This window comes from Acomys russatus, chromosome 26, assembly GCF_903995435.1.
Source record: "Acomys russatus chromosome 26, mAcoRus1.1, whole genome shotgun sequence".
Taxonomy (NCBI): domain Eukaryota; kingdom Metazoa; phylum Chordata; class Mammalia; order Rodentia; family Muridae; genus Acomys; species Acomys russatus.
Genome location: NC_067162.1, coordinates 32,084,749 through 32,228,568, shown reverse-complemented (window position 1 = coordinate 32,228,568; position 143,820 = coordinate 32,084,749). Strand labels below are relative to the sequence as shown.

The 143,820-nt window shown below is 46.9% G+C and overlaps 2 protein-coding genes across 4 annotated transcripts; one reads left to right on the top strand and one right to left on the bottom strand.

Moving 5' to 3' along the window:
* The first annotated feature begins 7,569 nt into the window (after positions 1–7,569).
* On the top strand, positions 7,570–15,568 carry Psmd7 (proteasome 26S subunit, non-ATPase 7). Its single transcript, XM_051169242.1, has 7 exons — positions 7,570–7,757; positions 9,668–9,759; positions 10,469–10,561; positions 11,110–11,207; positions 12,052–12,132; positions 13,539–13,630; positions 14,860–15,568. The coding sequence occupies exons 1-7, from the start codon at positions 7,684–7,686 to the stop codon at positions 15,290–15,292; spliced, it is 963 nt and encodes a 320-aa protein (XP_051025199.1). The 5' UTR covers positions 7,570–7,683; the 3' UTR covers positions 15,293–15,568.
* Positions 15,569–31,905: 16,337 nt separating this feature from the next.
* Wwp2 (WW domain containing E3 ubiquitin protein ligase 2) lies at positions 31,906–142,853 on the bottom strand. 3 transcript variants are annotated; one of them, XM_051169239.1, is made up of 23 exons: positions 142,744–142,853; positions 137,891–138,038; positions 137,481–137,602; positions 109,153–109,290; positions 106,796–106,892; positions 89,272–89,399; positions 75,240–75,450; positions 57,480–57,569; positions 48,487–48,661; positions 43,954–44,008; positions 40,846–40,927; positions 40,219–40,347; positions 39,769–39,844; positions 39,439–39,510; positions 39,163–39,251; positions 36,773–36,932; positions 35,325–35,458; positions 34,877–35,017; positions 34,284–34,404; positions 33,872–33,976; positions 32,966–33,062; positions 32,731–32,803; positions 31,906–32,629 (listed from the first exon to the last, which is right to left on the bottom strand). In XM_051169239.1, exons 1-23 carry the CDS (start codon positions 142,811–142,813, stop codon positions 32,530–32,532), a joined length of 2,613 nt encoding a protein of 870 aa, XP_051025196.1. In that variant the 5' UTR covers positions 142,814–142,853; the 3' UTR covers positions 31,906–32,529. The 3 variants fall into 3 exon arrangements, with proteins under 3 accessions (XP_051025196.1, XP_051025195.1, XP_051025197.1); XM_051169238.1 differs by lacking the exon at positions 142,744–142,853 and adding an exon at positions 139,085–139,217; XM_051169240.1 differs by lacking the exons at positions 48,487–48,661; positions 57,480–57,569; positions 75,240–75,450; ... (4 more) ...; positions 137,891–138,038; positions 142,744–142,853 and adding an exon at positions 44,111–44,266.
* Positions 142,854–143,820: the final 967 nt, after the last annotated feature.

The following is a 143,820-nucleotide window of genomic DNA, read 5'->3' as shown; positions in this document are numbered from 1 at the left end:
TCGCTTTGTCATGGCCTGTACCCCGCCCCCCTCACAGATGGACGCCACCCACAAACCAGAGTAAAGGTTTTGCATGAGAAAAGCAAGAGGCAGGGAGCACATTAACAATATGGTTGGTGGGCCAGGTGTGGTGGTGCACACCTTTAATCCCAGCACTCGAGAGGCAGAGGCAGGAGGATCGCTGTAAGTTCAAGGCCAGCCTGGTCTACAAAACTAGTCCAGGAAAGCCAGGGTTTCACAGAGAAATCCTGTCTCAAAAAACCAAAAGAAAGAAAGAAAGAAAGAAAAGAAAAGAAAAGAAAAGAAAAGAAAAGAAAGTTTGGTTAAGAGCACCGCCTGCTCTTCCAAAGGTCCTGAGTTCAATTCCCAGCAATCACATGTGGCTCACAACCATCTACAATGTAACCTGATGCCCTCTTCTGGCCTGCAGGTGTACAAACAGACAACACTGTACACATAATAATAAATAAATCTTTAAAAACAACAACAATATGCTTGGTAGATCTCCGTGAGTTCGACACCAGCCTAGACTACAGAGCGAGTTCCAGGACAGCCAGAGCTGTTACACAGAGAAACCCTGTCTCAAAAAACAAACAATCAAAAAACCAATCTGGTTGTTTCATGTCCACAGCCAAGAGGATGACCTTCCTGAGGAATGGTGCCACCTCCAGTGGGAGGGTCTTCCCACAGACCAGCCTGCTCTAGAGCATTCCTCATTAGAGGCCCTTCCCGGCTGATTCTAGGTTGTGCCAAGCTGAGAATTAAAATTGTAAACTTATTTATTTGATGTGTATGGGTGTTTTGTCTGCCTGCATGTCCATGTCTAGTGTCCTAGGAGGCTCAAGAGGGCATTGGATTCCCTCAGACTGGAGTTAAGGATGGCTGTGAGCCACCACGTGGTTGCTAGGAATTGAACTCAGGACCTCTGGAAGAGCAGGCAGTGCTCTTACCCACTGAGCCATCTCTCCAGCCCTCACACCTTCCTTCTTTATCCTGCTTTTGTCAAATGTTTTGTCACAATGACTAAATAATACTCTGTTGTTTTGCCATGCAAAATACTTCTAGAACTCCAACCTCATACTTCTAGAACTCCAGAGGAGTTGCACACGTACATAAGCTCAGGCAGTTCTCTGTGGTGTTACTTGCCATTTACCTACTCTGGCCCCAGTCTACTGCCTGTCTTCACATCCCACATCCCGCTGGTATTGCTAGACACCAGCAATTCCTGCAGACAGCGGTCTCCTGATGTCATTGAGGACGCAGTACGGGTGCCTGAAGTGGCCAAACTTCTTAAGATGGAAAGCTGCTTTGTTTTCACTTTCGAGCTGTGTTCTGTTTGCTTCCTAGCAGTGCCCACACTCCTGTCTCTCCCTAAGTTCCTGAAACAGTTCTTCTAGTTTCCTCAGACAGCTTAGTATCCTGAATTCTGGATTCAGACCTAAGGTCATGAAGGGCCAAGCTGAGGAGCCACATCTTGGTGCAAATTTCCACTATCTCAACAATAGCCATTTTCTCCCCAAAGTCTGAGGCTGTACAACTGGGCCAAACTACCTACATCTTTAAGGTTGAGCTATTCTGGGTCTTGTGTAAACATAGTTCTGGAGAGCATAAATTACCAGGTATTCCCAAGGAGGGCCATCTCAGATTCAGCAATGGACAGAGACTTGGGTAGAGGCAAATCTCCTCTCGCCCCTCCTCCTCCTCCCCTTCTCTTCCTCTCCTCCGCCTCCCCTCCTCCTGCCCTTCTTCCTCCTCCTCCCCTCCCTCCTCTTCCGCTCCTCTTCCTCCCCCTCTTCTCCTCTTCCTCCTCCTCCCTCCTTCTTTTTTTTACTTCTTCCTTCTGAATTCAATAAGATGAAAACTAGAGGCCCCAAAACTCAAGATATTGCTAGAAATTTTACAGGGTACTATGCTTCCTAGACTTAACCAAATTGAGGACTCTTTCAAGATCCCGGGTCAGGGAAACTAACTCCCTAAACTAAGGACAGAAATGATCAAAGGAGAGAAAACCAGATTATCCTTAAAATCTCATCAAGTCCCCCCAAAAGTTAAGACCAGAATCTGATGAACAAAAGACAGCGGGTTTTCTATAGCCACCCACCTCTTCTGCATTGCTCTGAAAGAATTCAGGCACCGGGAGTGGCTCCAGTGTTGGGGATTACTCAAAGTTATCTCCATATTTTAAAAATCAGAGGCAGCATGAGAAAATGCCATCCTTATTATTTCAAGCGGTCTTCTTTATATCCGTTATATGTATTCACCAAAAAGATGTTTCCTTTGGACTCCCATCTTAAGCTTTATTTGACACATAAGGAAAATTAAGCCAGCCTTTGATCACTTGATAGTAGTCACTTAAATATCCAAGGACAAAATTAGAGGGGCAATCTGCCCAAGCTCTTTCCACACTAGGCATGTCTCTCTGTGCTGAGTAGTGTAGTGTAAGACGTGAAATGAAGATGTCTATTCGGAATCAGTCACTACACACCAGCAAGCGTGCTTTAACACATTGCATAACGAAGGCTGACAACACAAATTTCCATACTGAGTGTGGTGGCCCAGGGGGCAGCGGCAAGTGGACCTCTGTGAGTTTTGAGCTTATCCTGGTTTACATTGCAAGTTCTAGGACAACCAGGTACACACAGTGAGGCACTGTCTTCAGGCTTTTTTTCTTTTAAAAAATAATTTTGTGTGAATGTATACGTGTAGTGTACATGTGAGTACGTGTGTGTGTGTGTGTGTACACATATGCATGTAGGTGCACATGCATGTGTGTTATATTCAGGGACCAGAGTCCTATGCCTGGTCTCTTTCTCATCACTCTCCACCTTTTTGTTTGTTTGTTTGTTTTTTGTTTTTCAAGACAGGGTTTCCCTGTTTAGCCTTGGCTGTCTTGGACTTATTTTGTAGACCAGGCTAGCCTCGAACTCACAGAGATCCACCTGCCTCCGCCTCCTCCACTTTATTTCTTTGAGATAGGATTTATCAGTGAGACAAAGGTTCACTGATTGACAGGCTCCAGGGAGCTGTCTGTCTCCAACCCTCCATTGTGAGGTTACAGACAACACCAAGACACCCGCTTTTCACATGTGTACTGGGAATCTAGTCTCATGTCCTCCTGTTTACAACAGCAGGAACTGTGCTGGCTGAGCCATCTTCCCAGCCCCTAACTGTCTTAATCTGAAAGTTCTATTAGGAAGTAGTAGAAATTGTCTGATTGAAGCCAGCAAGATAGCTCAGTGGGTAAAGATGCTTGTCACCAAGCGTGATGACCTGGTCCTGGTACCAGGAACCACACGGCAAAAGGAGAGAACCAACTCCTGAAAGTTGTCCTCTGACCAACATGCACACACGCGCACACACACACACACACCCTGTGGCATGAATGCCCACACACATACACACAAAACTATATTAATAAATATAAAAAATTAAAAGGAATAATAATTTTAAAAAACCAAAGCAGGACTCTCCAAAGTAAGAAAAACATGTAATAAAAGGACCCAGGAAGGATATCAAAAGGTTCCCTAGACACACAAGTGCCCCAGTTCTTCAGAGACACAAAAATCAGGCTTGCTCAGCAACTGAGGAACTCAATTGCAAAACACACAAATCATTCTTTTGTCATTCAGGAGCAGAAATGAAAAGTTCAAAGTGAGTGGTGCTATCAAGTCCAATAGCCCCAAAGCAAAGAGACACGATGGACAAATTACTCAAGAGTATTGGACGTATCCCGAGGTAAGATGGGAATTTTTTGTTGGTGGTGGTGGTTTTTCGAGATAGTAGCCTTGACTGTCCTGGACTCACTTTGTAGACCAGGCTGGCCACAAACACTTAGCAATCTGTCGGCCTCTGCCACCCGGGAGTGCTGGGATTATAGGCATGCACTACCATGCCCGGATGACAGGAAATCTTTATTCTGTTCTATCTCTCCGTATTGCTTGCTGTTCTAACAACACATGTGCATGACCAGAAGCAGAGAGTGTATTCCTCAGATTCTTCAACCTTATTCTGAGGGCATGATAGCTCACACCTATAACCCCAGCAGAGGCAGGGCTGGTCTACACAGTAAGTCTCAGACTAGCCAGGGCTACACAAGACTCTGTCTCAAAACAAAGAATAAAGAATAGAAGGTAAATGCAGTTTTGATAAATGTGTTGATGTTTTTGCTTAGGGGTCCTGGGGTTAAAACCAGGGATTTGTGTGTGCTAGGCAAGCATTCTCCTATTTAGCTTCCTTTCTAGCTCTGCATTAACAATTTTGGGGCAGGGTCTCACTAGCCCTGGCTGGCTTGAAACATGCATTTAGACAAGGCTGGCCTGGAACTCACAGAGCTTCACCTGTCTCTTCTCAGATCAGAGGCATGTGCCACCACAGCTGGCTATATTAACATTTTCAAAAACAAAAATTAAATAATAGCTATGAACTAGCAAAGCTTTAGTCCCAAATGTGTTATCAGGATTCCTAGAATAGCTCTGAAAAGACAGTTTCCCCCCATCCCCCACCCCCCTTTTTTCTTAACAACTCCCTCATAAATAAGGGACCTTATACAATAAAAACCTGCAGTCATTCCATTAAAGAAAATTATATCCCTGTCTATTTCCATAAAGACTTTTGTGGGGTTTTAGTTTGGTTTTGTTTGGTCTTGGTTTTTCAAGACAGGGTTTCTCTCTGTAGCTCTGGCTGTCCTGGAACTCGCTCTGTAGACCAGGCTAGTGAACTCAGAGATCTCACTGCCTCTGCCTCTTGAGCACTGGGGTTAAAGGTGTGAACTACCACAAGGAGATAGTTTTGTGTATTTTAAAGGAGATGATGATGCCTCAAATAATAAGCATGAGATGGAAGAAAGAACCAGAGGAAAACAAGACGGCTGCAGAGGGCCATGAAGCAGCTGGAGAGAGGGTGCAGAGGTGAAGATTCAGGGAAGCCGAGTTTGGTTCTTGGAACCTATATGGTGACTCACAGCCATATGTAACCCTACATCCAAGGGATCCAACACACTCTTCTGGCCTCTGTGGGCACCTGTATATATGTGGTACACGGAGGCACACACAAACATGCAAATGAATGAATAATAACCCCAAACAAACAACAAAATTTTTAGAGGAGGAAAATAATATGTATTATCTAATTATGAATGACAGTGAACATATCTGGCCATTACTTTCTCATGAATCTAATAGAAGAATTAAATAGAAAGTCAAGTTACAAATAGAAGACATGCTGGGTGGTAGTGGCACACGCCTTTAATCCCAGCACTTTTGAGGCTTAAGCAGGCAGATCTTGGTGAATTTGGAGCCACCGTGGTCTACAGAGTGAGTTCCAGGACAACCAAGGCTACACAGAGAAACTCTGTCTAAAAAAAAAAAAAAAAAAAAAAAAAAAAAAAAAAAAACAGAAGAAGACATGTTTTCAAAATAAAAATCCTATTAAAAGTTACTATAACCAAATCTCCATTTAATAACCAGTACATGAGACTCTAGGTAAGAGAAATGTAGAAGATGGGGAAATAGAAGGATCCAGAGGGTCCTAGAAACCTACAAGAAGAACATCTTGACAGGTGGATTGGGGCCCATGGGGGTCTGCTCAAACTATTGCACTAACCAAGGACAATACAAGTAGTAAACATTGAACCCCTACTCTGATCTACCCAATGGACAGGACATTCTCCACAGTTATTGGAGAGTGGGGACTGACTCTGACATGAAGTCTGGTGCCCCATATTTGACCACCTCCCCTTGGTGGGGAGGCCTGATGGCACTCAAAGAAAGAATAAGCAGGCTACCAAGATGAGACATGATAGCCTGAACCATATATTGGGGGAGGAGGTCCTCCTCGGTCTTAGACCTAGGGGAGGGGAATAGGGTGAAAACAGGAGGGAGGGAGGAATGGGAGGATATAAGTGATGGGATAACAATTGAGTTGTAATCTGAATAAATTAATAAAATTTAAAAAAATAATAATAACCACTACATACACACACACACACACACACACACACACACACACACACACACACACGATAATGAAAACAGGTTGCCTGTACCCCTAACATTTAGAACTGAAAAGTCTATCTTAGGGACTGGGGGAGATGGTTCTGTGGGCAAAGCCTAAATATCTCAGTTTAATCCCTCAACTCCATGTTGAGGTAGCAGCAAAGATCTGACACCACAAAGTTGTTTCCTGATCTCCTTATGCATGTACACACACACACACACATACAGACACACATACACACACACATACAGACACACACACACATACACATACAGACACACACACACACACAAAAGCATCATAAACATACAATAATAATGACGACAAACAGCATCTTTGCGGGGGGCAAGGTTTTGAGACAGGGTTTCTCAGTACAGCCTGGGATGTCCTCCAACTCCCTCTGTAGACCAGGCTGGCCTCAAACTCAGAGATCCATCTGCCTTGGCCTCCCGAGTGTTGGGATTAAAGGTGTGTGTCACCACCACCTGGCTAAATAGAATCTTTAAAATGTGACAAAATACATACCTGAGTGGATTTTAATGTACTTTGCCTCCTATAAACAAGCTGAGGTCTGTCTCACATTACTTTCTACTGTAGCCTCCTTCTTCCCTTTCCTAGTTAATACCAAAATATGCTTTCTTTTCTTTAACCCCTAATTTTAAATGTATAAAACTGACAGAAATGGCTTTCTTCTACCTCTGGTTACACAGTAACAAAGATTGGGCAGAAACTGATGAGCTGGCCTGCCTTCATTTCAGGCTTAAAAGCAATCTTACAGTAAAGACAAACTAGGATCACTCTTGTTCATGGTTAAACCTCTGTTTTCAAGGACTGGTCTATGCCCCACTTGTTACCTTAACTACAAGTGTTCTATACTGCCTGTTCCAAGAAACCATGCCATTATTTTCAACCATCTTGAGACCCTACCTTTGTTTCTAAATATTAGTAGACTACCTGTTGTTATGACTGCCGGTTAAGACTACCTTATAATTATGTCTTTGTTTCAAGAGGTCCTTATGACTAACTTGTTATGCTTGTGTTCTGTTCCTGTATCCCCGCCTGTTTTGCCCAACAAATCGCCTATTTGGAAACCCCCATACTCCAGAGCTATAAGAGCATTGCCTTGCTGGGCGTGGATGCAAGTCTTTAATTCCAGGACTCAGGAGGCAGAGGCAGACGGATCTCTGTGAGTTTGCGACAAGCCTGGTCTGCAAAGAGAGTCCAAGACAGTCAAAGCTACACAGAGAAACCCTGTCTCGAAGGGGAAAAAAATCCTCTGCGAAATCTTCAAACCGTGCTGACTTGAAGCGAAAGGTATATATGTTAACTACTTGAATTGGTAGAAGGATAAGTTGTTACTACTTATGTTTTTCTGCCTTTTTTTACAATTTTCAGAAAGGGAGAAATGCTGTGCTGGGAAGGAAATAAAGTAAAAAAGCTACGCCAGGTTAAACTTCACCAGTAGAGGGAGTCCCACAGAAGGCAAAGCAACCTTCCCTTTCTCAAGACGGCGGCCGTGGCGACAGCACGATCACGCGCGCGGAGCACTGTGGGAGCGGAAGTTCGACTGTGCGGCGGTGGGCAAACCGGAAGGGGAGGCTCTGGGGCCTGGAGGAGCGGCCTATATCGCTGCGGTTGCCGGTGTTTGCGGGTTGCAGGGAGCCGGGCCGGCGGGCGGGCTGTGTCGCGATGCCGGAGCTGGCGGTACAGAAGGTGGTGGTCCACCCCCTGGTGCTGCTCAGTGTTGTGGATCATTTCAACCGGTGAGCGGGCGGCGCGTGGCGGCCACACGGCGCAGGGCTGCTGAGTCACGGGCGCGCCGGGCTTAACGCGGCGGCCGGGGACGTGCGGGGCGGGGTAGGGGGGACGAGCGACCCTGGAGGCTCCACACCGCGGTACTCGGAGCCCAGTGATAGCCTCGCGGCCCTGCAAAGGCCACCACTCCCGGGCCTGGCCCGCTTGGTGTGTCACCGGAACCGGGACGATGCTACCCGCCTGGGTCGGGCCTTTCACCGCAGAGGCTCGGTGTCGTGTCATAGGACAGCGCTTCAGTTTCGGGTGTCTGTGCCTGTGAAAGCTGTCACCGAAATTGTGGTCTCGGCGTCCCCGATGAACCATTTTCCGAACGAGGCACTGGTTGTAAACACCAGGTTTCTAACTGGGATTCTGGTCGGATGGAACCTTTAAAATGTGGATAAGGTGCCAGCTTTTTCCTTTAAAAAATGAGGCAGGTGCAGACTGGGGCCATCCTACAGTTCACCTGGTTAGCTCCCTTGCCGTTGCCACCCTTGCTTTCTCCAGCCGTTCATCCTGCCAGACCTGTTGCACGTGTTCGCAAGTTTTACAAGATGATTAGTTGAATTAACAAATAGGAAGATCCAGTAGGGAGCCTTGTGCTTGCTGTAAAGTCCTGCTAGCGCCCGATCCGAACCAGACGTTAAACTCAATCAGAGCCCAAAACAATGTCGAGAGGGACGGGTTTGGGACGGGTTTGGCCCCGGGTTCAGTTGTATTGCCCGTGGAGCCTCGACCTTAACAGGATCTCTGGGCTTCTTTTACAGTAGATACAGTTTTGCTCCTCTGAGATGCTAGGGTCCCTAGCTTATTCCAACAGTTGGTAAGACCCAAGTGGGGCAGACACTGCTGGTGCCTGTGTCATGAAACAGATGGAGGGACACAAATGGACTTTTGTAAACCAAAGAAGTATCCGTTGGCAAGTGAAAACTCACTGTTTGAAGTGTTTTCAGTGGATAAGGGGGGAGGGGGAGCCACCAGGAATACAGAACTCTTTCATTCTGCCTATACCCTAAATGTAGTCTTGATTTGCCAGGCCCCGTTTTAAGCAACACACTACAGTTACACTAACAGGAAACTTGAGACTGTTGAAGAGATGTAATTCTATCTTTTTTTTTTTTCTTTCTTTTTTTTTGGGGGGTGGGTGGGTAGGGGGGTTCGAGACAGGGTTTCTCTGTGTTACCCTTGCCTGTCCTTGACTCGCTTTATAGACCAGGCTGACCTTGAACTCACAGTGATCCGCCTGCCTCTGCCTCCTGAGTGCTGGGATTAAAGGCCTGCCCCACCATTTACTGTGGCCTGTATTGTTTCCTTAACAGAGAAAACGTTGTTTCCATATACACAATTTGCGAGTGGCTCAAGGAAAGAATTCTTTGCAGAGTAATATGCTTGTGGCTACTTAACAGAAAATCACAGGGGATTTGAGATAGAAGTTGTGGAGCAAAAGCCTTGTCACTCTTCCAGCATTTTTCCCATGTGGAATCGCCCTGAGCCCCTAGACTTGGCAGAGGATGAACATCTGGAGCTGGTTGGCAAGGTGCAGATGTTCTGGAGAAGAATTGGCTGTGCCGTAAAGCTGATGCTGCCCTAGCCTCTTCGTCCCTGGAGAGACTTCGGGGTAGAGAAGAGGAAGGGAGTTTAAAAGCAAACCGGGAAAGAGAAAAGTGACATGAATTCTTCTGCAGGCAAGGCTCTGCAGTCTTGGAAGTAGTCTGCCTTAGGACTCTTTCCTTACTAACCTGTTACATTTGTTTATGGACCTTCCGTCCCACATAAACAAAATTGTATCGGCGTTGTTGATACTTGCCACTGAGTAGCTAACTTGGGGTTTGAGTGTCTGCAGGCCTATAAAGACTGACCATCTGTTTTTCTCATTCAGAATTGGCAAGGTTGGAAACCAGAAGCGGGTTGTTGGTGTCCTTTTGGGATCGTGGCAAAAGAAAGTACTTGATGTATCCAACAGTTTTGCAGGTAAAGGATAAGCTTTCCATTTTGCTAAGCATGGTTAGACTGTTAGTTTCCTTACAAAAAAAATAAACATTTTTTACTACAGCCTGAAGATGCTATTTCAGAATTGCTGATACACAGGAAAGGGGGCCTGACGGCTGCACACTAGTGCCGAGAGTAAAGAGTTCTAACTTACAGTCTCCATTGCAAGTTCTCGGCTCAGCTGTTGGAGTGCAAGTGTTGCTGTAGACTATGTAACATGGAAGTGTGGCTGTGTCACACAGCTGGGGCGCTTGTCAGTTCCAACATTAAACATTTTAGCCCTGGCTGTGGTAGAGCAAAGAGAGAGATGGTGGGACTGCTAACCTTACACTCTGGGTCGTGCATCTTAACCAGAACATCACATCTATGCTCCGTGCACTGTTGCTGGCAGGGTCTGTGGTCTGTAAAAAGAGTAGGTAATATACTTGGCCATGCAGGAACTGTCAGAAGGAACGGGGCTGTTAGCAAGCCAGAGAGGGGTGTCCTTTCTAAGGCCTTCCTGGGTACCTGCGTCTTTAGCATGTAAGGAGAAGCTACAACACTGGAGGTTGTGAATGAAGGGGAAGCAGTACTAATTGCACAGTTCACATGAGTGAGGCAGAGGCAGCTGAGGAGGCTCCGCTGTGGGTGCACTTCTAGCCCCCACAGCGCCAGGCAAAGTGTTCTTTCTTTTTTCCCTCCCTCTCTTTAGTACCTTTTGATGAAGACGACAAAGATGATTCTGTCTGGTTTTTAGACCATGATTATTTGGAAAACATGTATGGGATGTTTAAGAAGGTCAATGGTAAGTCTGAGTTTCTGAGGGTGAGGGTGGGTGTGTTTAAACCTGGTCTCTTTGTATATTAAGAATCAATTCACTTAGCTGAACTAAGTGAAAATAAACCACAGCCATGTGGACCATCAGGGCTGGGCCCGGGGCCGGCGCTGGCCCTCGGATCTACCTGTCCATAGAGCTGTATTGATGGCAAAGTGTGTCACTTCCTGTTATCGCAGTACAGCAGCCATGCCTCTGTGGTGTCACCCCCACTACACAGCTGCTGTCTCTAGGATGGGAACTTGCGTTTATTCATATATTGTTCTGTAATTGATCTCTGGCCACTTCATGTGTGACTGGTCCCTAAGCAAGTCTGGGATACAGATGTCTCTGGATCTCATGCTGCTTATTTTCTTAGAATTTTGTTTTGGAGGTTTAGATTTCACAAATGTGTCAGGATTTATTTTTGTCTGGAAATCTCAAAAAGGTAGAAAACTTAAGTACTGGTGGTGTTGCTATTTTTGAGTCAGTTGCACAAATTTTGATGAAATAAAACTTACTAATGTTTTGTTTTCCAGCCAGAGAAAGAATAGTTGGGTGGTACCACACAGGCCCCAAACTGCACAAGAATGACATCGCCATCAATGAGCTCATGAAAAGATACTGCCCCAACTCTGTAAGTACCCTGTTGGCAGGGCACTCTGCGGCGCTCTCTGCCAGCTACCGAAACAAGAGTGTCCTCAGAAGACCTGGCTCACAAAACATTTTGTCGCTTCTGCGGAGCGTGGTTTGTTTTGTTTTGTTTTTTTTAGATTTCTTTATTTATTATGTATACAATGTTCTGCCTGCATATGTGCCTGCCTGCCTGCCAGAAGAGGACACCATATCTCATTGTAGATGGTTATGAGCCACCATGTGGTTGCTGGGAATTGAACTCATGACCTTTGGAAAAGCAGACAGTGCTTCTTAACACCTCTGAGCCATCTCTCCAGGCCTTCTCTGGAGCTTTTTGCAGTAATGTGTCGTTCTGTGTAATTATTGTGACCTGGTATATTTAGCAAGTAACAGCACCTACTGAGTGCCACATATATAACTGACTTAGATTCTCTCACAAGTTTTACGTAATCTTTATAAATGAGAACATTAAAGTTAAGAACAGCTAGTGGGGCCAGCAAGGTGGCTCTGTGAGTAAAGGCCCTGTCGCCAGACCTACCAAGTTCTTTCTCCCTGGACCCACATTGGGGAAAGAAAGAACTGACTCCCACAATTGTGTTTTATCTCTTTCTAGCAAAATGTAATTTTTAAATGTAAATTTTTTTAAAAGGTTAGTAAGATCTAGGAGGGAGTAAAGCAGAGACTGAAATTTGGGTAAAGGTGAAATATATATTATTTTTGCTGGATATCTGCCTTGTTTCTGATTGAATGAAAGAAAAAAAATTACCTAGATAATCAGAAGAAATGTTGAAGGCGCACCTTGTGTCCCAAGGGAAGAAGCTTGCTAAGCAGTGTCTGTTTGCCAGGTGCTGGTCATTATTGACGTGAAGCCAAAGGACCTGGGACTTCCCACCGAAGCGTACATTTCAGTGGAAGAAGTTCATGATGTAAGTTGCCTGTTTTGGGCTAGAGATTGGGTTCGCAAGTTCCTGGGTACGTTTAGGGGTTTTTTTGTTTGTTTCATTTTGGTTTTTGTTTTCTTTTCCAACTCAACAACTCTTTGTCTATATATAACAAAAAGAAGGTGTTGAATCTTGCTAACAGATTAGAGTTTTTGAATATCAAATTTTAGAAAAAGCAAAGGAGTCCCATCTGTAATCCCAGTACGCAGGGGGACAGAGAGAGGCAAGCGGATCGATGTGAGTTCAAGGCCAGCCTGGTCTGTAAAAGTGAGTCCAGGACAGCCAGGGCTACAGAGAACCCTGTCTTGAAAAACCAAAAGCAAAGAAAAGAAACCTATAATCCTTTCTCACTAAAGAGCCCGAAGCCCTTAGTGCCGAGATGAAACCTGGCGTGCACAGTGAAGCCTGATGTGCCAAGTGGCACACAGCGAGGGGAAGGGCGGCCTGGGAGCTAGTTCCCAGCCCGCTCAGTGTGCGTGCAGGGCCTCTGGAGGACTGCAGGCCCTTCGGGCAGGCCAGAGATTTCAAATACAGCAAGGCAGAGCTGCCAAGCGCCAGGTGGCAAGACCTGTGATCTTCTGGCCCTTGAGTAGAGCAGTGAGCAGTAGCTGCCTTTCTGTAGCCTCAGGGAAGCTACGTGTGAGCCCTTGGCTAGAACCTGGTGTGACAGGGTTCAGGGCAAGCACACAGTATTTGTTAGGCTGTCCAAGTAGCCCGGGCTTCGCTCTTTCTTACTGTGTGGCTTTGGAATTTGAAGAAGGGTGCTTTCAGGCAGTACCCTCCCCAGCTTTACAGCAAGCCTTGTCCTGGTGCTGCAGCTCCAGGGACCTTAGATCCACAAATGTTGTTGGGGGCAATAAAGCTTTTACCCCTGGCCCTGACCCAGGTGTCAGAAAGTCCTAGAAGCCTGGAGGGCAAGTTCCATCATTGAGTCACTGCATCGTCAAGTGGATCAACCCCTCAGTGGATGCATCATTCAAACTACTAGTTACTGTTTGTCACATTGGGCTCTTAGGTCATTTGATCCATGGGATAGTACTTGGCATGAATGTGCCCCAAGGCGGGTATTCTGTATTTTCCATTCTAGAAATAACTAACCTCTTAACCCAAGTCTTTGGAGCAAACACACACACACTGTGCAGGCTCGAGGGAATACCACAGTTTTCCTTGAAAAGAAAACATTTCTTCAGAGAACAGTTTAGTCCCCAGGCCATACAAACAAGCTAACAGCAGTGACTCAGCAAAACTGACCCCTCCATTGCCGTAGACGTCTGTGTCATATAGCTGTGAAACATGCTGACTGGCGGCAAAAGATTCTGGTGTGGGAAGAGAAACATGCCAGTTGCCTCGTTGAAAATAAATAACAATAGTTAACCTGCTTCTTCTCACAGGATGGAACGCCAACATCAAAAACTTTTGAGCATGTGACCAGTGAAATCGGAGCAGAGGAAGCTGAGGAGGTTGGCGTGGAGCACTTGTTGAGGTGAGGCTGGAGGTGCTGCCCTTCCAGCCCCCGTGTGGCAGTCCACAGCCACCTGTGATACCACTTCCAGGGATCCATGCCGTCTTCTAACCTCGGGGCACTAGGGACATACATGGTGCACATACAGAGGAGCAGACACGCACACACAGGGACAGACGTAGCAAATCAATAATCAGGCCTGTAGTGCACACTTAGTAATTGTAGTGCTTGGGAGGCAGAAGCAAGTGGCTCCCTGAATTGGAGGCCGCAGCGAGGGAGCAATGGCTGTTAGTTCAGCTCAGGCTCAGGTCTCATCCCACCATCCACTATACTTCTCTTGTTGTCAGTGGATCACGGGCCCTTTCTAGGCCTTGGGATTGTTTTTAGTGTTTGGTTTTTTGTTTGGTTGGTTGGTTTTTAGTTTTTAAAACAGGGTCTCTGCCAGGCATGGTGGCACATGCCTTTACAAGGCAAGTCCTGGACAGCCAGAGCTAATACAGAGAAACCCTGTCTCGAAAAAAAAAAAAAAAAAGAAAAAACAAAATAAAAAACAGGGTCTCACTGTAGCCCAGGCTGGTCAAAGTCACTGTCTTGCTTCATCCTACAAGGTGCTGGGACTAAAGGCATGAGCTGCGACTTCCAGCCCTTGAATTTCTTACAGTCAGTGTGCTTGGACAAGCTCACCTCTAAAGCGTCTTGACAGAGGATACGTAACTATGAGCGGCATTCCTCCCAGAGACTGTAGTGCTGACAGACCTGTGTAAACGCAGGTCTGTGCTCTCAGGAAACTGTTTCTGCAGAGAATTTTTGTCCTGACATAGGATTTATGTATAAGCCATACTTGGAAGATTTCATTTTCACCTGCCTCTAAGGTTCTTCCTGGTTTTTAAAATGACCATAAGCTGCTCAACATTGCAGCAAAGAAAGTGGGAAAAAATGTCAACCTTTATAAACCAGAGAGGCTGGGATACTCCCTAAACACGGTTACTATAGGGCTGTGTGGTCAGGAGCACCGGCTTCTGTGACTCAAAGTTGCCTGTAGCTCCAGCTCCAGGGGAGTCTGATGCCATCTTCTGGCTTTTCAGAGCATTGCCCTCACACACATAGACATACAAAATGTAAAATACCAGTTTGAAAAAAATCATGCTACCTGGAAGTTGTTGCAGATCTGAACTGTTGTCCCAGACAGTCCTCACATTTGTGGGCACGTGGCCTGATGTTCTTTCTGCCTTTCTTGTGGGTTGTTCCAGAGACATCAAGGACACTACAGTGGGGACTCTCTCCCAGCGGATCACAAACCAGGTCCATGGTTTGAAGGGACTGAACTCAAAGCTCCTGGATATCAGGAGCTACCTGGAGAAGGTGGCCAGCGGCAAGCTGCCCGTCAGCCACCAGATCATCTACCAGCTGCAGGACGTCTTCAATCTGCTTCCGGATGCCAGCCTGCAGGAGTTCGTCAAGGCCTTCTACCTGAAGACCAATGACCAGATGGTGGTGGTCTACTTGGCCTCCCTGATCCGCTCCGTGGTCGCCTTGCACAACCTCATCAACAACAAGATCGCCAACCGCGACGCAGAGAAGAAGGAGGGGCAGGAAAAGGAGGAGAGCAAGAAGGAGAGGAAAGACGACAGGGAGAAAGAGAAGAGTGATGCGAAAAAAGAGGAGAAAAAGGAGAAAAAGTAAATCGTGTAGCTTTTTAATTTGTAAATTAAAATCTTACAAACTAATTCTGTGTGCCACCAGAGGGTTCTTTGTCACATTCAGTGCTTGTTAAAAAGCTATCCTGACAAGCGCTCTCTGCCTCAGTCACCCTTGCTGTGGCGTTTTGTGGCGATGAGTGGACAGAGGACTGATTTCAGCCCTGCGCCCCAGCTGCCTGAGTTTGGGGTGTGGTAGCTCAGGTGTCCAGGTATGTGAGGAGAACAGTGTAACCTTTGGCGCTCTTCTTTATCCTTAAAACTGGGATTTTTTTTCCCCCCCTTAAAAATCCATGGGATCTGTTGGGGGTAGTTGGCATAACTGCTAAGTGGAATTCTTGGATCCCACAGTGTGTGCCACCCAGCACTTGAGCTCTGACCCTCTGAACTCTGCAGACCACACACATTGGACCTGTAATTCTAGCATTCTTCCGGCTTGGGGTCCAGGCCCATGTACTGTTTACCTTCAAAGATACAATTAAACAGCTTGGTTTGTAAGTCTGTGTTCTAGTGGTTTGTACTGTTTTCAAAAGCAAGCAAATGACCTTCAGTTGCTGCACCAGCAGGTGGGTCCCGAGAACCCTGCGCAACGGTTAAGAGTACTAAGTAGGAATGGAATGCTGGGCCGGGCCATGGTGGCACACACCTTTAGTCTCAGCACTTGGGAGGCAGAGACAGGTGGATCTCTGTGAGGTCAGCCTGTCTACAGGACAGCCAAAGCTGCACAGAGAAACCCTGTCTCACAAAAAAGAAAAGCAAAAGAATGGAATGCGGAGAGATGCACAGCCGTGCCCCAGTGAACAAACACTAAGGAATCTGATACAGGATAGCCAGCTGTCAGTTCTGTTTTGTTTGGTTTTTTGGGACAAGGGCTCACTGTGGCCCTGGCTATCCTCCCAAGAACTGGATTGAAGGTGTGTGCCGCCATACTTCAGCCTCTCAGTTTCTTGAACACCCATAACATCTGTGAGAATTCGCAAGTGTACCACTTGGGTTCAAATGAAGTATGTCGGCTATAGCTCAGTCCAGTGAATGGAATTAAGCCTCAAAGTGATGAAAGCATAAATTACCCACGGACCTGCCAAAGGGCCTGTCAGTGCAAATGTGGAGTCACCAGTAAAACAGAAAGAGCCGTTAGGAACCAAATTAAGATTCTGAGATAAAGAGGGCAAATGACAGTTTTATCCAGTCTAGAATTTGGATGTTTGCCACATCTTAACTGGACAAAAGTAATTTAAATTTGATACAGGGAGAGCTCACAGCCCACCCCACCCCCCAAGGATCTGCAGGCAGTGGTTACGTGGTTGTCTTCAGTAGTGCAGGTGCTGAGGTGACCTTAAGTCAACTCACTGGGTCGCACCGCCCACAAAAGACATGGAAATAAGGGAGTAGTGGGTGAATATGATCAAAATGCCATAATGGAGCCCATTACAGTATAATACATTAATAGTAAAAAAAAAAAAAAAATTGTTTTAAAACCTGAGATAGCCCTCAAGAAGAGATAGTTGAGGACCTGAGATGGGGTCGCCATGCTGGGAACACGCTGATGGAGAAGAAACTGGACAATACACTTTTTCTCCAGAGAATCAACAACAACAACAAAAACAGTTATGGGGAAAAAACCAGGATGCCGTGGCCAGAAGAGGGAGGGTGGTGAGTAAGGAACAGGTCCTGAGCCGGGCGTGGTGGCACACGCCTTTAATGCCAGCACTCGGGAGGCAGAGGCAGGCAGATTGCTGTGAGTTCAAAGCCAGCCTGGACTACAAAAGTGAATCTAGGACAGCCAAGGCTACACAGAGAAACCCTGTCTCAGAAAACCAAAAAAAAAAAAAAAAAAGGGGGGGGGGGGCTGGAGAGATGGCTCAGTGGTTAAGAGCACTGTCTGCTCTTCCAGAGGTCCTGAGTTCAATTCCCAGCAACCACATGGTGGCTCACAACCATCTGTATTATGATCCGATGCCCTCTTCTAGTGTATATGAAGACATAATAAATAAATAAGTAAATAAATAACATTTTAAAAAAACAAACAGGTCCTTTAAGTAGAAGTCAGTTCATGCAAACTGGATTTACAAAGCTTTCCCAGTGTTCAGGGAAATAGCACCAGACCGAAAGCATTAAGCTCGTCCCATTTTGATGAACTGGATATTTATTAGATAAAAACAGGACTGTCTGGACTCCTGTTTGTTTTGCCCACATGTGTGCAAAGGGGACTGACAGTCTTCAACTTGTAAAGAAAATAGACTACTGGTGTATCTCAGTGGTAGTTAGCCTAATGTGTATGAAAGCCTGCACTCAGTCTCCAGCACTGCATAAAGAAAAGAGTATGTACCGGGCGTGGTGGCGCACGCCTTTAATCCCAGCACTCAGAAGGCAGAGGCAGGCAGATCACTGAGTTCGAGGCCAGCCTGGTTCACAAGGCTAATCCAGGACAGCCAGGGCTATACAGAGAAACCCTGTCTCTAAAATTGAAAAAAAAGAAGGAAGGACTGATAGAAGAATATAGCACAGGGGCCAGGGGCAGACAGAGCTCTGAGTTCAAGGCCCGCCTGGTCTACACAGCAAGTTCCACAACAGCCAGGGCTTTGAAAAAGCCAATAGAGAGGATAGGTTGTAAACGGTGAAAAGCCTTGAGCACATCTTCTAAGGCCAGATTGCTGCCATCCTGTAGAAGAAGGTGAGCCTAGAAAGCTTTGCTTAGGTTGCCTATACAAGTGACCATGGATTTGGCTGCCAGCCCATGAGAGCACTGACTGGAGGGATCCCAGAAGCAAGAACCCAGGGTGGTCTCTCTCCCACACAGACACATTAGCTTCCCCTCACTTCGCCAGTGGCATCACAGGCCAGCTTGTGTTTGAGAATATCTGAAATAACCTTGTGGTGGTGTGATGGTGTGAATAAAATGGCCGCTGTGAGTCTGGTGCATCTAGCCTGGGGAGATGTAGGAGGTATGGCCTTGCTGGGGACAGGGTGTCAACGAGGGAGGATTCTGATGTTACAAAAGCCACATTGTGATAGGCCTGGTGGTGCACGCCTTTAATCCCAGCACTCAGAGGCAGAGACAGGCGGATCTCTGCAAGTTCCAGGCCAGCCTGGTCTACAAAGTGAGTCCAGGACAGTCAAGGCTACACAGAGAAACCCTGTCTCGGAAAACAATCAAACAGACAAAAATTCTGTTACATTTTTCCTATGGTGATAAAACACCACAACTGAGGCAATATTAAAAGTTTATTTTGGGCTTGTGGTTCCAGAGGGCTAGGGTCCGTAGTGGCAGGGGCCAGACCTAGAAGCTGGGGTGTGAGGGCTCACATCCTGAACCACAGCAGGGAGCTGAGATAACCAACTGGGAACACAATGTGGACACTGTTTTGTTTGGTTTTTTTGGGTTTTTGTTTGTTTTGTTTAGTTTTTCGAGACAGGGTTTCTCTTGTAGCCCTGACTGTCCTGGACTCACTCTGTAGATCAGGCTGGCCTTCAACTCACAGAGATCCTCCTGCCTCTGCCTCCTGAGTGCTGGAATTAAAAGCGTGCACCACCACTGCCCGGCAGTAACAGAAATGTTTAATGAGAAATGTCCCTCAAAGGCTCAGTTATTTGAACACTCCATCCTCAGTGTTGGTGCTGTTCCAGGAGGTGGTGCAGGCCTTGCTGGAGGAAGTGTATCATTAAGGGTCAGGGGTCAGCTCATAACCTTGCCCTACTTCCGGTTCCCACTCTGCCCTGTGCCTGCTGTTGGAGATGTGCTCTTCTCTCAGCTGCCTGTACCCACCACTATGCCTCACTACCGTGATGGGCAGTGGAACCATAACCCCATGTAAACTCTCCCTTCGGGAAGGCGCTTTTGGTCATGTGGTCTTTTCATAGCAACAGAAAATAACTGATAAATAACAGCCCTGGAATGTATCCTTGTACAAAGGACAAAAGTGGTTCATTTTCATGAAGGTTTCCTTAATATTTCAATGTGCTCAATGCAAAGTAAATCTTTCTAGGAGAAATTGAGGTCTGGATGTTACTCCAGTTCCTAGAAGCCCCTTCAATTGAGAGTCCAATGACACACAATTATTTCTCTTCAAATAAATGTCCCTGGCCCTGATGAAAATAAAATACAGCAAGCCACTGGGGCGGTGCAGGCCCACCTGTGCACCTCTGAAACACAAGAATGGGTCAAAAAGCTGTTTGTTAACCTTCAACATTAAAAAAAAGAAAGAAAAAACAGTACTTAGCCTGACTTTTTCCCAAGATATGGGAAGAATGTGGGGCAGATTTGGGAGGTGTAAAAATATTTACGTGACCCAGAAGAGGAAAAGCTCTCTTGCTGTATGTAACACAGACAGGTACTGCTTGCACGGGCCACTCAACAACCTCGACTTTAACCTGATGCCTTTTGGAAACTTATTTACTATCTTTGTCGGAGGACTAGATAAAAATTCACTCCAGAAGTAGAGAAAACAAGGAAAAGGCAAGGAAGCAGCCACTGTGGAGGTCAGGGTGTCTCTAGAACCCACCCACACAAGGAGGAATCCTTCCTAGTCCTCTTTGGCGGCAATCTCTTTTTGGGCACTAGGTGGCGCCATTGGCTGGTCTCACATTTTAGTAAGCGCCATTCTTGATTCCCTATTCAAGATAGGCCTTAAGTCATTTTTAGTCACTTCTGTTCAGAGCTATAACCGTCCAGAAAAAAAGAAAGAAAAAAAAAAAGGAAACATTGTAGAGAGTGTCTGGATGCCAAGACCAAGTGAAGCTGGCACACAGCCTTTGATTTGATCTCCCAACACTTACTACCGCCACGGAAATCCGCCCTTCGGAGCCCACCTTTCCGTCGCCCCCGCCCCCGCCCCGCCCCCACTGCAATCACTCTTGATAATAAGCACCACGGTTCTCTGAACTGGGTGAGAGGTGGTGATTTGTTGTCAATTTATACCAATGTCTCTGATGTAACTATCCCAGGGTGATAATTACTTGCCCCCCCCCCCCCCCCCCGCACCCAGCTACAGGAGCCAAGAGATGCAAAGAATTGTAAAGTTTTGCCCCGACGACACAATGAAATAACTTCAAGTGCACACATGAATCCGAGCCCATGGCCAACACCTGTCCTCCCAACACTTGAGAGGTAGAAGCAGAGGACCAGGAGCTCAAGGCCCACCTGGGTTACAACACAAGGCTACATGGCACCCTGCCTCAACAAACCAGACAGAGAGAGAACTGGGTAACAAGATATAGTGAGATAATTCAGATGTTTGAGTCATAGCCTTTAAAACTATAATTGTAAGGCTTTCTGCTTTCTCTTTTGTTTTGTTTTCAGGGCTAGGCCTGGAATCCAAGTGTGTGCCAGACAAGCTTCCCACCATTAAAGTTCTTTTTAATGATAGTTATATTTAACTAATAGAACAAAAAATTTTAAAGCTCTCAAAAGGGTGCTAGAGAGATAGCTCAGTGGTTAGGAGTGCCACCTGCTCTTCCAGAGGTCCTGAGTTCAATTCCCAGCAACCACATGATGGTTCACAGCCATCTATAGTGTGATGCGATCTGATGCCCTCTTCTGCAGATAAAGTACTCACATACAATAAATAAATACATTAAAAACAAATAAGAAAAAAAAATTTTTTTTAAAAATAAAAAGCCCTCAAAGTTTAACCACTGACTTTTGAAAATGTTTTGAAACTGGCTCCAAGGATTATACCAAGGGTCCCCATTACCCCCATCACCAAGGTCCCGTTTCTGTGACTTAAGTGGCCCTGTTAGTTAAAACCCTAAGGTCCAAAGCCCCGCCTTTGAGGGTTCCCAGTATCATCATTTCATTGTGTTGATTGGTTGTGTGTGCGCATGTGTGTGAGCATACCACAGCACATAAATGAAAGTCAGAGGACAAATTGCGGGGGTCAGTTCTCACCTTCCACTGTGTGGGTCCCGAAGAGCGAACTCCAGTCACCAGGAACCCAAGCAAACACTGCTCCTTGATGAGTCATCTGGCCAGCTCTGACGTTCGTTTGGGTTTGGTTTGTTACCAATTTGTTTCTATTTTTTTCTAAAAAACTTAGCAAGGCTCACTAAACTCCTTTTATTCCAACTCAAGGTGTAGACGACAAATCTTTGTCTAGTGTTGGGGACTTGACAGGTTTTTGTTTTTTGTTGTTGTGTGGGGTTTTGTTTGTTTGTTTGTTTGTTTTCGTTTTGGGGTTTTGTTTTTTTGTTGTTGTTTTGGTTTGGTTTTTCAAGACAGGGTTTCTCTGTGTAGCCTTGACTGTCCTGGACTCGCTTTGTAGAACAGGCTGGCCTCAAACTCACAGCGATCCACCTGCCTCTGCCTCCCAAGTGCTGGGATTAAAGGCGTGTGCCACCACCGCCTGGCTAGTTTTTTGTTTGATTTGATTTTGGTTTTTTGAGACAGGGTTTCCCTGAGTAGCCTTGGCTGTTCTTGACTTGCTTTGTAGACCAGGCTGGCCTCCAACTCACAAAGATCTGCCTACCTCTGCCTCCCTGAGTGCTGGGATTACAGGCATGCACCACCATGCCCTGCTGGCATTTTCTAAAATTGGTGATTGATATGTAAGGTCTGAACCCATTGTCGGTAGAGCCATCCTGGGCTGGTGGTCCTGGGTTCTATAAGAAGGCAGGCTGAGCAAGCCAGTAAGCAGCACCCCTCCATGGCCTCTGCATCAGCTCCTGCCTCCAGGCTCCTATACTGTTTGAGTTCCTGCCCTGACTCCCTTCAGCGATGGACTACAATGTGGAAGTGTAAGCTGAAATAAACCCTTTCAAGTTGCTTTAGACATGCTGCCTCATCACAGCAATAGTGACCCTAAGACAACTGCCGGGCCCAGTTTCTGTGGTGCTGAGAGTCGACCCCAGGGTCTTGGCCTCCACTGACTGAGCTACGTCTCCACCCCCTCAGCTCCATGCTAGACACGCTACTCAGTGAAAACAAACACATCAAAACTAGCTGTGGTGCCTTTTGGAGACGTTTAGGTTTCGCTTTAATTATGTATGTCTTTGGGTATGTACGCAGGCGTGCAGTGCCTACAGTCCCTCTGGAGCTAGAGCGGTGAAGAGGAAGCTCTGAGCTGTTTGAGGTGCCAGCAAGCCCCAGGGACCAGCCTCTCTCCACCTCCTCAGCTCTGGGAGAACTGGCTTTTTTTTTTTTTTTTTTTTTTATAACGTGGGAGTAAAACGCAGGTCTTCACGGTGCAAGCATTTGAGCAATGCCCCTCCCCAACAGACAGACTTTCAACCACGCTCCCTGGCTTTAGCCTCAGCTTCACTGTGACTTCTTCCTGGCCCTCCTCCTTTCCAAGTCCTGCTACAGGAAGTGGCAATTCCACATCAGCCTTCCCTGTGCAGTGTGATGTCCCACTCTGGTTGACCAATCACAGTTCTCTGTCTACAAGGCCACGGTGGCCACATGCTCCCTTGAACCCTCCTGGGTTCTCTTTGCCCTCAGTGGTTTTAAGATCAGGACTTTTCCTACCCCTTGTTTATGGGAAGAATTCAGCTTTGCTCTCTCCAGCATGCACTCACATCTATGTAAATGCTACTGCTGCCATTTTGTGTTTCCCAATCCCCAACTCTAGGAACCATTGATTTTGCTCTTTCCCTCACACACTATTTCCAGTCCACTGGCAAAAATCGTGCCAATCTCAGACCCACAAGGTAGCTCTCATCTGCCCATTTTTTGTTGTACGTCAAAGTCAGAACCTGACCTGTCTCTGGCAGCCCCAGAGCAACCCAGCAGCTCTCCTATTTCCCTCCAGCTATTTACACTCCAGGCTCTGCACACCACATTTTGGGATACTTTTGTTAAGCTATAACTCAGGTCAAACCACTCCTGGGGCTCGGCCTCCAGTGTCGTTCCTCCCACCCATGCCCACTCCACCCCCCCCCCCCCCGCTTCCCCTCACCCCTGCCACTGTCCTCAGAGTTAAACCCCCCCATCTTCACTAGAATGGAGCCTGCGATGGCTTTTCTTGGTTGTCAACTTGACTACATCTGGAATTAACTAAAACCCAAAAATGGAGGGTACACCTGCAAGGGATTGTGCTTAATTCAAAGTAGAAAGTTGGGATTAAAGTTGTGCGCCACCACTGCCTGGCTTCTAAGCCAGAGTTTTGAGATAGTTAGATACACCTTTAATTCAGATCTTATAGCCAGAAGTCGTCCTCTGGGTCTCAAATGTCCGCTGGAAGCCTATATAAGGAGTCAAAAGAAGGAAGTGTTGCCTTTGCCAGCTTGCCCTCACCTTGCTGGCAAGTCCATTCCTTCCCTGGAATCAGAGCCCACTTCTTCAGGATTCCAGCATCTACTGAAGACCCACTGAGGCATCCTGCCTCATGGACTGAACAACTACTGGATTCTTGGACTTTCTGTTCATAGCCAGCCATTGTTGGGCTGGCTGGACCACAGCCTGTAAACCATTCTAAGAAATCATTTTTCTATTTATTTATTTTTATGTGCATTGGTGTTTTGTCTGCACATATGTCTGTGTGAGGGTGTCAGATCTTGGAGTTACAGACAGTTGTGAGCTACCATGTGGGTGCTGGGAATTGAATCTGGGTCCTTTAGAAGAGCAGCCAGAACCTTTAATTCCAGCCCCCAACAAATCATTTTTCTCTATAGATTCATTTCATAAGTTCAGTTGCTCTAGAAAACTCTTATTAATACGGAGTTTGTGTGAGCTGCATCCCTGACCTGCCAATCACATCTGCCCTTTCGTCATTCTGAAACTCTTGTTTAGAGAGACAACAGCAGACCACAGGGCCTGGGTATCACCCGACTCTCCCCCCACCCCCTGCATTACCCAAAGAAACATGGCTGCAAGTCTCTTCTCCCTCCCAGGCAGCTTCAAGATTTACCCCTTGTGTGTCCTGGAGTTTTCCTTTCAAACCCAAGCTTCTATTTGTGTCCATTCTTAAAGTCTTGCATTTTATGAAACTGAGAAGCCCAAGAGAGGACAGTGATCTCTCAGGTATGATGGTTTTGCTGGGACCTGCCCCCACCCCCCAGACTTCAGTAACACTTCTTTCCTCTCTCTTAGTTCTTTTTTTTTTTTTTTTTTTTTTTTTTTTTTAATTTATTTATTATGTACACAGAGCTCTGCCTGCATGTATACCTGCATGCCAGAAGAGGGCACCAAATCACACTATAGATGGTTGTGAGCCACCATGTGGTTGCTGGGAATTGAACTCAGGACCTCTGGAAGAGCAGTCGGTGCTCTAACCTTTGAGCCATCTCTCCAGCCCCTCCCTCTTAGTTCTTTAAGAAAGCTGAGGAAAAAGAACCTGCCCCTACACCCCTCCCTAGACGGCCTCACTTCAGGTTGAGGTAACAATCTGCACCACTTCACCCACAGGACACTCACTCCACACTTTAATCAACATGAAGAAGCCGTTATGGGCAGTTGGCAAACAACTACCTCTGTGGGAGCTGGAATTTCAGAGGTGAAGTGAACTCCCTCCAGGAAGAGGCGACGCTTCCTCGCCCACCACCTGCCAGGGCCCTGCTGTTCACAGGAAGCTTCTGGAGCAGGAACTGTGCCCCAAATCACCCTCAGAGGGAGACAGAGCTGCAAAGGCCACTCTGTGGGTTAACTCACTGCTGTAATAATACTGTTCTCCTGGTTGCACACCCCGTAATTACACAGGAAATGGGCCCAAAATTATCTTTGAGAGACTGGACTGACCCTTGCCAACTGGGTTTGGGTGGAGGTCCAGACAGATACTAATGGCATTTGAGGCCACCTGCAGCACCAGGCTAGGCCAAGCTCCAGGAAAAGGGTGCCAAGTGAGGGCTGGATGTGGGAAAGAATAAGCCTTGTCACAGGTGGGAGCAGTCTTGGCGGGCTTTACCCTTGGGGCACCCCATGAATACCTTGTGACAGACTGAGTGGAGCCATCCTGGGTCTGGAATTCAGGAAGCAGACCTGGGAACCCCACCTGGACTATTGTCTTTCTAATGTACCCTCACGGGAGAAGGAGACGGTCCTTCCCACGTGACTCAGGGAGTTGGGGAAGAGAGAACAACAAAGTGAGCGGGGCGGGAGAACTCGGAGAGAGCGTGCAGAGCAACGGACCAGCTGGACCAGCACGCAGGCCAGAGAGACACCTAAGGACCCGTCCCGTGGAACGGCTACCGGAAGGTTCACTCTTTTGTCCCTTTAACCTTTTTCCTTCTTGTATAAGCTAGTTGGGTTGTATAATAAAGTTTAATTGCTAAGAAACAGAGTCAACAGCTGGATGCAAAGACAAAAGTGACACTGAGCTCTGGCCCCCTTCTTTCCCCAGAAGAATAAGACCATGGTCTTTCTAGATGTAGAACAGACCAACAAGGTGTTGCCTTGTTTGATTTCTTCTTCATTCTCTCTTATTGAGACAGGGCCTCACTAGGTAGCCCAGGCTGGCCTGAAAAATCACAGAGATCCTCTCGCCTCTGCCTCCCAAGTGCTGGGATTAGAGGTATGCCTCATGCCCAACATGTTTTCTCCTGCACCATGAGTCTTTCGTTTACTGAGAAGCCACATTCAGGTACCAGGCATGGAGGCATAGCTAATCCAAACCCCTTTGATCTGACTTGAGCGTAGAAGTCGTCTACAGCTGAATAACAGGTCACCCTACAATTACAGCTGCTCAAAAACAACTCAGCGTTCCCATCTCCCAGGCAGGGTGGGTCAGCGGCTCCAGCCACGGCTTACCTGGAGCCTCTGCTCAGGCTTGGTCACAGGCTGCCATCCAGCTGCTGTCCACTGGGCTGTTGGCATCTGAAGGCTCAAGGTAGAAAAGCAGCCTTTCCGCAAGTTCGTGTGGCCATTAGCAGGATTCAAGGCCTCACAGGCTCCCGGATATCCTTCCTCTTTTGCTAGTTCCTTGATAAGACCCTGCCCTCTATCCCTTGCCACGAGGGCTCCTGCACCGCACCAGCCTGGTTCTCAGAGTGCACGTGCTGGGAAGGCAATAAGGAGGGGCAGCTGCCAGCCAGGGCACAGGTGTCAGCAATTTAATCACAGACGGACCATCCTATTACTACTGTTGCCATGGGCTGTTGGCTGGAAACAGGTGCTAACCTTGTCCACGCTCAAGGAAAGCAGTCACCTCCCAAAGCTGTAAGCATTAGGATGGGAGCTCTGAGGACCACCTAAGAAGTCCGCCTCCCTCAGGGGCACATCACAGAGGGTAAAGGCACCACCTTAGGGAGTCCTATTGTGATAAAACACAATGACTGAAAGCAACCCGAACAAAGGATTTATTTGGGCTTACAACTCTCAGGTCGCATTCCATCACTGAGGGAAGTCAGAGCAGGAACCTGAAGGCAGGAACCGAAACAGGGCGCGGAGAAACACTATTTACCGGGCTCGCTCAGCCTGCTTTCTTATACTGTCCGGGACCACCTGCCTAAGGGGTTGCCCTGCCCACAGTGGGCTGCACCCTCCCACATTAATCATCAATCAAGAAAACGCCCCCACTGACTTGCGCACAGACAAATCTCCTGGAGGCGTTTTCTCAATCACGACTGCTTCCTACAAGTTGCTCTATCCATTCTCTCCTTGTGTGTGCTGCGGCAGGCATGTACCCCTCCCCAGTCAAACAACCAATGTATCATGAATATAAAGGAAACTTATACAGGACATCCCAGGGTAAAGCAGCAGCAGGTATTGTAAGGCTTTCTAGTGTCTGGCAGCAAGGATAATGCTAGTGGGAGACGCAAGAGCAAAGCATCCCAGGTTTTTGCTGTTGAGGCAGGACTCATGTAGCCCAGGCTGGCCTCCAAGTCAGTATGTAGCTGAAGATGATCTTAACTTCTGAAAGAATTACAGGTGCGCCCAAGCACACCTGCTCTTTTTATTGCTGACGTTTCTGAGACAGACTCCTGCTACACAGACCACACAGCATTGGACTACATAGTCTAGACTGACCACGAGTCCCGTTCCTCCTGCCTGAGACCTGTGTGCACGTACATACATAGGCCATAGGTGTATGTATGTAACAATAAAAAAGAGATCATGGATTCGAGGTGGGATCACGGGAGTCGGGGGGAGGAAGTGGTGAGACTAAGTGTTCACATTCGAAGTCCCAATAACAAAAAGCTCCACCAAAAAAAAAAAAAAAAAAAATCTGAAATTTATATCCAGTAGACACGTTCCCCCTCCCCCAGCTCCTGGCAATGACCGTTTTACTTTTTGTCTACAGTTCTGACTACTTCATGTAACTGGAACCTCCATAGTTTCCTTTTGTGGTTGGCTTGTCTCACTTGGCACAGTGTCCTCATTTCTACAAAGATGATATTCAAATGGATGGCAGAGGACATAGCTCAATCAATACTGTGTTTGCTTTGTATTCACAAAGCCCTGAGTTCAGTCCCCAACCCCGTTAAACCAGGCCTGCTTTATTGGTGGTGTGTGCTTGTAATCCCAACACTTGGAAGTGGAGGGAGGAAAATCGGAAGTTCAAGGCCAGCCTGGGTTACATGAGACCTTGTATCAAAAAGGGAAAGTGGGGCTGGTGAGATAGCTCAGTGGGTAAAGGCACTTGCCACCAAGTCTGATGGTCTGAGTTTGATTCCCTGGGACCCACATGGTCAAATGATAGATTCCTGCAAGTTGTCCTCTGACCTTCATACCGGTGAGTATCCTCCTCAATGAACTAATGAAAACTATATCAAAAATGTTATAAATCTGCCATACCTGGCAGCTTGTGCTTATAATTCCATCACTTTTGAGGAGAAGACAGGAAAAACAGGAGTTCAAAGCCAGCCTCAGCTACATAGTGAGTTTGGTTGGGGTTAACCTGGGTTACATGAACACTGGGGAGGTGGCTCAGTGGGTTAAGAATGCTTGTTCTGCGAGCATGAGGACCTGAGCCTGAATCTCTAGCACCCACACGCAAAGGCAGGCACAGCTGCTCATCACTGTAAGCCCAGCATTGGGAGGCAGAGACGGGCAGATCCCGGGAGCTTGCTGACCAACCAGCTCAGCCAAAACATACTGTCTCGCTGGGCGGTGGTGGTGCACACCTTTAATCCCAGTACTCAGGAGGTAGAGGCAAGTGGATCGATGTGAGTTCGAGGTCAGCCTGGTCTACAAAGCAAGTCCAGGACAGCCAAAGCTACACAGAGACACCTTGGCTCAGGGAAAAACAAGACAAAACAAAACAAAACAAAACCAGACCCTGACTCAAACCAATATCCGTGGGGAGCTATAGAGGAAGACAGTTGCTCTGGACTCAGCGTGTATACATACAGATGCTTGCACCCACTACTCAAGTGCATCTCCCCAACCTCGAGCATGGGAAGGCATGGAAAGTTAAAAAAAAAACAAAAACACAAAACACATACACACACACACACACACACACACACACACACACACACACACACACAAGAAAGAAATCAAATGGCACAGTGAATTCACATTTCACTTCTTTGATATAAAGACAATAAAGTCACACAAAATAGAAGAGGAAGAAAACCCAGTTTAAAGCCTAGAGCAGATTCTTTGGGTCAGACACTGCCACACACAAAGCACTAATCAAACAGTCGGTGAATTGGAAGCATTTTAGGTCTGAGCTGCTACACATTATAAATAAGGGCAATTAAGAGCTGAAAAAAGGAAAGACAGGAAAAAGAAACTAGACACTGTGGCCTGTGCCTGACGTGGTCACGGGTGTATGTGGGGCGCAGTGAAGAAACTGCCTATGTGACAGTTTCACTAAAGAATATCCAAAGGCCTCTGGAAAAGCCCAGAGAGAAACGAAAGCAGACTGGACATGGCAGGGCTAGGGAAGCGGGAAACCAAGAGAGGGCAGAGCTCCAGAGGGGGCTGGGAGAGGGTAGCAAGAGTGCACCAGAAAGCCAAGAGTAGAGGAGCAAGGTGACCCAGATGGCAAATCATGAGGCTTCTGAGGAGGATGGGTAGCTCTGAGGGATGCTTGAGGATCAACACCCACCTCACAAGTTCAGAGGAATGCTGTCTCTTTTTGTTGTTTTGTTTGTTTTGTTTTTTGAGACAGGGTTTCTCTGTTATCTTGGCCGTACTGGACTCGCTTTGTAGACCAGGCTGGCCTCGAACTCACAGCAATCTGCCTGTGTCACCATGCTCAGCTCAGAATGACGTCTCTTATCTAGTCACCAGAAATCCTTTCATAGTCCAGCTTCAGATCTTTTCTAGACGCATGGAGAGGCCTGAGACCTGATGCCGGGGAGTTGCTGGTGTGTTGGCAGGCCTGAGTAGCTCAGTACAGAAGGGGACTGCAGGTGAATGTGCCTGAGGAGTCAAAGAGTGATGGAGGCCTTTTGGCGCAGGCTATTTGTATCTTTGAACATTTTAAAAATAAAAGTGTAGTTGGGAGTGGCAGCGTTTCTGAAATCCCAGAGCTTGAGATGGAGGCAAGAGGACCGCTATTCTAAGCCAGCCTGTGCTTCACAGCAAGCACTGTCCCAAAACAAGATCCCTTTGCTAGACTCCAGGCTGTGTAACCATTTTGATTTCAGGACTGTGTTCTACTGGACCTGCCCAGTGTCATCTGATAAGCTGTTCAGACACAGCAAGCTGCTGGACAGACCCACAGCTCATCTCAGGAAGGCACTGGGCACATTACAGAATAATGGGGGATGGGGGTGGGGGGATGGGGGGTGGGAGGAGGAAGGCTTTGGAACTTCTGGAGGTAAACTGTCAATGAGCTACAAGGAAGTCAGCCTCTACCTCCTGGAGTCAGGGTGTGGTTAGAACGTGAGAGTCATTTTGATATCAGGTTTGTCAACTCCTCAGGTGGTGGTCTATCCCAGACAGTGGTCTAGCCAATGCTTGTCTGGAGACATGTGTATGTTTTCTAAGCATATATGTATGTTCACCATGTGTGTGTCATCAGAAGAGGGTGACAGGTCCCCTGGAACTTGAGTAACAGACGATGTGAGCCACCGTGCGGATGCTGGGAACAGAACCTGGGTCCTCTGCAAGGCAATAAACACTCTTGACTACAGAGCCATCTCTCTACTCCCTTTTGCCTTTTTGAGGCAGGGCATTCTATGTAGCCTAGCATCAAACTTGTAGTCATCCTCCTGCCTCAGCCTTCCGAGTACACTACCATACCCCATCACCTTTGAAGCCTTACCTGTCAAGATCATTGAGTCCCAAACCAAGGGGTGACCCTGAATTCAACATCAGGCAATCTCTTGTCATGGGACTCGGGCAACCTGAGCCATTTCCTGAGTGAATGACAGCCTACCCAAATCTCAGCTCTTCTCCTCTGAATTGAACAGCTGTTGCTGAGAGAGCACGACAGTGACCAGGGCTGAGACAAGTGACCTCTGGATAAGGGCTTGCCACCCATTTGGGAAGTTAGTACCCAAATGTCTCACAGGCAACAAGGCTGAAGCATTACCACTCTGCCCTGGCCTGGAGATTCCAGAAGACTGCTGGGGCTGGAAGCCTCTCAACAGAACAAAATATGTGAATAGCCACACTGACTGGCCTGGAGATTCCAGAAGACTGCTGGGGCTGGAAGCCTCTCAACAGAACAAAATATGTGAATAGCCACACTGACACCACCCACGGCTGCTGAGTGTTTATTGCACAAAAAAACTGGCAATACCGAGTCAGGGCGGGCATTACAAAACAATCTGTCAACCAACTTGTTGTTAGCTTCCACAGGCCTTTCCGTATACACTTCTCTCTCTCTCTCTCTCTCTCTCTCTCTCTCTCTCTCTCTCTCTCTCTCTCTCTCTCTCTCTCTCTCTCTCTCTCTCTCTCTCACACACACACACACACACACACACTCTGTGAACCTGATGCTTCCAAACCTTGGTGGCAGCTGGTCCCCCACCCAGCCACAGAGCAGCTTGTGTTATGTCTGGGGAGTATGGCAAGTGACTGCAGGGGGAAGAAGGGGTGAGCAGCAGTGAGCTCAGCCACTCAGATCAGCATGTGCAGTGTGCAGGGTTCACAAGCTGTACCTGGAAAGGACAAGGGTAGGAAGGGACTGTCCTCAGGAGGCTCCCGTGACTAGTTTGAAAGCAAGCCCAGGGTGCCCCAGAGCTAGTATGTCACAGGGAACCTGGATGAGGGAGTGTGCCACTAAAGACCCCTGCATCGCAGCGTGGCCTGTGTACCTGTGTCAGGAGCTTCATAAATCAAGCCAAAGCTATCGAGGCAGCCCAGGCCCTTCTGGTTTTCAGTAGTGTCTTTTCCAATGGTCAGATAAAGCCTCACACCTGCATAGCCCAAACACTCAGCTGGCCAAGATGTGCTCCATTTTAGAGTGGCCACTGTGAGCTCCAGAGGCCACTGAGGGATAACAGTGTCACCTGGAGCTAACTGGGGCTGCTCGGTGTCTAGCAAAGGGATATTGTCTGTGGACAGTTTGAGGGTGGCGGTGGTGCACTGGGCCACAGAGCCACGCCTCTGAACTGGGGAAACTGCTAAGCGGGTTCCTGAGAGGAGTAGCTGTTTGGGAAGCAATCGAATCAGGAGGGTTGAGCCCCTCAAGGACCCAGAACACCTGGGGCCCCGGCTCCTCGAGGGGAGGTGAGAGCAGTATACCCCAAACAAAACAGAGAGCAACCCTACACACAAATATGCTTCAAGTTTATGTCAAAGGACAAAGTCTTGCAGGGGGGGGGGGCTGTCTGCTGTTTCCTTCCCACTGACACACAGTGATTCTTCAACCCTTTGCTTGCTAGGAAGAGACAAGCTGGTGGCCCTGAGTGCCCGCTGCTCAGTCCCCTTGGCGGCAGCCTGTCAGGGAGTAAAGCAAAGACAGGTTTGATGCAGAGTTGCTCCCTAGGCCTGTTCCACACAGACTGCAGGAAAGCTCTATGAAAGCAGAGCCTATTCTGCAGGCAAAGACCCTGGCTTTCTGGGTCCAGCCAGCCAGCCCATATGGCCTATCTCCTCTAATACGTGAGGCCCAGCTTCTGTGGCATGTTCCCTCACACACGCACACACACCAAGACTTGGTCCTAGAAGAGGGGGAATTTTTGCAGAGAAGCACAGCCCCTCTGACTTTGCAACAGGTGATGGAGTCAAAGGTGACAGGGGACTTTATTCCAGACCGCCATCCTCAGATAGGAGAAGGGGTCCCCAAGGCCTCTTGGGGTCAGACTCTTCAGTCTCTGGCATGATCAAAGCATGGTCCTGTGCAGGGCCACTGTCCAAAGGGGCCTCCTAAGGGCTGTGCAGCTGGTGGCATCTCAGGAGGAAGGACTCGGGACTTCATGTGTTGGAGGGCACGGGAGGGGCAGCCTTGGCTACTCCTGTCCAAAGCCCTCTGTCTCCTCGATGGCGTACAGCAGCTTCTCTTTCAGCTGTTCATAGCTCTTATAGGGTGGCAGATCCAGACGGTTGAAGCTGTGAAAAAGAGACAAGAGTGGTACCGGGAGGCCAGGGCTCCAGGTGTCCTGCCCACACCAGCCTACAGGCTCCCACCTGCCAGCTTCCGGCAAACTCACCACGTATGGCTCCGGGGCAGCCAGGTTTCCTTGCCAACTCTGTCAATGCAGAATTTCTGGGGTCCATTGCTCCCTGTCATCCAAGGCAAGGTATACTTTGTGTCAACACAGATGGCCTTTCCCAAGGCAGCCAACCAACACAGCTCTTTCCCTCCCCAGCTTCCAGGAAGATATGCATGCCTTGCGCTGTCCTCACCCCCAAGCCAAGGCCAGAGGAGGGCAAAGGAAAACGCACCAATGAGTTCTGCAAACCCCCCAACAGGCAGGCGGCAGGTTCCCGTGACAAACTGCAGGAGCCGGATCCTCTTCTCGTTGTCCATCTCTTTCACCACCTGCAATTGCACATGGCAGCCAGGGGACACGAGCACATCAGACACCAGGGACCTTCAAGGACGCTCTCTCTAAGGGTTTGTAGATCATTCCACAAGGGTCCATTGGACACCGCTTGGTCCCAGGGATAGCCTGGGCCTGGCACCCTCACCCCATTCTTCTTTTAAAGAAGCACTACGGATGGGAGTGGCTGTTTGGTGGACACAGGATTTCTTCTTGGGGAGATAAACTGGAGTGGAGTTGGACAATGCTGTTAGTTGCCCAGCGTAACGAAGGAGCTAAAGCCACTGAACTGAGCACCTTAAAATATCCAAGATGATGAACTGCATACTACGAGAACCCCACCTCCACAGAAGCTCACCATACAAACACGCGTACACATACTAAGGATATCTGTATCTGACTCTTCCCATGTATGTGAAGCCCACATACAGAAAGAAACCAAGTCATTCAAAGCAGGACCGTGAGCTCACTCAAGTTTTCTAGACACATGTGCGCTCCTTTCTCACCTCATCTGACTGGAGGAGACCACATAGCCAATAGCAGCTGAACTTCCTGGCCACGGGCCCCCTTGGCTCCCTCCCAGCACCCGGGTCCACACCCACTGCTGACAATACAGCCACAGCAACTTCTATCCTACCCAGTGGGTTATCCAGACTTCTCCAAGTTGGGGAGAGGAGGAATGTGTCAAAGATAAAGAGTCCTTGAGTTTGGAATCTAGGTAGGTCTCATGTCCTCTGGGGTACCAGATAACCATCCCTGAAAAGGTCCTTGCCCCCCAGCCCAAGAAGGGAGATGGACCCCGACGTACCTGCCAGAACCACTGGATCTGCTTGCTACTCTTGGTGTAGTGCCGGTAGATGGCGTTCTTCTGCCAGTCGCTCATGTCTATCTCTTGCATGCCGCACAGCATCAGCTGCAGGGAGGGCACATCAGCAAGCCTTCCCCAAGACTCCTCCTAGTGCCTGCACGGTGCCTCCTCCTCTCACTACCACGGGACTCCCAGATTTTCTCACCCTGCTACTTTTTCCAGAAATTGTAAAGCCCCTGCTGTCTAAGTGTGGGAAAACTGGGGCCGCGGATCCAAGTGACACTGCCCACCCTGCCACCTCTAACTTGCTGAAATGTGGGACTTTGCGGGTGAGTTTCTGTAAGTGCACATCATAGAGCTGGGGCACCCTAAAAGCATTTGAGGTCAAGGGCCCACAATCTTTGGCACCCACCTCCAGCTCTTTCTCATCAAAATAGCGCAACCACTCCAGAGGGGCCACCTCATTGAAGCCGTCCAGGAAGGCTTTGGTCTGTTCTTCCACGCCTCGGGTAAACCGCCAGTCAGTCAGCAGCCTAAAACCAAAGGCAAGGCACTGCTGGAGCCCAGGCCATCATGTTGGTTCCCTCCTTAACTGCTGAACCTCAGATATACACAGTTTGCCTGTTTAAGGGTCTGATGGACTAGACCAAGAAGCCTAAAGACCCTGACAGGAGTTTGTACAACAGCACTGAAGAGCCCGAAGATGGAAACACACTAGACACAGACATCGGCTGGGTCAGAAGAGATGGCAACCTCTAAGCTTTAAAAAAGCTCCTGACTACAAAACAGAGCAACCTGGGCCTGGTGACCAAGGCCAGAGGCTGCAGGTCCGTAGTGCAAGTCATCATGGGACCAATCAAGGTAGAAAGATGCTTCTAGGAACTTCTCATAGTCTGTGTGATTATGAGTCCCATAGGGCTGGGGGCCTGGTCAAAGACTGCAGGAAAGCAAAGGTAGATTCCTTTGCTCTGTAACCGGCTCCCTCCCCCCAGGCCTGAGGCTCACATGATGTACTCTTCCTTGTTTTCCTCTGTAACTCGGATGTTCTCGCCGCCTTCCTTCAGCTCATGGGTTGTCACCTTGCCCAGGATCTCCATGTCCTGGATGAAGAACAGCTCCAGGCCACACTCTTCCAGGTTGTTCTCTCTAGGGCACCGGAGGCCAAGGGGGAGGATTAAGGTCTGTCCTGACCAGCCCAACGTCTCACTGAGGCCCCAAGAGGCACTAGGAACCCTGACTGGTGGTCAGGAACCCTGTGGCTTGGCACATTTTCTGCTGGAGGGAGAGAATTCTAGAACTCTCTTACTGGGGACCTAGAAGCTCTTATCTCTATAGGCCTGGGAGAGGTCAGGTAAGCACCCAACGATCTCTCTAGCAGAGAAAATCAAGGCCAGGGGTGCCAATTGGCCAATCAGAGGCCTGCTCCATCAGCACAGGGCAAGGCAGGACTCACTTGATCCAGACAATGGAGTTGTAAAACTCAGGGTCGATAGACTCCAGGTCCTTCAGGGTCGGTCTCTTGTTGAGCATCCGCTTATAGAAAGGGAGGGTGAAGCCGGTGTCGATGAACTTGCCATGGTATAAAGCCTGGGCAGGGAAGAGGCACAGCAAACGGGTTCGACCTTCTGGGGACAGCACCTGGGGCTGACGTGGGAGTGCTTTGGGTGCCACCTGTCCTCCTCCCTGACAGCCAGCTGCCCTAGCTACAGGGGCGACCTGGGAAACGTTTCTACTCTTTTTCCCCCTGACCTGGGCATAGGGAGAGACTCATCCTACCCCAAAAGCCACAAGGCTAGGCAAAGCAGGCCCACTGTCTGCCCACCACACTGGCCAGGCCACTCCCTCGTCTAGCAAAGGCCTGTCCCCATTTCCGGAGAAAACTTGTTCATAACAGCTCCGGGTGGCAGCCCTGACTCACTGGCACTCTGAGCGGGTGGCACAAGAGGCCAAAAATAATGCAGACACTGAGGCTGGTGAGAGCTGACAGCCAGTGGTGAGTAATAGTCTAAGAGTTTTCACTGGTCTGTCCTTGTTGGCTGCTAGGTCAGGCAGGTCTCTAGATCCAGGGCGAATGTGCCTACTTCTGGAGCCACTGCCAGCACTTATCCAAGAACTTCCAGATAATGGCAGTGGCCATATTTAGTGACAGAGCTGTAGGTCCCTTGCTTGGTACTCCAGAAAAGCGGGTATGAGGACTCAGGACATCAATATACAAAAGCTGGCACTGGAGCACAGTAGGGTCACAGCCTCACAGGCTCTCTGCTCATGTGAGTCATCACAAAGAACGCGCATGACTCTCTCCTCCGTTATGATGAGCCTGTATTTCTAAGTAACCTCAGTTGCTGGGAACCCCTCTGGCCGTGCACCAGCCAGTTCACTGTGGTTCTGATCTAAGCCCAAGCCGATTCCTAACTCTCTTCCGGAAGGCCTAGTGTCTCAGTCAGACAGTCCCAAAGGTTCCTTCCCCACTGCAGCTCATGAAAGACACAGCACCTTCAAGAGAAAGGCACCAGACAGGCAGTTAGGGCTTTGCTTGGCCTGGCCACATCCTCTAAGTCCCCACAGACTTAGGTGAAGCCCCTGGGCTTCTGGTTAGTAAGTTCTACACAGCACGAGAAAGCCTGTGATAGCCCCCAGGGGCCACTGTGAAATCTCTCCACTCCTCCACCACTATCTGGCTTGTTGTTTGTTTTTCTCCCTCAGGTTAGAAATTGTGTGAGGAAGAGGAGAGAGTCACAGCGAGTCCTAGATAGGGGCCAGGACACTGGTCCATGAGAGCTCATGTTCAAGTCACTGCTGCTTCCTGATGACTAGAGCCAGCCTCCTCAGGGTACCCTGAGGGATACCCTTCCCAGTGGTCTCTAAGAGGAAGGGAAGAAGGGAGGCACCCCTGGGGGTTACCATGGCGATGAATCTGCCGATAAAGCGGAAGTAGGTGAGGTGATCAGGGTTGATGGAAGAGGCCGGGTTGATCTGCAGGCAGTAATTGTTCTTCCCAGCATACTCAAATAAACAGTACATAGGGTTGAGCACCTCATGGGACAGGAGGAAAAACCACTCTCTGTGAGGGAAGAGAGGAAAGAACAATGGAACCTTCCGCACAGCAGCTGGAGTCCTGCTGGGCCAGACCACCTGGATGCATGTGCCCTGGGAGATCAGGGAGTCCACCCATCCCAGGTCTCAGATGAAGCAGAGGGTGCCCAGGAAATCCTGTGTGTGCTTGTCAGCTTCCAGGGTACATTTATATTGCAACGTCTAAAGCTGCTGGTGGCAGAGGGCATTCTCACACCAGGGCCAGTATGCATCTCTGTGAAGCTGTGTACTACACTAAAGCACTACAGACGGAGCTGGCAAGAAGGCTCAGCAGGTAAAGGCTCTTGCATCCAAGCCTGACAACCCAAGTTCAATCCCTGGGGCCCACTTGGCAACCGGTGAGAACTGAGTCCCATAAGTTGTCCTCTGACCTCTGTACATGGTATATGGCCCTTAAGAATCCATATACGTACAACTATGCCCCCCAAAATAAATAGATAAATGTAATGAAATCACAAATACACACATTTATTTCGATTACATTTCTACACCATGACAGTAACCGCCCTGCTCCACCCCACTTGGCGCGATGTGAACGATGCACAGCAGCATGTTCCCAACACTGAACCCTGAAAACTCAGGGATTCATTTGGCCTCCAGAAACCTCATTTCTTCTACCTACCCTACAGGCCACCCTGCTTGTATGTTGCCCTCCCTTCACCCCAGAACCCATTAGCATGCCCTAGCCCAAACTCAGAAACATTCATCTCAACCAACACCCACCCACAAGATGCCTAAGCATCTATAAGCACCCTAGGTATATGCCTCAAGCCAGAATTCAGAGTCCTTCAGAGCTTGAGCTAAACCAGTAAGGAACACAGGTCAAAGGGGCCAGCCCCTGGCTGCTGGGCTGTTTGTGGCTGTGTAGACGGAGTCCTTCGATGCAGAGGGTGCCCCGGTATCCTGTCCGTGGTTCTACCCTGTGGTAGAACAGCATGACGTAACCTACCATAGGGTAAAACCACTGGCAGGACACAGAGAGAGACACACAGGGCGGGAGCCACACCAGAAGCCCACCAAGCCTGGAGAGGTCACCACGGCAAAAAGAACAAACCATCTGCAGGATGGGGTCAACACAGAAGACTACACTACCAGCAAACAGGACCAGAGGCGGGGGAGCCCAGCACCAAGCAGAAGAGACCCCCCACCACAAAATCAGCAGGATGAGCAGTCACCACAGCCAAGATGCTCCTTCTCACTGCTAGTGCCCTCTGCCTGTTGTCCAAGGCAATGCTTTCCCAAACTCATTCATTTTTGTAGGGTGAAGGTAATACAGCGCTCTGGGGACTTTTAGGGTTTATACCAACTGTTTTAATTTTGCTGACTGGTACACATGACAGCAGCAGCGGGTGGATATGCTTAGGCACATTAGATAGAAGAAAAGCCGAGAGTTGATTTTAAGGGACACCCACAGGCCCTAAAAGTTAGCTTCTGCCCACTGATATGACGGGTTGTTGTGGGGGTTTTGTTTGTTTGTTTGTTGGTTGGTTGGTTTGGTTTGGTTTTTTGAGACAGGGTTTCTCTGTGTAGCCTTGGCTGTCCTGGACTCACTTTGTAGACCAGGCTAGCCTCAAACTCACAGTGATCCGCCAGCCTCTGCCTCCCAAGTCCTGGGATTACAGGTGTGTGCCACCATGCCCAGCCCTCAACAGGCTGTTTTTTAACTATAGAAAAATGACATGTGGGCTGGCATAGAGCCACACACCATGCCCATGCCCAAGAAGCTTCCAGCATCTCCATAGTCTAATAACCAAAGGGCCCAGGCCTGACCCTGATTTCATGGCTTACTGGTACTAGTCAGAGAGATTTATCAAGGGATTTTTCTTCTTTTTCTTTTTAGGAAGAGGGTCTCATGAGACACATGCTGTCCTCAAATTCACTATGTCGTCAAGAACAATCCTGGACTTCTCATCCTTCTTCGATTTTTCTAATGCTACAAGTACAGGTGTGAGCTATGGTGCCTGGTGTATGTGGAGCTGGGGAGCAAACCCAGGGCCTGCACACTCGGCAAGCATCTTACCGCACCTGAGCTCCACCCCAACCCAAGAGATGGCTTTGACTATCAGGCCAGCACCCTTCCTGCTAACGCAGGACAACTCAGGGGTAGAGAACAGCATGGAGGAGGTAGCTGTCTAGTCATGGGCCCTGAAGTCAGAAGACATGGAGCACAGTGCAGCCCTTCGGGCACCCTAGCTCACCTGGCGATGCCGCCGTAGTCCAGGCCCTCCTCACCACGCATGATGATGTAGAGCCGGCGGCGCAGGTCGTAAGGTTTCATGTTCATAATCTGGGGAGACAGGGCATCCGGCCATCCTGCCCCTGACCCCAGCACAGCAGGCAGGGACATGGGGGCAGGGGACACTATCTAAGGCTCACTGTCTAACAGATATGGTCACCAATGCTTATGCCATGAGTCAGGATAGGGGAAGGAAGCCTGCTCGCCCAGGGTCCCGGCATCAGGGATACTCTCTAACCTGTTGGAAAGAATCCTCAAAGAGTGTCTGCCTCGAAACGCTGATCTTCACGTGGCTGGGGAGGGCATTGGACTGAAAAGGAAGGGAAAACTCTCAACTGGGGCTTCCCAAGGGCTCTCTCATCTGTGACGACACAGCCCCGGCCCCCAGGATTAGAAGCGTACTCCTTCAAGACAAGCAGCTCAGAGTGGGGCAAGCATCTTGCTCCTACGTCAGACACCTCCCCACCCCCACCCCGCACCCAGGGCCTATGTGGGGCTGGGAGACCGAGCTGACAGCATGTACTAGCCCCACCCTCACCCCTACAGACGCCCCCAAACCAGAACTCACATGGCAGAGGAACCGGAACTGGTGATACTTCCAGCGAAAGCTTCGGTCGTAAGCACCAGGGGAGCCTTGCTTTGTCCTGGCGAAAGCAAAGGGTATGCTGGAACCTATCTGATCTCTCAGAAAATGTACAGTCCATTCTGAGAGCCCTAGGAGAGTGGATGATCTGTTCCATGGATTTAAAGATGAGCAAAGGAAGACATGGAGCGGGTGGCTGCCATGAGAGTGAAAGACACGGAGGTGATGCCCCACCTCTCACTTTGAGAGCTAGATCAGTGATGCTCTTGGCAAGAAGGATGGCCCCTGGCCCATCCCTTAGGAGTGACATTCACATGGGCACTAGAGGGCAGTGCGTAGCACAACACACACTCATACAGACCTCTCCCCAGCCAGCTTAACATGACAGACTGGGGCTGTGCTGGAGGACAAGGCCTTGGCAGCGAAGGTCCTTACCCTGACTCAAACCCTGGGCGAGGATCCTTAAAGGTGGTAGTGCGGGTATTGTGGTCCACAAAGTACCGCACACCCTCACTGGTGTATTTCATCTCCCAGCCTGGGGGTAGGGCCGGCTCCTGTATCATCCTGAAAATACAAAAGGAGTTATGGCTGCCCTGTGCTTGGAGGCCAGGTTTCCCAAAGTCCTACTTCATCTTTGCTTTCTCCAGGCTCTGCGGAGCTCTCCAAGTGAAAGGGGTACCCTAAGGATATGCACCAGGTGAGACTCAAGTTGTGAGAAAACAGCTCATGTGCAAAAAGGGGCCATTTACTACGAGGATAGCAATCAGCCTGGGGGTGGGGTCACTAGTAATCCTGAGACTCCTGGTGTCCCTTGCCCTGCTTCTGAGGGGCAAGAGTGCCCTCAACTAGCTCCTGCCTGTGACGGCCTTCCATGACCCTGCACCCACGAGGAAAGTGTGGTCTCTGAGTCTCCTGAGGTGCCAAGTATGTGCAAGGCCCACACTGTTAAGGTCCCAATGTTAGCACTGTGAGGCAAATGCAAAGGCCACTTGGCCATAGTTGCAGCTGCACAGAGCCCTCACGGCAGCTCATCCCTTATGGCCCTTCTGCCTGAATCCTCACCCTTGGGTCCGAGGGTCCTCCCATTGGGTAGTTCGTGTGTTGTGGTTCACGTAATACACCCGTCCATTGTCCTGCCTCTTCTCTGCCACAGAAGATGAAAGGAGAGAGTGCAATCAGATTCAACAGTCTGTCCTTGGGCTCTGCTGCCTGTGTGATGGGTCAGACTCCCTATCCCCATTGCCAACCTGCTACAGAAGCTTAAGAGGCGAGAGCCCGGCCCACTTACACTTGCCATTGGTGGAAAAGCCAAAAAGCCTTTACCTGTTGCTGGGCAAAGAAAGGGGACACCCATTCCCAACTCTGTGGTTGCTTGGCCTGTCAGAAGGAAGGGTGGCAGGGTGCTATAGACAGCTAACCCTGCTGACCCAGCTGTGTGCAGTATGACTGCCCTGCCAGCCTCCTGCCAGCCTCCTGCCAGCCTCAGAGAGTAGAATGGAGGGTGACCCACCAGCTCTGGGTGGGTAGGAGAAAACAGGAGCAAACGCCGAGCTCCAACAAGGCTGCCTTTCCAGGAAGCGCCTGAGCCTCAAAGCTGTTTCTTTCCTGGCAACAAGCAATACTAACTCCTCTCACTCTTTGACAGTAAAATTAAACAATAATTAGTCCCAGGAGCTAGAGGAACCTTAAAACTGAGGAGAAAGAAATGGGGAGACCACCACCAGCCCCTGCTCCCTTCTAGAACCAAGCAGGGCTAGTTTCTATCTCCTCTGAGGTCTAGCTTCTGACTCTGCGCCTCACCTGCTGTCTACATAACTGAGACTTTGTGAATAGGCTTTTGTTAACCAAACCCTCAGAAAGCTCAGAAAATAAGGGAAATAAAGAACAGGCGGTGGCTGGAGCCTTTATAGACCTTCAATCCCAGCTAGTGTGTATGTCTGCCCTTGGAAAGCACCTCCACCAAACCCTCACCTCCGCCCCCACCCTAAGGTTTCTGCAGGACTGGCTGGCCCAGCTCAGGAGCCACTGTTGTAAAATGACTTCCTCCATGGCTGCTCAGCCAAGGGCCAAAGCTAAGGCCAATTACAAAGCGGGTGATCTGTTCCCGCGGGTCTGAGCTGATGGCCACTTTGCCTTGTGTTGCTACAGCTTGGAGACCTACATACCCACAGGCAGCCTGCAGTGAATAGTTCTGTACTGCAGGGATGGGGAGGGTCCTTTGTGAACACAGCAACACCACGTTTTAGGGGCAAATAGACATGGTAACATTTGTCACATGCTAAGGGTGCTCAGGAACAGATGTAGCCCCAAATCGGATGTGTCCCAAACCCCCAAACAGTAGCTAAAGATATTCCGGAGGGCTCCTTGGAGAAGTACAAGGGCACTTGAGACCTAAGGCCAAAGGGAAGGCCAAGAGACTCACCATAAAAGGCATTCTCTTTTGGCCTTGCTTTTCCATTCTTCTTACCGTTTTGGAGGAGGCAGCCCCTGCGACAGCCCTGGGGACCCCAACCCAGAACCCCAAATACTGTATTGTTGTCACAGCATTTTCTTCCAACTCTTACATTCTTCCAGCCTCAGCCTCCACAGGGCTACACCTATAGAGAAACGCCACCATGCCCAACCTCAAAGGTTCTCTTCTCACATACAGAGCATTTCTGCTCTCTGACTACACATGAACACGCTGACCCTCAGTGTGACTCCTTTTTCCCTACCTCGCATGCTCACACACTTCGCACCTGTGAACTGTCTTCAGGTTTCCACAGTACTCTCACTGGTGACTGTCCTTTACAAGACGGCTATAGAAAGAACTCCGTGCAGGTGACAAAGCTGACTGCCCGTGCGCAGCCAAAACCAAACTCCAGTCCAGACTAAGTCGCCAGGTGCCACATGGCACTACAGACTTCTGTTTAGCCTAATGCACTTTCCTCACCCATGTCTGGACCTGCAAGTTCTAACCTAATGTTTGTCCTGCTCACTCTAGAGATGCCAGCCACCTTACACTAGGGGCCAGGGAGCCAGGCAAGTCATCTGTATGCATGGGGTTTCAATAATCCATGGGTTTTGACCAGCCAATATTTCCTGCTAGGATAGGGGAGACTCTTGATGATCCGGAATGTACCAGGAGCTCACTCCACAGGAGTTGAGAGAACGTCTTAAATTACTGTTAGGGAGCAGCTGTGAGACCTAGCCCTAAAGTAGCTCATCCTGGAGATGCCCTTGATATCACTGTCACCGTCCCAGTGGCCCTTCACCACCCGCATCATCCCACCACACGAGCACTTACCAGCTTCTACTACCCCGACCAAGAAATTAAACCCAGCACCTGCTTATTCCTGTGACAACTGCTCCCTTTGGCATCAAGAACTCTTGAAGGGTTGAACAAAATCTTGCCCAGCTCAGAAAGCTGCAGTTTCCTGGGTCTTGCCATTTCTAATGACTTTTTTCTTTGTACTTTTCTTTGTTTCTTTAAATCTTTCTTCCTTCCTTCAAGCCAAGCTTTCATTCTTTTCACAGTACTCCTTCCTAGAATAGCCATGAAACCTACAATTTCTCCCAAGTCGTGGATGCCTGGCTCTTAATGGATGCTCGTGCCTTAACTCTTGGCAAACATACCAAGGACCCAAGATGAGTGGGGAGTGGCTGCTGACGACAAGGGAGGCCCAGCCACTACCGTACCCAGTAGTGCGGCACTCTTAGGACCGACACCCAGCATGCAACTCTGCGTCTTTCGCTTACAACCGAACCACAAACAAAAGTGGTCGGTACTAATCAAAATTAAGCTGCTGCCCACCCTCCAGTGTCTCAACTGCAAAGAAGAAGATTTGTTAGGATGGTGTCTTAAACCAGAGTCAGACAGAAGGAAGTCTGTGTAGACATTAGATGCATCAGGATTTGGTAGATTTCTGAGTCCCCTGAAACTCAGGACTCAAACACAACAATCCCATAGCAGCCTGGGGAACTCTTTCTTGGGGTCACACTCCTTAAGCTGTGGCGGGTGAGTGCTGCAGTGGCACAGGAGAAGCCTGCTGGCTCTCCCACTGCCATCACTCAAACTGCTTGTCTTCAGGCACATGTTTAAGTGCAACGAAAACCCGAGGGACAGCATATGCAGGAGATGGGGACAGAATGGTACGAGACCAAACACAAGGCCACAAACTCAATACTTACCCCAGCCAGGCGGGAGGGGGCCCAGGGGATCATGGTCAGTCGAAGCACTTGAAGACTAAACACAAGAAACAGGAGAACACAGAAGTTAAAAAAAAAAAAAAAAAGACTATGGTTAAAAATAAATGGATCAATAGAAGTAAAAAAGCCAAAGACTCACTTCCACATTTTAGCCCTGAGCAGAGAATGCAGCAGGACCTCAGATAGCATCTGCCCCTTTAAAGTCTTTGTTAAGAAAAACCCGAAAAAAGAGTCTATGCATCACCAACAGAGGTAGGGGCAGGGAGAGCAAGTGGGGCTAGAGGTGTTCCGAGGATGGTGGGCAAGGGCTCCAGGCAGAAGCCAGGCCGGTGCATGGCAGGAGGGCTTAGAGCAAGCTCCCCTCCAGCCCGCTGCAGACCTCTGCTCAGCTCCTGCTCCTGGCGTCCAAGGCAACTGAAACCCTCACCACCTCCAACTTTCTCCAAGAACCACACACAGGAGGGGGAAAAATACCACAGGCCTTTCCAATGAAATCATTCCCACAAGGCCTGCCCACGCCCAGGGCTTCCTGGCTGGGGCCCGGCCCTCCTCCCACCACCTCCCTCCTGGGTGTGCAGCATCCACCCAGACTGAGGGCACTTTCATGCCCCAAGCCCCTCACCTCCCCCAGGAATGTTTTCCTTCCTCTTCACAAAGCACCTTTATTCTCCCTCTAGCTGAACCTGAAGTTGCTCAGTGTTCTGCATTTGCCTGTCTGGGGAGGTGGGGCTGGGGCCTGTGAAAGAGAAGGGGGTAGGGGCTCCAGGACGTCAGGGTCACTATTTACACTAGCGCCCTTCAGCCTATTTCTGCATCAAGGTCCCAGGGGAAGGGCTGCCATAGATGGAGAGTTCTCATAGCCTTCGGGAAGCAGGAGTGCTCTGTCAAGAACTTTTCATAGTTAAATAAAACGAGTAGTGTTTCTCCTGCACTCATTTTTATTTCACTTACTAGGATTTAAGCATCATATTAGGGGGATCAAGTTCTAAATGCAGACTTCGAGCTGCAGACCTGGCTGGCTCCATCTGGGGATGACAGAGCCACACACAAGAGCAAAGAGGATGAATGGAGCTCAGTCTGGGCTTGAGCAAATACTGGTGGCCCGCCACTGCCACCCAACCGGCCCCCCCGCCCTCCGCTGCCGCCACCGCACTGCCCCCACAGCCCTCCCCTCTACCCCCAACTGAAGGGACAGAGAAACTTTCTTCCCAAGGTGGCAACACAGGCTCCTCTTCCAAGTGAGTTCCAACAGAGTCATTCAAGTCTTGAAACCATAGGTTCCTTGATGGGACAGGACCCTTTCAGTAGAGGGCCTCCTGCCACACGGTGCAAAGAAAGCTGTGCACAGTTGGGGGAAGGTGGCCTCGGTTTGGCTCCCATTACCACCACCTCCATCCCAATTCAGATCTGCCCCAATACTAAAAACCTCCCCAGTTCACACTGGGCATCTGGGCGTGTGTCTGAGCACTGGAAGGGCAGGCGGTGCTGAGGCGTAGGATCTCAGAACACCCCTGCTCAGTTTCACAGGTAAAGTGAAAGAGTCTTCATGAAAGTTTTTAGCAGCAGAAGCTGAGGAGCGAATGTGAAACACATGCCCCCATCAGACAACAGGCCGAACCGAGGGTGGCATGTCAGAGCTGAGCAACAGGCATGCCTGCAGCAAGCAAGAACAGGCATGCCTGCAGCCGGCAAGGACTGAACCAGGGATTCACATATGCTAGGCGAATGCTCTCAACACTGAGCATATGCCCAGGCTGCAATTGAAACAAGCCAGGTGTGGTGGCAAAGACTTTTAATCCCAGCACTTGGGAGGCAGAGGCAAATTGGTCTCTGTGAGTTCAATGCTAGCCTGGTTTACATAGCAAGGTCCTCATCTAGGCCTCAAAAAATAAATAACACAACAAAAGAGAGCCAGAAAGAAAGAAAAAGAAGACGCAATAGGCATATAAGCCTGGGCTACTCTGGAATGTGTAGGTTATACTTAAATGTACAACCAGGCCCAAGGTCTTTACTGATGGCACAGAACCTGGAACCAAAATACGCATCGGTCTGCTCTTCTCTTACCTTCTCTAGAGCTTCAAACAGGCTCAAACGACCTCCTTGCCTCAGCCTCCCAAGCAGCTGGGACTACAGGTGTGGACCGTTGTGCCTAGCTAAGAACACTTTTCTTAACCCTTGCTATTTGTGGTTTAGTTTTGTTGTTTCTATCCTTAACGTCACATGATGTGGGCGCTCCTTCATTACAGAACTCTTTACTCAGTTTCCTTGGTACCATACACTCCCCTCCCCCCAACGCAGTTCTTATTATGTCAACTCCACTCACCACATCTCAGTCTGTAAGAAGGACAGAGACGGAAAGACAGACAGGAAAGGGAGGGGTGAGACTGAAGGCCGCAGTGCAAGCATTTATAGCTAAAGGGGATCACTTGGTTTTTTTCAGGATATTTCTTCTGTAAGGTACATTTTACAGTTCAAATCATAAGAAAAGGAAGGGAGCCAGGCGTGGTGGCCCACACCTTTAATCCCAGCACTCAGGAAGGCAGAAGCAGGTGGATCGCTGAGTGTTCAAGGCCAGCCTAGTCTACAAAGCAAGTCCAGAACAGGCAAGGCTACACAGTCTCAAAAAACAAAAACAAAAACAAAAGGAAGGAAGGAAGAAAAGAAAAACAGTAAATGAAAGCTTTGCATCAGGACCAAAAAAATCCCAAGCAAATCCCATGTCTTCACTAGGCAACTAAATACTTGTTCTCTGCATCTTCCCTGAGGGCCCAAGTGTGGTGCACAGAGCAGAGGCTGAAAAGCACACAGACAGGACAAGGAGACTGATGCCCAAAAAGAGAGCACATGGAGGTGCAGGTAACTGAGAGACAAGGCACTGTCCCTCATAAGCAGACATGTAAGTGTGACTGTTGAACCACCTTCCTGGAGGCCCAGGGCGCAGCCGTGAGCCAGAAAGCTCACATGAGTTCAAATCCCTCTGGGATTAAACATGAAGTCCCAGTAGTATTTTAAGATGCAAGCTTAGAAATAAAGAATGTGTACAAAGCACAGCCAGAGGTAGGACAGACACTGAAAGGCCAGAGGGTGCAGAGGAGAAGGCAGGCATCATGTTTGCAGGGCGGACCTGATGGACCCACAGCGAAGTCCAAGGGCCTGAGAACGTGGTCCAAGGGCTCTCTGAGGGAAGATGGAGCCATGTGTTTTGGGGAGGTAGGATCCGAGTGCACACAGTAGGAACCACAGAATGACTGGCCTGCGTTGGCACTGTAGACCGACTTCCTCCTTTAGTCATCAGAGGAGGACAAGGTGGAATGACAATAGAGATACCACATAAACAGGAGCCAGCGGGCCCAGTGCTGGTGCAATGACACAACGTGCAAGATTGCTGGTATCCTCAGTGGACCACAGCAGGGACACGAACACAGGGCAAAAGGAGTTGGCAAGGGTGAAGCAAACAGAAACATAGGCATGCTAATTCAGAGCAGCAAAGGCACCTTAGGCAGTATGAAAAAGAAAGCACCAGTAATACAGAGCACAGTAACCCAGGGAAGATGGAAAGGTGCATGTACATGGAGGCAGGCCAGGAAGGGATGGCAGGAGCCTGCCATCTGGATACACTATGGTTCATGTTCTTTAAAGTACAGCGAAGAACAAGATCTCAGTTTAAGCCCAGCGAGAAGAGGATGGGGGAGGGGGGTGGTGATGGGGTTGCAGCTAGCTCAGTATCAGTTCTTAGTCTCCTAGGCAAACCCTGGGCCAAGGCCAAACCCCAAAATAACCGTATGAAAGCAAGCCTTCTTACTTGTAAGCAGGACATGGCACCACAGCAAACGAGAGGGAAACCAAAAGCAGGAGAAAACCAACTGAGACATTCAGAGCAGACCAAAAAAAAAAAGTTCCCACCACCACATTTTTTCAGTACAAGACATCTTCTATTTCACAGAAACAAGGTAACTCCCAAAATCCATGCAGAGCCTCCATGTGGCAGCTAAACTAAGAAAACCATCCCACGACACTCAGAAAGGAAACTGTTTTTGCAGTAAAGTTTCCTTCTTAAGCTGCACCCCCATCAAACTTTAACCCCAACAGTTTGCTAAAATGACAGAGGCGGAAAAAGAAAAACTGCAAAAAGACCGGGCAGAAGTGAAGCCAGAACTCTCCCAGTTCTACCCAAAAAACCTGTGGAAGAACTTGAAATCTGGGCCAAAGAGGAGACCCCTTTCTCAGACCTTTAAAGATTACAGAGAAGTTGGATAAAAACAGGGCAAAAGAAAGCTGCCACAGGCCTCCTCGGTTTGGGAGCCAAGACCACTCATGAGAACACCAAGAAAGACGGTGAACCAGCTTCAGATGCTCTGCCGCACTGGCCAGAGCAGGACACGTGAGGAGTAAGTCTGCGTGTGCAGTACTGACATCTCTGGCCACCCTTTTCTCCTGCTCACCAGGCGCTCTATACTGTGTGTGTGCGTGGCTGCCGGCTGCCACCCCACTCCTGGCAGGCTCCCGCGCTCTCACCTGGTACAGGAATCTTTGGCTGAAGTGCTGCATGGCCCCCTGCAGCTGATTCCGCTGGGACTGCCACTGCTCATAGTTGCGCACGTACTCAGCAGTTGGGCGCTGCCAGGTGGTCGTCCGGGTGTTGTGATCCACATAGTAGAACCTTCCTCGGGGGTCTGTGCGCTTTTCCCACCTGGAAACAAGGAGCTCATCTTTGCTGTCCGCCCCCCCAGCCCCACGCCACTAACTTCTAAAAATATTCTCAGGATGCCTTGCAAGGAGTTGAATTGCCTGGGCCACAAGTGGGCATGGGATGTATGCTGGAACAATCAAAGTGAATCTCGGGGTGTTTGCTTAGAATTCTAGGGGAGAAAAGCAGTCTTGAGAAAGCAGAGACGCAGCATCCACTCGCTCAGCTCTACAGTAAAGCCGGCCCATTAGCTAGCAGGCCAGGACAGCAGAAGAGGAAGCTGGGTTAGAGCACTGAGACATGAGGTCTATAGCTTCCTGAGAAATCAGAGCACCTAAAATTTGTCATCACGTGAGCAGATAAACTCCCTATAATGATTAATTTGGGTTGGATATTGACTTCTTTTTTGAGACAGGGTCTCACTATGTAGTCTGTAACTCACTCTAGATCATGCTGGCCTTGAACTCAGACATCTACCTGCCTGTGGCTCCTGAGTGCTGGGATTAAAGGTGCACACCAATTTTTGTGATTTATTGTTCTAAAAGGGTAGGTGACCTCTCCCACACCCTTCCTCTAGAGCAGGAGTTGTATGTCCACAATATTCTGCTCTCCTCTGCTGTCTCATCCCTCTTCCCCATAGGACTTGCAATGGACTCTGCTTGGGTCCACAGGTGCTGTGTGCTGCCCCATCCTTTCTTCTGGGTTGGCTTCTCTCATTTGATGTAGTAACTCACATGGTACTTTCTGAGTATGTCTGACTGCCTTTTTTCCATTTTCCACACTGGAATGTCAAAGCTGCAGGAAGCCACTTTCCATCTTTAGTGGAATGGCCCACTCTACAGCTGCTGAGGCATTCTTGACTCCCAAGCATTTCTGTGGACCCTATTGTCTCCATCTGGAAGCTTCCAACCTTTTTGGCACCCTGAAGTTCCATTAGCTGTGGCTTGGGTGGGTCATTCTTTAGTTTCCAGGCTGAGCACTGGGTCTGGATACAACATATTTCCATTTTGGCAATTCTTTTCTTTTTGGACTTTTTGAGGGAGGGTCTCCCTATGTAGCTCTGGCTGTCCTGGGATTCACTATGTAGATCAAGATTCCCCTGCTTCTGCCTTTTGAGTGCTGGGATTAAAGGTGTACACCATGATGGCCAGCTTTTTTTTTTCCTTTAAAAAGAATTTTAAATTACGTGTGTGTGTGTGTGTGTGTGTGTGTGTGTGTGTGTGTGTGTGTGTGCATGCACGCACAAGCGCCAGACTGAACATGTATACATATGGTAGTCAGGGGACAGGTTTCAGGAGTGTGTGGGTTCCAGGGATTGAACTAAGGTGCTAAGTTTAGTAACAAGCGCTTTCACCTATCTTGCCAGCGCCCAGGCTTGGGAGTTTCTATTTTTATTACAATAGTCCCTTCCTATTCTCTGTTTTCTCTTGCTAGGACTCAGACTTGGGTACCAGGTCCCCTAAACTCATCTTATAATGTACATGTCTCTAAACATTCCAATGAGTTTTGGGTTCTTTTTGTCTTTTGGGTGTTTCTGACATAGTCTCGGGTAGCTCAGGCTGGCTTCCAACTCATTATTTAGCTGAGGATGGCCTTGAATGCTGATCCTCCTGCCTCTGCTTCCCAGGACTGAGATTAAGGGGCTGAAATATTGATTCATATCTGGTTAAGATCACTTGTTGCTTTCACACAGGACTTGGGTTCAAGTCCAGCACCCACATGGCAACTCACCATTGTCTATATCTCGGGTCTTGAGGATCTGACACCCTCTTCTGACCTCCCTGGGCACCAGGTATGTAGGTGCACATACATACACACAGGCAAAACAGTGGTACACATAAAATAAAAACATGCTAGCAAAAAGAACCATGCTAGCCCAGGCTATATTTTCATTTTTTCTCCCAAGCCCTTGAGGATATTAGTTAAAGTTCAGAAGCTGGCATGGTGCTTCATGCCTGTAATCCCAGTACTCAGGAAGCAGAGATGGGATACTCACTGTGAACTCAAGGCCAATACTGATAACTATAAAAACAACAATACTTTGGTGTTCCTTTTTGTCCTTGAGGGGTGGGGTGCTCCCTGTGTGGTTAATAGTGAGTCCTCCACACCCCACTGCTGCTCTTGGGTTGTGCAGCCACATCTGGAATGAGCCAGGAGCAGGCTGAGTGCTCAGGGAGTTGCAGGTTGCGCTTGTCCTCACTGAGGAAGTGGCTCAGCTGGGTCAGAGGTCCTCAGGGTCACAGTCCACAGTTCTCATGTGGGCTGGCAAATTTCCTCAGCAAAAAACTCTCCAGCCTTCATCCTAAGGGGTGGTTTCTTCAGTCCGCCTATATATGCAGTTATGGCTTGTGCCCCCAAGACTGGTCCAGGTCTCTGAAAAGCTTTTCAAGGCCAGTACCAGGTCACATGGCTGTGTCGGTATATGTTTGCATGTATGTCTATGTGTCAGGAGGTATGTGTTCAAACACGCGTGTGTGGCAGCAGAATGGGAGTGAGGTACTGCTCTGGGACAAAGCCCTTGAAGTGGTCTCTAGGTCCTCCTCTCATGCCCTGCCCTTTCTTAGGGTCTCTGCAGCTCTGTGCCGCAACCTCAGGCTCTTTCCGCTCTACCACTTACCTGTCAGGAAAGACACTTTGGTCAGTATCTCCTTGTGTGCTCTGTCTAGCTGTCTCCCTCTTTCTCTATCCCCTTCATTCTTCCCTGTAAAAGGAACTGTAACTCTCGTTTCAGTTGCTGTCTCAGTCGGCTAACCTAGGCCTATCCCTGGAAGCTTCTAGCCTCTACAATCTAACCTTGGCCTTTAGAATGTTTGCAGCCTCTGAGACTTACTGCTTAATAAGCTCACCCTTTCTTGTTCTTACTGAGCTCTGCGCTGGCTGGTTCAACTCAGCTGTTCTGCCTTAAACTCCTCTCCCGGCTGATTTACTCAACCTGGCTTCTCTCTCAGCCCCTGCAATGCTCTGCTTGGCCTCTAACTGACTCCAGCAACGTTTTCTAACCCTCTGGCTGCGTCTACACTCAACCTCTCTCTGCACTGCCCTTTAAGCAGCTTCCCTTTCCTCTCTCTTCTTGTAAGAGCGGGACATATACTATTCTGTCTTCTCTGATTTGTCACTTTCTTTTTCTGCCACTCAATTAAACATCACTTTCAAACATGGGTGCCTCCTCCTCTTTTTTTTTTTTTTTTTTTTCTGAGACAGGGTTTCTCTGTGTAGCCCTGGCTGTCTTGGACTCGACTTGTAGACCAGGCTGGCCTTGAACTCACAGAGATCCGCCTGCCTCTGCTTCCCAAGTTCTGGGAATACAGGCGTGTGCCACTGTGCCCAGCATATTTGGGTGCCTCCTTCTACAAATTAGCTTCTATCTTCACTGTTTGGGATTAAAGGCATGTATCACCATGCTTGGACGTAAAAAAAAAAGAATTTTTTTTAAACCTGACTCTTTCTCTAAACCAGGCTGGCCTTGAACTCAGATCTGTTTGCCTCTGTCTCCTGAATTAAAGGCATGTTTGTATTCCAGCCAGATCACACAGACCTAGAAGATCTCTGAATGTGATCTCTTGCCAGAACAACCATGTTCTGAATTAAAATTCCTCCATAATTCCATGAACTTCTCTCTGATCTCCTGACCTCTACCTCCTACGCTAGGATTACAGGCATGTGCTACCATACATGACTATCTCTTATTTTTGACCATTTGTGCTTTTATTAAAATAAATGTATTATTGATTTAGCAGATTTTCAGGAAGAATGGAATAAATACACAATTTACATGTTTACCTAGAAATCCTCCACTATGGTGAATATCAGACTTTTTTTAAAGACGTGTGTGTGTGTGTGTGTGTGTACACAAGTGTGTACACTTGAGTACATGCACAAGGCACATACCTATGAGTGTTTCTGGAGGCCAGAAGAGGGCTCTGGATGCCCTGGAGCTGGAGTTAGAGATAGCTGTGAGCCACCTGAACTAAGAGCAACAAGCACTCTCAGCTGAGCCATGTCTCTAGTTCCAGAATGCCAAATTTCTTTTTTTAGTAATTTATTTATTATTATGTTATGTACATTGGTGTTTTGACTGCATGTATGTCTGTATGAGGGTGTCAGATCCCCTGGAACTGGAGTTACAGACAGTTGTGAGCCACCATATGGCGCTGAGAGTTGAACCCAGGCCCTCTGGAAGAGCACTTAGTGCTCTTAAGTGCTGAGCCATCTCTCCAGCCTAGAATGTTAAACTTCTAAGCTGGATATTTCAACCATTTATTTCCCATAAAATCTTGTACAGAGTTTTAATCTTTAAGAGCAGAGTAGTGTTTGAGGGCCCAGGCAGCCTGTTTACTTTGGCTCCATGGAGCACTATATTAAAAACAAAGGCTTCCCTGGGCCCACCTGGAGCGTCTGGTTTTACTCAAACCCTCCACCTCATGTACCATTCCCTGCACACCCACATGCACATTGGCACCTCCACTGATGCCACCCTCCTGCTGCATGTAACCCTAGGCCTTCTACAGTGTCTGTAAGGCTCATCTAACGCCGACATTCTACAGCAAACCTCTGCCTGGCTCTGCTCTGAGCACCGCTAAAGACTGACCAAAGAGCACACGATGCATCATCGTTGGCTGCCAGGTCTGACACTTGGTGTTCCAGAAGAAAAGGACTGGGCTGTATATATGTTGCCATGGATTTGCTATAATAGGGTGAACATGATAAAGTGAGTCCTTTGACGTTGATATGTTTGTGATCATATCTCACACTACCCTAGGCAGAGAATTCTCTTTGACTGTGTCAATGTTTACACTCTTTCTGGGTTTCCTACTATACAAGGAAATAAGAGCCCCTCACTTAAAATTCTGTGCTGGGTATCAAGACGGGCATCTTCCAGGAGAACGTTGAAAACTGTCCTGAAGAGCTAGGGTGTGGCTAGGTTGGCAAAGGGCTTGCCTAGCGTACAAGAGGGTCCTGGGTCCCATTCCTACACTGCATAAACCAGGTGAGATGGTACACACTGGTAATCTCAGCATTTGGAAATAAAAACAGGAAGATCAGCAGTTGGAGGTCAGCCTTGGCTGTATAGCAACCTTATGTCACCCTGGGCTACATGAGAGTCTGTCTCAAAAAAAAAAAAAAAAATCTAGTAACAACGACGCCATCCTAGAAAGAAAAAAGCTTGACTGGTGTCCCATCTTCATACCTAGTGAGCAGTCAGCCCCTCGCCATCCTTAGAAACCCACTTTACTTCAGCTCCACTCAAATGTGTCAGTGTCTACACATCCACTTGGAGCGGAGACGCAAGCCTGTTATCTCAGCACCTGGGAGGCAGAGGCTGGTGGATCTCTTGAGACTGACAATGTCTATACGTCCTATTGACCAGAGGGTTCGGAGGCAGCAACAGCACACTCTACAGCATTCCTGATCTAAAGTTCAAATGTGTGAGTCAAAGTGTTCACTCAAGGCCTGACGTGTGACACAGTTAAAGAAGTGCAAACCCTGACTGGTGTTGGATGATATGGAGCAATCCTGCCAGGACAAAGCTCCCTCTCCCCAGAACCGACAGTGCTGGTGACAGTGCCCTAAACAGAAGGACTGTTACCAGGTGAGCAAGCCTAAAGTTTTCCATTTGCTAGAAAGGTAGATCTTTTATGGAATTTCTGTTCATCAGGAACCTCCTTAATCCTCCAGGAAACTCCTTAAGCTTCCCCCACCATCAACTACAAGCACACCTAGTTCTGGATGATAGGGACAGTCTGTCACTCAGACCCCCACCCTGCTGGCTGTCATATAACATTGGCTTGTATTTCCACCATTTCCCTCTTCTCTCTGCTTCCTGCCGTCTCTAGATGGCCTTGGCACTGTGATCCCAAATCAATCTCTCTTTTTGTTCACGGTGGTCTAGTTCTGTAGTTCTGACACACCATCGCTTATACTAACAACATGACAGTTTTACTGTAGTGACTCTTTGTTCTCTCAAGACTAGATCTCATTACGTAGCCCTGACTGTCCTGAAACTCACTATGTAGACAGGTTGACTTCACAGGGATCCACTTTCTTCTGCCTCCCATGTGCTGGGAATAGAGGCTGGTTAATGGCATATTCTAGAAGTGTGTACTGAAATATGAATAAATGATAATGTAAAGGATCTGCCTCCAAATAACCTAAACCAAGACAAGCAATGAAGGTGGATGAAGGTGTCAGATCACAGACTGGAAATGTTTATAAAGCAAGTGTTTAAAACCGTCTGGGGGCCATACAGTCTGTGTTGTAGTCACTTGATTGTGTCACTGAAGAATGACTGCAGCCATTAAAAACAAAATGAATGCAGCCCCCAGGAGACTGAGGCAAAGAATCACTGTGGGTTCAAGGACAGCTTGGGCTACTTAGTGAGGCAAAGTGAGTCCCAAAACAGCCTAGGCTTCAGAGTGAGAAGCCTGTCTCAAAAAACAAAAACACCTCCCCCCCCAAAAAAACAAAACAAAAAACCCAAACCAACTGGGCCAAATATGGCAGGACGTGCCTTTAATCCTAGCACTCTGGATTCCAGCCTGCTACATACAAGCTCTAGGCCAGCCAGGGCTACACAGAGAGAGCCTGTCTCAAAAACAAGACAAAATACCAACAGACCAACCACAACAAGCCTTCCCATAATCTTAGAGTGGCTCAGAGGTACAGCACTGCCTACCATGCTGACCACACCCAAGGCTCTGGGTGTGATTCCTGTAACACTGAAAGGAAAGAGAAAAGAAAAGAGAGAAAACAGAGTGGCTAGCAAATGAATGGCCATGTTCCAAGAAAGTTTTATTTATAAAGATGGGTGGAGGGCTGGATTTCGTCCACTTGCTGTTAGACCGTACCAAGCCCTGGTACAGATAAAACAAAACTGGCTGTGAGTATGAAGGCTCGCTCAGTAGACTAGTCTCTCTATGTATACCTGAAAATGTCCACCATAGTATAACATTTTCCATCATTTCCAGAATCAAATGTGGAAATTGGCTGGGCAGTGGTGGCGCACTCCTTTAATCCCAGCACTCGCGAGGCAGAGGCAGGCAGATCACTGTGAGTTTGAGGCCAGCCTGGTCTACAAAGTGAGTCCAGGACAGTCAAAGCTAACACAGAGAAACCCTGTCTTAAAAAACCAAAAAGTGGAAATTGAAGGGGGAAAACACTTTAAGAATCTAATATTTAACATTAGCAGCCTTCACTTCATTTCAAGTCCAAGGAGAAAGAGTGAGCACTAAAGATGACAAATGAGGAGCACCACTCCCAGGCAAGCAAGGAAGGAAGAGGAAAACCGGACACCCTGCTGGAAAGTGGAGCAACGGCAGCAGCACATCTGTGGAGATCTGTGGAGCCAGGCGGTGAGGTGGGATTTGCCTGGCACTTACCTGACAGCTGAAATCAACACAGCACAGGGGCTCTTCCCAGAGCCCCCACAGCCATCACCGTTTCCCTGGGTAAGCTGGGGGAACAACGTCATTCATGGCTGCCTCTGCCTCCCAAGTGCTGGGATTAAAGGCGTGTGCCACCAACACCCAGCCCTTGGGCGAGTCTTTCTTGAGAGCAGAATGTATTCCCTTTTTTAAGTTCTCAAGACCAGAAGACACATGTGGAAGGAACTTTCCATCCCTGGCAGACAGGAAGTCAAACTCCTTTTCTTTTTGGACTTGGACGGTCTTCCCCCACTTGGAAGTCTCTCTCAGCCTTTGGTTTTGGAGAAGTCTACTGTGCTCGAGCACAGTGGATTAGGAGCGCCCGCTTTGTGGGGCAAGCTATACAGGGAAATGTAGCAACTCTCTTTTTCTTTGTACATGCATATATATGTTGCATTTGTGTACAAGTTCTTATGTATGATTGTGTACATGTGCATGAAGGTCAGAGGTTGACACTGGCATCTTCCCCTATTGCTCTCTGTGGCTTTTTAAACTGCTGTTGAGATGTGAACTCAGATCTTTGCATGGCAGTACTTAACCAATGGGTCCATCTCCCCAGCAGTTAGTCCTGTTTCTCTGTCTGTCTTTAAAGATTTGTATTTATGTTATATGTATGTGTGTGGGTATGTGCACATGTATGGCTGCCCCAGAGGCTAAAAGAGGGAATCAGATCCCCTAGAGCTGGAGTTACAGGTGCTTAGGGGCCACCTGACATGGGTGCTGGGATCTGAACCCAGGTCCTCTGGAAGAGCAGTCAGTGCTCTTAATCTCTGAGCACTTTCCCAGCTTCCATCTCTCTTTCTTTTTTTTTTTTTTTGGTTTTTCGAGACAGGGTTTCTCTGTGTAGCCCTGGCTGTCCTGGATTCACTTTGTAGACCAGGCTGGCCTCGAACTCACAGTGATCTGCCTGTCTCTGCCTCCCGAGTGCTGGGATTAAAGGTGTGCGCCACCATGCCCGGCTCCATCTCTCTTTCTTAATCACCCTGTACCCTATTTAACTCCAGAAACCCTCAAAACATTACAGTATCCCCCAAGAATGAGGGCTGAATAAGGTGACTGGGGAGGAAAAGTCATCAAGAGACTCAGAGTAACTGTCAGCTGCCTTTGAAGTCAGAAACTGAGGTGCCAATTCTCACAGGAGTGTCTCCTCATAGAAAGCTAAGGCCGAGGAGGCTTCCTCGGCCCTCTGGTCCCTAGGACTGCAGTGTCCTGTCAACAACCAGTAATAAAGCCTTGCCCATGATTTGGGGCCAATGATGCATGTGGAGGAAAGGACAGGTGGGAGCCGGGGCGACTGGAAGGAAGGGAAAGCCAGCAAAGAGAAGACAGGGTACAGTCAAGACAGCGTGCACGGGTGGCATGGTAGAGATGCCCGATCATTCTAGAGTCTCAGGTCTTACCCTGGAGGAAGAGGCCGCTCCCAGGTGGTGGTCTTGGTATTGTGGTCAACATAATAGATGCGCCCGTTGGGTAGCTCTCTCTGTTCCCATCTGGAAAACAAAGCCAAAGGGAGGTGTGACCCTTCAGCTGAAAGGTACTGTCCTAGTTAGGAGTTAAGTCTTTAACCGTAGCTGGGCTCAGAAGAAAAACACCAAAGATGACATTCAAGGTCAGCCCAGTATCACATCAACTCTGTGCTACTGCTGGAACCCTCTTGACAAACTACAGCAGAGATCACTGGAAATTCCCCTAAGCACCATAAGCCTGGGTTCCGTGAGTTTTTTCCTTCTTTTCTTTATTTAAAAAGGTTTGTTTGTTTATGTATTATGTATACAGTGCTCTGCCTGCATGGACACCTGCAGGCCAGAAGAGGGCACAAGACCACATTACAGATGGTTGTGAGCCACCATGTGGTTGCTGGGAATTGAGCTCAGGACCTCTGGAAGAGCAGCCAGTGCTCTTAACCTCTAAGCCATCTCTCTAGCCTTTCCCTTCTTTTCTTAAAGATGTATCTTTAATTATGTGTGTGTTTGTGTGAGGGTACATGTATGTGAGTGTAAGTGTCCAGGAAAGCTAGGGCTGTAGGCAGTGGTAAGCCACCCAACCTGGGGGCGGTCCTAAGGTTCCCTGGAAGAGCAGCATGTGCTCCTCACCACAGACAGGCCATCTCTCCAGCTGCTGCATGGATTTTTCAAATCAGTGCTTCTTGAGTTTCAAAAATCCCTTAAGAATATGATAAAGGGGCTGGAGAGATGGCTAGGAGGTTAAGAGCGTGACCTACTCTTCCAAAGGTCCTGAGTTCAATTCCCAGCAACCACATGGTGGTTCATAATCATCAATAATGAGATCTGCTGCCCTCTTCTGTAAAGCAATCATATGCAATAAATAAAGTAAATAAATCCTAAAAAAAAAAAAAAAAAAAATACAATAAAGAGGGCTGGAGAGATGGCTCAGCAGTTAAGAACACTGGCTATTCTTCCAAAGGACCCAGGTTCAATTCCCAGTACCCACATGGTAGCTCACAACTGTATGTAATTCTGTACCAGGGACCTGATACCCTCACACAGTCATACATGCAGGCAGAACACCATTATACATAAAATAAAAATAAATTAATTTTTAAAAATACGATGGAATTTGAGAATGTTTTCCTTCTAAAATGAACTTCTTAAAAATATTTGCATCCAATCTTTGGGTTTCATGGTTTCTGCAAAAGTTTAGTCATGGACTCACTTCTGCCTTTTAAGCTGCCATAATCTGCTAACATTAAAAAAAGAAAAGTGGCGGGGGGCGGGGGGAAGCCTGTATCATACAGCTGGAGGGATGGCTCAGTAGTTAAAAGTGCTGGCTGTTCTTCCAGAGGACCCATGTTTGATTACCAGCACCCACTCACATGCTTACAAATGTCTTTAACTCCAGTCCCAGGGTATCTGAAACCTACTTCTGGCCTCTGAGGACTCATATGTGTGGTGCACAGACTTACACTCAGGAAATAAATAAATAAATAAATAAAAACAAAAAACAACAACAACAACAACACAAAAAACAAGCTCAAAGACAAAAACCTCAAAAAATTATGTCACTAGCCCTGTTCTCCTAGCATTGTACATATTTATGATGAAATCTTATTTATTTATCTATCTATTTATTTTGAGACAGGATCTCACTATATAGCCAGCAATGGCATTTATTTCTAAACTGTACGATACATTAGCAAAGACTCTTTGGAATGGATTTACATGAACCCAGGAACAGATCGCTGTAGAAGGAATCGCTTGTGTACTATATGGATACAATACCTGTCAATTAAAAATACCTATGACAGTCGGGCAGTAGTGGCGCACGCCTTTAATCCCAGCATTTGGGTGGCAGAGGCAGGTGGATCATTGTGAGTTCAAGGCCAGCCTGGTCTACAAAGTGAGTCTAGGACAGCCAAGGCTACACAGAGAAACCCTGTCTCGGAAAAAAAACAAAAACAAAAATAAAAATAAAAATAAAAAAATACATATGACTTATTACTGAAGCAGAAAATAGGTGGGACATCTGGCAGGTAGAAGGGATACTGGGATAGAGCCAGGCATGAGAGATTCTAGCTGGCAAGATATGAGAACAGATGCATGGTACTGATGTGACAGGATGTATATTAGAATAAATGGATTATTTTAAGTTATGGGATAGTCAGAGAAGAGCCTATTTATGTGACCTAAGTATTTGTAAAATAATAATTGAATCTTATGAGTCATTATTCCGGGAGCTAAGAGACAGGAGGACAAACCACTTACAACAGAGTGTACTGTTGTCTGACAGCTGAGGTCCAGTCTGTGTAAGCTAGTATAAGACTGGGATGCTGAAAAGCCAAGGGTGGTAGTGCTCTCCATTAATCCTACTTGGGAGGCAGAGGCAGGCGGATCACTGAGTTCAAGGCCAGCCTGGTCTACAAAGCGAGTCCAGAACAGCCAAGGCTACACAAAGAGACCCTGTCTCGAAAAAACAAAACAAAACAAAACAAAAAAAGACTGGATGCTGAGGTGGCTCCTTTGTGCTAATGAAAGAAAGACAGGGCAATGGCTGACTCAGATCCAGCCAACTCAAGCAGCACAAATACCGCCAAGGACTACCATCCCAACCCTCCTGGTACCCACACTGTCTGGCAAAGACCATACTTGTCCAGAATATAGTAACCTATACAAAGGACACAGTTTTGACCCCAGGCTATTTCATGAAGGATATAACAGTCCCACCAGTTACCCTGATTTCATTTCCTTCTACTTTGGGATACTGCCTGGTCTTTTAGGAGGAAGTTGACTATAGTCTGTGCTTGTTTTGTTTTTGTTTTTGTTTGTGTGTGTGTGTGTGTGTGTGTGTGTGTGTGTGTGTGTATAACTGTTGTGTGTAGCTAGTCTTAGCTACTTTGTGGGTTCTTATTTTTCCCAACCTCTATCCTCCCAATTTCACCCCCTATCATTAGATAGGAGAGAAAGAAGGCTATAAGGGAGAGAGATCCCTGAATCTAATTTCTTTTCTTTTCTTTCTTCTTTGACCATGACTACTAACAAACCACAGTCAAAACCCCTGAAAAACCAACAGCCACCACCCCCACCTATGGGGCGTTAGCATTTATACACCCTCTGAAGTCTCCAGAATTCAAAGCATCACATGCTTGCAGAAAAGTATCCGCAGCTGGCAAAACCACACCTCTGCTAGAGTATGAGACAAATCACAGTCAGCTGTTCCAAACCAGTCCCATATCACCACACCTGCGATTAAAACAAACACATGTCCTTATAATATTTCTGGGTTTTGTTTTGTTTTTGTTTTTGGTGTTCTGCCTGCATATGTGCCTACAGGTCAGAAGAAATCACCAGATCTCATTATAGATGGTTGTGAGCCACCAAGTGGTTGCTGGGAATTGAACTTAGGACCTTTGGAAGAGCAGCCAAGGCTCTTAACCTCTGAGCCATCTCTCCAGCCCTATTTCTGTACTTTTAAAAGAAACCAAAATTCCAGAATTCTCAATACAGTTGTGTGCCTGTATGAATATACAATGAGTGTGCAGATGTGTGTGTGTCACAGCATGCATGTGAGGGTCAGAACATAACTCTATGGAGCTGGTTCTCTCCTTCCACCTTTACATGGGATCTGGGGATTGAACTCAAGTCATGAGGTTTGTGAAGCCAGTGCTTCAAGACTGAGCCATCTCACTGACTCTGTCTGCAATGCTTGTTTGAAAATAGGAATTTGTAGGGCTGGAGAGATGGCTCAGCGATTAAGAGCAGCACTGTCTGCTCTTGGTAGTCGGGCAAATGTCTAGCGTGTGTAAGGCCCTAGGACCCATTTTTAGCGCTGTAAAAACATAAAGGGGCAGGAGGCGTGGCAAACGAGAAAAAAATAAAAAAATCATAAGAACAGGTCAAGACCTATTGACAGTGGTCTCCTCATTTTCCAAAACTGTCCACAATAATTTGGTGGGGTGTCCACACTCTGTTTTTTGAAACGGTCTTGCTATGCAGCCTATACTGGCTTTAAACTCCCCATCCTCCGCCCTTAGCCTCCTGAGTACTGGGATTTAGAGTGATGCATTACCAAATCCATCTGGAATACCTTTCTTTAAAAGAGAAAATACCTGCTGTAGCAATTGGAGACTTAACCAACAAACAAAACCCCAAACATATTTTTCTTTTATTCTTAAAAACACTTTCAGTGGCGCACGCCTTTAATCCCAGCACTTGGGAGGCTGAGGCAGGTGGATCGCTGTGAGTTTGAGGCCAGCCTGGTCTACAAAGTGAGTCCAGGACAGGCAAGACTACACAGAGAGACCCTGTCTTGAAAAAAACAAAACAAAAAGCAAAACAACAACAAAAAATCCTTTCAGTATATGACTCATCTCATATACAGTTTCCATTTTAACTTTCATTCGTTTCATTTGAACAAAGGAAACGGCTTTACTATGCCTTGCCTAATATTCTAATTTGATGTAGGAGAATGCTTCAACTTCCGAGCAATGAATGGCTTTAATCCACATGGCGGTATTGAACTGCCAAGATGCAAACTGTGCTAACCCCTTCCCTGCAGCCACAGCTCTGGTGGCTTTTGTAGCACGCAGGCCTAGGTGGGCTCTGCCCTTCCATCTTTGATCACAGCTGATCCTCAGAATGACAGATGCTCTTTCAGGGACTGCTATTGTCCAGCCGTGCTCTGTGTCCTTATGAACCCTCTCAACTGATTCAGCCCGGAAAACGGTTAGCGGAGGAACAAGACCTTCCTCCCACTGCCTTGTTACTATCTACAGTTTTCCTTTTAAAATTGGCCTCCTGCTCAGATTAAATGACTGTGTGGGTCTTCCCGACCCCGACCTGCCTTGCTTCCCTTTCTTTGAGAACTCTCACTCTTCCTTTACCTGCACAGCTATTCATGAGTCACACAGATCCCGTCCCTCATTCACTCAGCGCAGTGGGTCACTTCTGTCACCAGTCAAACAAGCCTCCTGCTTCTGCCGGCCCACATAGATTAAGCCTCCCGACTATCTTGGCTTGGTCTCCTCATGCCAAGAAAATGATACTGGCTTTGACTTTTTGTCAGCATATCCCTGCCAGGGGTTAAGTTTCTGTCCCTTCTAAGCATCTTCCTCATACTGAGATGAAAGGCCTTTTCAATCCACTGCCGTGGGTCTCGCTCAGCGCTGCATCCGGGTCAAGTAGGTTCCATCTACCCAACTGAATAGCTTTCTTTGATGCTTTCAGAAACAGTGTTCAAAGCAGCGTCACTACCCAACACATTGCTCCCTGGCCCTCAGTGAGTGACACCTGGCTGAACACAGGCAACACCAGGCCTTGTTTCTGAAAAGACTTAAGGAGCAGTTTCCAATTTCATTTAGTCTTAAGGTCAATTTTCTTTTACCAAAACAACCTTCACTCCTTTATTCTGGTGTATGCCTCCCGCCCTCTACTCCAGTCTCCCCAGGATCACCACACCAAAGAGCTTGGAGCCCAAGACAAACAGACCCTCAACCCCATTGTTAGGATGGTGTCCATTAACTCTCTGCCCTGTTGTCTAAAAGGTCACCTTCAGCTTGGCGTGCTGCACACGTGGGTCCCAGCACTGGAGGAAAAGACTTCAAGACAGCCTGAGTCAGCAGACTCCATCAACGCCTCTCGGTTAGTACAGTGCTTACTCAGCGTGCATAATGTCCTAGGCTTGCTCTCAACACCATACAGAAATTCTCCCCAAAAGTAAAATCATCAGGAAATGAGTTATCCACTAACTGCCATTACAGGCCTGATGCACATGTTTCTTAGTCAGATTCTGTGTTTGGACAGAATCTCAGTTTCACCAGAAATAGGATAAATCTAGGAATGTGGTGATACTGGCAAGGAGTTCAGGTAAGTACCAGGGTTTCTTCCTCAATGACCTTTATAACATTACACAAGTAACTGCCCACAATGCAGCCTTAGAAGAGTCTTGACTATTTGAACTCACTGATGTGCTTATTTTATCAACCAGGCACTGGGAAGGTGACGGGATGGGCACTGGGAAGGTGACGGAGGGCTGGAAGGCGGGATGGGCACTGGGAAGGTGACGGGATGGGCACTGGGAAGGTGACGGGATGGGCACTGGGAAGGTGACGGGATGGGCACTGGGAAGGTGACGGGATGGGCACTGGGAAGGTGACGGGATGGGCACTGGACAGAGGAAAGGAGTTGATACCAGATGGATATGATCAAAGCATATTGTGTAACTTATATAGACTTTTCAAAGAATAAATTAAAGTGCAATTAACAAAAAATAAACAAAACCGTAAGGCTGACATGGTGATATGTACGCATTTGTAATTTCTGTACTCCGGAGGCCAAAGCAGGAAGATCCTGAGTTCAAAGCCAACCCAGACTACCTAGTGCAGTGCTCCTAAGCCTTCCAATGCTGCGACCCTCTAATACAGTTCCTCATGGTGGGGTGGTGACCCCTGACCAAAAAAGGATTTTTGTAGTTACTTCATAACTGTAAGTTTTGTTATTTTTATGACGTGTAATGTAAAAGTAAGATAGGACCCTGTCTCCTACATCCTGAGTTCAAAGCCAGCCTGAGATACAGGAAACCTCTTTTTTTTTTTTTTTTTTTTTTTAAATCAAATCAAAACAAAACAAACAAAGCCATGGCACACAGAACCTTGGGCATCATAAAGAAAGGATTTCTGATTTAGTTAGTTAGCTAGTTATTCGAGACAGGGTTTCTTTGTGTGTAGGCTTGGCTATCCTGGACTCACTTTGTAGACCAGTCTGGCCTCACGGCGATCCACCTGTCTCTGCCTCCGAGTGCTGGGATTAAAGGTGTGTGCCACCACGCCTGGCAAGAAAGGATTTCTTGCTACCACTTAAACTGAAATGAAACATTGGAAGAATATATTCGAAGTATTTTTGTTGTCCCAAAGTTGCCTACGTAGAATTTCAACTTGCTACTATTTAAACACAGAAACAAACAGAAAAGACATAAGATTCATGTTTTTGTTGGGCCTAGTAGGGTACAACTGAACGAGGAAGCTGAGGCCGGAGGATCAAAAATTCAAGGCCAGCCTAACCTATATAACAAGACCCAGTCTCAAAAACAGAGACTGAAAGAGAGAGAAGGGAAGGAGGCAGGCAGACCGACTCAGGGTCTCCCATTTATGCTCCTACAACATTATGCCTCTGCACCAAGTCTTACCAACTCTTTCTGGAAGCTGTGGACACTTTCAGGAGGAAACAAAATATTTTCTTCCTCTGTAGGAATGTTTTCAAAGTCAGAAATCTGAATACACTGCGCTCTAACCCCTTAATACCGGTTCCTGGGCAACCTAGTACCTTCACACATGTTCCTGAGCAACCTAGTACCTCCTTATGGGTTCCTGGGCAACTTCGCACCTTCATACATGTTCCTGGGCAACCTTGCACCTTCATACATGTTCCTGGGCAACCTTGCACCTTCATGCATGTTCCTGGGCAACCTTGCACCTTCATGCATGTTCCTGGGCAACCTAGCACCTTCATACATGTTCCTGGGCAACCTTGCACCTTCATGCATGTTCCTGGGCAACCTTGCACCTTCATGCATGTTCCTGGGCAACCTTGCACCTTCATGCATGTTCCTGGGCAACCTAGCACCTTCATACATGTTCCTGAGCAATCTAACCCCTTCATACAGGTTCTGGCTTCAATGTGTCTTTTCTCAACAGAGCAGGGACTGTGTTCAGCTCCTTCCTTCTCCCGGGACCTTTCCTGAATTCTGAACTACACTCCAGGCTAAGCACGCTAACTTCCTTTTAATAACTACCAACAGCGCTTTATGTCCCCTAAGCTCAGGATGTCAGAGCAGCCGCTACTGAGTTTCCTGAATTAAGTCTGTTTTCTTTTCCTCTTCAACCATCCCATGTTCTCTGCCTTGGGGAAATCCCCAAACGGAATCTGGCAACATTCAAATATAAGCTTTTAATGGGAAATCAAGACAAGTCTCAGAAATAGTCTCTATAAAACACACACACACACACACACACACACACACACACACACACACTTTTATATGGAAGGTTGGCAACATACAATGTTAAAAATACTAGTTGAAGGCAAAAATGAGTATTTTCTTTCTAAAAGCAATTAGGCAACTTGATCGATAACCCTTTCTATCCAAATCCCCTATAAACTAACAACTTCTTCAGCACACAGCCCACAGAAACAATTATGTGTCAGAGACGTAGCTATAAGATCACCTTTCTGGCTCATCACAGCAGGGGCAGAGACCCCCAGTGGTCCCAGATGGTGCAATGAGAAATGCTAGTTCCATAACAGGGCCATTCCAGTCTCAAAGCAAACTGGAAATGAGTACTAAGTGATTCAATGTTTGCAACATACGGGATGGAAAAGCTAGCTAATAAATAACATGTTTGAGATAACTAAAGCTGATTTAAGTAGCAGAGGTTGGAGAGGTTGGTGTGGGTGTCAGCTACTGCGCTTGATTTTGATCCTGGGACCCAAACGGCAGAAGGAAGGAACCAACTCCTGGGAGTAGTCCTCGCATCTCCACACGTATATGCACACAAAAATATAATAAAAATTTAACTACATAAATATAATTAATTAAATCTAAATTGCCATTGTATGATTAACATGCTAAGAAAAAGACAGCTAAACATTGACACGCCAACTTTTATAAGTTATATGATAATTTTTTAATGAAACAGCATGTGTATCAACAATAGGGCTGGAGAGATGGCTTAGTGGTTGAGAACACGTCCTGCTCTTCCTGAAGATCCAAGTTTGGTTCCCAGCATCCCTGCCAGTGGCTCACAACCACTCCAGCTCCAGGAAATCCAAAGTCTCTGGCTCCTTCAGGCACCTCACTCAGGAGCACACATACACACATAATTTAAAATTTAAAATAAAGACAACAAACTGAGGAATCTGCATGTGTAAGAACATTACAACATCAGAACAAGCAGGAACACTAAATGATCACACACATGTCTAAACACATGCTTGTATCACTTGCATGCATATCATTTTTAATTTTTAAAAAGTTGTCTTATGTGTGTTTGTATGAATGTTCTGCATGTATGTATGTGCATCACATGCATGGCTGGCGCCATGAAGATCAGAAGAGGGCACCAAATATCATTGTGGATGGTTGTGAGCTACCATGTGGGTTGCTGGGAGTTGAACTCACGATCTCTAGGAAGAGCAGTCAGTGCCCTCAACCTCTGAGCCATCTCTCCAGCCCGAGAAACCCTATCTTAAAACACGAAAATCAAAACAACAACAGCAACAAAAACCCCATGAAGTCACATCTGTAATCCCCAGTACTCAGGAGGAAGAGTTCAAGTCACACTTCTAGGCTATAGAACAAGTTCTAGCTCAGCTTAAGCTACATGAGATCCTGTCACAAACAAACAAAGCTTACAGATTAAAGAGAAAAAGACAGAGATGGAGCAACGGCTTAGCAGTTAAGAGCACTTGCTGCTTTTGTAGAGGGCCTGGGGTCAGATTCCTAGTACTCACATGGTAGTTCACAACTGTCCATAACTCCAGTTTGAGTTCTATCTACTGCCCTTTCCTGACCTCCATGGCAACAGACACATATGTAGCACACATACATACATATAGGCAAAAGATTCACACACAAAATTAAAATAAATCTTTTTACAAAATATTTATTTATTATTATGCATACAGTGCTGAAAAGGGCATCAGATCACATTATAGATGGTTGTCAGCCACCATGTCGTTGCTGGGAATTGAACTCATGACCTCTAGAAGAGCAACCAGTGCTCTTAACCACTGAGCCATCTCTCCAGCCCCAAAATAAATCTTTTTTAAAAACAGAGAAACACAAATAGCCAAATAGAAAAGTAAAACAAAAATTACACCAACAAGACAATTAATTTTAAAGAAGTAAAATATTAAAAAGTTTCAACGATGATCAAAGAAACTAAAATTCAAATCACAAAAAGATGCCAATCAAGCCCCTCAGACTGGCCCAAATGAAAAGGAGCCAACAATGTGAGTTTTAGCAGAGCTGCTTATGGGCGCCCAAACAGGAGTGGCTCCCAAGGGACAAAGTGGCTCCACAGGGATCCAAGGAAGCGATGTGGGAGGGGTTTCCCGTTAAGCTGCCGGTCTATGGGCAGCAATGCCCCTTCCAGAAGGAGATTTGTGTTTCTTGTTGTTTCGGTGTGTCTGCTTTCATAGGTGAGGTGGAATTTCACTCCAGTTTGTCCCTGACCTTGTGTGTACACCAAGCTAGCCTCCCACTTCCTGTCCTCTTGGCTGTGCTTCCTGAATGCTGGAGTTACAGATATGCACTACCATGCCTGGCAAAACACTCTTAACTGGGCATTGCTTTCCCTCCTTTTCTTAAGGTAGTGCTGGGAAGCGAACCCAGAGCCTTATGTATGTCAGGCAAGTGCTTTACCACCGCACCGCATGTCCAGCCCGTCCCAGGACAGTTCTTACAGAAGTATACAAAAAGACGTGCACAGAAGGCCTCACTGCAGGCTGCAGAGAACAAGAGACAGCGTAAGTCTGTACTATTCATACACCAGAAACCCACGGGCTTGCTCATGTGGATGTGACCACATCCCAGGCATCCCTGTACCCAGCTCTGTGTCAGAGAAGGGCACACAACAAGACTTTCAAAAGTACTTAAGGCTTCAAGGTAATTGGGGGTGGGGTGCTAGCATTATGTATTTATTCATTTGCGTGGTGGGGAACTTCATGGCGCTTGTGTGGAAGTCAGAGGACACCTTGTGGGAGTTTGAGCTCTCCTTCCATCCTTCAGGTTCCAGGGACCAAACTCAGGTGGCCAGGCTTGGTGCTGGGCACCTTTACCAACTAAGGCATCCCACCGGCCTCCTATTTTTTATCTGCACACTTCTAATAGCTTAAAAAGTACAGCACAAACTGCCACACTCCTCAAGCCTGGTAGGTCTGTGTTTATCCTGTGGTGACGTCAGTCATGCCAGGTGAATTGTTTAAGGTGTTCTCCTTTGCAGTGTGAAGCAAAAGTAGCTAACTCATATTGCAGTAAAGAATGAACAAAAATGATCTCTGGGTTACTCTCAGAAATCCCCAACTCAGTGCGAAAGTTCATACCATCTGGACTACCATTAATGGTCTGGAAAATGACACAAAGTGTATTAAACTGTCAATGCTCAAGTCTAGAAAGGTCTTCGATACTGCTGCTGCTATGTCCTGGCTGTATCCCACACCCCTCCCACCTGCTAATCAAGGATCTTGTTTGATTTTGCTTTGTTGTTGTTTTGTGGGTTTTGTTTTTTAGATTTTTGAAAGAGTCTTTCACACTGTAGCCTAGGCTGGCCTCAAACTCAAAAATCCCCCCATCTCAGTTTCTCTAAATGCTGGGACTGTGAGGCACCATACTTAGCTCCATGGTCTTTCGTAAGATCCAAATGTGCATTAGAATAAGAAGGACGAGTCCGAATGCAGTCACTCCTCCACGCACACTTGCCACTCCCTCCATCCGCCTCTGCCCCGGAAGATGCGCACAATGACAAAATGGGCACAACACTCCTTCTTCTTGAGGAGCTCTCAAGAAAGTAGAGAAAAATGGACTGCTGATTATGTCATCATACTGTAGACACAGGAAGAAGAGACCACAGCTCGATGAGCCCCTGGTCACCATAGAGCCTTTTGGAAGAAAGATGGAACATGCACTACTTGAGTTACTTAAGCATGGAATAATCTTTTTGTTTGTTGTTTGGGGTTTTTCTTTGTTGTTGTTTTTGGTTTTTCAAGACAGGGTTTCTCTGTGTAGCCTTGGCTGTTCTGGACTCGCTTTGTAGACCAGGCTGGCTTCGAATTCACAGTGATCCGCCTGCCTCTGCCTCCCAAGTGCTGGGATTAAAGGTGTGCGCCACCATGTCCAGCTATGAAATAATCTTTTTAAGGTCAAGAACAAAACCATATTCCACAATAACACAAGCTTGGGAAAAGGCACAGTCTCCCAACATAATCCTTTAATCCTAAACTACTCAAAATGTGGTCCATGATCCAAACTGTTAACAGTCCTGTCCCCAGAAACAGAGAGGTTTCTTAGCTTTTAGAAACTTCCGTCTTTGACACTGCCCCAGCATCTGGATATGTAAGTGATCTCTTGAACAGAAGGTAAAACAAAAGTGAACATCTAGAAATAAATTAACATCAACCCCCAAAAGGCATGTTCTCCATTTATAGAGCACTTTGGTTAAAGCCAAAATCAAGTTTGGAGTGACAGTCAATGGCCCAGGCTGGTTTGTAACTCAGCAGAGATGCTCCGGATTCTCCCATCTTCTTGAGTGTCTCCCAAGGCTGTCTCAAGGTCCCCAAGGTCTACCTAGAGAATCCTTTGGGTCTCCAGCACAGAGCATGGGGACAGGGCAGATGGCAAATGGGAAAGGATTAGAAAACACTCCATTACTTCTACTCTCAGGCAGGAAACAGGGCAGCCAACGGCTCTGGGAGAAGAGGGATGGTGCGAAATGGCAGAGCTGAGGTAAGCTGGCGGTCCAAACACAACGTCCTCTCTTATGTAAGAAACCACAGCCGTGTGCGAGCTGCCAGGGTAAAATAATGCGCCTCTGTGTGAGGGACTCAGGGAGCTGAGAGACTGGGGCGTGAAGGGGGTTGTGAAAGCCATGTACACATGGTCTGTTCATGAGTAGCTAGTCTCCAAAATGGGCTCTGACACTGAGAAAAACCAGACACAGGACCAACTGACCAAAGCAGCCACTTCCCACCCCCTGCCTGGACCACTGCCTCGCATGTGCCCACCACTCCTCCTTTCTATAGACACTTACAACCTGGAAACTCCACACCCTTCCAGTAGCTTCTTTGGGACTAATTAGGCTAAAAGCTTGGGCAGGGGACCGACGGGACCGACTTCCAGACAGGGAGAGCAAAATAGAAGGAGGAATGTTGTATTTGGCCATAAGCAGCCTGGGCTTCAGAAGCTCTCAGCCTGGAAGCACACAGATGTGTGCGACCAGCTTTTCCTGCTGTAAATTTCAGAAGACCAATGTGGCAACTCTTAGAGTCTCCAGTGAATCTTTCCTATCGCTCAGCAGAGGAGATGAAGGGTCTGAGAAGATAAAGTTGGAGACAGAGTCACCCCAAGGCCCACACATGGCTCAAAAATGCTTTAGTCAAGGAGTAGCAACCAGTAATGAGGAGCCTTTGTGGATGACGATGAGTGCTCTGATCTGTGACAGACACACTAAACAGAAACCCAGGCAACCCAGAGAACAAAGGAAAATATAATATCCTGTCGTAAATACTCTTTCTTTAAAGAGTGAGAGAGGCAGAGAACAATCATCCAGGTGAAAAAAGAAAGAAAGGGAATGGGGGAGTGGAGAGGCAGCATTAGATGCACTCACTGCATGTAGGTCCTGGGCCTACTGTGTGCCAAGCTCCTGGTCACCTACAGCCCACAATGACAGGGCCTGAACAAGCAATGGAGCCTGGGAAAAGATATGGCTGTACATGTGGACATCTAACCTTGTCCACCAGGGATCAATCAGGGAGGGTCAGTCCCTTTCTGAGGATTGTCATTAGCCTGAAACCTAAGGAATTAAGGGTCAAGACGCTGAGGAAGCTTTGAGAGAGAACCACCATGAGGGGGATCCTCAGTCTGGAGAGGGTAGTGTGTGCGTCAAACAAAGGAATTTATTACAACTAGAGCTTACAGTGCGGGACAGTGGCTTCCACGCAGGGCTGAGGGCTAGAGGAGCCCCAATTGTTGGAGATTTTCAGCCGACTTGAGGATTTGGAAATTTATCCCTAAAGGCAATAGGAGGCCATTGTGCATTCCAGGTGGGAAAAGTCATGCTCAAAGTTTTATTTTAAAAGGTTAGAGGTTAAGGCTGGGCGGTGATGGCACATGCCTTTAATCCCAGCATTTGGGAGGCAAAGGCAGGTGGATCACTGTGAATTCGAGGCCAGCTTGGTCTACAAAGTGAGTCCAGGACAGTCAGGCTACACAGAGAGACTCTGTCTCAGGGAAGAAAAAAAAAAAAGTTAAAGAAAGATGGGTGGGGAAAAAAAGAAGAGAAAAGAAAGAAAGATGGATGGTCTGGTGGTCACCCAGGCCATTGGTAGACCATTTTCAGGACAGGTTAGGATGGATCAGAGGACAGTTCAGTTTTAGATTAAGATACAGAATGAGTCTAGCCAGCCAAGGCTACACAGAGAAACCCTGTCTCAAAAGACCAAAAAACAAACAAAAACAAAACAGAGAGTTGGTATCAGTCCTCAAGGAAGCCAAGGGATTGGATCAGGTACCCAGAGAAGAGAGAACTTAGTGGGACAGAGCAGAGTTCATAAACTATTCTGAGCACAGACCATTTCTCATTTAGCTCTACATTTGCAAAGCTGCGCCCTAGACTGGCTAGTTTTTAAACAGTAATGAATATCCTACCCTAATGGGAAAATGCAGGCCAGAGAGATGGCTCAGTAGGTAAAGGCACTTGTCATCAAGCACAAAAATCTGAGTTCAAGTCCCAGAACCCACATAGATGAGAACAAACTCCCTAAAAGTTGTCCCCTGATTTCTCTGTGTCTGTATACACACACCTATACAACCCTTTCAAAAAAAAAAAAAAAAAAATAAGTAAAGGCAATGGCCTCTAACCTAGACATTGGCAGAACAGTTTAAATGCTTCATTTATAAATTCTCATAAAAGATAGTTATTCCGTGATTTCCCCTAGTGTCCTCCCAAATAGCACACTGGGATAGCACTGGGAGGGTCACCATCGAATCCGTGTCCTTTCTGGGATCCAAGACCAAAGAGCCAACCAAAAAGCCTGCTGTCGCCACTACTGTGAGTTCAGCAGTGCTGGTAGCTGGCTCCAGTAAGAAGTGGCAAGCTCTCTGCCCTGACATGGCCCACCCCACACCGAGGTCCTAAGTACCCCTGGAAAATGCAGACTCTCACATTCTTCTCTGGAATAACCTACATATAAAATTGGGCAGCAGCACCCTCTCACCCCCACCCTCCACATGGGCCTTGCTACATTCTAAATGTTCGATGAAAAAGACACTGTCCAAACTCTACCTCAGAAAACTGTTTAGCCTCTGGCCAAAACAGGGAAGGGCGAGGGACAGGCTTCCCTGGGCTGAGGAATAAAGAGCATTTTCAGAGCCTAGAGTTTTCCAACTGCTTGGAAACAGGAAGTGCCCAATCCCAGAGAACAGTAACCCTCACACACACCCTACATAAAGACATGTTGAGCCATTAGCCCTAATTGCCTGTGACTGACACAGAAGTGAGGCTGGCCTTCCAGGCATTTGCTCAGCGGAAAGAAAACAAACAGCTCACTGGGGACACAGGCAGCCATTTTCTCTCTTTTCTGCCAAAAGGATTCTGCTCTGTTCCCCTCAAATTATAGCACACAGATGTGAAAGTATGGACAACACAAAGTCCTTTCAAGTCTCCCATGCCACACATGGGGAAGAAAATAAAGTCTCGGCAGGGCTACACAAGCAACCGCTTAATAATCTTTTCTCTAAGTCAAATACTTGACCACGAAAATACAAATAAAAAGGGCCTTTTCAGAGCTGCCTTTTTACACTCTTATTTTCTTCAGGCTTGAGATGATAAGAATTATCTGCAATGGTTTTCATTCCCTCCACACACTATGAGGAGAAGGAGTTACATGAATGCTCAGTACAAGCAGCCAAGTCACACATGCTTTCTGATAGAAGACTTCCAACCCCTGGGAGCTCAGAAATGGCTTCGTGAACAAGGCATCATCTTCCTCATGAAGCAAGAGACGTCCTTCCTATGTCTGTGTGAGTTATACACTGAGGGCATGCACTTCCCCCTCTAGCCTCCATCAGCCACTCACTAGTCACGGAGCAGGACACAAACAGGTTTCTTTAAAACTATTTTTTTTTTTTCATTTATTTGTTTGTGTGTCGGTGTGGGGTGTGCCTATGGAGAACAATGGACAGCCCAGAGGAGTCAGCTCAGCTTTCTCCCGCTGCCATGTAGAGCCTAGGGATTGAGTTCAGCTTTCTCCCGCTGCCATGTAGAGCCTAGGGATTGAGTTCAGCTTTCTCCTACTGCCATGTAGAGCCTAGGGATTGAGTTCAGCTTTCTCCTACTGCCATGTAGAGCCTAGGGATTGAGTTCAGCTTTCTCCCGCTGCCATGTAGAGCCTAGGGATTGAGTTCAGCTTTCTCCCGCTGCCATGTAGAGCCTAGGGATTGAGTTCAGCTTTCTCCCGCTGCCATGTAGAGCCTAGGGATTGAGTTCAGCTTTCTCCCGCTGCCATGTAGAGCCTAGGGATTGAGTTCAGCTTTCTCCTACTGCCATGTAGAGCCTAGGGATTGAGTTCAGGCAGCCAGGCCAGGTAGCCACTGCCTTCACCTGCTGAGTCACCTCACACACAGTGCTTGATCAGCTCTAGGGAAGCTGGGAGTAACTATCCACATGTACACTTTTAAGGATTTTACTTCATTGAGAAAAATGTTGAATGTTAAATTTAATTGGGGGGAGCAATATGCCACTGGGCAAGTGTGAGGTCAGAGGTCAGAGGACAACCCACAGGAGTCAGTTCTCTGTCCCCACCTTGGTTTTGGGGCTTGGTAGTGATAGCCTTATGCTAAGCCATCTTGCCAGCATTGGACATTGGTTTATTCTGTGCCATACTGATAAGCAGAGTGGACAATGGGACCGGCCCTGGCCACAGTTGGTCTAAACTGAGATAAGACCATTTGCAGGTCAGAAGCAGTTTCTCTCTTTGTGGCTCCCTCACAGCCACTTCAAAGCAACCTTGGCCTGTCTCTTGGCACACTGTGTCTCAGCACCTGGTTCACACATGCCATTCACTGGAGTCCCTAGATGTGGACGCTCATTGTCCCCACATAACCAGCATGTAGGTCACACAGCCAAGGCCACAGGTAAGGTGGAGGGGTGGATCCAACCGATGATCTAATTGATCCCTCCCTCATTCTTTTACTTTTTTTTTTTTCTACATTTGTTTATTGGGTGTGTGTGTGTGTGTGTGTGTGTGTGTGTGTGTGTGTGTGCGCGCACACGTGCATGCTTGTGTGCATGTGTGTCTGTGCGTAGGTCAGAGCACAACTTGCAGGAGTTGGTACTCTGCTTTCACTGTATGGATATGGGGATGGAACTCCGGCTGCCTGGCTTGGGAGCAAGAGCCTTTATCCACTGCTGATCAGTTCCCAGAATGCATGTTCCTCATCTCCATTCACAACACAGTCAAAAGTGAGCTTCCCTTTGTCTTGCTGGCGATGCCATCTCGGCCGAGGTCTTTGCTATCAAAGACGGGCAAGAAATGGAGCCCCTGAGTTAACACTGGCCACAGCTGTGGGAATAACAGTCACAGGAAGTCAGCACCTACACTGGAGTCCTCCATGGGTTGCCAAAGTCAAACTCGGGAGGGAAAAGCTAGTTTCTGGGCATCATCTAGTCAGATGCCCTCCCATATGCCAAGACACACTGACCCCAATGTTCCACAGAAGCGATCCACTTAAGTCCCAGCACTGAGCAGCATGGATGGCTTAGACACACCTTTAGACACACACAGGGCAAGCCCTTCTCCAACTCTCTTCTACACATGGCATCCTTCCCAGAGACCCCTGGCCGCCAAGCAAGAAATGGCTACGTTGTTCCTGACCTGGTGGCGGGTGCAGGCTCTGAGGAGGAGAGTGCCATCACGGGACACAGGGCTACTCACCCAGCAGGAAGAGCATCAGGGGCCTGGGCAGCAGCAGGGAGCTGCTGTGTCCCAGAAGTGCTGGGCTCCTCTCCCTCAGCAGGTGTGGATGGTTCAGGGAGAGATGTCCTGTTAGGGTTTGGGGACACATTCAAGGCTGCAGCAGGTGGGGATGTCACACCAACAACAGAAGGTTCTTCAGGATCACTGGCTGCAGTAGGTTCCTCATTCACTGTAAATGCATAAGTCATACTTAAAGATAGCTAAGAAAAAGAATTTTGTCTTCTTTTACTAGGTTTTACATTCTATACACTTAACACTATATCTATGACATTAGCTTACTCAGAGTAGACAACTATGAGCCAGGCAGTGATGGCGCACGCCTTTAATCCCAGCACATAGGAGGCAGAGAGAGGTGGATCACTGTGAGCTCAAGGCCAGCCTGGTCTACAAAGTGAGTCCAAGATAGCCAGGACTACACAGAGAAACCCTGTCTCCAAAAAACAAACAAAACAACAACAACAACTATGAGTTTTATAAAGACAGGTCCAGTACAAACCAGTTCTGACACTCAGAAGGTAGAAACAGGAGGATGGCCTCAAGTTTGAAGCCAGACCAGCTACATAGTGAATTTCATGACAATCAGTTCGGACAGCAGCCAAAAGGAATGGGTAGGGACACAAAGGGGACACGGAGACACCTGTACTTCGTACTGTGGGAAGGGCTGCAAGTACACCCTATATAATAATCATAATCACAGGCGGCACAGACACACTGATGAGGGTTTGTCCTCAGTTACCTACCCTAGTGGGACCCAGGAGACCTGACTATAGGAGCTTTTCCTTTATTTTTACTTTGTTTCATTTTTTAAGATAGGTCTTTTCTGTGTAGCTCTGGTTGTCCTGGAACTTACTTTGTAGACCAGGCTAGCCTCAGACTTACAGAGGTCCTCCTGCCTCTGCCTCTGGAGTGCTGGGTTTAAAGGTGTGCCCCACGCAGGCCCAGAAGAAATTTGAGAATAAAAGTACAGGAGACAGTAAGAAGAGCTGTACCATGGCTCTCACAGACGAAGCGTTCCAGTCGGCCAAGGCTCCAGAGTGACTGGTTGCCTTTGCTCCCTATAGGTGTGCAGGCAAGGGGGGGGGCGGGGGGGCAGGGGAATAGATTTCCTGAGGGTATTCATCCTGTTCAAATCTCTGCCTGAAAGTCTCACCTCCTTTTCCTGCCTCTGCTATAGGCCATTCGGCTCTTTACTAAACCAATCGGAGGTACTAAAGGGAGTGTTTACAAATACGATGAGCCATGAGAATAACAGCACCAAAGCCTGTACTCAACTCTCTGCTAGAAAAGAAATCAGAATTTGAATAATACAAAGACAACCTTTACACAGTGTGCAAAAAGGTCACCCCAATAAACCCTGTTTCAAAAAGAAAAAGAAAGAAAGAAAGAAAAATTACATTAAGTTAATAATGCCTTCTCAAAGGACATCAGAGAACAGATTGTGTGTGCTGTGCTCATGGGAAGGGCACCGACATGTGTTTGCACACAGAAGCCACAGCAGGACATCGGGTGTCTAATTCTGCCTTACTGCTTTGAGAATGGGTCTGTTTTGGCTAGGCTGTCTAACTAGCAAACCCTCAAGGTCTACCTGTCTCTGCCCCCTAAAGCTTGCAGGCACACGCTGCTGCGCCTGGATTTCCTATGTGACGCTGGGAATCAGGTCTTCATGACTGAAGAGCAAACACTCTCACCCACTAAGCCACCCCCTGCCCCCAGTCCTGGAAAATGTATCCCAATTAAGTATAACTTTACTGGGGCTTTCTACTATGCCACGGTTACAGTGACACTAGGACATGAGTAGCGGGAAAGAGGAGGCTAACACGGAAGGGGACCGGTGAAAGCGAGCAAGATCAAACTTACAGAAGCATAGCCTTTCCCTTAAAGCTGCCATCTGTCTTGTGAGACATGGACAGCACCCTTCTTCAAACACCTCTGCACACATAAAGAGTTAGAAACTTCCATAACGTTCTTTCACATTACTTATGTGTATGAGTGCTTTGCTTCCATGTATGTCTGGGCACTACATGCACACAATGCCTGAAGAGGCCGGAAGAGGATGTTGAATCCCTCAGAACTGGAGTTACAGACAGTTGTGAGCCACCACTTGGTGCTGGGAATTGAATCTAGGCCCTTTGTAAGAGCAGCCAGTGATCCTAAGTGCTGGGCCATCTCTCCAGCCCCCATAATGTTCTTCAAGACAGAGGCAGGGATTAAGAGCTACACAGAAGGGGCTCAGAACTAAGGACTTGTCTCCAAGGAGACAAACAACAAGTGAGCTAAGCTAGCTCCCAAACTTTCTTCCCTTGCTTTTCTTCTCTTTGATGACGACTATGTCTACAAGGACGTCAAGCTACTACACATCCTCTAACTTGGAAGAGAGATCAAACAGGTGTCAACGAGTGGAGGGTCTTTGAAAATGAAGGAGCCACATGTGGAACTATCTACACACTTATATCAGAATTTCAATGCAAAATCTTAGTCATCATTTAGTTTCATCTTCCCAATTCAGAAATTTGTTCTGTAGCTCTTAAGCAGGCAGGCATGCAGCTGCTCCTTCATTTCCTCTGGGGAGTTCACCACAGCTACAGTTTACTGTTGAGCAGATGGGAGTGCAGCTCAGCTCCAGCAGCTGGCCTCAGTTTTTCACCCACAGCAATTCAAAATAAGTATCTGAGCTGGGCAATGGTGCTGCATGCCTTTAATCCCAGCACTCGGGAGGCAGCGGCAGGTGGATCTCTCTTGAGTTTGAGGCCAGCCTGGTCTACAAAGTGAGTTCCAGTACAGCTAGGCTACACAGAGAAACCCTGCCTTGGAAAATACAAAGATAGATAGATAGATAGATAGATAGATAGATAGATAGATAGATAGATAGATAGACAGACAGACAGACAGACAGACACAGACAGATGTCTGGTGCATCTTTTTCTTTTTCCTTTCTTGTTTTTTTTTTTTTTCCTCCAAGACAGGGTACCTCTGTGTACCCTTGGCTGTCCTCGACTCACTTTGTAGACCAGGCTGGCCTCAATTTATAGAGAATCACCTGCTTCTGCCTCCCAAGATAGATAGATAGATAGATAGATAGATAGATAGATAGATAGATAGATAGACAGACAGACAGACAGACAGACAGACAGACAGACAGACACAGACAGATGTCTGGTGCATCTTTTTCTTTTTCCTTTCTTGTTTTTTTTTTTTTTTTTCCTCCAAGACAGGGTACCTCTGTGTACCCTTGGCTGTCCTCGACTCACTTTGTAGACCAGGCTGGCCTCAATTTATAGAGAATCACCTGCTTCTGCCTCCCAAGTGCTGGAATTACAGGTGTGTGCCACTGCGGCCGGCTGGCTGCATCTTCTTTTTCTTATTGGTCCCCAACTCTCCGCCCCCTGTACCAATGCTACTATTTTCTCACTGTTTCTAGGAGCCTGTCATTTCTTCTAAACAGATGACAATTTTCTTAGAGATTTATTTTATTTTATATGTGGCATTAGCTACATGAATGTACGTAATTATTTGTGTGCCTGGTGTCTGAGGAGTTCAGAAGATGGCAACAGATTCCCTGGAACTGGAGTTAGGGAAGGTCAGGGTTCTCTGGAAGAACAGAAAGTGTTCTTAGCTGCTGCGCCATCACTCCAGACCCAGGTGACAAATTTAACTAAGAATAATAAGCATTACTGAATACGAGATGGTGTGGTGTGGTGTGCCAGACAAGATACAAAGGTCTTCTTTGGCTTGTGTCCTTTAAGCCTCACACGGGACCTCAACAGTAGGCACCTCACCTACCCTATTTTATACTAAGTAAACAAACAAGCATCCAAGAGCCTAAACAAGCCTGCACGTTCACAGGCCATTCCATCCACGCCCTGCTGTCTGCCTCCAGGACTTAAGCAGCTCACTCCACCTTTCTGCACACCCTTCAGTGCAAACCAAGACTATGTATAAACTGAGCAACTGCCAGATCCAACTGGCTAACACTGGTAGTCAGCTGAAACCAAACTGTGTCCCTAGGATGTCCCTAAGCTTGACTTCTATGGTGTGGGACTGCCTCTGGTCAAGTCCCTGGGTTTTTGTGCTATTCGCTTATCTTGCAGTGCCGAGGATCAAGCCTAGAGTCTGGCATGGGCTAAGCAGGCATGGCCACTGAGCTGAGCTGCTCCCGTAGCTTCCAGGCTGCTTGCTTTCTTCTCAGTGTTACTACTGCCTGGCAAAGAGGCTACATCAGTTGCTTAATAACTAAATCTGTACAATAAATGTTTCTCCAACATAAATGCAAAACTTTATATTTATATTCCATAATCTATCTGAGCCAAGCTAGTACACACAACAGATGGCGATCCTCTTTATGCAAATCTATAAACCGTCTGCAATTCCAACCTTTAAAAAAACCCACCATGCTTTTTTAAAAGTTGCTAGATAAATTCATTGTAAAATTTATAAGGAAAACTAAATTTGTTCTTTTGTTTTTTGTTTTGTTTTGGTTTGGTTTTGGTTTTTTGAAACAGGGTATCTCTGTGTAGCCTTGGCTGTCCTAGACTCCTTTTGTAGACCAGGTTGGCCTCAAACTTAACAAAGATCCCCCTGCCTCTGCCTCCTGAGTGCTGGGGTTAAAGGTGTGTGCCCAGCGGAAAACTAGATTTATAAGAATAGAGATACACGTCTGAAGAAGACTGCTGGGTTCCTGTTGGGGTGTTCCCCCTAGCATGTCAGACTTCTGTTGGGGTGTTCCCCCTAGCATGTCAGACTTATTACAGAGCTACAAGCATGGACTAACCTTGGAACGTCAGAGAGTAAGGTAACAGAGTTCAGGAGCAGACAAATAAGTAAATAATTTGTTGATAATTACAAATTACTAAGATTCTAATTCACTTGGTGTGGTCTTCGTTTATTGGGGGACACTTCTAATAAAGAGAAGCTGCCCTCCCCTCAAGCACTCTGCTTCCCCAAGGGTTGTGGGTGGAAAAGCTTGACTCTCCCTCTGCCAGACTTCAGAAGACTGAGCTGGTGACCTGGCATCACCTGAAAAGGAACAATGAGGTTTTATTTTCTTTAAAAATAACTAAAGTGGAGGGTGGGGGGAGCTAGAGAGGAGGCTCAGCCATTGAGAGTGCACGCTCCTCCTCCAGAGCAGCTGACTTTGTCCCAGCATCCACGCCTGATGGCTCACAGCCACCTGTAACCCAGCTCCAGGGAACCGATGCCTCTGGCCATTTCCAGCACCTGTACTCTTCTGCACACACCCACACACATGTAACTACAAATAAAACTTTTTAAAATGTTAGAAGAAAGGTCACGGAGGTATTGGATTAAGATATTTCAGTCCATGTGTTAATGCCCTTTATTGATAGTAAAATTTCCTCATATTAGGCTGGCTTAGTAAAGGTTCTTCACATGAACTCAAGTTCTATGGAAAAACTCATATGATAATTAAATGGGAAATTGCCAAACAGTATATACATGGTGTTATCATCCATGTCTGCTTGTGCTTTTTTCCTTGGATAGCACATATGCATACACTTGTACATTTAATGAATGTCTTTGGAGTAATCACAGGAAACACAGTAACTGAACTATGCTTTTTTTTTTTCTTTCCTCTTTCAGTTTTTCGAGACAGTGTTTTACTGTGTAGCCCTGGCCGTCCTGAAATTCCTCTGTAGACCACGCTGGCCTCAAACCCAAATACCTGTCTGTCTCTGCCTCCCCAGTCCTGGGACCAAAGGCATGAGCCACCATACCCAGCTTAAAATGCTTTTTGTTTAAAAAAAAATCCCTGTATACCATGGGAGCTTAAGTGTTTGCAAGACCAAGAGTGCTGCATCCCCTGGAGCCAGAGTTAGTCGTGAGCTGGGTGATGCGGGAGCTGGGAACTAAATTCAGTTCCTTTGGAAAAGCAGCAAGTGCTCTTAATTAAATTTCTCCAGGCCCCATAGAAATCACCAAATTTTCTATGAGACTATGATGAAGACATGGTATTGCGACTCTTCTTTAGTCCACGGTCATACTCTCGGTGTCTTACTTTCTAAGCCCTTGTGCTTATATCATATATTAAACTTATACTAAAATGCCTTTTAAAGGGGTGGAGAGTTAGCCTGGCACCTAAGGGCCATTGCTGTTCTTGCAGAGGACCAAGGTTTGGGTCCCAGCACCCACATGGTGGCTCACAACCATCTATAACTCCAGTTCCAAGGGATCCAATGCTCTTTTCTGGCCTCCAAGGGTACCAGGCACACAAGTGGTACACAAACATACATGTAGACCCAACACCCATATACATAAAATTAAAGAAAAAAATAATAAATCATTTTCAAGCCAGCACTCTGGAGACAGAGGTAGTTGGATCTTTGAGTTCAAGGCCAAACCTGGTCTACACAGAGTTCTAGGCCAGCTAATGAGACCATCTATTAAAATAATAATAATGATGATGATGATAATAAAAAAATAATAAAATGCTTTTAATAAATGGCAATTCTGCTTCACACTATCCATCCTGAAACTCTTTACTGTGGTAAAGCCAAGGATCCATCTTTACATCAATGGAAGTCTGAAATGACTCAACTCAGGCTGTCTCTGCCCTTGGTACTACTAACATTTCCTCTTTTCTTTTTTTTTTTTCTCACATATCCTAGGCTAGCCTCAAACTTGCTATGTAGCCAAAGCTAACCTTGAACTTCTGATCCTCTTACAGGCATGCACCACTATGCCCTGTGTACACAGTGCTGGGTACTGAACCCCAAGCTTCACGCAGGCTCTGTAAGTACTCTACTTACTACCCCCTAAGTTCCTGTCAATCTCTTTTACAGCCCTGTTGCCCAGATGGTCTCCACACCACTACAAGCCAGACTAGTCATTGCTTGTGCAGATCCCACAGTGCCTGTGGCCTCAGCTATGCACCCCAGAGCTCCTGTATCAGCACTTAGGATTTGGCTGAGGTTAGAGGCAGAGGCCTTGTCTGGGCTCATACTTTATACTGTCCAGCAGGGTGCATTTGATAGGTATCTGTTGCTCAATAAATAGCATTCACTAAATCTAAACCTTTAACAAGACATTAAAAATAAAATCACCCAATATTTGTATAACATTACCATTTACAAATAGGTCTTTAAAAACTATCTGCTCTTCCAAAGGACCTGGGTTTGATTCCCAGCACCTACATGGCAGCTCACAACTGTCCATGACTCCACTGCCAGGGGATCTAACACTGTCACATGGACATACATGCAGATAAAACACCAATGCACGTAAGATAGAAATAAATAAATTTTGAAAAAAAAAACTATCTGGGAGTGAACTATTATTTAATTTTTGTTTGTTCACTGTCTGAGATGGAATAGAACCTATGGAGCCAAATAGCCTTGAACTCACGCGCTGCCGGCTTCAGCATCCTGAGTGAGTGTGTTCTATGCATCTTTATAGAAAAGATAAAGAGATGGTGGCTCCTTCACCCAATGTCCCCAAGTGTTACCCTTTTATATAACCATGGCACATTTGACAAAACTTGGGGGGAAAATCTGTACAGAACTAGTAACTAAACTCCAGACTTTATTTGAATTTTAGCAGCTTTTCCACTAAGTCGCTTTCTCTGCTCTAGGACCCAGTCCAGCTTCCCTCGCTGCCTTTAGTAAGTACACTTTTATTAGCTCATTTGTCATTGCAATAGCCGAAGTGGAGCTCAATCCCAGAGTCCTGTGAGGTGGAAATCACCGGGAAGAAGGAAGTGAGGAGGGCTTGGATGCTCCCCTGGATCGGGGGAGCTGGGGGAGCAAGGGCAGGAGGTGGGGGAAGCAGCAGGGCAGTGGACAGCCACTGGTTCTGTAACTGTGAGTGTCTCACAAGGCTCCTCTATGATCTTGGTTAAACAGTTCAACTTCATGAATCACACATGAATCACACTCATTGAGGAATAGGACACTGGCCAAGAAAAAGATCAGGAACTGGACATTCCTTTTCTTAATCCTAGGCCAGCCAGCCTAGCAAATGGCAAGCTCCAAGTTCAAAGAGAAAAAGAGAGAAGGGGAAGAAGGGGAGGGAGGGGAGATTCGGGGATCTTGTCTCAAAATAAGGTGAAGAGCAACTGAGGAAGAAATTCAACACTGACCTCTGGTCTATACACAAAGGTACATATGCGCACACACACACATACAGACTCATGCGTACATGCACAGTTACCTGTACACACATGAACACATACATGAAACGACAAATACACAAAGAATTTTTGTTTTAAAGTAGAGGCTGGAAAGGACCTGAGTTTGGTTCCCAATACCCACATCAGATGCCTCTGGCACATACCCCCACACAGACACATGATTGAAAATGATAAAAATAGGTGAGTGTGGAGGCACAGGCCTTTAATTACAGCACTTGGGGGTCAGAGGCAAGCGGATCTCTGTGGGTTTGAGGGCAGCCTGGTCTACATAGAGAGTTCCAGGCTAGCCAGAACTTCATAATATCCTCTCTATCAATAACAACAACGAGCTGGGCATGGTGGCCCACACCTGTAATCCCAGCACTCAAGGGGGCAGAATTCGAGGCCAGCCTGGTCTACAAAGAGAGTGCAGGACAGCCAAGGCTACACAGAGAAACCCTGTCTCAAATCCCCCCCCCCAAAAAAAGAAAAAAAATGCGGGGGCTGGGGAGGAGGTGGGCAGAGCTACACCTCATTGTCTAATGGTATGATTAGATTTTAATAAGCAGATTAATATAACTCCCACTTCTAGCATGCCTCTAAAAGTTTAAAGTCTAAAATTTGTTTTGAAAAATCTATGAACTTTAAAATAGAAAAAGTAATAACGAAGAGCTAGCCCTTTAAGACATTAAGAAACATACTAGCCAGGGCTGGAGAGATGGCTCAGCGGTAAAGAGTACTGGCAGTTCTTCCAAAGGACCTGGGTCCAATTTTTAGCACCCACATGGCAGCTCACAGCCATCTGTAATTCCAGTTTCAAGGCATCTGACTCCCTGTAAAGGGAATGTCAGGCAGCACGTGATGACAGACACACACAGGCAAAGCATCTATATACATAATAAAAAAAAAATTTTTTTTTTTTGGTTTTTTGAGACACAGTTTCTCTGTGCAGCCTTGGCTGTCCTGGACTCGCTTTGTAGACCAGGCCGACCTCAAATTCACAGCCATCCACCTGCCTCTGCTTACCGAGTGCTGGGATTAAAGGCGTGCACTACAACCATCCAGCAAAAATTTTTAAATACTATCCCATTAATCAAAATACGTGGGGCTCACTCAAAATAAGAAACAAATTCTCATAGTATAGAAGATAGCAGTGAGTGCTGCACTAAGTAAAGTCATGGCGAAAGCTGCTTCATTAACGTTCAGTGAGAACAGGGTCCAAAACAGAGAAAGATTAACTCAGGTCTGGTGTGTAGCTCAGTGGCAAAGTGTATACAGCATGCATGAAGCCAGGAGTCCAACACCAAAACAAAATAAGAAACAGTAAGAATAAACCATGATGTGGAACTCAGCATTCATAGCATTAAAAACCAGAACAGTATTTACAAGGTTAGAGAGAAAAAGCAAAAAACAAAAAACCCTCATATACTACTTTGTGCAAATTGTATGCGGCCTTGAACATAAGCAATCCACTTTAAAGCAGATTGATCCCATTTTTTTTTAAAATTCATTATCTATTCACTCAGGAATTGCACTGAAAAACTATGTAGAGTGGCCTGTGCTTCCAGAATCAGCTACTCAAGAGCAGGCCCGGTGGGACGGCAGGAGCCCAGGAACTCAAGGCCAGCCTAGACAACATAGCTAGACCTGGTCCTTCAAAAATATGTTTCCATTCTTCCCCACAACAAAGCTGTATACAAAGAGGGAAGCATGCTGGTGACGGTGCATGGCTGTGATGCAACACTCTCAAGGCTGAGGGCCGAGTCATGCTATATGCTCAAGGCCAGCCTGGTGTACACAGCCTCCCAAGCTAGCCAGGGTTACCCATCATCACTCTTATCTCAAACAAACTAAACAAAACGTGGGGAACTACATAAGAGTTGAGGAAGAACAGTTAAATAATGGATGGCTATTAACTATACTAGAGTTTATTGTTTTAATTTGATTTTTTAATATGGGGGTCTCACAGTCTTGGCTTCCTTTGAACTCAGTTTATGTGGGGCTAGCAATTGAACCCAGGGCTCATGCAAGCTAGGCAAGCCCTCTACCACTGTTGACAAGCTACACTCCCATCATGGAAACCATTTTTTAAAGGCAAACAAGGAGCTGGAGAGAGAACAGTTTAGTAGTTAAGAGCTCTGGTTTCCCCCCATCTCTCTTACATGCTTAGGTACGATACACAGCCAGCATGAGACTGGTACAGTAATCCTGCATGCCTGTGAAAATTCTATCAGGAGGCACAGTTCCTATGCTGCCATCCTGGAAGCGGTCCTCACAGCCTGACAGGGAGGACAGGAGACATTCGCATTCACAACCAACACTGCCAAGAGGAAAGCCTCCATCTGCTCACCCTGCTAACAGTTCTGGCTTTCTGTTTTCATATAGTCCAGGCTGTCAGCGAGGTCAAGATGAACTGCCATCATTGCAAAAAGAGGATAGAGGCAGAGGGAAGGCAGAAACAGAGGAGAGGCAGAGGGGAGGCAGAAACAGAGGAGAGGCCTTCATTTGTTAGCAGACAGGAGCTGCCTTTGAAGCTGGGTTTTAGAAACTGTTTGGTCATTCAAACACACTACCATAAAATGTTCCAAGGAAGCCTGGAGCTAGATACATGTGGCTTTTTAAAGGCAAGGCTGGCACCGACCTCATAAGCTAGAACACAAGGTTCTGGAGACAAAGACAAGAAGCAAAGACACCTAAAGCAAATAAAGGTTTGCTGATATCCCAGATGGGCTGGAGAGGTAGCTCAGAGGTTGAAAACTCATTGCTCTTGCAGAGGACCTAGGTTCTATTCCCAGCACTGACACCAGGAGGCTTACAATCACCTGTTATTCCACCTTCTGGGGGATCCAATGCCTCTGACCTCAGTGGACACCTGTACTTGAATATATCCCCAGAAAGACACTTATCCCCACACAATGTTTTAAAAAGTTTTAAATCTTTGAATGTCCATGAAGATCTACTTACTCACAGACCATCACCACATGAAGTCAACTTATTAACAGCTTTTACAAAAGCAGAGATGGTAGAGGGACATCACTGTCATGGTAATGTGGAGCCCATGAAGAACAAAGTGCCTGGTGGCCCAGCCACTGCATCTGGGACTGCTGCCACATGTCACCTGGCTATTTGCTGTGTGCAAGGACTTCAGGATGCTGGGGCCTGTGTCCAGCAAGCTTCTCTACTAGAAACTTGCTTTCTAAGAAAAGCATGCTTGCTCCTGCTCAGAACGCTCTATATGGTTCTGTGTGACAGTCCACAGCCACTCGCTTGCCATCCTTCATGCAGATGGAAGGATCTATCTAGCATAGGGCTGCGGTGTTGGCGCCTGAGCAGTGGGCAGGCTGAGAAAGCAGCTGCTGGGACTCCATACCTGCAGTTACCTTCATCCAAGAAGTTCATGGGAGCTGGTTAACTTGTTTCCTTCAGGCAGGTCCCCAACTCCAGGAAGGAAGTCAAGGCAGGCCCCAGGCTTGCCACTTCACCCTGCCATTACTTGTACACAGTGAGACAACCAGGCAACATAAGCTACAGAGGGGCTCTCAAGCCTACACACTGCTTCCAGAGAACCGAGAGCCATGACAGCAACCCAAGTAGAGTGCTACTCACTCAACTAACAACTCAAATAACACTGTAACAATGACAGATGATGTCACTGTGTCTTCATGTCACACTCCTGCAGTCACAAACAGGAGTCCATAAACTTCATGCCACACCCAATAGGAATTACAGTCTATGGAAGCAAATGTCCAGTCTCCTCCCACTGGCCTCAAAAGACAGACAAATGACCAAATGGCCTATTATCACTAAAGATTTAACAGTCTTTGTTGGAGGGTGGTCTGATGTATTTTGATGCTAATTACTGCTTGCTGTCTTTGTGCCCCAAGTATTGCTATGTAACCAAGTATTGTATTGCTATGTAACCTAAAAACTTATTCCTATTTGACCAATAAAAAGCCGACACACCTGGGCTGGCAAATGGCACAGGCATGGCTAAGGTTCCCGGGCTTTGGAAGACAGAGAGAATCTTGGGAAGGAGGAAGGAGAGACAGGACAGAGGAAGAGCAGGAAGAGAATCGCTATGGGACAGAAAGGAGCCACATGGCCCAGAGGAGGGACTCTGAAGTTCCACATGGCAAGAGAAGCAAAACATAGCAGGTATTTTGGGATTATGGATGGGAGGCAGCCCAAACAGAAATCATTAGAAGCAGATGGAATCGGATGGAGACTGGAAGTCATTGGAGGACAGCTTAGGAGGTAACATCTGCCTTGCCCCAGGTAAAGGCTTGTTCTAAAATACATCAGGTGTCTGAGTTTTCGTTGATTGCTAGCGGGTTAGAAAATACTTCCATAATAATAATTAGTCTAATAACAAATATTTATTATATTATATATATTTATTATAAAGGCAATACCTTTAAATTAACAGCAACAAGTCCTCTTAAGCTTTAGAAAAGGAATGTTTGTCTGACAATGTCTCAATAAGACAGAAGTAGGATGAAAATGATTTACTTGTAACAGGCTTTCCCTTCCTGAGTTAGTACAGGGATAAAGAGCCAAGTGTAAAAATTTCCTGGGTGTGGACAGGACCAAGTGTCTCTTCTCCATGGTGTGGACTTAACATCTACGAGCATCATGATCCCTCAGAATGCTGTCGTCTTCTCCCACTCAGCTCTTGGGGCAAACTCAGTCTTTTCTTTTCCCCCATGGACAAACTCCCTAACCTGGGAATTTTGTTAATAGCTCATGTAAAAAGATAACTAAGGCTGGGTGTGGTAGCTCTCCCCTTTGATGCTAGCACTTGGGGGAGTGGCAAGCATATCCCTATGAGTTTGAGGCTAGTCTAGTCTACATAGTGAGGTCTAGGCCAGCCAGTGCTACCCAGTGAGACCCTGTCTCAAAAAGCAATCCAATAGGACTAAGGACATGGCTCAGTGGTTGAGCATTCTCACAGAGGATCCGGGTTCAATTCTCAGCACCCACACTGGGTGGTTCATAAGTGCTGTAACTCTAGTTTGAGGTGATGTAACACCTTCTACTGGTTTCCAAGAGCACCTGTATATATAGACATGGTGCATATATATACTATCAGGCACACACATATACACATAAAAACTAAACTAAATAAATCTTTTTTCTAATCCAAATGAAATCCAATGTTGATAAGAAATTAATGAAAAAGCATACTTTTGAAAACATTTCTGGGGGCTGGAGAGATGTCTCTGAGGTTAAGAGCACTAGCTGTTCTTCCAAAGATCCTGAGTTCAATTCCTAGCATCCACATAGTGGCTCACAACCGCCTACAACGAGGTCTGGTGCTCTCTTCTGGCATGCAGTTGTACATGCAGACACAACATTGTATACATAATAAATAAATCTTTTTAAAAATTTCTATAAAAGGAATATTTTGTTTTTCACTTTTATTTTCTGAGACAGAATCTCATGTATCACATGCTGCCTTTGAACTTGTCATATAGTCAGGATGACCTTTGACTTCTGAACCTCCTGCCTCCCTCTACCTCTCCTGGGATTATAGGCACACATCCCTAAGCCAGTTTTATGAGGTGCTGAAGACTGAACCCAAGGTCTGTCTCAGGCATGCCACACACACCCCCTACCAACTGAGCTACATCCCTAGGCTAGTACTACTTTAAGCACGGATGGGAACACGAGAGTAACCTTGGCTGTCCCTAATAAGCCGGAGATCAAAGAAGACGGGTCAATGCACTAAGCAATGGACTCAAATTCACACACATGCTGGCATCTTCTTTCACTCCACTGCATTCTGGCCTGGAAGACAATGTCCCCAGTGCAAACAGGACAGGCGAGAGCATCCTGCTTTAGTGCAGGCCAGTCCTGAGTGTCATCACTCACCTGTGCCATTGGCTAAGCCACTGCTGCTGGGGTTCTTCACGGGCTGGCGGTGCCGGTTCCTAGCACCAGGGCTTTGTTCACCGGCTGCTGTGGCTGTCCTGGCTGTGCCACCTGAGTGCCTGTGCGTCCTAGGGGTTCAGAGTAGAAAGCGATGGGCATAAGTCACTGTGAGAAAGAAAGGCGCTTCCCCTCTCTTGCTATTTATTAGAAACAGGACCTGTAGCCATCCAGCTTTTCACTCAACAGGAGCTGGCTCCGAGCAGAGACCCAGGGAAGCTTCCTTCTTGGTAAAAGCCCAAAAGGCAGCTTTGTGCAAACTTTTCCACTTGAAGTAAACAAATCTGGAGCAAATCACTCCACATCTGAAATAACTGGCAAATACTCTGCGATCATCACATTATGTTTATTGGGTTTAAGTGTTAGACATAAACAAGAATCTTAGGACAAGCAGTGAATAAAATCTTTCTCATATTAGGCAAAAGGGGCCCCAAGACTTAGCAAATCAACTTCTCCATAGCCGGGAAGATAACTCAGCATTGTGAGCCAATGCATAAGGTGGCACATCACACTGAGAGAGCTGACTCAACAGCTCGCCAGGTGAAGGAAAGCCAACACAGAAAAGAGGGAACTAGCAAAAGAAGCCCATCCGGCATTTTCTCCCTAGCACAAAGCATCATGGGAAGTGTGTCTTAAGCTTGTTTTATAGTTTGCCTTCATTTCGCTCCGCTCCATGACAGCTCCGCTCCATGAAACATCTAAGTCTCTCTGCTCTTTAGTTCAGCTCTCTCACTAACAGGCATTATCCGTATGCCTGGAGTCATTATTTAATTTACAATGATCAAATGGTTGAATCCATCTCCTGAATGAAGACCAGTCTGCTTCTTTCCAGGCAAGGCATGAAAGGCAGGGAGAACGACTTACATCACAGGGTGCAGGGCAGCAAGTCCATCAACAATAGAACTGGTCACAGCGACCCCAGAGGAAAACCAGATTCCCCGAGTTAGCCCAGCCTGGCCTGAGCACTGCACTTTAAGGCACCATCTCACTCAGCGCAGCCACTCTGACAGTGGTTCTATTGCCTTCGTTTACGGGTACATAGACAAGCAACAGAATGCAAGCTTGGACCCCATTCCCAGCCAGGCCTCCCCTCTTTGGCTGGATGAGGGTGGAAGGATGGGTGGACTTCTGCTGACTCTCTCTAGAACTACTTTCCCCCAGTTGCTGGGCAAGTGGCAAGACTTGACCTCTGCGTTCATTGCTCAGAGAAGGATGTACCAGGCCGCCCGCCTGCCTGCCTGCCCGCCCCACCCCCACCCCCCCCCCCCCCCCTGCTGAGAGTCTCTCCAGAAGGCTGCTGGACTGACAGGCCTGTAACACAGTGAACTGGTTTTATGGAGGGTTAGAAACCATCCTACACCTATTTCCTCAGGAAGAGATTCTTTTTACTTTTTTAAGGTATTTTGAGACAGGGTTTCTCCATGTATTCCTGGCTGTCCTAGAACTCGCTTTGTAAACCAGGCTGGCCTCAAAGTCAAAAGTCTACCTGTCTCTGCCTCCCAAGTGCAATGAAAGGAGTGCAGCAACAGATTCTTGCGACAAGATAGACATAACCCAGAACACTAATGGTGATTCTCTTGGGATCTGGGAGTAGGGTTGTTTTGTTTTCATTGTTTGTGCTCTTAGACTCCTAGGGGTTTTTGGTTTGTTTTGTTTTGTTGTTGTTTTTCCCCCCTTTGAGCTTACATACTTTGGGTAAGGAAAAGAACCTATAAAAGTTTGGGGTTTTTAATGGTGGGGAGGATTTTTTCTTTGTTTTTTTCAGGGGGTTGGTTTGGTTGTTTGTTTTTGTTTTTCAAGACAGGATTTCTATGTGTAGTCCTGGCTGTCCCGGACTCACTCTGTAGACCAGGCTGGCCTGGAACTCACAGAGATCCACCTGCCTCTGCCTCCCAACTGCTGGGGTTAAAGGCGTGCACCTACGTCTGGGGTAGGAAGAGAGAGAGAGAGGAGAGAGAGAGAGAGTGTGTGTGTGTGTGAGTGTGTGTGTGTGTGTGTGTGTGAGTGTGTGTGTGTGAGTGTGAACTAGATGTGGTGGCATACATCTATAACGCTAGCACTCAGGAAGCTGAGGTAGGAGGATTGCTGAGGGTTTAACAGCACCAAGGTCACATGGCCAGTACCACACACAGGATATAGAATGAGATTTTATCTTAAAAAAAAAAAAAAATTGGTAATGGTGGCACATACCTTTAAGCCCAGCACTGAAGAGGGAGAAGCAAGCAGATTTCTATGAGTTCGAGGCCAGCCTAATTTACAAAATGAGTTCTGGGCAAGCCAAGGGTATGTAGCAAGACCCTTTCTCAAAAAACAAACAAACAAATACAGTCAAAGTGAGCAAGAACAAGAGAGAGACCCACGGCCCTGCCAACTCCGGAGTCCACACTTCCTAAAGCCGGTGCGGACTTAGAAGCTGAGAGGGTGCAGCTAATCACAGAGAAAAGGGCTCAGTTCTGACTCTCCCATCCCATCTTATTTTTCTCTGCATTACCTTCATAAATCAAAAGCTGTCAACCACACCTCAGTCAAAGAAAAGGATTTCAAAGCTCCCATATTGTGGAAGAAATGTTACTATTAAGCTCTTCACCACAGCCACTCATCAAAAGCAGAAAGAGCAACGTCAGTTCTGGAGGGAAAGGCAGTCTGCAGCAATTGTCATTGGCTCAGTGTGCGCATGTGTAGAGGGCAGAGAGCTCAAGAGGGTGAACTTGGTTAATAAAGGTTATTCCAGCCAAGAATCTCCTTAAAAGGACAACTAAGGCCTTCCTGGTTTGTAACCCACAGCCTTCAGGGAGCAGAAGCAGCATCCACACTGTCAGACACACAGGCATCCACAAACCCTGATCACTTCCAGGGCCAAGGTTCCTGGTCACTTCTGTAGAGCAGCGGCATGTGGAACAGGGTGGAGCTCATGGCTCTCCTGGCTCCCCCCTCCCTCTCTTCCACGAAAGGGCATGTGGTCAGAGTTGAGAGGGGATACTTTCAGAAATGTTTAACCACTAATGATAGCAGTTTACCCTGAATGACAGGCTGGAGCAGGGCCGGGATTAGCCGTAAATCAGGGGCATCTGGGACCACTTTGCATGAATTGCTGCCTCCCTGCTGGGGCCAACTGCCACCACCTCCCCCAGACATCAAAAACTGCCCCCTTCTCTCTCTCTCTCTCTCTCTCTCCCTCCCTCCACACCTCTTCTCTCCTTCCATCCCCCCTCTCCCTCTTTAAACTATGACCCTTGACCCTTAGAGGGAAGAAGACAAGGTCTTACCAATTGAGGAAAATCTCTTTAGCAGTTTCCTCTCCTGGCTCACTCACTCAGCCCTTAAAAGATGTGATTGAGTCGTGATTACCAACTGGCCCACTTGCTGAAACCACATACCACAGGCCAAAATAGCACTCGGACAAACTTGAGGCAATGGGGAGATGATGAGCTGGCCTCTGCCACAAACAGCCTGGCTTCAGCTCTGCCAATGACGTCAACCTTGGCTTCATCCTCCTCCACACTGTGGGGACAAGGGGTTCTATGAAGCCCCCCAGGCAGTAAGGTAAGGACTAACCCACCATGCTAGTCAGACCAAACTCCACAATGGTTTCAAATTGCCCAGTTAGTAAACTTAGCTCTGTCAAATCCTTCCTGAGTGTTGGTACCGTCCTTACCTCAGTTCCTCCCCCCAGGAACTGAAGTCCCAAGGAATGCCAAGCAAGGCCAGAGCCTGGGATTCTCTTCACACCCCTCAAAGTGGTTCTGAGGCAGAGAAGGTCTCAGACAGCAGCTCCCGGCTCTCTCTCACCTGAAACTGTGTCTGCACCCTGACTACCACAGCCTTGGATGTCGTGGGACATCTTGTCTCACCCTCCGTGTGGATTACTGAATCACTCAACTGCTACCTCTGACTGCCAGAGCAAAACATTCCCAGACAGAGCCCAAGGAACTGACACCATGCTGAAGTACAGTGACCTGTAGTCTTGCTCCAACACCTGTGTGTGTCCACTATGCTGCTGTCACAAACTGCTCTTCCAAAGACACTGTCAAGAATGAAAAGATGGGGGCCTGGAGAAGTGGCTCAGTAACTAAGAGAACTGGCTGCTCTTCCAGAGGCCCCAGGTTCGATTCCCAGCATTGACATGGTGCCTCACAACTGACTGTAACTCTCGTCCCAGAGAATCTGACATCTTCTTCTGGTACCTGTGGTACACAGACATATATGCAGGTACTCATACATACATACACATTAAATAAATAAGTAATAAATACATTAATTAATTTTTTAAAAAGAATGAAAAGATGAGCCAGCAAGATAGCTCAACAGGTGAAGTTCTTCTGCAAACCTGACAACTCAACTTCTCCCCCCAAAACCCACATAAAAGTGGAAGGAGAGAATCAGCCCCCAAGTTGTCTTCTGACCTCCATACCCAGACCCTCTGAGCACACATGCATGCACGCATCCATTCACAGAATTCCCAGACCCTCTGATTACACACGCATGCACACATACATGCATAGAATTAAAAGCATTTTTTAAAAACTAATTGGCCTGGAGAGATAGCTCAGCAGTTACGAGCATTGCTGCTCTCCCAGAGGCCCTGGGTTCAGTTCCCAGCACTCACTCATATCAGTTGGTTCACAAATGTCTCAAATTCCAGCTCCAGGAGTCCTGGTACCTCCGGCCTACACCAGCACTTGCACGTATTGCACACATACCCACATGTAAATACATTCACCTACACATTATTAAAAACAATCTTAAAACATTCAGTTAAAAGCTGGGTGTGGTGCCTCACACCTTTAATCCCAGCACTTGGGAGGCAGAGGCAAGTGGAGCTCTAAGTTTGAGGCCAGTCTAGTCTACAAAGTGAGTTCCAGGACAGCCAGGACTACACAGAGAAACCCTGTCTCTGAAAAGAATAATCTTTTTCAATTAAAAAAAAAAAAGAAAAGACAGTCTGCAGACTGCTAACACAGAACAAAAAAGGTTTCCCTCTAGAACACATAAAGTCTCAAACTCAACAATAAGCTACTTCAATATTTTTAAAGTAAAAGGTGTAAACAGACTCATCAAAGTTCTACAGACAGTAAATAAACAAAAGCACAATGACCATGTTTATTTCTCTGAGTTCTTAGGAAATGCAAATTAAAGCTACAATAAGGTATTTTTGTTGTATTGTGGTTTGTGTTTTTATTCTGAGACCAAGTCTCACTATGTAAACAAGGCTGGTCTCACACACAAAGATCCAACTGCCTCTGCCTCCCAAGTACCAGGATTAAAGGTGTGCCCAGCTTACTTCATAACTTAAAAATAATAATGATAATAAATTGTATGTTTCAGCCACTATAGAACTATGTCATTAAGTGAGAAAAAACAAAAGCATGCACACATTTTAGAGGGCAGGGACTTGCGGAGGGAAGATGCCACATGTACAGAAGGAACTTGGACAGACTGACTTAAGCAGACCTAAGACCCACAGACGGCCATCTCTGTTGGTGAATTCAGTAGGCAACCCAGAGCATGGCGTTCTTTGACCTCAGACCTGTCCACTGGTGCAGGAAAGAGAATTTTAAGGAGCTAACAAAGATGACTTTCCTCCAACTCAACAAAGCACGCTCAGACATGAAAACAGCCTAATAATAAGTGTGTCCAACCTGAGCGATCAGAATCCATACTTGCCTAGAATCAGGAGGGCAGCTGCCCACCGTACTGTCTCTCCTCAGACTCTTAGCGGCTCATTGTCTTTTAATAGCAGCATGGGGAAAAAATAAAAATAAAAGGACCTGGGCCAGTTTCCAGTAAGAGAGTCAGAAAAAGAGAGAGAGAGAGTGAGAGAAAGAAAGAATGGTCACCTAAAATAGAAATAGAGAGGAGCCAGAAAAAAAGGAAAGGAGTTGGGGAGGGAGGGAGGGAGGGAGAGAGGGAGGAGGAAGGGAGGGAGGCAGGCAAGTGGTGATGGGGAAAGAACACCTCCACCATTCCAAAAGGCATTCCAACTCTACTCGGCCCATCTTCTCAAAGTTCCTCATTCAAACAGCACAGATTTTCAAAAAGAAAAAGGAAAAATGGAGGTGGACAGAGAGGTGAGCCAAGAAAGGCACAATTAGAGCTAAAAGGAGACCATCTGACTCATTCCCATAGTAAATTATGGCTCCATTCTACACCCTACCTCTAAGCTTCCAGCCTCAGAAAGACAGGGAAAGTAGATGCAATGCTGCTGCCAAGCCCATTCTAAATTACAGTAAGACAAAGGTGGGGGGTGGGGGGAGACAGCAGTCCTCTCAGTGACTGATACTTTGTTGAACTAAGTTCCTTGTCCCTCGTCTACACTAATTCCAGGTCACATGTTGGACTTCGAAGATCAGGAAACGCCAACACTCTGCCAAGCATGGTTCAGGAAGGAAGTGTGTAAATGACTCAGCACAGCAGGGGAAGACATAAAAAGAGGTTCCTGGCACAGAGACAGCAGCAGGTGCCATGCTGAGACCATCAGAACCTGCACGAAAGGCCATGGGACACTCAGCAGGGACTAGCCCTGTAAGCCATCAACCTCCACGAAGAGGAGCCTGCAGGAGGCTGGTCTTCAGAGAGCTGGGACACCACAGTGCCTATCCAACCCTCCTCTTCCACTAGAAGTAAGGGTGTCTTAACCTGGCTTCCCATTGCCTGCCCAGCTGACAGTTCTAATCCTGAAGAACTGACCGCTGACCAGTATGGCACTTTGTATGCAGAAAGTTCCACCTCTACAGATTCAACCAACTAAGGATCAAAACCAACTGGGAGAAAATGGCATCTGTATCGAATGCAGACAGAGTCTGTTTTCTGAGATTATCCCTAAACCATTCACACAGCGTTGAATGGGTTAGTGTCCAGTAAGTTCATGTATATGGGGCGCTTTAGGTAGGTGGCATGCCACATGTTACACCACTCTACCTGTGGAACTTGAGTGTCCGTGTACTTTAGAGACTGAGGGGCATCAGGAAGTCAGTCCCCCAGGGCTAGTGAGTGACAACTATACTGGGGACACCGTGTGCTATGTCTAAATGTTCTGATATGATAAGTCACAAAGGCAGACATGCAGCAAGAGTGAGGGAAGAAAAGAAATGCTCAAGGGACATTCCTGCCGCTGTTGTGTGCCCTCCTACCAAGACAATCCAGGGCTCTGCTTGTCTGCTAAACTGCATATTCTTCCTTGGACTCTTGAACCACCTGGACCCAAAGCCAAACCTCGGGTCTGAATGTGCTTCATCTAGAGCAAATCCACCTCCACCGTCACTTCATATCCTAAGTCCTCACCACTCCCACTATAGTACTTTGATTTGCAAACTTGCATTTGTTTTTGTTTCTGTTAGTTTACTGTCTGTCTTCAGCAAGGCCCTGGAAAGATGAACCATATCTGTTTTTGTGACTGCATATACAGCAACTAATCTGACTTCATGGGAAGCATTTAAGAAACAGTGGGTGAATGAGTGAGGAAAGCAAGTGACTGGTCTAGAAGCATCCTCAGGCCTGTGGTCTGTATACCTGTAGATGCTGGCCAACACAGTCGCTCACCCTCCCACCCCCGACCCACCCCACCCCCACCTCCAACCCCCATGCCAAATCATTAATACTGAAATCTATACCCACAAGGCACATGCCTACAGCTACTAGGAAGATTGAGGAGTGAAGATCATTGTGCCCAAGACTCAGATACTAGTAACACTCTAACTTGAGAGACAGACAGACAGAAACAGAGAGACAGAGATGGCCTCTCTGGCAAAGGCAAGAATTTCACACTACTGGTTTTAGGTTCTGTTCTCCACAAAGGCTGACCCTAAGCAGCATGTGAAATGATCCAGTCTCCTAACTTGCTTCCTTGGACCCATACTGTGTCCACATCAGCTCCAAGCCCTATTTTGATTTGACAGGTTTTTCTCTACCTGCAAAGACTAGCACATGATCAAAGGCAAGAACTGAGAGACTTACTATGCTAGGTACAATTTCTAAAATGACCTGTCTTCTCCTCTCCCCTCAAAGACACCTTACCCTGATGCCTAAAGACTGTGAGCGTGGCATCACCCACTGTGAGCAAACTATAGAAACATAGACACATTCACATCTTCCCACAATGTCAGCTATGTCAGTTCTGCTGGCTGTACTTCACCAAGCAATTCCTGATTTCACTTGATATTGTGGCCACTCACAATCATAAGCTATCTATTTTATTCCAATCTTGATTACAAATACTCTGTTACGCCAGGCGTGGTGGCGCACGCCTTTAATCCCAGCACTCGGGAGGCAGAGGCAGGCGGATCACTGTAAGTTCTAGGCCAGCCTGGTCTACAAAATGAGTCCAGGATGGCCAAGGCTACATAGAGAAACCCTGTCTCGAAAAACAAAAACAAAACAAACAAACAAACAAAAAAAGAAACAAATACTCCGTCACATATCACATTTTCACAGTTTGTCTCTGTCTCTCTCCCCTCTCTCTTTCTCCATCCCCCCTCCCCCCCATGTATTACATAAAGGTTAAGAAAGGCTTCAAGGGGCTGTAGCGTTCAGAGAGGCTCCACTGAAGGCAGAGGGATGATAAGAACACAGTGGAAAGTCTCTGTAGGGGACTAGGTAAGTTCAAGGCATAAAGGACCCACACACAGGTTAGGTGACAGGCAGTCTGAGGGTCTGAAGTGGGTTGTGCCAGAGGCAGAAGAAATGGCAGTTGATCTGGGGAATAGAGGCAGAGACCCTTCGCTGTGCCAGAGGCTCACAGCAAGTGGCCAGGTATAGATGAGTATGCCTAGAGCCTCTCAGCCTTCGTGTGCTCCTTTCAAATGGTCCAGGCAAGAAAGCTGCGTCCTACACTGGTCTAATGTGCTTGCTAAGTCCACAAGCCCAAATTGTCTGACAATTTTATTTCGTTTTGTTTTGAGATAGTACTGAGTGGGCCAGGCTTGCCTCTTATGCTCTATGTAGCCAAGACTGGCCCTGAGCTAAAACCTCCTGCTTCCGCTTCCCAAGTGTTAAGGATTATGACTTAGTTAAGGCTACTACGGTGAAGAATAGAACGCCATTACCAAAGAGCAAGTTGGGAAGGAAAGGGTTTACTCAGCCTACACTTTGGCATCACAGTTCATCATCAAAGGAAGTCAGGAAGGAACTCAAGCAGGACAAGAACCTGGAGGCAGGAGCTGATGCAGAGGCCATGCAGGAGTGTGCTGCACACTGGCTTACTACCCGTGGCTTGTTCCGCCTGCTTTCTTTTTTGTTTGTTTGTTTGTTTGTTTTTTGTTTTTTGAGACAGGTTTTCTCTGTGTTTCCCTGGCTGCTGACTGTCCTGGTACTTGGTTTGTAAACTAGGCTGGCCTTGAACTTACGGCGATCCGCCTGCCTCTACCTCCCATATGCTGGGATTAAAGGCATATGCCACAATGCCTGGCTTGCTCAGCCTGTTTTCTTATAGAAGCCAGGACCACCAGCCCAGGAATTGCACCACCCACAACAGGCTGGGCTCTCTACCCCATGAATCACTAAGAAAATGCCATACAGCTAAATCTGTTGAAGGCATTTCCTCACCTGAGGTTCCCTCCTCTCCAATGACGCTAGCTTGTATCAAGTTGACTAAAACTAGCTAGTGTAGGTTATAAAGATGTAGCACACTACCCAGCTCTCTGACTCACTTTGATATTCATGGTCTGATACTCTGTAACCTATCAGTCTTGCCACACAGATAGTAGTTGTTTTTTATACAAACAAGATGTAGAGCCATTGCACCTTAGTTTTTTGACTCAAATAGAGCAAACTGTTCTTTTACATAAAATGAAGCAATGCAAGGTCCCATCTCTAAGTAAAGTGCTTCCTCCAGCATGCGGCAGAATCAAAGATTCGGGGCTCCAGAGAGCTCAGATATCATTCCAGGACTAAGGACAGAAAGAGCCCAGTGGGAGGATGCGAAGCACCAATTCTCAAACACACAGCCGGGCAGGAACATTAGCACAATCCTTGCACAGCACCTACCTCACCCATGTTCCCAGGGCATCTCTTTGGATGCCCTGCCCATTGTCAAGGGACAGCAGTGTGGGGATTGTGTCTTTTGTGAGGCGCATGCTTTCAAGGCCCAATAAACACTTAAGAATTTGGACAACTACATATGAGACCTGACTGTTCTGCAAAGGTTAGAAATGTTCTTTTCTGACACATTTGGACTCTGGTCTTTACACATTCTTTCCTGAAACAAGGCTCGGTGACATGGCAACTCGTCTGAGTCTAGGGTCAGCCTTTAAAGCTGCAGGGATCTGAAAAGAATAGTCTCTGAAGATGCTCAACATGGAAATATCAAGCACAGAAGAAAGGCACTGGATGAGACAAGAGGAATGGGGTAGGCTGTGACATTCCCCACACTTGTGAAAGCGAGTAAAAGCTTGGGCCAGGGAGCTTTAAAAAAAAAAAAGTTCCCCTCCACCTGTGCTCTCACACCTCAGAGTTGGGGCACAAAGGAATGTAAACCAGTAGGCAAGACCCGCCCTGAAGCCCTGGCAAATGACGCACAGAAACACAAGGCTCTTTCAGCTCAGCAAACACTGTGAGCTGCCGCTACGTGCAGCAAGGCACAAGCCCGGGCTCCAGCAGGGACACAAAGACGAATGAGGTGCACATAGCCTGGCCAGGGCACTAAGCGCCAGTGCACTCCCATTGCATACCTCCTCCTGCAAGAAAACCAACAACCAAGGAAGAAGGAATTCCTTCAGACCCTGTATCCCACCGTTCTCGAAGTGAAAAGAGATCTATTATGATTTAATTGAAAATAAAACATAGGGGGTGAGGAGGGCTGGATTGCAACTCAGTGGAAGTGTGCTGAAACATGCTCAGCCCAGTCCCAGGTTTGAGCTCCAGCACCCAAAGAGTCAAATAAACACAAAGTTTTAATGACAAAAATCTTGACTGGGCTGGAGAGATGGCTCAGTAGTACAGACACTTACTGCCATGCCCAATGGCTTGAACTCAATCTCTGGAACCCATAGTGGTGGAAGGAAAGAACTGACTTCTGAAGTTGTCTGACCTCCACATGTGTACCATGTACACACACACACACACACACACACACACACACACACACACACACACACTCATGCACACATGAACACAACACAGAATATCATCCAAAAAGAAACAAAATAATAATAACAAGTATTTGTATCATACCCTACCTTGGGTCTTCATTAATTTCTTTTTTCTCCTTTTTTAGAAAAATGCTCCAAGCTGGGCATGGTAGTGCACACCTGTAATCCCAGCACTCGGGAGGCAAAGGCAGGCGGATCACTTTGAGTTCGAGGCCAGCCTGGTTTACAAATTGAGTCCAGGACAGCCAAGGCTACACAGAGAAACCCTGTCTCACAAAACCAAAGTTCTACTTTCAAAGGTTATTTGTTAGTACACCAAGTAGATCCAATTCACAGAAATGCTACAAGTCATCAAAAACCAAACAGAAAATATGCACACAGGGAGTGTACAGGGCACTTCTTGCCTCTTCACACAGCCAGACTCAGAATGTAACATCTAGCTATCAAGTGATGAGTCAAAAACACCAAAATTCTTTTCATTTTATTTTTAGTTTTTTGAGACAAGGTCTCTCTGTAGCCCTGAATGTCCTGGAATTCACTCTGTAGACCAGGCTGGCCTCTAACTGTCTGTGCCTTCCTAGTGCTGCCACCACCCAGCTAAGATTCTTTTTGCTTGTTCTGAAGGCTTCTTTTGAGAAAGCTCCCTTTTCTTTTTTGAAATAGTCTCACCATGAAAACCAGGCTGGCTTCAAGTTCACAGTCTTCTGCATGGGCCCCCAAAGTCTGGAATTACAGGAGTACTCCCTCACAGGCCTGCACTCATCCTGGACTAATGTTCAGGGAAACCCAACAGGCAGGACAGACAGAAGTCATAATGCACAAGGATCAAGAAACATAACTAGACCGATTGACTGCACAAAGCTGCAAGTGGCCGCCAATGGGTTTCTTCTGTCTTAAAATCAGATGAAAGCTTTCGTAAGAAATACCACCTCAGGGTGTCTACACACACTGATGGACCAGCCAAGAACAAGGCATGCAGAGAGCCCAGAGCCCTGTTCAGATGGAACCTATGCACTGCCGAGTCTCCACGTGGGGGGTGGGGCATTGCTGCTGAACTTCTGACATGCACTCTGATACCCATGATCTGCTCACTGCCCCTTGGCAAGATGGCCTAGCAGGCACACAGAGGAAGGGGATGCAGGCTATCCTGATGAGACCTAATAGACTGTCGCCAGACAGTTGGGGCAGGAGGCCCCCCATCAGAGGTCTAGGGGAGGGGAATAGGCAGAAGAAGGAGAGAGGGTAGGACTGGGAAGATAAGAGGGAGGGGTAACATCTGGATGTAATGTAAATAAATTATAATAGATAAAATATTCATTAAAAAATACCACCTAGCATACGGAAGACCCTTTGAAAAGATTGACCTTGACCGGATGGGAGCATTAATGCCAGGCAGGCTCAGTGAGATGGCCCTGCAGGTAAAGGTGCTTGCTGCCTTGCCCGAGGACCTCAGTATGATCCCTGGAGCCTACAGGATGGAGCAGAAAACCAAACATGTGGGGACACACATACAAAATGACTAAATAAATGTAAAATACAAAACAACAACAAAAACCCACTTTTTTTTAAAGAAAGAAAACAAGTAGGTAGCTTGGCTAATATTAAACTAAAGAATTTCCTATATAACTCTTAAAATTAGGAGCAAGAGAAATGGCTCAGCAGTTAAGAGCATCTGGATCCTGGCTCAGTTCCCAGCACCCACATCAAGTAGCACACACCATCGGTAGACCCAGTCTCAAGAGAGCCAACGCATCTGCACATTTGTACACATACATAAACTCATACAGACACACACACCACACATACAAAATAATTTTAGAAGATTTTGTTTTGTTTTGGTTTTTTATTTTGGTTTTTCGATACAGAGTTTCTCTGTGTAGCCTTGGCTGTCCTGGATTGGCTTTGTAGACCAGGCTGGCCTCGAACTCAGTGATCTGTCTGCCTCTTGCTGGCCACAATGCCTCTCTTGAATGGCCTATTTTAGTACTGCCCTCTACTTTTATGAAATACATTTGTAATTTCTGGCATAAATCAAATTTTTGAGGAGAGGCAGTAAGACAGGGTCTTGCTGGCTCCTCATGCTGGCCCTCCCATCTGAGCACCGGATTTCAGGCCACCACTTCATTTAAAATAATCAGTGTGTGTAAAGAAGAAGAAGGGGTACTCTGGTGATTCCCACTGCAGACTCTGAGGCACAGGATAGTCATGTGTTAGGCCTGCAGGAAACATGAGTGGGCCTGGGCAGCTGCAGTGTAGACAGGTGCCAGAGGCAGATTCCAGAGAGAGGTGAGCTAATCAATCAATAGAAAGACGGAAGCACAAAGAATATGGAAACCAGTATCTTTGCTGAATTTCTAATAAGCATACATAACTTCATGAAATGGTAAAGCAATATAAATTCTAGGTTTCAGTTCTGTGGCTATCTTTATCTATTACAAGATGGAAAAAAGCCTCAAATATAGAACTGTTTTAGCATTTGAAAGGAGTCACTTTACTTAGGCTATTAAGTCGGCCATCACAAAGACAGTCACTAAGCCAACCCCCAAATTACCTCCATTATTAACCTTGGTCTTTTACAGAGGAGCTGTGCAGCTCCAACAGAACCCTCAAGGAAAAGCGACCTCATCACACCAAACCACAGCCACCAGCACTCGGCTGCACCGCTGTTTTTCTTACCAACCATGTCTGCCCAAAGCATTTGTAAGTCAGTTCTGCTCTCATCTTTCCACACACACCAGGCTGCCCAGGTTTTGCCTACAGAGCCGCTCCTCCAAGACTCAGACTCTTCTATCTAGACCTTTCCCCTTTTGGCCACACATTTCTAGGGCAGGGAAGTCCTACAGTATCAGTCCTGCATTCTAAACTGGTCACCTTTGTCTCAGCCTGTTGTCCATACCCAAGAATACAGTGTCTGAGACTGTGTCTCTCGAGGGTGGCCTTCACTCCTCTCCCTCCTGTAGGAGGTGCCAAGCAGCAGTAGCGTTCAGGGAGCCTGCCCAGCACCTCAGCCAACACTGCAAGTGATGACACTCGCCCTTCCTCTACGGTTCCTTTTCTCTGTGGATGACACCACAGTGTAAGAGCTGGGGAGCCTCCTCTATTCCTCCTCACCATCCAAGCCCCCCACAATTACATCTAGATAGTTTGAAGTATTTTTTCTGTCTCATCTCTATTCTACCACTGTGCAAAGTAATCCTCACTGATTTTTGTTAGTTTGTTTGTTTGTTTGGTGTTTTGGGTTTGGTTTTGGTTTTGAGACAAAGTTTTTCTGTGTAACCCTGGCTGTCCTGGAACTCACTGTGTAGACCAGGCTGTCCTAGAACTCACAGAGATCCACTTGCCTCTGCCTCCCAAGTACTAGGATTAAAGGCCTATGCCATCAACACCAGGCATCCTCACTGATACTTTAAAAAAAAAAAAAAAAATACAGGCTCACACAGTTTCCAGAACAGGAAGCCAGCAGCTGAAAGGGTGACATCAGAATGGTCTGAACTAGGTTTATTTTTCAGTCAAGGTGGCATGTCTTCACATGGAGGAGGCTTGGGTACAGACGATAGAGTCTTAAAAGTATTGAGGCAGCCAGGTGGTGGCACACACTTTTAATTCCAGCAAAAGGCATGCAGAACTCTGAGTTCAAGGCCAGCCTTGTCTACATAGTGAGTTCCAGGACAGCCAGAGCTAAATAGTGAGACCCTATCTTGAGGAAAAAAATAAAAGTAAAGTGTGAATTTCTTTGAGGAAGAGAAATCCTCTCAATTGGTTTCGATTTTAGTCTTAAATGTATTGTGCCAGATGTTCCCATTTAGCTCCCCTCCCCAGCGGCTGGAAGGCTCCCAGCTTCCCTTCTGGGAAATTGTGTAACACAGGCTGCCCCTCTGAGAAGCCGATACTAACTGCAGCTTTGCTCATAGTCAGCAAAACTCAGGATCAACTCACTTATACTTCAGTAAGCGCACAGATAAATAAAATGTGCTAGATCCAAACAATGGAATACTGTTCAGTACTAAACAGAAATCAACTGTCCTCTAAGTCAATGAAACTAATATAAAAAAGCTCCACAGTGCACATAACTCTAGAAGAGAAAAACACGAAGACAATTAAAAGACTATGGATGTGCTGGTGTTTACACACTAGCATTTGGGTGTGTATGCACTATTAGTGTACTGGTGTGTAAGCACTTAAGTGTGTACACACTTGTGAATGTTGCCTAGTGTCTTTCTGTTACAGAGTCCTTGGTATCAGATATCATGCCTTTCCATCTTTTTGTTGCCATGACTACTGTGAGCCTGGTGTGTTCACTGCAGACAGCATACTTCCTTACTCTTAGTTCTACTCAGCTTTCTGGGACACACCACCTCTTTCCCTTGGCTCTGCCAAATAGCGAGCTACAAAATAAACAGATATGAATAAGTAAATCTACAGTGTCACCTTTTTTCATTTTGTTTTGTTTTGTTTTTCGAGACAGGGTTTCTCTGTGTATCCTTGGCTATCCTGGACTCACTTTGTAGACCAGACTAGCCTCGAACTCACAGAGATCTGCCTGCCTCTGTCTCCCAAGTGTTGGGATTAAAGGCGTGCGCCACCACTGCCCAGCTACAATGTCACTTTTATTAAGAGATAATCAGTACATCAAGTTGCATGGTACTAATCTCCATAACTACTTTGTGAAAATGCTCCAGATGCTTGTCCATGGTCCCAACTGCTCAGAAGACAGCCTGAAGCCTCCCTAAAAGCAGGGCCTGCGTCTGACACCACTGAATGACGACACAGATTTACACCTTCTCCTTCCTCCTTCCCAGCAACACTAATGAGACTATAGTCAGATCCTAAGGGAAGCATAAAGGTGATAAACTTTGTTTCAGGATGACGGGGTAACATCTCCAAGTCAGTTTTGGTCACCTCCATGGAAGAAGGGGTGGCAGTAGCCAGCAGTAACTGAAAGAATGGCTCAGTTCCCAGAGTCCCTCTCTCCCTGTCAGCTTTGCTTCCACACTCTCCCCCTGGCCCTCCCAGAGCTTCCCAGAAGACTCACACCCGCCTGAGTTTATTTGTCTTTCCTTTCTGGGATCCGCTGTCTGTAGACATAGCCCATGAGCTATTCAGAGCTCACCAGAAACTCTGGGCTGTACAGGCTTCCCAGAATACAGCTCTTTCCAATCTTGGGGGGGAGGGGCACGGGGAGGTCACTAATGCCAAGGCAAGGTAGCTAATAAATCTAAGAGGTTTTCGTCATAGCAGGACAAAAAAGAAGGGTCACAGAGATTTCTTAAAACAGCCACAGTAAGAACGTCATTGGGAGGAACATGTTTAAATGCAGATCTAACTAACATTAGCTGGAGCACACTCAAGGCCTTCAGATCTTCATCCCTCACATATGCATGTACAGTGAAATGACAAGCATATGCCATAATCCTGCAAGGCCTAATTATACATTTCATCTCACAAGCCACCTAGCACAGCAAGTCACAGAAAATGTGACTGGTCTTCAGGGAAGATGCTTTTGTACGAACTCAGAGAAACAGCTTCTAGTGAAACTAGGGTATCAAAGGGCAAATGTCCAAACGTCCACTCTCTCTAGCTGCTAACAAGTTCTGGTCACCTTAACCTCATAAAGTCACAAACAAACCAGTTCAGAAGCTGACCTCGACCCTCCAGGGGATCTGTCAGATGCTGTGGGTACTTGCTGGAACACTACTCCGTTTCCCAAAAGCATTATTCTGTACCCTGTGGACTTTCTTGGGAAGATTTCTAACAGCAATTTGCCCACTGTAAGAAGATAATATTCACAAGCTACACTCATATGACTCTTTTCCTGATGATGTCTGGGAATTTTGTACATTGTAATAAGCACTAAATAATTCCTCCTCACCATCTCTCCAATACACAGGGGTTCAGCCGACATGGAAATGAGCTTAGAGCACTAACACGGGTTATAAGAAGGAATAGTATGCATAATTACACCATCTACAATAGACCTAACAAGTGCAAACAAGCTCGGACCCTCAGCATAAAAGGCTTTAACCAACATGCCAATGGAACCATCAGCCACCCCCCAAAAGAGAAAAGCAGTCAGCAAATTCTACATCCTAAGAACCACGTTCTCCATGCACTGTGATGGCCGGAGCCCCTGACGGGTAAGAGAAGGTCAAGGTCTGTTCAGCAGGTCCTGTCTCAGCCAGAACGCCAGCCCCACTCATGTCAGTATACTGTTGAGGCTCCTGAGAATGAGGAGTGGTGTACTTCCTTAAGAATTCCTTAGCAGAGGCAATCAGTAAAAACAAATTTCCAAGTTTTGGACTGTATGGTTCCTTGCCGCTTGCTACTGTGTTTTCCATAGCTTCCAGCACCTTCCCAGGGCCATCTCACCAACAAGGCATACTTACCGGGATCTGCCACCAAAGCAGTTGGTACTAGGGGGCTGGTGCCGGGTCTCTGCACCTATAGCTGTCCCACTGGATTCTCTTGAAGGTGGCTGTGATCCTGGAGAAGGGATCAATCACAGGAAAGGGTAGAAGTATTGAGAAACTTAGCCCTTGTTTGAGAGCCAGGCACTAGGCAGAGAACTCCCTCTGTATTTTAGTAGCTACCCACCATGATAGGACAGGGACATCTTGGCAGCTGTAGCTGCTGGTACAAAGACAAACAAGCATGTGAGATCACACAGACAGAACTCAAGCCTGGGCAGTGACATACAAGGCCATCCCAGACACTAACATGCAGCCTGCCTTATTCATCAGAGGAACTCTAGGTTCTCAAAGGTGTGGGAGCCAATGAGCGCATGAAATGGGGACACATTCCACAATGTGACCAGAGCTTGTAAAGCCAAAGTAGACCATGTCACTCTTTACCTAAAAGGCCCTCCCACAGCTAGGGGAGGCTGAGATGGGACATCACAGTAAGCCAGCTTGGGTGACAGTGAGTTCAAAGCCAGCCTGAGCTATACAGTAAGCTCTAAAACAAAACAAAACAAAACAAAACAGAACAAACCAGAAAATTACGCATATATGGAGTTGGTAATATAGCTCAGTGGGCCAGGCGTGGTGGCTCACACCTTTAATCCCAGTACTCGGGAGGCAGAGGCAGGCGGATCTCTATAAGTTCAAGGTCAGCCTGATCGACAAAATAAGTCTAGCCAAGGATACACAGAGAAACTCTGTCTAGAAAAAAAAAAAAAAGGGCTCAGTGGTTAAAGCTATTGCTGCTCCAGAGGACAAGAACTGGGTTCACAGCACCCATATCAAATGGCTCATACCATCTGTAATTCAAGTTCCAGAGTCCCTCCTCCTGGCCTCTGGAAACATCTGCACCACGTGGCATACACAATATGCATCACAAATAAATTTTAAAAATTATGCATATAGGTATGACATAAAGGGGGAAGTGAAACTCAGCTAACCAAGGCAACTAACCAGAAAATGATGCGGAGCATAGGGGTGGGATATGCACAAAGTACATCATACACAGTTATGAAAATAGCCATATGTAACCAGCACTGTGAACACGTACCATTGAAAGTCAAAACAGAGCCAGAGGAATAACACTGCCATAGTTATGGCACTTGTCACCAAGCCTGACAACCTAGGTTCAATCCCTGGAGGCCTCAGAGGCTCCAGAGGCAGTCAATTCCCACAAGTTGTCCTCTGAACACCAGACATTTGCCCCACATGATACTTTTTTTATGTAATAACAAAGATTTTTAAAGAAAAAAGACAGCTAAAGCTGTTAAACAGAGAAACCCTGTGTCATAAAAAGACACAAAACAACAACCACCCCAAAATAAACAAAAGACACATCAAAAATAATCTAATAATCTGAGCAAAGCAATGCTCAGTAGAGGGATTTTTGTTTTGGTTTTGGTAAGATAAATCTATCCCTATCTATCTATCTATCTATCTATCTATCTATCTATCATCTATCTGCCTGCATGTATGTCTGTGCAGCATGTGTGTGTCTGATGTTGGAGAGGTGAGAGGAAGGCATTACGGAGGGCTGGACCTGCCACGTGGGTGCTGGGAGCCAAGCCCAGGCTCTCAGTGCTGAGCTGCCTCTCCAGGCCCAGAGCAGAGAATTCTCAGCAGCTGAGTTCTCTCCAAGCGCTGAGATCCCACCCTGCCTTTGAACTGGAGCTCACACTCCTCCCTGATGCTACAGATCCTGTGCTTAGCCTGAGAAGCTCCGTGTTATGTCACACCTAGCAAAACATTTAATGAGAAAAAGGAGAAACAACCCACTTCAGACCTTAGATTCCATGAAATAATTTTCTGCTAGATCCAGAAGTGACTAATTTCAGACTAGATCAAATGGAACAAACTACCAACACTCCCAACACTCAGGTCAGAGCCAGCCACTCACTATCCCCTGCCTCAGGCCGTCCTTTTTTGCTACACAAAGGCTATACCATTCCTCCCCAGCCAACACCATCTCATAAGAACACACTCAAGCTCCCCAAAGCATTAACCAGAGTCACATTTGCAAAGAGGGTTTCTTTCCAAGGCCCATAGGTGATGAAAAAATGCTTTCCCCTGCCTTTGATCCAAACTATCACAGAGAGATGATATGACACTTATTTTGGTCCTTGAAAACTGTGTCATATTCTACTCTGGGAGACCAAGAAGAGGCAGAGCTAGCTGGAAGTCAGGGCTAGCTAAAGAGTACTCAAACCAAGAGACAACCAAGGTCTCAGCATCTCTGCCTTACACGCCCTATGCTGGCACAGCCTGGGGAGAAGGGTGGCACTCACCGTCTGTCACAGCACTGCCATTAGGCACGCTTCCCAGATCAACAGTTGGCCCATCCAGGAAAATTGTCAGCTCTCCTCCTGAAACAACACTGCCTTTGTTCTCCGTCTGCAGGTTCAGGGTCAGTTGTGTGTTCTCCACTGTGGGATACAAAATGCAATGTGGACAGACTAAGTCAAATGCACAAGTTAGGGCTCTTTAAATCAAAGGTCTCCATTTCACCTACTCTGGCTTCCCTGCCCTTTCCAACATGTCTTGTGGCACGAGGAGCAGTGTGGTGGGACATACTGATGGTCTTCATCTCGGGCAGGTAGGACGCCCATACTGTTCCTCAATGTTTTATACCCCACATTAGCTACAGCACCTTTACATCATTGATTTATGTGCTAACAAGAGAGCAAGGCTACTGATGGGGCACAGAAAAACTGGGGGCAAGCTACACCCCAACTACACATAGGCTGAACGAAACAAGAAACACCCTGCATACCCCCATCTCTATCTGCCCTGAGTGTGGTACAATCAGGTGTCTGCCCACAATGAACACTTTAGTTCTCTTCAGATTGGTCCAGTCAGGGGCTGGAGCCTCCATCTCAAGGTCCTTCAGTAGTTACAAAGAGAGAAGCAGCAGGCGGATGCCCACAGGTTTGGGAAGGAATCCAGTTTCCTGCTAGAGTCTCCCTCCTCATGGGTCCTGCACCTAGCCCAGCGCCCAGCTCATGTGTTAGCTGTGGTTACAGGATTATTAGCTATCCTTTCTGTCTCTAGCCCAGTGCTTCTCACCCTTCCTAATGCTGAGACCCTTTAATACAGTTCCTCATGTGGGAGTGACCTCAGACCATAAAATTATTTTCGTCGCTACTTCATAACTAAAATTTTGCTATTGTTATGAATGATGATGTAACAGTTTTCTGATGATCTCAGGTGACCCCTGTGAAAGTGTCATTTGACACACTCCTCCCAAAGGGGTTGTGACCTACAGGTTGAGAACCACTGGTCTAGACCAAGGCAGTCTGTAGATAAAGAGTTTCCACAAAAGTTGGGCGTGATGGCACATACCATTAATTCTAGTACTTGGGGGGCAGAGGCAGGTGGATCTCTGTGAGTTTGTGGCCAGCCTGGTCTACAAAGCCAGTCCAGGACAGCCAAGGCTACACACAAAGAAACCCTGTTTTGAAAAACAAAAACAAACAAACAAACAAACAAAACACAAACAAACAAAACCCAAGACTTAAGAGAAGGGCTGGAGAGACAGTTCATCAGCTAAGAACAGTACTACTTGTACACAGAACCTTGGTTCCCTTCCTACCACTCACACTCTAGCCCCGGGTCCAGCGGATCTGACACCCTTTCCTGGTCTCCAATGGCAACATATACTCACACACAGACACAAATATAATTTAAAAGAAAAAGAAACAAACATGGGGCTGGAGAGATGGCTCAGGGGTTGAGAACACTGGCTATTTTGCAGAGGACCTAGGCTCAGTTCCCAGTACCCACATGATGGCTCATAACCTTCTGTAACTCCAGTTCAGAGGATGGGACTCTCTCTCCTGGACTCTGCAGATACTGTATGCACCTGGTAAACACACACACATACATACCCACAAAATGAGAATAAATCTTAAAATAAAATTAGAGGGGGCTGGAGAGACGGCTCAGGCTCAATTCCCAGCACCACATGGCAGATTACAACCGTCTATAACTGTAGTCCTATGGGATCTAATGCCCTCTTCTGGTATTTAGACATACATGCAAAGAAAATACTCATAGATACAAAATAAATAAATCTTAAAAATTAAATAAAATAAAACAAAGAACCTAACAAAAAAGACAAAGCAATCCCAGGATCTCTGCTGTAAGACAGAGAGCAGTAACCATTTGGACTCCCAGGCCCCCAAAGCTTCTCTCCCTCCCCTCATCTCTTTGCCCTGCCCCGGGTCTCTTAGGCTCCTTTTTGCATCTGTCTCTTATGTTTGGTTAGTTTCACTGAGGAATTTGGTAAACTCTCCATGTTTCTATAAAACAACACTGGGAATGCAGAGACTCTTTGAGTAGAGGAGGAAATCGGAGTCTTTCACCCACAGTACTACCTCAGGAGCCTGCGTGCACCACCTAGCCGGCCACCAGCCCCAGCTCCCCTTGCACGACAACAGGCAAGAACTACGGAGCCTTCAGACATTTCTGACCCTGCCGCTGACCCACTGAAGCTATGAAGTAAGTCGGGCAGTGTGGCACACACCACTAATCCAACACTCAAAAGGCAGAGGAAGCGGATCTCTGAGTTCAAGACCCACCAGGTCTACAGAGCTAGTTCCAGGACAGGAGCCAACAACATTACTAGAGGAAACCCGCCTCCAAAAACCAAAATAAGAAAAGAAACCATGAAATGATACGTGGTTTAGCTTTGTTTTTTGAGGGGTGTGACTGATTTAAAGCCAGGGTGCTCCTCTTCTCTCTAACAGACAGCATGGGGGCTAAGCAGGCCGGTGTGGTCAGGCACTCTGGACTCAAGCTCAGTGCCGCTGCCAAAGCACTGTGATTCTGCAAGTCACAAGTCAAACGAGAGGAATCAGAGCACAGCGTGCAGGCGAGCCTTGTGAAGACTGGAGCAGCACCTAGCAAGTTCCTAAACTGCCGTTTTTTACTACCTACCGTGACCTTCATGTCTACAGGCTGAGATGTTCAGCTTTCCCCCAAGCTAGTCTATCATTAACTTTCTTTTAGTCACTCAACCTTTCTCTGAGACTTTTTTAGGTTGCAGCAGCAAACTCCCCCAAACCTCCCAAGCCATCCAACCACCACAAGGGAGTCAAGGGATTATAGACAGGAATCAAGGGCCGACGGGAGCCTTCATGCCCAGCTCCTATCAGAACATACTTGGGAGATGTGTGAAACACTGTGAGAATTATCTGCACAGATTCTTGAGTGGTTTTATGGTTTTAGCTTCAATTTACCTTCAAATAATTCAGACCAAAAAAAAAAAAAATTGTACACAGGAAGCTAGGAAACAGCTTAGCAGGTAAGAGCACTTTTTGTACAAGGACCTAAGTGGTATTCCTCCCCGCCCCCCCCACACACACACTAAAGCCAAATATGTGGGCTTAGTGGTTTAAGAGCACTTGCTGTTCTTGAAAAGGATCTGGGTTCAATTCTCAGCACCCTCATGGTAGCTCACAACCATCTGTAACTCCAACTGCAGTGGTTCCAATACCTTCTTCTGGCCTCACATGGTACACACACTTACATCCAGGCAAAACCCTCGTGCACATAATAACAACAACAACATTAAAGAAAGAAAACTTTTCCGAGCCACATGTGGCTGCACGCCTGTCACCCCAGCACCACCAGGGGCAGATATAAGTGGATAACTGGGCTTTCTTGGTCACCAGCCTAGCTCCAGACTCAGTGAAACTCTGTCAAAGGAATATGGTCGAGAGTGGTGGAGCAGAACACCTGACATAGTCCTCTGGCTTCCACTCACACATCCACACACACACCATGTACAGACACATCACATACAAACACAGCACACATGTGCACACTGCACACACAGAGAAGATGAAGCATGTGGTGAAATCAAGTGTGATGTCAAGGTGGAGAGCACTGGGTGTTATTCCATCACCCTTTAATTCTATATTTGTGAATTGTAGAATAAACAGTTGGAAAAGTTTTTTTTTTAATTGGCAAAGCTATTAAAAATTTAAACCAGTGAGAATAGAACACCCTATTATTTTCTTTAAAAAAAAAAAACAAAACCGAGCCGGGGAAGCTGTACAACGTATAATGGGACTGAGGAGACCATTAGCTGACTGAGTGACAGACTGGAACATACAGAGAGGCTGAAAGACCCAAGTGTGGCTGGAAAACACGCACTGGAATCTTAGTTATAAATAGTAGTGTCGGGGCTAGAGAGATGGCTCAGTGGTTAGGAGCACTGCCTGCTCTTCCAAAGGACCGGGGTTCGATTCCCAGCACCCACATGGCAGTTCAGAACTGTCTGTAACTCCAAGATCTGACACCCACACACCAATGTACACAAATTAAAATTAAAAAAAAAAATGGGCTGGAGAGATGGCTCAGCCGTTAAAGGCTAGGCTCATAACCAATAAATAGCAGTGTCAGCAACCTCACCTCCAGGGCCTCTGCTTTCCTTACAGCTACATTCACAACTCTACAAAAACCCTTTCTCTTCCAGCAAGTCTTTCTACTACTTTGGAAGTGCTGCCGAAAATCAAGAACTGTAGTTGGAACCAGTTTACTCTGTAACACCAGCACTCAGGAGGTTGAGGCAGGACTGACAAGTTCAAGGCCAACATAGTCTACATAGAGAGTTCCGGGTCAGCCTGGACTACAGTAGAGAATAAAAGGAGCTGGAGAGATGGCTCAGTGGTTAAGAGCACTCTTTACTCTTGTGGAGGACCTAGATTTGAGTCCCAGCACCGACATAACACCTGTAACTCTAGTACCATGGGACACAACACCCTCTTCTGGCCCCCTTAGGCACCAGGCTTGCACATGCACAGACATGCATGCAAGCAAAACATCCATATATGTAAAATAAAACATTCCGAAGAGAAAAACATTCAAGAAACATACGCATGGCTAGTAAGTGGGTAAAGGTGCATGCCACCAAGCTTGACGACCTGAGTTAGTCCCCAGGAGCCACATGGTGGAGTAGAGAACTGACTTCCAGCGGTTATACTTTGACCTCTACACATGAGCCATGGCAATCACGCCCACACGCACGCACGCACGCACGCACGCACGCACGCACGCACGCACGCACGCACGCACACCCATGCACTTGTATGCCACTAAGTAAAAATAGCAGAGCATGTGCTGAATATCCATGAGGCCTGAGTTCAATCCCTAGCAGGAAATGGAGAGGAAGGAAAGGCGGAAGGGGAAGAAAGGAAAGGGAAAGGAGAGCCCTTCATGGAAATGGGTGTCCAGGGCAGTTTCTGTAACCAGCCTGAGACTAGACGCCCACTAACCTTGGCCTCACAGGCCCTGCTATCTGGATCCCACAGTCCATGTGGGCTGTATTCACTGCAATTCAGAGGAACAAGAAAAAAGTTTGTTCTAACTGTGAGGAAGCAGAATACAAGCAAGTTTTTATTTTTATTTTTTCACTTTCATGCGTGCATGTGTATGTGGTGTGCATGCATATATGCATGTTTTGTGTATGTATATTCATGCATGTTGAAGCCTGAGTTGATATTGGCAATCATCTCTGTGTACTCTATCTATTCATGGAGACAGGAACTCTCAATCAAACCCAGAGGTTGCCAATTACTAGTCCCACTAACCAATTTGCTCTAGGAATCCTCTTGTCTCTCTGCTTTGGTGGATGGAATTACAGGCAAGTTCCCACCTAGCCTGCATGCAAACCACCTAGCATTTACATAGGCTCTGGAGAGCCAAATTCCAGCACTCACACTTGCATTTTGTTTTGTTTTGTTTTGTTTTTAAGACTGGGTTTTTCTATGTAGCTCTGGCTGTCCTGTAACTCACTCTGTAGATGTGGCTGGCCTCGAACTCAGAACTCAAAAGATCCACCTGCCTCTGCCTCCCAAATACCACCACCTGGCTTAAATACTCACACTTGCAAAGCAAGTGCTTTAACCACCAAGTCATCTCCCCAGGCCAGATAAGCAAAGTTTAGTATACTCGGTTAGAAGAAACATGGTGGTACACACATAATCCTAGCACTCGGGAGCTAGAGAGGGAAGGATCAGGAGTTTAAGACCAGCCTTGGCTACAGAGTAAGTTCAAGGCCACCTATCTCAAAAAAAAAAAAAAAAAAAAAAAAAAAAAAAAAAAGAGGGTGGTAGCTGTATATGGTGGCACACATTTTTAATCTCAGCACTTGGGAGGCAGAGGATCTCTGTGAGTTTAAGGCTAGCCTGGTCTACATAGTAAGTCCCAAACCAGCCAAGGCTACAAATGAGGCCCTGTTTCATACAAACAAAGGAAACAACAAAAGGGACAATGGCAAATATAGTAAGAAAAAAAAAGTCAAGAAAGAGAGGAGGATGGAGGGAACTGGGAGCAGCTTTGGAGTAGAGAACCTCACTGTGACGGTAAAGATGAGTAAAGACTGAGAGGACAGTGGCAAGAGCCGCGTAGGTGTCTAACAGAAGACCACACAAGGCAGAGGAAAAGTCAAAGGCCAAAGCCACCAGGTGAGAGAGCACCTGGCTCCTTGTCTGCAGAAGGGCAGGGAGGCTGGGGTGGGTGGAGCAGGTCAGAGCAGGGGGCAACTGTGAGCAACATGTTAGAGCCTTGTAAGACATAAGACAGGACCCCAGGGGAGAGTTGTGTGCAAAGACGTGACTGGCTCCTACTGCCACTGTCCCTCTGGCTCTAGGGAAACAAGGTTGAAGTAAGACGAGGCCAGCTCGGAAGGCTCTGCAACGGCACAGGTAAGCTAATCGCACTGTCTCCCAAGAATGCAGCAGCTATGAAAATGCGGCCTGCACTTGATAGGAAAGACCCCTAAGAGTATATCCACAAGGCTGCAGTCATTGAGAATCCAAGCTTTAAAGAAAAAGTAGAGACTGCAATCGGGGGCTAAGTGAGAACATAGGTTGGCAGAAGTCAGATTCAATTAGGGCAAAAAGGAACATATAATCATAAAAATACTACTCTGGCAAGAGACACAAGTTCCACCAAAAAAGCCAAATGCATGAGCTCAAGCCAGCTGCAGCAAATGTACTTGTCACACATGATTATGCTCTTCTGTCTCAAGTCCCAACCAGTCATCAAAATCTTGTACCCTTACTTTATAGAAGTGGACAGATGGCAACAGGGTGGCTTCTAGGATCTGAGGGAAAGCAGGACACTGCAGGAGAACCTTCTACTGGCCAGTAAGGATGTCAAGCAGAACGCCATGCCTCCTAAAGGACAATGCACACAGCCACACTGAGAACAAAGACACTAGCCTGGCTTGTTTTTTAATTCTTAATTTGAGTAGTTGGGGAACTCACAGCAATCCACCTGCCTCTGCCTCCTGAGTGCTGAGAGCACTATTTCTAAGAGCCTTTACCCTCAAAACAGGCATGGTGGTGCACAGCTACACTCCTAGCACTTGGAAACTAGAGGTAAGAGAATGAAAAATTCAAGGTCTTCTTTGACTACACAGCAAGTCTGTGACCAGCCTGGGAGATTCTGCTGCAAGAAAAACAAAAAAACACAAGCAAAAACAAACAAGCAAGCAAACAAAACCAACGACAAAATGAGTAAATAAGTCACTGTCTTTTGTAATTACTTACAAAAGTATCCATAGATGAGAAATGTCTACAATTTACACTATACTGACAGGAGGAGCGATCAGAAGAGACAGAAATAAACATTTGTAGATCCAACACCCTCTTCTGACCTCCTCAGGCACCAAGTACACACTCATACACATTAAAAATTAACCTAAAATTTTATTTTTAATCCTGTGTTGGTGTTGGGGCATATACATGAGAGTGTAAGAAGCATTTGCCAGGGAGGGTATGGATCCTCTGGAGCCAGAGTAATCGTTCATGAGCTGCCCAGTGTGGGCACTGGCAACTAGACCAGGATTCTCTGAAAGAAAAGCAAGCACTCTTTCTTTTTTATTTACTGTATGTGTGTGAGTGTTGTGTCTATATGTATGTCTGTGTCCCATGTGCATGCCTGATGCCCACTGAAGGAAAAAAAAGAGCATCAGATCTCCTGGGACTGCAGCTAGAGATGGTTGTGAGCTGCCCTGTGGGTGCTTAGAATTGACCTGGAACCTCTATAAGAGCAGCCAGGGCTCTTAACTGCTGAGCTATTGTCTCTCCAGGCCTGTAATCTTTTTGTTTTGTTTTGTTTTTTGAGACAGAGTTTCTCTGTGTAGCCTTGGCTGTTTGGGCTCACTTTGTAGACCAGGCTGGCCTTGAACTCACAGCAATTCTGCCTGCCTCTGCCTCCCAAGTGCTGGAATTAAAGGTGTGCACCACCACTGCCTGGCCAAGGCCTGTAATTTTTTCAGGGAAAGAACATATAACTTTTATTAACAGTTCTAGCCACTGGGATTTACAAAAATAAGTTGGCTGCTCTCAGGGGCCTGCTTATGCCGCCAACAAGGAAAGAGCTTGTCAGTCTTTGCTTGGAGCATGCAATGCAAAACAGCATTGCAGCCTTGTAGTCAATGTCTGGACAGACCACTTTTCCAAAATGAAAGACATTTACAGCAACTAGTTTTAGAGGGGACTTGGCTGTTGTCTCCGTGTGTGTGTGTGTGTGTGTGTGTGTGTGTGTGCCTGTGTGTGTGCGCGCGCGCGCTCACACATGTACTTACAACCCTAGTGATCGGGAAGCATGCCTGTGGTCAGAGGACGCCTTTGGTGAGTCAGTTCTCTCCTTCCACCTGTATGTGTGTTCCAGGCATCCAGCTCAGGCGCTTGGGCTCGCATGGAGAGGTGTTTGCTCACTGAGCCATCTCAGCAGCCTTGGTTGTTCTTTATACTTGTATTTTTTTTTTTACTGTACTCACTCTACTCACTATTTTTAATCTTCCTCTATGTCAGCATATTAAGACACTATAAGCTAACCAAGAACACAGCCTTACATACACACAGTTTGAACAAGGCCGGAAGTCCACTAATTGCGCAGGACAAGGACTCTCCTGCTCTTCTTTCTCCTAACTGCAAAGCCAGGACATGCTAGTGGTGTGGGCTACCAATTCCTGGCTGCAAAGGCCAACCCTGAGTTCCTTTCCCCTTTGTGACTTGGATGTATGACATGCTGTTTGAACACAGTGCTAACAAGTATGGATGGACACAGAGGAGGTGAAGCTGCTTCCTTATGCCAATAGAAGGGAAACTGCATCCAGGGAGGTCAGGCCATGCTACAAGTGTGTGATCCCACCCTCAGATCTGGAGCTCTGGCACAGGCCCCTTCACATCAGTGTATGAAAAGAGCTTCTAACAGAGTAGTTGCCATCACCCTCTGACAAACAGAAGAGTGCAGTACTGGAGAGATGGCCTAGCAGTTTAGAGAACTTGCTGCTCTTGCAGAGGACCCAGGTTCATTCCTAGCATCCACATGGCAGCTCACAACTTTCCATAACATCCCCTCCTAGACACAGGGCATTCACGTGACACACATACATACATGCAGTCTGCATATTTTTTGTTTTATATATAATATATATTATACATATATACTAAAATAAATAAATCTAAAACACAAAACATATGTATGTGTATATGTTTTCCCCTAGTGCTGGGGATGGAACCTAGGACCTCCAGTCTAAGACGCTAAGGACATACTCTAACAGTGAGCTATGTACCCAGTCACACAGACCTCTCAAAAGGAAAAAAGGTTTCTTTTTTGTCCTAATTTGGAATGCAGACATAAGAATTTACCTGGAAATCTGAAAAGAAAAAAAGAAAGCGATGATACAAAAGCAGGGTAGTTTTAGGGTAGACCAAATGTCTGAGCGCTGAGAGTTTCCAGGCTGATGAAGAAGGCTGGATTTGGCCTTAACAGAGCTGCTGGGTGGTGCTGGCCACCTTCTTGCTGCCTCCTGCCCAGAACCCCAGAGGCCCCGCAGAGAAAGTGAAAATAAGCAGAGCATTCATTAGCAGGCTGGTGTTCATTCTACATGTAATTGTGAGAAGGGCAGCATCAATGGTCTTTTCCCAGCTCCCCGTAACTCAGACACACACAGGCTGGCAGCTCCCCAGACTGAATGAGAGCGTTCTTTCACATCCCCTGTGCAGCATAGGAAGCCAGAGGCTTCCTGGATTTTACCGTTATAAGGTTTCTCTGGCTCCCAACTGTAGCAGTGCCTGACAAATGAGGTTTTTCCTACCTCACTGGAATCAGGCTGTAAACACTAGAATTCTTGTGAAGAGTGCCACAGTTGATTCTTGCTTCGCCCTACCTCCCCGGGGGCCCCCAACAGCCAAGCCTCAGTGTGCTCTCCTGGGAGTAAGAAAGGCTCCAGCTTGGTCTTGGAGCCTCCTTTGTGCTGCTGCAGGGAGTCAGCCCTCCTCACAAGCAACTATAGTGTGAAAGGACTCACTGTACAAAACCAGTTGATAAACGTTTCTTTTGGTTTTTTTAAACAGGGTTTCATGAAGGGCAGGCTGGCCTAGGACTAGGTAGCTGAAACCTTGAACTTTAGATGTGTCCCAGCTTTACACAGTCCTGGGGACAGAACCCAGGCCTTGTGTATGCTAGGCAAGCACTACCAACTGAGCTACGGCCCCTTAATTTGTTCTTTTTCTCTTCCTGTTCACTTATTCAAAAAAACAGTTCCTGGGTACTCAGTGTCTGTCAGACTCTGCTAGAAGCTTGCTTATGCTGGAAAAAGAAAACAGACATAGTTCCTGCCTCTAGGAGCCCCACAACTCCCTAGGAGAAGAACAGTAACAAAACAGCTAAGAAGTGTAAATGGCCTCTGTGAGAAAACGCTGGGAGCACCACACCTATGGTGTCACGAGCCGCCTGGGCCTGGTCTGGTGAAAGCATCAAGAAAAGTACAGGACAACAGTTCAATTTGACAGAAATTTCGTGGGGAGTAGTTAGGAGGAAGACCATTCATTCTATGTGTAACGGCCCTGGGACACTATGAGCAGACACATTCAAGCTTAGCAGAGGTGAATGGGGCTGGAATGGTATGTGATCTCCAAATGAGGCAGTGCCTTGTGGGCTGGCCTTTTGACAGGTTTGTTTTCCACTATCATAAATGCAACAGTATGGCATTTAAGAATTTTTATTGTATGTGACTAGATCAGCTTTGTGTTTGCAAAACTCATTCTGTCTGCAGTGAAAAAAACAAGCCAGAGAGAAGCAAAGGTAGAGGCAGAAAGAGAAGAAAAAAGGCCACAGATGAAAATGTTAAGAGTCCAGGAAAGGATGTGGCTAAGAAAGAGAGATTAAGATAAAAGAAGCAGCCTCCCTGGGCATGACAGATGATCTCAGCACACAGGCAGGGGCACAAAGATCAGGAGTTCTAAGTCATCCTTAAGCTACTTAGTAAGTTTGGGCCCAGTCTGAGCTACAAGAGATCCTTTAAAAAATAAATAAAAAAATAAAAAAAGTGGGCAGAGACTAGAGAGATGGTTCAGTAATTAAGAACATAAAATATTCTTCCAGAGGACCCAAGTTCAATTCCCAGCACCCACACAGCCTGTAATTCTGGCTCCAGGGGATTTGATGCCCTCTTCTGGCCTCCTGCCAAGGTAAATATCAAGAGAACTGTGAAACAGAGTAGAAAGCGAGGTGGCAGGGGAGGGACAAAGCCACATGTGGGCCTCTCACTGATGTACAGTGAACACTGACACAGGGCCACTTCTCAGGAGACCGTAGGTAAGGTAAAATTTGGACACTATGGTGGCTGTGTCAAGGTGTTCTGACATATCCACAAGTCCTCAGAAATAAGGATGTGCGGCTCAGGGCAGAGCCAGAGGCAAAACTGAAATCTGTAGGTCACCCACATTTTGTGGGCATGGAGAGAGGGTGTTGGTCTAAGTAGACATGTGTTCTCTTAGAGGACTGAATGAGATGAAATTCACATTTACCAGCCGAAAGTTGTCACCAAGGACAGATGGGGCATCCGACAGGAGTCCTGGCAGGACAGAAATCATGCTCTCCAAAGCAAGGAAGAGGGCCTGTCCTCAAAGCCCATGTCTCTCTTTCTCTCTCCTTTCTCTTTCTCTCTTTTCTTCTCCACCTGGCCTACCCTTCACACCCCAGAACAGGCTGGTCAGCACAGCCACTGATCTAACAAGGCACTGGTTTCCTGAAGCAGACGACCCCTTAAAACATAGCCTTCGTCTGTCCTGGCAAATCTGATTGTCAAGCCACGACGTATTTCACGTTTTGGTAGAAATTTAGGAGAAATGAATACAGGCCCAGAAAAAGCAGGAAAGTGAGGTCTTTAGCACGGGCTGCCCCATCAGTTACTGCAGCTGCCTCACTGGGCTCCTCTACCCCTAGGGAGGGAAAGTCCTCCGCACACCATTAATCTCCAGGCAGCCTGGGCCAGCTTTCACAGATCATCCATTCCCGTGCCCTCAGGGAACCTCAGCCCTCACCCTCCCTCCCTGCTGCCCAAGCAGAGCCAAAGCCATGTTTAAACACACAGGACTGAGACAGGCTTGCATTGAACAAAACTCCCTTTAAAAGCTCACAGCAGAGCAAAAGCAGGTTAGCGCCTAGAAAAATTTTTTTTTTTTTTTTTTTTTTTTTTGGTTTTTTTCGAGACAGGGTTTCTCTGTGTAGCCTTGACCATCCTGGACTCACTTTGTAGACCAGGCTGGCCTCGAACTCACAGCGATCCGCCTGCCTCTGCCTCCCGAGTGCTGGGATTAAAGGCGTGCGCCACCACGCCTGGCTCTAGAAAAATTATTTTTATGGTTAAAATTCTGCTATTAAAACTTTCTTCTGCTTAAAAACTGGATTTTTAGGGCTGGAGAGATGGCTCAGTGGCTAGGAGCACCACCTGCTCCTCAAGAGGTCCTGAGTTCAATTCCCAGCAACCACATGGTGGCTCACAACCATCTATAATGTGATCTGATGCCCTCTTTAGCAGACAAAGCACTCATAGACAAATAAAGTTTAAAAAATATATATTAAAAAAAATTAAAAAAAAAAAACTGGATTTTTAGAAATTGCAATTTCAAAAGCTCAAAACATTGTGCCCTAATTAGCCTTTGGATTAATGACTAGAAAGAGTACATAACAGGCCGGGTATAGTGGCGCACGCCTTTAATCCCAGCACTCGGGAGCAGAGGCAGGTGGATCAGTGTGAGTTTGAGGCCAGCCTGATCTACAAAGCAACTCCAGGTCAGTCAAGCCTACACAGAGAAACCCTGTCTCGAAAAGCCTTAAAAAAAAAAAAAAAAGAGTACATAACATAATAACATAGAACTCCACCGAAACATCACCATTTAAGGATAGAAATTTATAGAAGAAAACTCTATTATTCCCGCCATGTGAAAACAAGTATATCAGAGGGAAAGAAGCAGCTCACGTCCAACAACCGTCTCATTTCCTGTCACCATTGCGAGGCCACCATCCTAACAGCTATAAAGCTTGTCAGTGTGAATGCACCAGGCTGAGGTGTGTCTGTGATTTGGCCCCAGGACACCCTGTGCTCTCAGCCTCACATCTGTCCACATGGAAAGCAGGTCTGCACCATTTGTCAGCCGGCTTCTGCTTCTCCTTGAGCCCCTTACGTCCAGGAGGCCTGCACTGTATTCTGTCTTGTTCATTACGTGAACTCTACAGTCTAGCTTGGCACCCAAAGGATGGTGTCATGTCTATCTTCAGGTAAGCCTCATGCGCATGCGCCTAGAAAGAAAGGTAAGCTTCCTCCACACTAATCCACGTTGAATGCTGAAGGCTTTCTTAAGCCTAAGAAAGAAACAAGGAAAACAACTTCTTGTTTTCTTTTTTTTTGAGGCAGGATCTCACTATATAGCTCCAAGTAGCCTGAAACTCACTAGGAGACCAGGCTAGCCTCAAATTTATCCTCCTTCCTCTGGAAGAAACATCTCGACCACCTATTACAGGTGACAAAGCCAAAGCCACCCTATCTATACCTGTACAAAGAGGGAAGGCAGAAGTGGAAAGGCCCTTTGCCACATACATGTTCCCTCAGGGCTGACGGACAACAGTGCCCAGTGCCTCACAGAACATTGAGCAGCAGCCAAAGGTAGTACTAAGGCCCCCACCCGGGACAAGGGTGCGGAACAGAAGGCTTTTCTTTTCCCCTCAGCTGAGCTCCACAAAGCAGCCTCTCAGCCAGAGACACTGAAAGCAGGTTTGTTTGAACATTCGTTTGCAGGGCCCGTGTTTACTTTTTAAGACTCTCGTTAAAAGGACTTTTCTTTCCAACAGCTCATGGTTGACACCAAAGCCACAAAACAGACCCAGCCTGGACTTGAGAGGATGGGGGTGAAATGCTGCAGGGAGGGAGCTGCTTTTGGCTTCTTTGGGAATTCCTTGAGGTTCTGGCTTGGGCATATCTGCCTGAGGTACAGAAGGATGGAAGGCAACACACAGAGAGCTTTTCAGAGACCATTAACAGCGGGTTTAGACCCCAGAGCCTGGCATCTGGTGCCAATCAAGAGACGAGCAGACGCTGATGTCAATGCAACTGGATAGGGAGAAATGAAACAAAGGCTTACATTTGGGGTTGAGGCTACAGTCAGCCCACAGTCCCAGAGCAGACTCAAGAACTCTTGATGGTCGTGGCTCTCTGCCTCAGGAGTGTGTGGACACATTTGTACGTGTGTGTGTGTGTGTGTGTGTGTGTGTGTGTGTGTGTGTGTGTGTGTGTGTGTGTGTTAGCACAGGGAGGGTGGTCGCAGCAAACGAGGGTGAACAAAATACAAATGCATATCACTAAGGACCTGACCTTGGGAAGGCGGAGGCAGGCTTCCTGGGAGATCCCCATGAGTCTGATCTACAAAGGGAGTTCCATGCCAGCCAAGGCCTGCCTCAAAATAAATAAATAAAAGCATTGAGCTGCATACCTTTTTGTTTCATGTTTTGGCTTTTCTTTAGTTAATCATTTCTTTATTTTTAGGTATGCGGGTGTTTTGCTTTGTGTATGTCAGTGCACCACATATATGCCTGGTGCCTGCACAGACCTGAGGAGGGTGTGGGAACCCCTAGAATTGGAGCTAAGATGGTTGCTGGCCTACATCTGGGTACTGGAAACTGAACCCACGTTATTGGAGAAAGCAGCCAGTATTCTTAACCACGGAGTCATCTCTCCAGTCCCTCATTTTCTTTCTTCCTTCCTTTCTTTTTTGTTTTGGTTTTTGTTTGTTTGTTTGTTTGTTTTCTTTTCTTTTTCTTTTTCTTTTCTTTTTTTTTTTTTTTAAGCTAAGGCAGTCCTTGGCTGGCCTGGAACTCACTGTGAAGATCAGATTGATCTCAAACCTGTGGTGCCTACACACTAGGAGCTACACCCTTTTTTTTTTTTTTTTTTTTTTTTTTTGCTACACACTTTTTTACATTTCAGAGTGCTAATTAGTTTGTGCTTTGTGAGGAGAGCCAGACTAGAAATCTTAGACATACAGAAGGAATTTAAAGCCATGAGGCCATATGATCTTGTGAGAGGAACGGTGTAGAAGGGGACTAAGCCACCTCAGAGCATCTTAGCAAAGAATTAGCAAAGATCCCTGAGTTAGACTGACCAGAGAGACAGAGCTGGTAAAGTGTGGCATCTGCCAAAATGACTGACTGACAGAGTAGCACAGAGGAATCAATGACTTGTGTCCTTTTGTGAGATAAGGGAGCTGAGCTTAAGAATTGGCCTCTGGGTTTAGTAATGTGAAGCCACTGCCAACTGTGGCACAAGCAATCGCAGCAGAATAATGGTGACAGAAATCTAACTGGAGGCTCCTAAGAGGAAAAGGCAGGAGTCTAGAGGGATAGCTCAGCACTGGTTGTTCTAGCAGAGGACCTGGGTTCACTTCCCAGCACTCACATGGCAGATCACAACTGTCTATAACCCTCTTCCAGGGTATCTGACAACCTCACTCAGATATACATGTAGGCAAAACACCAATACACATGAAACTTAAAAATTGAAGAAAAGGAGGAGGAAGAAGAGGCAGTGGCGTCAGGGCAGGGCTGGGGATATAGCTCAAGGCCCTGGATGGAACCCCAGGATGCCCTTAATCCCAGCACTTGGGAGGCAGAGACAGGCGGATCGCTGTGAGTTCCAGGCTAGCCTGGTCTATAAAGTGAGTCTAGGATAAAGGCTACACAGAGAAACCCTGTCTCAGAAAAAAAAAACAACAAATAAACAAACAAACAAAACAACAACAACAAATTAACCCAGCCTTTGGTGTCTGGCACCAAAAGACATGACTCACACCTGCCCTTTGACCCAGCAATCACATGCCTAGAGATTTATCCTGAAAATAAAAATGGAAAGGAGCACAAAGATATCTTTAGAGGAATTTAGCCACCACCACAAAAACCCATACAGGCATGGTTAAACTTTGGGTTCATGCATACAGAACAAAACAAAAACAAAAACCCTAAACCAGGTATGGTGACACACACCTGTGCTTCCATCACTCAAGAGGCAGAGACAGAAATATCACTGCAACTTTGAGGTTAGTCTGGTCTACAAGGTAAATCTTTGACCAGCCAGGCCTCATAGTGAGACCCTATCACAAAAACACAAAAACACTTGCTGCTCTTCTAGAGGACAACCTGAGTTCAATGCCCAACACCCATGTCAGGCAGCTCACAAGCACCTGTAACTCCACCTCCAGGGGTTATGATGTCCTCTGATGGCCTCCATGGGTACTAGCACATGTGATACACACACACACACACACACACACACACCACCTACACATAATGAAATTATACTCCAGATTTTGAGCCTGATCCCTTTCCCTGGCTAGTGAGATGCAGGACAGGCTACTCCTCTCTGCAAATGCTGAGTGGGGACGGTAAACCCCAGCTCCCAAGCAGCAAGCTGTAGGCTGTGTTCATATGCTATGCTGCTCAGTGAGTTTGGGGTATTAAATTCAACTTCAGCTTAGAAAAACTCTGTAGTCAAGAGCCCTGGCTGCTCTTCCAAAGGGCCCTGGTTCAACTCCCAGCACCCGCATGGCAGCTCACAACTGTCTGTAACTCCAGTTCCAGGGGATCTGATACCCTCACACACACATACAGGCAGGGAGAATATTAATGTATATTAAATAAAAATAAATTAATTAAAAGAAAGAAAGTCTTAGCCTGAGAGGGGTTTACCCAGGCCTTACCTCTTAAGTTGAGAGTAACTATGTATGGATCTGCTTAAGTCTACAATTTCTAGATAATATAAACAGAATTCAAAACAATGTCTAACACTCTGAATTAAGCATTCATGATTATGACATATATATGATATATGTCATATATATGAATACTTTTAATTTTGAAGCCTATATTGCTTTTTAACTTTTAATTTTCTTCCTTCAGATTTTTTTTCATTTTCTGTGTATGAGTGTTTTGCTTCCATGTATATATGTACCATACTCACATACCTGGTGCCTGCAGAGAACAGAAAAGGGCGTCAGATCCCCTAAAACTGGACTTATAGATGGTTGTGAGTTGCCATGTGGGTGCTGAGAACTGAACTTGGAAGAGCAGTAAACTCCCTTTAACCACTGACCCACCACCCTAGTCCCATTTTAATTTTTAATCTTAGCAAGATCCACAAACAACATAAATCTTACTCTGCTCTTATGAACATGAGGACTATCAGTAACACATAGTCCCAGGAGCAAGACAAAGAGCCCGGCATGCAGTCCTGCCATGAGCCTCCCAAGAGTGGGACACCTGGTCTCTGTGGTTCACAAGCACAACTAACTAGCTTGGCAGGACTGGGTTATCTGTCTCTAGCATGCGGCACTTCAGCTCATAGCTCTTAGTGCCCTGGGCACTGCCTCTCCCAGCTCACAGCATCCCACACTCCCTTTCACCTGCCTCCTAAAACTGACCAGTTTTACAAACTTAAATTTAAAACTGTAACTGAACAGCAACCTTTCACCATTTTCCTCTCTTCTCTCTCTGATCAGCCTTCAGGGTTCAGGAGTTTTATTTACCTTTAAGTTGGAAGTGGGGGAAAACACCAGTCTATTTACTTTACAGTAAATGCATGCACTGTCTGTCAGGCACCACGGCCACCCACCAGAAGCCTCCATCTTCGGGAGCCTGGGAGGAGGCTAAGCCCCTGACTGGCTAGTCTGTTCTCTGGAGGTAAATCCTGGTGACAAAATTCTGCTTATACGATGTTTAAATAAACAGGGAGGTGTTTGCTTTCTTTTTTTCTGATCTGAGAAACACACATGGGGAAAAGAAAAGAGCTACACATAAGTGGGCAAGAGCGGAGTTTTACAAAGCTCGCTTCAGTGTTCACTGCAGGATGAGTGTGGCAAGTCTCAAATTGCCTCCTGCACACTACAGATCGAGGGAATGAATAAACACACAGGCAATGCTGAGGGCAGGAAGAAGCCTGGGGCTTCCAACAGAATTATAGGTCCATAGGTCCATTCAGTTGGAATCCATGGTGTTTAATATAAAAGTACAGAGATCTTTGCATATCTGTGTGCATTTGTGATGCATGCACGTGACTGTCTGTGCATGCACATGTGTGCACATAGAAATCCTAGCAGACTGGGGAGATGGTTTAGTGGGTAAAAGTGCTTGCCGCACATGGCATAACCCTAAGTTCAAAACTACAGAACCCGCACAAAAGCCAGACATGCAGCACAAGCATATGTAATCTCAGCCTTTCAATGGAGCAACAGGAGGATCCCCAGAAACTCAGGGTCCTGCTAACCTGCTACATGCAGCAAAGTCACAGAGCCCCTGTTTCAGACAAGGTGGAAGGTGAGGACAGACACCTAAGGTTGGCATCTGACTCCATGTGCGCACTGGCATGCTTGCACACATGCACAAAGAAATACTTTTTGTTTTTATTTGAGACGGTTTCACCATGTAGACCAGGCTGACCTCACCATGTAGACCAGGCTGACCTCATTATGTAGACCAGCTTGACCTCAAACTCACAGAGAAACACCTGTCTCATCCTCCCAGGTCCTGGAGTAAAGGCATACACCACTACACTAGCTAATTTTTAAAGGACTATTTATTATTTAAGAAAAAAAAAAAAAACCAAGCCTGTCAGAACTAGGCATAATAGCACAAAGCATAATAGGCTTTACACTCAATTAATTGGGAAATTGAGGAAAGTAACAAAGTTCAAGCTGTGCTGGGTTATAACACATATCCAAGGCCAGCCTGGGCAAATCCAAGGCTAGTCTGAGCAACTTAACAAGATCTTGTTTTCAAACAACAAACAGAAAAAAGGGCTGCGCTGCAGTGTGGTGATAAGTGCTTTAGATACTACCCTAGTGTATGTGAGACCCTAGATTTAACCCCATTCCTGGGAAAGGTGTGGGAAGCGAATGCTGGCAAGATGGCTCAGCAGGTAGAGGCTACCAAGCCTGATGACACCAACGAGTGCAATTCCCCAGACACACATGGTGGAAGGAGAAAGCAGAATCCTGTAAAATGCCCTCTGACTTCCACTCACATCCATATAAACATCCACACAGAGGAAATAAACAGATGGAGAAGGAAAGCAAAGAGACAGGCAGGTCTCTGTGAGTTCGAAGTCAGCCTGGTCTACAAAGGGAGTTCTGGATGGCCAAGGCTACACAGAGATACCCTGTCTCAAAGAAAAAGAAAAAAGAAGGAAAGAAAGAAACAGGACAGCCAGGACTAAAAGAGAAATTCTGTCTCAAAAACACTGAAATTAAAAAAAAGAAAGTCCTTCCAGAGAATCTGGGAGTTCAGTTCTAATCACCTAAGTCAGACAACTCGCAGCTGCCTGTTAACTCCAGCTCCAAGGGATCCAGCATCCTCTTCCGGCACCCACACAAGCAAAACACACACACACACACACACACACACACACACACACACACACACGTAAAATAATGAAAATAACTGTAGCCGGGCGTGGTAGCACACACCTGTGATTCCAGCACTCGGGGAGGCAGAGGCAGGTGGAATTCTGTGAGTTTGAAGGTACCCTGGTCTCTATAGTGAGTTCTAAGACAGCCAGGGCTACATAGTGAGACTCTGTCTCAAAAACAAAATATTAAAAAGAACAAAAAAGCTGAAGAGCCAAAAGAGTTAGAGTAGAGAAGGATGTGCCCAATCTGACACAAACCCTCCATGTGACAAACCGTCCTCTGAGAACACACAGGACCCAGAAAGGAGTACCACTGCTAGAGCCTGCCCCAAACAAACTCCACTAAGTAACAACCGCCCTGCACACGGTGCTGTAAGGTCAGTGTTTGACATTGCTTTCATAACTACTTAGCTTTATTGAGTCTCAAACTGGAGCCTAGCGCCAAACCTGGAGTCTTAAGACCAGGACTACTTACTGGACAACACTCTTAGTTTCTGACTCTGCAGTTTGCCTGAGCTGAGAATTTCCTAGTCCCAGAAGCTTTAAAAACTCCAGGGTTGAGCGTGGTGATGCACACCCATTACCCCAGACCAACCCAGGACACACTGAGTTTAAGGCCAGCCTAAACCAAAGAGTAAAGCATGTCTCTAACAAACAAAGACTGGCCTGGACCTACTAGTACATACCTGTAATTCACCCTGTAATAAGTAGGGAAGAAAAGAAAGAGTTTAAGGCCACCATGGGCTATGAGACTTTGTCAGAACAACAAGAAGAAACAAACAAGGGCTGGGTGTAGCTAGTGCCAGAGTGCTCACCTAACATGTACAAAGGGCTAGATTCACTCCTCAGCACAGGAATGAAGCAGGGGTTACCCATCCAACGTCATTTCTTTCCTGGTGTTTATTTATCTACCCATTTATTGAGACAGAGAACTTGCTATGAAGCCAAGGTGTGTCAGCGGCCACTTTATGAGGTGCTAGGGATGTGCTGAAAGTACTCTGCCAACTGAGGCACAGCCCGGCCTCTATTCTGATTTTAATTTTTTAAATTTAAAAACAATTTTAACTTTATTTTATATGTTTTTTTTTTCTGCATGTGTGTCTGTGCGCCACGTGTATGAAGTGTCTGTGGAGTCCAGAAAAGGGTGACAGATCCCCTGAAATTGCAACCACAGACGGTCATCAGCCACATATTGATGCTAGAAACTGAACCCAGGTCCTCTGGAGGAGTAGCCAGTGGTCTTAAGCACTGGGCCACCTCTCCTGCTCTGACTTCCCTGATTTTAAAGAAATCAGCTCCATCAAAGGGAGTTTTATTGTTTCTGGATTTGGGTGAGGTTCTTGTATTGTTTATTTTGGCTTTTTGAGTTAGAATCGCACTATGTAGCCTGGCTGGCCTCGAATGTACCATGTAGATCACGCTGGCCTCAAACGTGAAGTGCTCCTCCTGCTTCCGCCTCTGTTGTGATGCTATTATAGGCTTGCGCCACCAGCCGTGACCCAAGATTCCACATAAACAAAAAGATGGCATGGGGACATGTCGGAAGGACATTGAAGGGGCCATCAAAATGGCCCAGCAGGTGAAGTGTTTGCCTCGCAAACCTGACAACCTAGAGTTCAACCCTGGGACCCAAAGGGTGTAAAGAGAACCAACTCCCTCGAGTTGCCCGCTCATCTGCACACGCACTCTGTGACCCACGTGCACATGTACACCTACAAACACACAATAAAAATAAATAAATTTAGGGGGGGAATGTGTGCTAGGGACATAGCTCAGCACTAGAAGCTGACCTAGCATGCACAATGCCAAGGATTCTATCTCCAGTACTGGGAAGAAAGAATGAGACAGAGGGAGGAACGGAGGGAGGGAGGGAGGGAGGGACGGACAGACAGAAGCAATATGCAAACCAAGCACGATGTCACCACTGTCTAGCTGGTATATTAGCATCATCATATATTACATACAGGAAGTAGCCCAGCACTTTAACCCATGCTAGAGCAGAAGGATCAGCTCCAGCCACTCTCAGCTACGTAACAGGTTCGGGGCCAGCATGGGCTATATGAGACCACAGTTAAGAAAATAAAGCAAAGCAAGGTGGTGGCACACGACTGTGACCCCAACACTCAGGGAGGCAGAGGCAGGCTGATCTCTGTGAAATTGAGGCCAGCTTGGCCAAGGCTACACAGAGAAACCCTGTCTCAAAAAAGCAAAAGAAAAAAAGGGGGGAGGGGCTGGAGAGATAGCTCAGAGGTTAAGAGCGCTGGCTGCTCTTCCAAAGGTCTTGAGTTCAATTCCCAGCAACCACATGGAAGCTCACAACCATCTATAATGAGATCTGGTGTCCTCTTCTGGTGTACAAGTATACATGCAGGCAAGAACATTGTATATATCAATCAATAAATCTTAAATAAAAAAAAAAAAGGAGTTGAGGATTTAGCTCACCGCTTATTTAGTAAAGTGTTGGGTTCAGTCCCCAGCACAGGGGAGGGGAGCAAGGCTTCTAGACTAGAGCTATCATTAGGAGCCAAATTAGCACTTTTTAAACTTTTTATTTATTTATTTTATTTGCAATGGTGTTTTGCCTTACTTGTATATCTGTAAGAGGGAATCGGATCCTCTGTAACTGGAGTTACAGACAGTTGTGAGCTGCCATGCAGGTGCCGGGAATTGAACTCAGGACCTCTGGAAGAGCAACCAGTGCTCTTAACCACTGAGCCATCTCTCCAGCCTTCAAACTAACACTTTTGGTCAGAGCCTTTCTGCAGCTCTAGGCAGGTCAATGTCCCTGTAGAAAGTCAGCAAGCCTGACCACAAAGAACCACAGGTCTTTAGGGAAAACCTTCCATCACAGCATCACTCCTCCAAGGGAAGGCATCAACAGCCAGCTGAGTTTCCCAGTCAGCTTGCAAGTTCACCCAGGGAAAACAGGGAGGGAGTGGAAATTTTAAGCACATGTGTGCAGCCAAGGACCACCAGGTAGTACAATCGCTGCCCATTAGCTCCTTTCCTGAGAAAACCTATTACAAAAGGCCAGGCCAGGAGGACTAACCTAACATACCTAACACAACTTACCTTACACAGCTGCGTTCATACTTAGACACTGCTCCAAAGTGGGAGCTGCTGACAAAATGGCCCGTGGCAAGGACAGCATTCAGAAGCCACATTCCCCAAAGCTTTGGCATCTGACAGAGTTCTCCTCAGACAACCTCAAGACTGTCTTCCATTCAGGCAAGAGGGTCTTCACATGAGGAAACAGGTTTCTCATCTCTGGAGACAGTCCAGTGAAGACAGCCACTGCAACTACTACTTACTGAGATGTGACACATGTGGGCACCACTGTTAGTAACCATGCAACCCAGATAAGGAACAAGTATGTAGGGGTTTAATAAAATATATTTTTTAAAAAAGTATGTAGGGGTTAGTGTCCAATGTCACAGAGCTGGTGGAAGTGGAACTCAAAAGTGTTAGTCTGGCTCCAAGATCTACATGCTTGTAATCACTCCTCTACAGAATGCACGCCAGAAGAGCCTTGTTGAAATAGAAGCCTTGTAGCATGGTAGAGCACGCCTGTAATTCCAGCACTCAGGGAGGCAGTGGCAGGCAGATCTATGAATTCAAAGCCAGCCTGGTCTACAAAGGGAGGCCAGGACAGGCAAGGCTACACAGAGAAACCCTGTCTCAGAAAAAAAGAAGAGAAGAAAAGAAATAGAAAGCTTTATGGAACATGACAGAATACCATGCAGACATACCATGCTACTGTCGCTGAAGAGGACTTGTTTCTCTAAGAAAAGCAGCCTGCTGCCCTCCATGACCCACATTTCCTGTCTGATTCTCATCTGACGGGCACACTGCCCACCCAGCCACACACACACAATGTGCTACAGCTCATGCCAGAACAAGCAATGGCAGCAAGAGCTGAAGCCAGTGCCTAGCATGCGCAAGACCCTAGGTTTGATCCAGCACCACAGAAAAGGACAGGGAGAGGAGGAGGAGGGAGAAGGGAGAGGGAGAAGGGGGAGGGAGAAGGGGGAAGGAGAAGGGGGGAGGGGAGGCTTGGAGATGAAGAAGTCAATAGTGGCATATTTACCTAGCGTGTAAGAGAGGCCCTGAGTCAATCCCCACTAATGGGGCAAGAGAAAAAAGTTAGAATAGAATAGTTTAAAGGAACCAGGGGAGAGGGAAGATTGGAAAAAACTTTTTTTCAATTTATTTAATTTTATTTCATGTGCATTGGTGTAAGGTTGTCAGATCCCTTGGAACTAGAATTACAGACAGTTGTAAGCTGCCATGTGGGTGCTGGGAATTGAACCTTGATCCTTTGGAAGAGCAGACCATGCTTTAACTTCTGAGTTATCTCTCCAGCACCCTGGAAAAAACTTTAAAGTTAAAAAAAAATTTTTTTTAAACAAGAATGCTGTTTAAAATCCTTAGTACTAAGATTTCATGAACTGATTTTCTCAGAAAAAAAGAATTAACAAAACTGACTCAAGTTGAATCGGGAAAGTTGAATAAACCAGTAATGGGGAGGGGTGCAGACTAAAGAAGTCATCAAAGAAGATGCCAGGTCTTATTGGCTTTATGGCTGGGCTCTTTCCTGCACTTCTGGAACAGAAAATTCCCATATTGCAATCTGTTCCCAAAGTTGAAAACTGCTTCCATTCACTTTAGAAATTAACCTTAAAGCCAGGCAATTGGAGTTCATGCCTATATTCCCAGCACTCAGGGGACTGAGTCAGGGGGATTGCTGCAATTCTAAGACCAGCCTGGGCTACATAATAAGTTGAGCCTCAATGTGAGACCCTGCCTTAAAAATAAAAATTAATAAAAAATAGTTTAGCTTTTAAAACCGAGAAAAATAGAACAAAATTACAGATGTCACTAAGAATACTCATGGAAAATTCCTAAACAGACTATTAATGAGGAAACTGAAACACAATTTAAAGGGATAACCTACCCTGAGCACTAAATCTAGAAAGTTAAAACAGTAAACGCAAAAAGAAAAATCATGGCCCAGTGTGGGAGGTGGTGAGCGCTTGGACAGGGTGTCTGTCTGTCTGTCTGTCTCTATCTCTGTCTCTCTCTGTCTCTGTCTCTCTCTCTCTGTCTCTCAATATTTAAATGAAGCAAATGGGGCTTCAGAGACCACCACAGCAGTTAGGAACACTTCAATGCTCTTGCAGAAGAGTTGACAGTAGCAAAATTTCAGTTATGAAGTGGCAATGAAATAATTTATGGCTGGAGTCAGCACAACAGGAGGATCAGTGTTAAAGGGGTGCATCAGGAAGGTTGAGAACCTCTGCTTGAGGACATTTTTATTAGAGTTTAGGAGAAAAACTTCAGGTCACACAAGCCTTAATTCTTAGTAGCTGCCAAAAGGAGGAGCTAGAAAAGAGCCGTGCCTTGTGAGAGTGTGTGTGTGAGTGTGTGTGTGTGTGAGTGTGTGTGTGTGTGTGTGTGTGTGTGTGTGAGTGTGAGAGTGTGTGAGTGTGGGTATGTGTGGGGGTGTGAGAGTGTGTGTGTGTGTGTGTGTGTGTGTCTGACAAAGTTATTGTATTCAATAAAAGGGGCTGTCAAGCGGCTGTATGACAGAAGGCAGGGGGAAGCTTCAGAGACAGAGACACAGTCCACTGGATGAGAAAGCATGCCGAGGCTTCTAGGTAGTATCCAAAAGGTGAAGAGATAAAGGTTTAAAAAAAAAAAAAAGGAAAACTTACACTTTCCTGACTTAGAACTTAGAAAAACAGGCAACTGCAAAAACCAAAATATAACAGTTCTGAGACCACCAGGGTTACCCAGGGACCCTTTCTCAATAAGTAGACAGACAGACAGACAGACAGACAGACAGACATCTACTGCATCCCACAGCACAATAGAAACCAGCATTCCTGCCACACTGCTCATGTGAGGATAAACTGACAAAACTGTCTGGCAACATATGTCCAGAATCTTGAAAAACTCAGCCAACTCATGCTCAGTAACGTATCCTGAGTAAACTTACAGCAACAAGCCCCAAGATTCATAAACTTGTGAGGTAACTACAGCCTTCTGCCTGCCAGACACTGAAAAACATTCAAACCTGTAACTTTCACACAGCTGCACGACAATGAGCTATCAAAATTTGTATTTTAGGAAAATAATTAGAGATACAGTGATGCCTTTTAGGAGGCCAGTAGATATGGGAAACAGTAGAAAAGCCCCTCAAAAATGAAGGCCAGAGATGGAGCTGAGTGGAGCATTTCCTAGCATGTGAAAAGCCCTAGAATCCATCTCTAGCATCTTTATAACCACAAAGATTACCCTACCAGCAGCGAGCAATCCCACGGCTGCATATATAACTAAGGAACTGAAAACAGACTAGATGTGCAGGACTTAGGAGACTGGGGCAGGAAGACTGCCATGCATTCAAGACCAGCCTGGGCCACAGAGTGAGCTTCTGTCACATAAAAAACAAAAGAGTCTTTCAAAAGATTTACATTTTGTTTTGAGTGTTTTGCCTGCACATACGAATGTGCACCTCATGTATGCCTGGGGGCAGCAGAGGCCAGAAGAGGATGTTGGATCCCCTGGAACTGTAGTGACAATTGTGAGCCACCAGTGTTCTGCCTACATGTATGCATGCACACCAGAAGAAGACAACAGATCACATTATAGATGGTTGTGAGCCACCATGTGGGTGCTGGGAATTGAATTCAGGAACTCTGGAAGAACAGACAGTGCCCTTAACCTCTGAGCCATCTCTCCAGCCCAGTTAACTACACATTTCTTGAGGTTTTTTGGGGTTTTTTGTTTGTTTTTTTGGTTGGTTGGTTTTTGTTTTTTGTTTATTTGTTGTTGTTGGGTTTTTTGTTTTTGTTTTTGTTTTTGAGACAGGGTTTCTCTGTTATCTTGGCTGTCCTCAACTTGCTTTGTAGACCAGGCTGGCCTCGAACTCACAGCAATCTGCCTGCCTCTGCCTCCCGAGTGCTGGGATTAAAGGCATGTGCCACCACACCCAGTCACATTTCTTAAAGATTTGTGCATTTAAAAGTGAGTGTTGATGTGGAAGCCAAGAGCAGGTACTAGATCCCCTAGAGCAGGAGGTACAGGCAACTAAGAGCTGCCCAGCATAAGAGCTGGATCTTCTGCACACACACACACACACACACACACACACAGAGCACTAGAGGTCAGAGGACAGCTGGACAACTTGTGGAGGTGAGTTCTCCCCTCCCACCACATGGGTTCCAGGGACGGAGCTCAGGTTCTCAGCCCTGGCTGCAATATCTTCACCTGCTGAGGCATCTTACCAATCCTTCCTTGTATTACATTTTTGGTTTTGTTTTTGGATTTTCTGAGAGTTTCTCTGTGTAGCCTTGGCTGTCCTGGAACTCGCTGTAGACCAGGCTGGCCTTGAACTCACCAAGATTCACCTGTCTCTGCCTCCCGAGTGCTGGAGTTAAAGGCATGCGCCTTCACCCCCACCAGCTGGAGCTACATCTTGATGTGAGACTGCCCACAAATATATTTTTGCAAGTACAATAAACACAGCCTTTAATAACAAAAAGCAGATTAAGGATTGGAAAAACAAAGATGAAATTGGAAGCAGACGTGGTCCTACAAACCTACTAATCCTAATACTTGGGAGGTGGAACAGGAGCTAAGGATTCAAGGTCCTCCTCTGCTACAGACTGTGAGGTTAGCCTGGGCTACATGAAGGCCCTATTTGAAAACGCAAGTGGTGGGAAGGCCTGGGGGATAGCTAGGCTGGCAAAGAACTTGCCACATAGTCATGAAGACCTGCATTAAACCCCCAGCACCTAGGCATGGTGCACACGCCTGTTGTGCAACAGAGGCAGAAACAGGAGGCTCTCTGGGCCTCCCTGGGCTGCCAGCCTAAATACTTATACTTACTGACGTCCCAGTCTCAACAACAACAACCAAAAAAACCCATGATTGATGGACTCGAGAAGTGGCACTTGTGATGACCTTTGGCCCCCACACGTGTGCATACATGTGAGCATACACACATATCACATATATAGAAAAGGCCAACTCAAATGACAAAACAACCAAAACACACATCCCGGTCCCAAACAATCCTTTACTGTGTTGCTGTGTGTGCAGCAGAGACGACAGAGCATAGGAGGGGCTAAAACCCTCCAGCAGCCCCGCAGGAAGGATGGGCTCTGAAGGAAAAGACCCAAACTGCAACTGATGCCCTAAGCCTCGGCACTCCCCGCCCCATGTCTCACTTAGGCTAAGTCCACATTTAAAAAATATTTTCTCAGCAGTAGGAGAAAAAGAAGCCTTTCTTTCTCCAGCACTTGGCCACCACATATGGTATTGGTCTGAATAGCAGCTTTATGAGGGAGGGTCCATAGCCCACAGGCACAGGTTACACCACTGGCCACAAACACCAAGGAACAGACCTGAGGATTTATATGTCCAGTCAGCAGAGGCACCCGAGATAATTCAGATGGAGCGGCTGTCATACCCCAACAGCCAGGAAGGCCTATACTGAGCACCTAGCAGGCAGGGCAGCATCTGTAACCCTATCCCAACACAGAACTCACACATATGTGCACACAGCTCCTTTGTTCTGTCCCAGGGCTCAGACAAGAAGATTTATTTCAGCTGGAGTTATTTGGCAATTTAATTCAATGTACTGCATGTTTCCTGAGTGAGAAAGTGGATAGAAGGAGAGCCTGCATCCCTGAGGAAGAATTAGGGGACACAGCCCTGCATCCTACAGCCCTTGATCAAGCATGCTGAACCCTGCCTTCCTCAAACTCCATGGATGGTTAGAGGCAAACTCCATAGGCACTATGGTCACCCCCAGTGCTGGCTGCATAGCCTCCCTGACCAGAGATGAGCCGTACATACTTTTGCCGCCATTGTTCTTCAGGACATTGGAGAGGTTGACAGAGGCAGTGCCTAGTAGTTCATTCCTCAAGGTGTGACAGCTCCAGACCTTCAGATCTAAATGACTCTGGGCTGTGACATTCCTGGAAAACAAGTAAGTGATTCATCACAACCCAGTGGATGAGCCAGTCACCCCTTTAACTTGAAACAAACTGTTACAAGCTACATTGCCGACATCTTACAGGGGACAAAACAGGAAGACAGTCACACACACCTCCATGTTGACCTGTAACCCCCTAGCTAACAATGAACACTCTGTGAGCTCAGTGAGATACCAACACATGGAGAGGAGCACCCAGGGCCAAGGGCAGTGGAGGTTGCTAGCCAGCCTTCCCCCACTGCCTCCTACATTCTAAAAGTGACAGCCTTACAGGACGATGACTTCATTCCACAGAAGCTCCGAGCTCCCGATGCGCTTCCCGGTCTTCTTGGTCTCACTGGGGAGTCCATCTACTGCCACCTCCACGTAGGAGTTGATCCTCGGCTGGCGGCTGTGCACCTTGGGCTTTGCTGACACCACTGGATGAGACGGAAAGAAAACGCAGATGAGTTAAATAACTCCCATAAGCCCCTTGGGGCAGATGGTCTGGCTCCTTTCGGTTATTCCCTTTTAAAAGGTCTTTTTGTTTGTTTTGTTTTGCTTTGTCCTCTTTTAAAAAGTACTTTTGAAGAGTTACATGGTGACAGCTCAGTCAGGCCAATGTTTGCTGTGAATGCCTGACAATCTCATACCCATCCCAGCACCCACATATAAGGCTGGGTGTGTGTGACAGCACTGTTTGTAATCCCACAGTTGGGGAGATGGATGGAGACAGGCAGATCTCCTGAGGTCGAGCATCAGCCAGGCTGGCCTAGTTGGCAAGTCCCAGGTTCTGGCAAGAGAGTCTGTCTCTTGTTAACAAGGTGGACGGTGCCTGAGTAATGACACCCAAGGTTGACCTCTGACCTCCATATGCATGTACACACAAACACACACACAAGTAAAATTTTAAAACAAGAAATAAAAGGGGCATAAACAAAGCAAAAAAGAAACTGAACAAAAAGAGTATAGACATACAAAACAGTCTGAAATATAAAGGAGAAAGCTCACTTCTAACCTAAAAACACATAAGATAGCAAAGTGCTTTGCACACCTCAGTGGCCCCAAATCAACTTCTAAATGACTGTCACAAAATCCACTGCATGGCTGTGTTAATGTTTTACTTTGTTGAAATGACTCTTACAGTTCTGCGTGCTGGGACAGTTGGCACAGATGCAGCTCCTCAGTGTGCAAGCTGTGGGATTCCTCTGGAAGTCCAGGGCTCCCTGCACTGCCTGAATGCCATTCGGCCGCACTCCTGAGTTGAGTGCTGTTTCCTCCGCCTTTGCAAACCACACAGATTTTAAAAGCAGCCTAGAGATAATCACTCAGACTGAACCAACAGTCACTACAGAGACCTCAAGGCACACCTCGCCCACTGACGCCCCACAACTTGTGAAGCAGGGATGTACAGTCACCCTGACTGTGTCCAGGAGGAAGCAGGCTTGAGAAGGGAGGTTACTAAGGCTGGGATGGGGACACATACCTGCAATCCCAGCAGTTGTGAGGAAGAACAGGAGGACTGTAGCAAGTTCAAGGCTGGCCTGGTCTACAAGGGAAGTTCCAGGCCAGACAGAGCTACTCTCAAAAATCAAAACAAAAGAGCCAGACAACATCACTCCTGCTATAATCCCACTGACCTGAGCGGCTGAGATAAGAGGACTTGAGTTCAACAGCCCACCCTGGGCTACAGGGTGGATTCTTGGTCAATCTGGGCCAGAGTGTGTGTGCTGGGGAGGTTGTCACCTCTTCAGTTACATAAAGAGGGAGCTATGAGCCAGAACGTCCCCAGCAGCCTGCCTCCACCCCAGCTATAGGCCATTCCTGGGTCTTGTGTATTGCCTCTGTTCCTTTTCTTCAAGTAGCAGTGGCTGAACATGCTCCATAATGGTCAGCCCCCTTAATGCTTGATCTAGTTACATCCTTCATGTGAATCAATCTCAATCAATCGCGCCCCCCCTCCCCCTCCCCCTCCTTTTCAAATAGCTTGTTGGGAGAAAAAACAGGTCTTATTTCATTGATAAAATTCTTCAGAGGCCTGACTGTCTTATTACAGGGACAATAACTAGATATTAAACCCTTTAAATATTTTCCCTCTCTGTGAGTTCGAGGCCAGCCTGGTCTACAGAGTGAGTTCCAGGACAGCCAGAACTATACAGAGAAAGCCTGTCTTGGAAAACCAAAAATAAATAAATAAAATTTTTAAAGATTTATTTATGTACACAGTTATCTGCCTGAGTTTATGCCTGCATGGCATAAGAAAGTATCAGATCTTAGATAGTTGTGAACTACCAAGAGGCTCCTGGGAATTGAACTCAGGATCTTTGGAAGAGCAGTCAAGTGCTCTTAACCTCTGAGCCATCTCTACCTCCCATGAATAAATAAAAATTTAAAAGTAAAAAGTTTCTCTCTTTCTCCCCTCTCCACCCCAAACCCCTTTTACTTTGGTTTGGTTTCCTTCCTGTTTTTGTTTTCTTTCTTTCTTTCCTTCTTTCTTTCTTTTTTGAGACAAGGCTTCTCCATGTAGCACATAGCTCTGGCTGTCCTGGGCTCACTTTGTAAACCAGGCTGGCCTTGAACTCACAGCAATCTGCCTGCCTCTGCCTCCCAAGTGCTGAGATTAAAGACGCGCACCATCACACTAGGCTCCTTCCTGGTTTTAAATAGCAGGATCTTGCTGTATAGCCCAGGCTAACTTGAACTTGGCCTCTGTCTCCTGGGTACTGAGATTACAGGATACACCATCATGCCCAGCACACAGCAACACTTGTGATCATCATTTGTCACCAACAAACTAGTAAAATCCCACAGAACATAAAGCAACAAATATCCCATGGGGCCCCTATGCCTGGGATTGAATCCCAGGTCAATCGGAGGCAGCACATCGCGATACCTTGCACCCTGTGCCCAAACAAGAGGATCCAGCTGATGATCCTCACCAATGATGACAAGACTAACTTCCCCTGAGGTTTCTTCTACTGAGAGGAAGCCAAGCTTCTTTCCAGACCCCTGAGGGAGGTAACAAGTCCTACAATGACCTACAACTTGACAAAGGTCACAGTCATCCCCGGAGTTGTTTGAAGCAGTAACTAACTACTGCAAACCCAAAAGCTACAGAAGAGAGGAAGTCAAGAAACAAAACAAAAGACATTTCAGGACTAAGAGTCAAGCAACAGGGATAGGTCACAGGCATAAGACCTAGGTGGAAAATGTGCCGCTCTACAAGGACATCAAGGCTAGCTGAGGCCACCTGGTGGTGAGGTGGGAGCACTGCATATCTTAACTTCTAAAAACATGGACTTCTATCAGTCCCAATTTTTAAAAAATCAAGTCCCTGACAGGTGTGGTGGCATACACCTTAAGTCTCAGCACTCAGGAAGCAGAAACATGTGGATTTCTGTGAGTTCAAGGCCAGCCTGGCCTACACAGAGAGTTTCAGGCCAGCCCAGCAGGACTATATAGTAAGACCCTGTCTCAAAAAAGGGTACTGGAGAGATGATTCGGTGGTTATGAACACTTACTGCTCTTGCAAAGGACCTGAATCCAGTCCCCAGCGCCCACACAGCAGCTCACAGCCATCTGTAATTGCAGTTGCAGGAAACTGACACTGTCTTCCAGTCTCCACAGGTACCATTCATGCATGTTGTAAATGTATATACGTGCAGGAAAACTCTCATACTCATAAAATAAAAGTAAGGAAATCGTGGGGAGAAAATGAAATTCGAACTCTTTACTTTAGTTTCAGGAAGCTGAACGAATTGGTCTAAAATCAGAGTTAGTAAAGGGCCGGGCGTGGTGGCGCATGCCTTTAATCCTGGTACTTGGGAGGCAGAGGCAGGCAGATCTCTGTTCAAGGCCAGCCTGGTCTGCAAAGCAGTCCAGGACAGCCAAGGGTACACAGAGAGACCCTGTCTTGGAAAACCAAACCAAAGCAAACAAACAAAAGGAGGAGGCTGGACCCAAATCTCCAAGTGAAGACTCTCAGCTCTACCAGGACAGGCTCTGTTTGTTTCTTTCGATTTTGGTTTTTGTCCTCTAGCTCTTTTTCCCTCATTTTTGTTGTTGGTTTGGTTTAGGACAGGGTCTCAAGTATCCGAAGTGGGCCTCCAACTGTCTGCGTAGCTAAGGAAACCCTGAACTTGTAATCCACCTCCATATCTGGGGCTCGGGGACTCTGCGCATGCAGCACAACACCCAGCTTATTCAGCAGCCTAAACCGAGGGCTTCCTGCATCCTAGGCAGACTGACAACAGAGCTTCAGCCCCCAGGCCAAGCTGGCAAAAACCTCTAACATAAGCACACAGGTGCTAAGCAATGACAACCTAAAAGAAAGTAATCAAGTGTGGAGGGCACAGCAGGTTGCAGCTATAGATCAGGGAATTGGGGAAGACCTCACTGAAGAGACTGACTTCTGAGTAAAGACCTAAGCATGCTAAAAGCATTTCACTCAGAGATGGCAAGCGCCAAGGCCAAGAGGCAGAGCCTGCCAGGTGAGCTCAGCATACACCCAGGAGGCCAGGATGGCTCAGGCAAGGGAACGCAGACGGTAACAGGGCACCCATGAGGAAACAGAGGTCAGCAACTTTCACTCTGAAACTCGGAGATCTTGGTGGCTTACATTTAACAGATGACTGGCTGCTGTGTAACCACAGCCTAAAGGGAAGGAGACAAAGGGCAGAATCAGAGAGGCGAGTCTGGAGACTTTAATGTAGAACAGAATGCTGTGGGCTGGGGGTGGGACGGGGGAGGAGTGCTGGGGCCAGCCTCACTCCTAGGTTGTCAGGAGCCATGAGAAGCAGCAGTCAGGAGCATGGTTCCAGACATGGGGAGGACAGTCAGGCTGCTGGACACTGGGCTGCAGATACCAATCCCAGAGTGACCTCTTACTGGAGGTACTTAAAGCATGAGGCTGGATGAGACATCCTGGAGCATTAACATGAAGAGGGGGAGTCCTGGGACACAAAGGAACCAGCCATCTCAGACCATTTCAGCCAAAAGCCCCATTTCCCCCACATTCCCATGATTTGCCTTCTTTTCCAAGACTGTAGTTATAACGGGATACTCTTTTGAGAACAAATGCTACCTGCATCCCTAAACTGTTTCAGAAAACCTGACTCTCCAGATGCATGTGCCTCAAATACTTACCTTTCAGGGTAAGCTGGGACTTCTCAAAAGGCAGGGCCACTCCTGCCCGGCTGGAGCTGGCAGATGCCATATCATCACAATAGAACTGCAAGGGAAGCAGAGTGGGGCATTTACACAGTGGCTGAGAAGAAGACTAAACAATTCAACCCAAGAAGCTGGAGAGATGGCTCAATGGTTAGGAACATTTGTGGCCCTTGCAGAGGACCCGAGTTCATTTTACAACCATCTGTAACTCCAGTTCTAAGAGACCTGATGCTTGCTTCTCAACTCCAAGGGCACCAATATGCATGTGGAATGCACAAACATGCTGGCAAAATATCCACATAAAACAAAATAAATAAATCTAAAAAATTAAGAAGAAACCCTCAACCTCAGGACAGGTATGACGGTGCATGCCTGCAGTCAGTGTGACAACACAAGCGTGTAAAGCCAGCTCTCCCGAGATGGACGGGGCAGACAACACGAGCGTGTAAAGCCAGCTCTCCCGAGATGGAGGGGGCAGACAACACGAGCGTGTAAAGCCAGCTCTCCCGAGATGGAGGGGGCAGACAACACGAGCGTGTAAAGCCAGCTCTCCCGAGATGGAGGGGGCAGACGGTCACAGTCATCCTCGCGCTATGCAGCGAGTTCCAGTGTTGGGAAGAAGCAAAAGAAGCTGCTTCTACTTCGCTTTCAGACTCCATTTAAATCATAGGGAGAAATTAAGCTCAGGGTCCCGGCCCTCAAAGAGCTGGAGACGTCCCAATAGCTGAACAGCTTCTGTTGTGAGGAGACAGTTGTCTGAGTCCGGACATCTTAAGGACAACTTCTCCATCTTGCTGGCAGAGTCAAAGCCAGAGTCAACTAAGTTCCTATTTCCAGGCCCAGGAACCTACTCCTATCCTGAGTGATGGACACTCCCTTGCTCATCAACCTTTATGTCAGATATGATTGGACAGTGCTCGAGCCCACCCCACTCCCCCTTGATTTATGGTTTCATCCTTTAAATGTCCTGCCTTTGGGGTCACAGTTCAGCTCCTGAGTCTGTCTGCAGCCCTGATCAATCAGTAGCGACTCAGTTACAATAAATGTTTGCAT

Coding starts and splice junctions, on each gene's coding strand:
- Wwp2 (XM_051169238.1), bottom strand. CDS start 139,214: ATGTTGTCTGGCTCTTTTGTTTTGATTTTTGAGAGTAGCTCTGTCTGG. Junction 48,662..57,479: donor GAGCGGCCTCTTCCTCCAGG/GTAAGACCTGAG, acceptor CCTTGTTTCCAG/GTGGGAAAAGCGCACAGACC. Junction 40,928..43,953: donor CCCCCTCCCGCCTGGCTGGG/GTAAGTATTGAG, acceptor CTTCTGTGGCAG/AGAAGAGGCAGGACAATGGA.
- Psmd7 (XM_051169242.1), top strand. CDS start 7,684: ATGCCGGAGCTGGCGGTACAGAAGGTGGTGGTCCACCCCCTGGTGCTG. Junction 9,760..10,468: donor TGTATCCAACAGTTTTGCAG/GTAAAGGATAAG, acceptor CCCTCTCTTTAG/TACCTTTTGATGAAGACGAC. Junction 10,562..11,109: donor GATGTTTAAGAAGGTCAATG/GTAAGTCTGAGT, acceptor TTTGTTTTCCAG/CCAGAGAAAGAATAGTTGGG.